Source organism: Micromys minutus (assembly GCF_963924665.1).
Source record: "Micromys minutus genome assembly, chromosome: 25".
Classification (NCBI taxonomy): Eukaryota; Metazoa; Chordata; class Mammalia; order Rodentia; family Muridae; genus Micromys; species Micromys minutus.
The window spans coordinates 40,330,939-40,475,117 of record NC_137960.1 but is presented as its reverse complement, the minus strand read 5'-3'; the positions used below and the strand labels follow the sequence as shown (position 1 = coordinate 40,475,117).

The 144,179-nt window shown below is 41.8% G+C and overlaps 1 protein-coding gene across 2 annotated transcripts; it reads left to right on the top strand.

The window, feature by feature from the left end:
• Positions 1–22,898: 22,898 nt before the first annotated feature.
• Positions 22,899–141,675, top strand: CDK19 (cyclin dependent kinase 19). 2 transcript variants are annotated; one of them, XM_080937620.1, is made up of 13 exons: positions 22,899–23,062; positions 65,497–65,572; positions 100,637–100,747; positions 102,322–102,462; positions 119,615–119,672; positions 128,658–128,789; positions 133,117–133,260; positions 133,418–133,487; positions 137,225–137,297; positions 137,813–137,910; positions 138,415–138,493; positions 139,102–139,368; positions 140,940–141,675. In XM_080937620.1, exons 1-13 carry the CDS (start codon positions 22,935–22,937, stop codon positions 141,066–141,068), a joined length of 1,506 nt encoding a protein of 501 aa, XP_080793746.1. In that variant the 5' UTR covers positions 22,899–22,934; the 3' UTR covers positions 141,069–141,675. The 2 variants fall into 2 exon arrangements, with proteins under 2 accessions (XP_080793746.1, XP_080793745.1); XM_080937619.1 differs by lacking the exons at positions 22,899–23,062; positions 65,497–65,572; positions 100,637–100,747; positions 119,615–119,672 and having other exon boundaries at positions 102,398–102,462.
• Positions 141,676–144,179: the final 2,504 nt, after the last annotated feature.

Sequence of the window (144,179 nt, the reverse complement as noted above, 5' to 3'; positions counted from 1 at the left end):
AGAGTTAATAGCAGTTACTTCTCCCAAATGAGACTGGGTATTCAATCTGGATTTAATTTTTGTATATCATAAGTCCCTCTATTCATTGAATAATTTCACAACGATTTTTTACTACCTTTTTTTTTTTTACTACTACTTTTACTAGGCAGGTGCTGTACTAATGAAGTACATCTCAGTCCCTTTAATATATTTTATTATATGATGACTGTTTACATATGGAAGCACTTACTATAAAGTCAGTTCTTTTAAGCTTTATGTTTCCCTCTGTGTTCAAACTTTTGTTTGTTTTTAGACAGGTTTCACTGTATAACAGCCCTGGCTGTCCTGGAACCTGCTACGTAGACCAGACTGGCCTTGAACTCACAGACCCAACTTTTTAATATTTTCAAAATCTATGTGGATGAGGCAGGCCTTCAAAAGGATCTTCCTTTCTCAGCCTCCCGAGGGCTGGCACTACAGGTGAGCACTTCCAGGCCTGGTTTTTGCTGTCTTATTCTTACTGCCACAGTCCTTTCTCTCAAACTTCTAGAAAGGACCTCACCTCTGACCATCCTTATTCTCACAACAGGCAAGCACTTGCATGTTCAAGGCAAACCTGGCTATCACAGTACCCTGCGGTTTAACTGGATACTGATCTAGGTGTTGCTGTGAAGAAACTTCATAGATGGAGTTCAAGTCAATCAGATGACTTTGAAACTAAATGAGCTGCTATAAATGCATAGCCCCCTGCCTCAGCCACTTTGGAGGCTAAGGAGCTAGGCTCACAAAAAGTCCATGCGTTTGAGACCACTTTTGGCAGGCTCCAAACTTTAGAGATTCCATCTCAATAAAGAAGAACTGCATAATTACTACATGTTATCTGGGTAGATTTATATGCACCTACTTTATGTCCCATACATAGACTAATCCTTTGAATAAATGCATTGTAAGCTTAACTTTATAAGTAAAGACAAAACAAACCCCAACATGTTTAATACAGTACACATAGTTACCACGTTGCATATCTCTAGTGCAGGAAAAGATAAAACGCCCAAGGACAGTTTCTCCTGAATTAGCATAGCTTTCAAACCATTGTAATAATAAAAAAAATAATAAGCTGGCCTATCAGAAGTCAGAACTAGTAGAGTCCCTGAGAATTGGGGTGTCTGGGGTGGCAAGGAAACAAAGAAAAACAGACACACAGACCAAGTGAGGTGTGCACGTGTTGATTGAGTGGTTTACTACCAATATAATCTAGAACAGCAATGTGTTTACCAGGCTCAGCACGAGGAGAGGGGCTAGTCTCAGCGGCAGGTCTCGATGGTGAGCGTGGCAGGCCGTGAGCTCTGGGAGGAGTCTGCAGTTGGTAGTTACAGTACCACTGGCCACTGGCTCACTGAGACCCTCACCTAGGCTCACCCAGGACAGCCTTGCCATCCTCATTGGTCTGGTATACTAGGGACCTTGATACACTGGTACCCATGTCAAAATACATTCATTCAGGGCTTCTTCCACTCCCTACGGGGTAGGGGGAAATAGAAAGAGTCAGAGAGAGAGAGAGAGAGAGAGAGAGAGAGAGAGAGAGAGAGAGAGAGAGAGAGAGAGAGAGAGAGATTGTGTATGTTTGTGTGTGTGTGTTGGGGATCAAAATGTCCAATGGGACAATCTTTATTTTATTTATTTTTTTCTTTTTCACAATCTCTCTTTTTTAAACAAGTATCTTCTTAATTTATCTCTCTCTGTGTGTGGGTGCTCACAGAGGTCAGCAGAGTAGCAGACGCCCTGGAGCCAGAGTTACAGTGGCTGTGAGAACCAAACTCCGGTCACCTGGGAGAATACAGAGCACTCTAACCACTGGGCTTTCTTGTTACACTCTTCAAATTCAGTTTCTAGCCATGCCTGTGAATATTTGCCTTGCAGCGCTGAAGCAGTGCTGGAGCACAGACTGTAACCGTAACAACTTTCTGTTAGGCTTTATTGCGATGTGTGTGCTTTTATCTTATCATAACTTAGTTTATTACCAGGGTACTGGCAGTTCCTGTCCAGACACTGAAGCCAGAGAGATAATGTTTGCGCCGATGCTGTGGCCTGGGTTGTTCAGATGAACGCCAGGCTGGGTTCCCACTGTCCAGCCAGTGCTGCCTCTAAATAAATCCCCCTCGTTCTGATGAGTCACTGTAGCTGGGTTCCCACCAATACAAGACCCTGGGCAGACTGAGGCCCAGGCAAGGGTGTACGGAAAGGGTTGCCAGACCAGTTTCTCACCGTGCTTGTGGTCTGAACTCCCTTACAGGTCCTCCCCCACGCCCCAGATCACTGTTTACACCCACGCCTCGTCGTCCAATCAGATCTCATTTACAAGACACAAAGGCAGGCAGGCCGGTGGTGGCAGCAGTTAGGACTGGAGCAGGAGGGTCAGGAGTGTAAGGTCTTCTAGAGCTACTTAATAGATTCTAGGTTAGCCTAAGTCTAAAATCAAACAAGCAAGCAAACAGACAAATGAAAAAAGAAAAAACAAAAACAAAACAAAGACATAAATTCAGAGGCAAACTTGTTATTATTGGAGTTTTTTGGGCAAAGTCCTGACTTCAGAAGTTCTCCACAGGCTAGAATTTGCCACTTAACCCCAACATGAGGTGTTAAGCAGTGATAAATGTGATCACACTAGGGAGATCAGGTAAGCCAGTGAGTGTCTGTCTAGTTAGGGTTTTACTGCCGTGAGTAGACACCATGACCAAGGCAACTCTTATAAGGACAACATTTAATTGGAGCTGGCTTACAGGTTCAGAGGTTCAGTCCAGTATCATCAAGGTGGGAGCGTGGCAGCATCCAGGCAGGCATGGTGCAGGAAGAGCTGAGAGTTCTACATCTTCATCTGAAGGCTGCTAGTGGAAGACTGGTTTCCAGGCAGCTAGGGTGAGGGTCTTAAAGCCCATGCCCCCAGTGACACACCAACTCCAGCACTATTACACCTTCTAAAAGTGCCCCTCCCTGGGCGGAGCATATACCAACCATCACAGTGTCTAAGTCTATCTTCGAGGCTTTGAGGAAAGAATGGAAGGAAGATGGAGAACCATGCTCTGGTCCCTCTTAGTCCTGGTTCTGCAAGAGGTTCTGGCAAAGTTGTTGCTGCTGTCACTGTCTGTGTTGGCTGGTCTTATGTCTGCTTGACACAAGCTACAGTTATCTGAGAGGAGGGAACCTTGATTTAAAAATGCCTCAGGCTCTGGGGAGATGGCTCAATGGTTAAGAGCATTGGCTGCTCTTCCAAGGATGCAAATTCAATTCCCAACATCCACATGGTGGCTCATACCTGTCTGTAGCTCCAGGATCTGAGCCCCTCACACAGACATACATGCAGAAAAAACACCAATGTACATAAAAATAAATAAATAAAATTTCAAAAATGCCTCCAGAAGATCTGGTTGTAAGGCATTTTCTTAATTAGTGATTGATGGGGAGGGCCCCGCCCAATGTGGGTGGAGTCATCCCTAGGCTGGTAATCCTGTGTTCTATAAGAAAGCAGGCTGAGCAAACTAATTGAAACAAGCCGGTAAGCAGCTCTCTTCTGTGATCTCTGCACCAGCTCCTGCCTCCAGGTTCCTGCCCTGTTTGAGTTCCTGTCTCGACTTCTTCAGTGAATGAACAATGCTGCTGAACTGTAAACTGAATAAACCCTGTCTTCCCCAACTTGCATTTTGGGCATAGTGTTTCATCATAGCAATAGAAATGCTGACTAAGATACCCCTACACTTAAAAAAAAGAAAAAGAAAAAGAAAAAGAAAAAGAAACTTTATTGGGGCTCTAGGTGTAGAGTAATGGGAACTCATATGGTTAGCTTGGTGTGAAATTTGGGGTCTAATCGTACCAAACAACAGCAAACCCAAAGAATTTTATAACTAAATGTGCTCATCATCCATGAGTGTACTTTTCTTTGGTGGAGGGTCTTTGCTTCAGTGTCAAGGGCTGCTGACTGGTAAGGGCGGTCGATGCTGGAGGTTTTGAATGGCTAAGACAATTTCTTGAGATAATAAAACCAAGCTTAGGGAAACAAGATTCTAGATTTGATCCCTAGGGATGCAAACTAAACTAACAAACGAGCCACAGTAAATTTGCCATATCTGGGGTGGAGAGATGGCTCAGTAGTTGTAAAAATGCATTGCTCTTACAGAGGACCCAAATTCCCCGTGGAATATCCGTGAGTCCTGTAACCTCTAGCTTTTCCACAAAGCTTCTTTATTCCCTGAAATAACGACTCTGAGACTTAATATTTCATGAATAAATGCCTAGGCCAAAGGCTTTGGATTGTTCTCTGACAAGCTCATATCTCAAATATTCCATTTATGCTATTCTAAGAGCCACATGGCTGGTTACCACTCTCTCTTCCCTGCGTTTGTCTCCCAGAAACCCTTCCTCCCTCCTTCCCACCCTCCTTCGTAACCACTCACCTTCCCTCCCTTCCTCCTTCTCTCCCTCCCTCTCTGTCTCTCTCTCCTGGGATTCTCACCTCCTATTCCTGCCTCAGCTCATTGGCCATAGGCTTTTTAATTGACAGGTGATGCTTCCATACACTGCACGAGAGGGCTGCTTTGCAAACTCCAATTCCAGGGGAACTGATGCCCTCTTCTGGCCTCTGGTGGTAACTGCACTCATGTGCACATATTCTATTCAGACACACAGTCTTATACAGATTCAAAAAGTAAAAAAGTTTGTGCCACATCTATTTTTTTTCGTTTTTGTTTTTGTTTTTGTTTTTTTTTGGTGAATTCTTGGGGCTGCTTCAAGAAATTTCACAGGAAATTGACAATGGGCTAGGAAAAGGAAGTAGGCTCAAGATCATGATCATCTTGGTAACTCCCTGAAAACCACAGGACTTTGTTTATTTCTTTGTTTGTTCCTTGACCTAGAGTTGACCTTAGTCTTTGCATGTCCTTAGAATGGTATAAAAGTAGACTGGGGAAAATAAACCTGCTTCAGCCTCAGCACTGGGGGGGGGGGGAAATCATGTTATTTATTTATAATATACTTAATGCTTTAAAAAAGATTTATTTATTTATTTATTTATTCATTTATTTAGTGTATGTGAACACACTGTCACTCTCTTCAGACATCCCAGAAGAGGGCATCAGATCCCTTTACAGATGACTGTGTGCCTTTAATTTCAGCACTTGGGAGACAGAGGCAGACGAGTCTGTGAGTTCAAGGCCAGCCTGGTCCACAATCAATGCTTTTCACCACTGAGCCATCTCTCCAGCCCTGGAGTCATGTTATAATGCTGTCTAGTTGTCTTTTTCTTTTTCACCCTCACTCCCTTCCTGGAGACCCTGATGATTGACTGAGCTGGCTTGGTCACTCTTTTACCTTAATGAAAGATTTTACTATGGCATGTGACACTGTTGATAACATTGTATCCATAGTAGATGATCTTTCAAAATTGGAATCAGGAGGAGTTCAGGTGACTTTATGCCTGAAGTCCTGGCGTTCCAGAGCTGGAAGTGGGAGATCGCCACAGTAAACTGGGATCCACCTTCTCAAACCATACCACTGTTTTCCCAACTAAGCTTGTGTGCATTTGAAGACCTTTGTTGCTATTTCAGCAATATTTACTGAATCTTCACTGAGAATAAACAGATTACATTTCGAGAAATGGCTTTTTTTTGCTCACTCACTGGCCCCCAATTTAAGATTCTGCCTATAACTCTCTTGCTAGTTTCACCAAACCTATGGTGAGAATTTGAATCCTTCAGGGTCATTCGTGAGGGTTAGAGTCAACTTACTCTAAACTCCAGTTAATACTGATATTTTGACCTCATCTGAGTCAGAAAAAGTCTTTACCCTCCAGACTAGCGAGTAATTTTCAGGTTTTTAAATTACTGTGCTCAGACCCTTCACAGGAATTACCACTTCGACAACTGCATTAAGACATTCCTTTTTAAGTAATAAGACTTGAAAGTTGAAATTACTCCTTAGTCCACAGATTTCAGAATGGCTATTATGTTTGTAGGCACGAAAACAGCATTAACCTAGCCTTCTCTCTCCATCAGAAGTCTTAGGCTACAAAGGCCTGTCATCCTTATGAACAGACGGTGAGATTTTGAAATGGATCTTTTTCTTTGGGCAGCAGGTTTTAGTGGGCTTAAGAAATTGAGTGAACTGTCTTTGGAGGAAAAAGTGCTCTCACCTGGGCTTAGCTATTCCATTTAGCAAGTGTAGGCAGAGACAGTTTCGTATAATTCTTAAAGGCTTTAGGATCTTTGGAATGACAGAGAAGCACTGGTTTCAACTTGAAGTGTCCTCATGACCTGGGGGTGACGCACACACGAAATCCCCACGCATGCAAGGCCAAGTACCTTTGTGTGGAGATGACTAGTCACCAGATAGGAAGCAAACTTCGGAGAGGCTAACAGGTCAAAAGTGTGGTCCACTATGGCTGTGGGTGTCTGAGACAGTTCATGTCTGGTGTCAGGAAGTAGGAATGGACAAAATTTGGTAGATAGATTAATTTTCTCCTTTTTATTCAGTCTGGGACCCTGGCCCTTGGAGTGGTTCCACTGATGTGGCTGAAGAAGCTCCCTTTTATTAAGCTAGGCATCCATCTTGGTCCCTACCAGTCGTTTGTCTCTGACACCAGTCCTTGGGGGATAAGTTCCCAGTAATCCTGACTCAGTGGTCTCTACTCAGAAATGTACAGCAGTGACCATCTACCTGTCGTGACATGACTAACTGCCCTTTGCTTCTGTCATTTGCTTACACAGATACCTGAAGACTGTCCTCAGTTGCCCTAATCACTTAACTTGGCAGAACAGAACAGTTTTTACTTGTTTGTGTAGATATTGACGGTCTTCATCTGGTTTCCCCTTTAAATGTCCTTCTCCGCACCCCTCCTTCACAACAATCTCAAATTTGGGTCCGAGGCTGTAGTGCATTGTCTTGTAGTGTTTTGTATTTGTATTTTGATGTTAATTCCATTTTCCCAGGAAGGGCTACCTAGTCAGGTGACTTTGTGAGAACCTTCTTCCCATTTTAATTTGTAAAATAAAGGCAAGAGCTGGTGATTGGGCTGGGAAAGAGAAGGTGGAGGGAGGGTCTGAGGAGGAGGAGGATGAGGAGGATCGACAGAAGGAGATCAAGATGGAGCTCGAGAAGATTGAACTGGATCCTGGTGAACTTAATTGGCGACAGGTAGCTATGAGCATTTTAAGGATTTTATAGGTCTTTTATCTCATATAGAAGGGCACTTTCTATCTTTTTCTATTGGATACAATCTTATTGTATAGAGGGTTTGTGGATAGAAAATTGAATATATAAACCTGTATGAAAAGCTATCGGGCCTTAGAGTCATGTTTGTGTTGGGCGTTGGGGTAAAGTAGCACGTCGGGGTGGTAATTCCACCTGGGACGGAGGCGGTAGGGCAGGCGGAATGAATCGCCAGAGAAGGAAGAGAGTCAGGCTTTCGGCTCGAGTGACAGAGTCCATGTGCTTGGCTCCTTACTAAAAGCAGCGCCCAAGTAGTGAGACCTCGGGGTGGGTGGGATGATTAAGAGATAAGCCAGTTTTTTATTTTAATATTTACTGCAACAGGTAGCTAATCAATAAATATTTTAATTAAAATTGGATTGGGTCTATGGTCTTTCCCCAAGGGGTCACAAACTCTGTATCACTACCCACATAAAATTAGCTTTTTACCTCAACTAATTTAATATAAACACTTTCATGGGCATACCCAGAGGGTGACCTGATTTAGATAGTCTCTTACAGAAGTGCCTGGTGGCCAATCTAGATAACTCCTGGAAGGAATTGCAGAGGTTAGGTCCTAGGTTATTTTAGAACATCTGAAGTAGACAATGGTAATTATCACACTGAGCCAGAAAGATTGCGAAGTCAAGACCAGTTTGGTCTACATAGTGAGACTCTGTCTTAAACATGATAGTAAAACGAAACACTTCCTATAAAGTCACCAGCTGTATTAGCCTCTGACAAGAAAGGCAGCGGGCATGAGACGAGGCATTGATTTTCCCTCTTTATGAACGTCTCCCATGGTATCTTCCTCCAAGATCAGCTGTTGTGTCTACACTGAAAATCTATTGTTCGCCATTCTCACCTTCATTGAAGCCGTAACTCAGGGAGTGAGTACTTGCTGCTCTTCCGTGTGATCAGAGTTTATGCTCTCATGCTGGGTGGTTTTGTGCTCAGACTGTAATTCTCTTGAGATACCCTGTGATCCCCTTGTGAAACATTACTTGAAGTCCTGATTTTGTCCCACTGTAGGATAGAACACTCTTACTTTGTCCAATTTAACAGTCTATAATGTGCTATACTTCTTAATTATCTTGCTTGGCATAAGACAGAGCTCACGCAATAAGATGCTGGCTCAGGTCAAGACTGAAAGCTAGGACAAAAATAAATAAATAAATAGATAAATAAATAAATAAAAACGAGAACCCGAGGCTCACCCACAACAGTATGACATTCAACAAGTCATGATCCTGGAACCTTTCTAACCTTAATGTTCTGAGTCCATGAGATTATTATAGGGATAAAAAGACACTGTCAGATTGTGTTCCCTAACAGTGCTTAGCCTGTAGGTGTGAAAGAACTGTTACTTTCTTCTCTTTCCCTTTCCTGTGCCCAGGGTTAGGGTACAGCTTTGTAGTAGAGCATTTGCCTAGTATGTTCAAGGTCCCATGGTTAATCCCTAACAATTTAAAAACAAATAGATAAATAAAAAGAAAACAATTTCCTTTTTTGCCCTATAGAGAATAAAAGATTTCTATTCTTATTAAATGCATTAGTGATAGTATCTTATATATCCATGAGAAATGTAAAATATTAGAACATTGACACTTGCTTATTAACCCATAAGACATAAATGATAAGGCTTCCACAAAGGATCAAAAATACAGCTTATGAGAGACACATGAAAAAATTAGAAGTTCAAAATGTGGGAACTTGAGTAGGAAGGGATGCCTCCCTTCATACAAAGGTGGAGGTAGTTCGGCACTTCATAAAGATGAGCAGTTACTAGAATAAGTCTAAAATAAAACACCGGGCTTCCTAATTCCCATGCTCAGGGTTATATAAGGAGGCTATTCTAAGGGTCTTATCCACCTCTTATATTTATAAAAAGAAAGATCACATGGGTCCTTGTCCAGGGAACACAGAGAAACTTAATGGAATGTATTGGAGTAGTATAATAGAGAGAGATTGTTAATGTGACAAGAAGTGACTTTTACAAGTTTTTTTTTTTTTTTTTTTTTTTTTTTTTTTTTTTTTTTTTTTTTTTTTTAGCAAGAAACTAAACATAGATGGGATACAGGTCAAGTTTCTTTTGTGTAACTAAAACCCAGCAGAGGGAACCCTTTAGAGATGGATTAACTCTAATCCTTAGAAATCTTGCCTTAGACAATCAGAGAGCAAGTTCTTTGTCTTATGGAGGTGGCAGAACTCTACCTGGAAGCATTCTAACTTATGAAGGAAGCAGGTAGGCACACACAGGGAAACAGTGCAGGGACGGGGGAGGACAAAACTTAGCGGCAGGGTAGCACTTACTGTGTGTGGTGCGCTGGGTGCTAATGAAAAGTCATGTATGGGCTGGAGAGATGGCTCAGTGGTTAAGAACACTGACTGCTCTTCTGAGATCCTGAGTTCAATTCCCAGCAACCACATGGTGGCTCACAACCATCTGTAATGGGATCTGATGCCCTCTTCTAGTGTGTCTGAAGACAGTGACAGTGTATTCATATATAAAATAAATAATTCTAAAAGAAAAGAAGTCTTGTATACCTACTAACATGGACCAGTTCTCCATTATCTTAAATATTAGCAACCTGTTCAACGGGAGTCATTCCCAGTGAGATTCATAAAGACACACTAAATAAAAATATATTGAAAATAAAAACACCCCCAAACTAAATCAACCGATATCTTATGCCTTATGATTTAAAGTAGAAATATTAAGTCAGGAGACTCTCCATGAGTTCAAGGCCAGCCTAGTCTACATAGTGAATTCCAGGCCGACCAAGTCTATATAGAGAGAGCCTGTCTCAAAACAAACAGACAAACACACAAACAATCAAAAAAAAAATCTCCCCCATAAAACCCCACTCAACCAACCAAGAAAAAAAAAATAAACAAAATAATAGAAACTTTAGCATAGACCTTCCTATGAATTTTCTAAGAGTTTAAAGTAGAAATAACTGGAAATGTTTGATAGCTATCAGAAATGAAAATATTCTGCCAATCATTTATAATGTAGTATTTAATGATATTATATATATATATGACTATATATCCTAAAGAATATTTTTTAGTACACTATATAAATTTAAGTCTTTCTCTATCAAAACAATATAAATCTATAATCTTCATATCAAGGTTACAGCATGGCACACTGAAGAGAATAAAATTATTTAACCAATATTCAAAGTATTTATGAGATTGTTATGAAGGAATAGTCATTTCTGTGTGTATCTGTGTGTACTTATCTGACCTTTTTTCTCTTGAGACAAGTATGTAGATCAGGTGGCCTCAAACTCACAGGGATCCATTTGCCTCTACCTCTTGAGTGGTACCATGCTCAATTTTTTGTGTTTTTTTTTTTTTTTGTTGTTGTTGTTTTTTGGTTTTTGAGAGGAGGGAAGGTAGGACAGGGTCTCACTGTAGCCCAGAGTGTCCTAGAATTCAGTATATTTAGTTATGGCTGGCTTCTGAAGCAGTCACCTGCTTCAGAATCCTAAGTATTGTGTTATAGGTATGAGTCATTATACCTAGATGGGAAGGGTCTTTTTAGAGGTAATTAAGATTGATAATATGAGATTAGGGTAACCTCTAAATCCAGTGACTGGTGCCTTTGTAAAAAGAGGAAAAGGGCCAAGGAAGAAATCCTTGAGGATATAAAGTCTGAGGCCAGAGGATCCCTGGAGGGCATCAGAAGCTGGAGAAGGTAAAGAAGGATTTGTCTGTAGAACAAAGGGAACATGATTCTAGGTACACCTTGATTTCAGATTCTCTGCTATTGTTTCAAATCATTACACTAGTAGGTAGAGACAAATATAGTGAACCCCAATGTCTATAACAGTTATCAAAGTATGATGTAAGATCTCCTGAGTATGCCTAAAGCCTTTTCTGGTATTTATAGTTTAGAATCTGTGTAGCAATTTCTTCCTGATTAAACAGGTTTATTAAGATTCAGTATCTGGGGACTGGAAAGATGGCTTAGTGGTTAAGGGCATTGGATGCTCTTCCAAGGGACCTGGGTTCAATTCCCAACACCCACATGGTAGCTCACAACTATCTATAACTCCAATTCCAGGGCATCTGACACCTTCACACACACATACATGCAGGCAAAACACCAATGTACATAGAATAAAAATAAACCATTAAAAGATAAAGAGGGTCAGATTGTGAACAACTCACAGGTCTCAGGAAATCTCTGAAACTTATCAGATTCACATGGCTCCTTCCTCTCTAAGCTTATGTAGGCATTAACAGCTGCTAGGGAGGGGGAACGCACCAATCTGTTGAGCTGCTTTCATAGTCAGAAAGCTCCAGGGCTGTAGCTTTTGTGAGTCAGCATTCAGGCTGGGCTCACCTTTTTGGTGATGCAGCTGCCTTAGAATTACCCATGGTCCTGTACGTTACCCCAATAAACTTTTTAGTGTGCCAAATTGTTTCTTTGGCCTGTCATCAGTGCCTTATTTGGGATAAGTAGAAGTTGGTTCATGTCTGCAGGAAAAGTTTTGTAGCAGAACTAGTCACAGAATATGAAAGCCTTTTAAATTCATAGATATTTACGCTAAGGGGAGACTAAGTGTTTCAACATGTATTAATACAGTTGCACCTCACCATACAAGTAATCATCTTCCTTCACCGCCACACACAAAGAAAATGCCAGTCTTTGTAGCTGGGTGTGGTGCTATAGCCTGTAATTCTAGCACTTTCTGGGTGAGTCAAGAGGCTTAGGAGTTCAAAATCACACTCAGCTACAGAAATTCAGGGTTGGCCTGCTCTAAGACAGACCCTGATTCAGAAAATAAGCAGAAAATAAATGAAAAACAAAACTCAAAAAAAAAAAAAAAAAAAAAAAAAAAACAAACTCCTGCCCTACATAAATAAGACTGTTGAAAAAGAAATCTCATTTCTCTGCTCAAATTTGACGTCCATGTAGCTTATAAATTGTGATGACTAAGCTCATAAGAATGATTAGACCACCCCAAGTTTACTTACTGCCTCTGTTCACACACGCAGTGAACCTGACGTGGAAGATTTATAGCTCATTTCCCTTCATGACCGGTCCACTGGAGGCTGGGCAGGCATGACATTTGGCTTGAACAAAATTGTCAAGATGCATTTCCATTGTGAGTTTTCTGCCTGGGCCAAGTGAGCCCAACACTTTAATTTTAGAGCAGACCTTTCACGTTCTTTACTGGAATGCGGTGATGGCTTGCTACCTGTGGGGTACTGTTTAGTGGGGGCTATGTGTGTTTGTTTAAACTACAGAGTGGGCTGCAATCTAGTGTCAGGGAACAACTCCTGCTAATTTGGAGCTAAAAAGCCCAGAACTGGGGATAAGACTTTTGGAGTGCTAGGACTAGGCAGCAGCAGACTTGGGAGCTTTTGGTCTGTTTTCCTGGAAGGATTACATCAAAGAGACAAGCAAGGCTCCTATGTAGGCATGCTACCTTTTTGAAGAGTTTAATTTCAGAGAGGGTTAGCCAACATTACCTTCAACTCTCTAAAGCAGCTGATACCTCAGTACAGGGACTGATCACCTTACTGCGTTACTGTTTGGAAGTCCATTATATTTATTGTGTATTTGAGGGGGGAAACTCTTTTGATCTGCCTACAAAAAAAAAAAAAAAAAAAAAAAAAAAAACCTAACTAAATAAGATTAAATTTTTTGTTAACTATGTGTATTTCTGTCTGTCTGTGTATGGTGTACAGGTATGCGCAGGTGGGTCCAAGTTATCTGTCGAGGCCAGATGACAGTGCCGGACCCCTGGGCCTGAAGTTATAGGTTGTTCTTTTCACACCTGATGTAGGTGCTGGGAACCAAACTTAGGTCCTCTGCAAGAACAGTATGTTTTTGTTTTTGAGACAGGATTTTTCTGTGTAGCCACGGTTGTCCTGGAACTCTCTGTAGATCAGACCTTCTGACGCTGGGATTAAAGGTGTGTGCCACCACTGTCCAGCCTTGGGGTCTTAGATTTATTTTATGTGTATGAGTGTTTTGCTTAGATGTATGTACACCATGTGTGCCTGGTGTCCCCAGAGGTCATAAGAGGGCACTGGACCCCCTGAAACTGGAGTTATGGCCGGCTGTGAGCCACATATGAGTGCTGGGAACCGAATATGGGTCTTTGAGAGCAACTAGTGTTTGTGACCTTTGAGCCGTCACTCTGTTCCTGGTCTGCACTTCCCTTTTTTCTCTTATGTCCCTGTCTGGCACTGGTGGCACGGACTTCACAGAAAGCCTGGCAGAGTTCTCTTCCACTCTATTTTATGGAACATTTCAAGGAACGTTGGCACCAATTCCCTCCTCTAAGATCTGGTAGGATTCGGCAGTGACTCCCTCTGGAACTGTAACCTTATTTGAAAAGAAGATTTCCATAAATGTTATCAAGTTAAAGCAAGGCTGTATTGGCTGACAATGGGTCCTGAATCCAAGATAGCCGATGTCCTTGTAAGAAGAAGAAGAAGGAAAGACTCTCAGACAAGTCAAGTTGCAAAGAGGACTCTGAGAGGAGACCACTGTCTAGAAGGAGCAGAGGCCAGCACAGATTGGCAGAGTCTGGGACTTACTGAAGCACCTGGTCAGGACCTCTCCAGCCCACTGAGCTGCCTGGAGGCTGTGTGGTGTGCTCCAGGTTCCCAGGTTTTGTGAGCTGTCATCTGTGCTGGGGGGGGGGGTTGGAGTGCCAGGACAACTGGGCAATAGCAGGCGTGGGAGCTTTTGGTCTGAGTTGTTTCTGCTCCATATTCCCATAGGTAACCCCAATAAAGCTCACTGGTTCACCAAATTGGACTTTGGATGGTATATTTTAGTCTATCATGAGCTCCCTATATGGGGGTGTTTAGTGTTCTGTCTTCTCAGGAAAAATCTTACTGCAAGACTTATGTGTCCAAGGCTTGAAGCTCTGGAGCTTCCCTAGAGTCCTCATGTTAATCCATCTTGAAAAGCAAAGGAAGGGCTGGAGAGACAGCTCAGCGGTTAAGAGCACTGACTGCTCTTCCAGAGGTCCAGAGTTCAAATCTCAGCAACCACATGGTGGCTCATAACCATCTGTGATGAGATCTGATGCCCTCTTTCGGTGTGTCTGAGGACAGCTACAGTGTACTTATATGTAATAAATCAATTTAAAAAATACAAAGGAAGCTGAACTCTTAGGTTTATGGGCAACAGCAGCCTTAACAGGTACAGCTGTCAGGAAAAGAGGGGCTTACACTCTCTGATTGGCTTCCTCCCCTGTTTACCCCGTTCTTTTGATACTCCCTGACTTTAGGATGCACCTATCCACATTCAGAGTCTCTTTTAGTTGCCATCACATGCTGATCACTTCTTGAAATACCATTCCACACGGTGCTCAAGTATTCTTAGGCGTCTCCCAAACTAGTCATGTTAAATAAGATTAGCTTCCTAAGTCCTCTCCTTGTCAGCCTGACCTCTGAGCCCATTTCCCCATGTCATAGTTAAGTTTCTTACAAAGATAAGCATGAGGCCTTAGGCTACCAGTGCCCTTGGTGCCATTATATGGAGTCTTTAGTGTAGCAGTCTTTGGCTATTTTGTGGGTACTTCTTTCACCCTTCTCCACCCTTTCAGTCCCCCTAACACTAGACATGAAAGAAAAAGAAAGGATGGAGAAGACAGGAAAGAGACCCCCAAAGAACGTTAGGGGTCAGAAAAGTAGATGTTATGGTTAGAATACCTCCTGAAGTTCCTTAGGGAAGGTTTGCTCCTCACTATCGGGATGTCTAATTCCTTCTTGTCTCTTCTTTTTGTGACTTCTTAACAGACTGCAACCAACAACCAACAACCAACAATAACAACCAACTACTGACCCTCTGTTTTAGAGTTACTTCCCTACAGGTGTAGAACTGTGTGTGCACAAATACATGTGCATATACAGACATTCACGTACACACATACATGTACACATACATACACGTGCACATACATACATACATGTGCATATACAGACAGACATACACACACAATACATGTGCATATGCATACATACATGTATACATAATACATACATTTACATATACATGCATGTGCATATGTGCACACACACACACACATATATATATACATATACATCCCGCATATGATTTAATAGGTTAGCTCATATGGTTAGAGGCTGAAGAGTATAACCATGACTGTCTGCATGCTGGTGAGCCAGTAGCCACTTAGTCCAAGGAGACAGAAACCTCAGAACAAGTAGAACGAGTGATGCAGTCCTACTATGAACCAGTGATGCAGTCCTACTGTGAGGCTGAGGGCCTTGGAAATTCTCAGTGGAGTTGGGATTAGAAAAGATGGCATCTAAAGTCCGCGCCAATGGCAGCAGTAGGTGTGTCTCAGGAAGAGTGGAACTTAGGCTGGCTGCTTTACCCCACCCTTTTGCTCCCTCCGGGCTCCTGGCCACCGCAATTCAGGATGGGTCCTCTTCCCTCAGCTGGGGTTTGGCCTATCACCTGTCTCTGAAGGCACCTACACAGACACAGCTGGGAATGCGCTTTATTGATTCAGCCAATTGATGATGATCAGGGTCTCTAAGTAAAGAGACCCCTCAGTGGAACCTTAGCATCCACAGACATAAACCTTGCCTTAGTTTCCTTGGTATCTGAGAGTTTATACAGTCGTTCTGGGTGTGACTTATGAGACATCTCAGCACATGGGGCCTCTCACAGAAGGAATTGGGAGAGGAATACTTTCACAACCTTCGCATGACAGTGGGAAGGAGCTTGACAGTAAGCTGACAGCAGGAATCCCGTCCCTAGGAAAGAATCAAATCCTATAAGTCATTATCGGACCTTCACACTTGTGCTATGGCATGCCTGTGCTCACCCCCACGCACACAGACACACAGCCCGTGCTCACCCCCACTCACACAGACACACAGCCCGTGCTCACCCCCACTCACACAGACACACAGCCCGTGCTCACCCCCACGCACACAGACACACAGCCCGTGCTCACCCCCACTCACACAGACACACAGCACAGAGTGTAAGAAAGGTTTTAAAAGACTGCATAGTAACACTTAGAGGAAGATGTCGGTGCACGGCACTGTTCACAGACAGGGTTAGTGAATATTTCTGCTATCTTTACACCTTTCCTTTTCACACATAGGACTAAGAAAAAGAACCTGGATTACGTCACCTTGCAGGACACCATATACTGCCAGCTGGCTTCTATGGGAGCACAGACTTGAAAGGCAGAGGAACAGATTTAATATACAGTCAGTTTGGTACGAAGAGTTTTGGGAACTGACATCTCTGGAAGGGTAAAGAGGGAGGAGAAGTTGAGAAGTCGCTCTGCAATGCTTTCTTAACTACCGGGAGCTCTGCAAGTAGAACGACTTATCAATTATCCTCAAGTGAGGGAGCGTGTGAGTGTGTGTGGATGTGTGTGTGGTATATGTGTGTGAGTGTGTAGTGTGTATATATGTGTGTATGTGTGTGTAGTGTATGTGTGTGTGGTGTGTATATGTGTGTGTGTGAGTGTGTGTGTGAGTGTGTGTGTGGTGTGTATATGTGTGTGCAGTGTGTGTCTGTATCTGTATGTGTAGTGTGTGTGTGTGTGTGGTGTGTATGTGTGTGTGATGTGTTTGTGTGTCTGTGTGATGTGTGTGGTGTGTATGTGTATGTATGCATGTATGTGTATATGTGTGATGTGCATGTGTTTTATATATATGTGTTGTATATATGTGTGTGGTGTGTATGTGTGGCAGTATGTGTGTGTGTGGTGTGTGTACATGTCCATGTGGTGTGTATGGTATGTATGTGTGTATGTATGCATGTACGTGTATATGTGTGATGTATGTGTGTGCATTGTATATATGTGTGTGGTGTGTATGTGTATGTATGCATGTTGTGTGTGTATGGTGTGTGTTTGTGTGTGTGTATGTATTCACATGTTTGTGTGGTGTGTATGTATGGTATGTATGTATGTGGTGTGTGCATGTGTGGTGTGTGTATGTGTGTTTGGTTGTGTGTGGTGTTTGTGTGTATGTGTGGTATATGTATGTATGTGTGGTGTGTGTGTATGGTGTGTGAGTGTGTGTGTGGTGTGTCTCTGTATCTGTATATGTAGTATGTGTGTGTGGTATATGTCTGTGTCTGTGTGTGTATGTAGTGTGTGTGCATGCACAAGTGTAGTTTGTGTGTATGTAGTATGTATGTGTGGTATGTGTGTGTGTGTGGTATGTCTGTGTTTGTATGTCTGGTATGTGTATGTATATGTGTGTGTGTATTGTGTGAGCACGAGATACCATGGCACACATGTGAAGGTCTGATAAGGACTTACTCCATGCTATTGCTCATTACATGGAGGTCAGGAGACAATCTTTGGGATTCAGTGTGTTCCCACATTCTACTCTGTGGGTCCTGGGGATAGAACTCAAGTCATTAGGCTTTCTAGCAGGTGCCTGTGCAGGTTGAGCCATCTCAACAGCCCAGGGCCTCCGTATTTACCAGTCGATGAACCAAGGTTGCTGTCGGGAGAAGGCATGAACACAGACTTAGGGAATTCCTGAAGGCTGAGGGCTGAAAGCTGTTGGAGGCACGAGTCTTAGTAACAACTTCAGGTGTATATCCTTTTGTCCAGAACAGCGTTTGGGAACTCTATCAGATCATGCACCATGTGGAGTAGGATTCAGAATAAATTCCTGGACTGCATTGCTGTGTGTGTGTGTGTGTATGCATGCATGTGTGTGAAGGCTGGGGATATACTTTTATTAAATAAACTATTTAATATACGTATTTTAAGAGGCTGACTTGTGGGAGTTGGTTTTGGTTCTTGACTTCCACTGTGCGGGTTCTGGGTGGGGACCGAATTCAGGTTGTGAGTGCGGTGGCAAGTATGTTTTCCATGGGGAGTCATTCTGCTGGTCCACTTCTAAAATTTATTTTCTTAAAGATAGGATCTCTCCATGTAGCTCTGGATGACCTTAGTTCACTATGAAGACGAGTATGGCCTTGGGCAGAGATCTGCATGCCTCTGCCTCACAAGTGCTATGACCAAAGGGTGTGCGCCATGCTTAGATGTGTTATAATGATGTACAGGGTGGAATCCAGGGTCCTAAGCAAGCATTCTATCCCCAGTTTTTAAAAATTCTATACATCCTTTCAGATACATCCTCACTCATACCTGGGTGTACTGTTGAATATTTTAGTTGTTCATGTGAAAAGCAGGAGTAATAGATCTTATCTTTTCAAGGGTGTTTGTAGTTAAGGATAAGGTGAGTGCACGTACCACTGTGTACAAAGAACACAGCCTTGGTTACTTTTTCCATTGCTGTGACCAGCATCCTGAAAAAAGCTAAGGTCAGGAAGGAAGGAGTTATCCTGGCTGATGGTTTGAGGACACCCAGTCCATCATGGTGGCTGGGTGTGAGGTGACTGCTCAGTGGCAGTCAGGAAGGAGAGAGATGTATGCTGCTTTTGCATTGGCTCTTTCTGCTTTTAGACTCAGTCTGGAATCCTAGTTCATGCATGGTGCCTGCTGCCCTTTCAGAGTGGGTTTCCTCCCTCAGCCCATCTTCCCTCTAAATACCTTCACCTAAATATGTACTGTATTAGGGACCTAAATATTTCACAATCCAATCAAGTTGACGGCTGAAGTTAGTCACACAACAATCAAGCAGAAATCTTCAAGCTGGGCATGGTAGCTCACGCCTTTAACCCCAGCACTCAGGAGGTAGAGGCAGGTGGATCTCTGTGAGTTGGGGCCAGCCTGGTCTACACAGTCAGGTTAAGGACAGCCATAGAGACTCAAACAAACAAAATATTCTTGGAGTTGGATATGAAGCTCAGTAGTAGAACGCTTGCCAAAAATGTGCAAGGTCCTAGGTTTGGTCCATACTACTGCAGACAGAAAAAAGAAAAAAAAAAAAAAACCCCGACATTCCAGCATGACATAGAGTATAATTCCTAAAGAAGAACTGAATGTCGGTATGGTCCTTGCCAGTACTTCAGTCAGTCTGTCCTAAGCAAATTCATACTTGTTCTCTCAAGTTTTGTTTCCAGTCCAGTATGTCCCAGGTCTCTGTCTCATTGGTGAAGTTCTAGACATTGAAGCCAAGTTGGATCACCCCTTTTCCACAGACTCCACATTTAACCACCAGCTTCTGTTGAATTTGATTCTTTGATTCCTAAACAGTTCCCAACTTTTGGCTCTCCCTGATAATGAACCGCTATTTGATGGTGTGTGTGTGTGTGTGTGTGTGTGTGTGTTTAAAACCAGTACTAATACAGTAGCTCCTTCCATAGTAAGTTCCTTATAGTGTCTCCTGAACAATTTGGTTAGGATTTTTTCTAGACTACATGGACTGATTGTATTTCTCCTTAGCTCACATGTGTTTGAGAAACAGTGTAGTGTACTTGTAACTGAAGAGTTTGTGAGGCTGAGGCAGGAGGATCCCGAGTTTGATGGGTTATATAGTGTGACCCTGAAACAGACTTATTACTTATGGAACAATAAAACACAAAGCCAATGAGCATGCAGATTTATAATCTGATAGCTCCTTATTTCCTTTTCTTATCCATTCCTTCTCCAACTTCATCTTGTAGTCTTCAAACTGACTGGTTGCTTTCTCCTGATGTATCATTTGTGACAGGGTGCAGGTTGTTCCTCCTAATATCTTTGTTTATTTATTCATTTATTTTCAAGACAGGCTTCTTTGTGTAGTCCTGGGGTAGGCTGGTATCGAATTCTGAGATCTGCCTGCCTCTGCCTCCCAATGCTAGGATTAAAACCTAGTGCTACTGGCACTGCCGTCACCCACTGCCACAGTGAGTTCCATTTTTAATGTGCTTGCATATTTGTTTATTTAGAACTACAATACTTTGTGAACTTAGGTTCTTTCTGTCCCTTCCCAACTCTCTTCTCTTTCCCTCACCTCTGTCTTTGTGGCTGAGGATGATCTTGAATTTTGGATCCTCCTGCCTCCACCTCTGGTACTGGGGTTATAGAAGGTCATGGTTTTATGTCCGAGTTTGTGTGGAGCTTAAGGTTGAAGCTACGTGTTTGTGCACGCTACACAAGTACTACTCGGAGTGGTCTATAGTACCAGCAGTAACTAAGATTCTTTTTTTTTTTTTTTTTTTTTTGAGGTATGTTCAGATTAACTTCTTTTTTTGGGGGGTGGTTGGATATTGTATTTTATTTATAAACATTTCAAACTTTATCCCCTTTCTCCACTGCAAACCCTCTATCCCATCCCCCTTACCCTGCTTCTATGAGGGTGCTCCCCCCACTCCCACCTCACCTCCCTAGCATTCCTCTACACTGGGGCATCAAGCCTTCACAGGGCCATGACCTCCCCTTCCACTGATACCAGATAAGGCCCCTTCGGCTCCCTCAGTCCTTCCCCTAACTCCTCCATTGGGGTCCCTGTGATCAGTCTGATGGTTGGCTTCGAGCACCTGCATCTGTACTGGTCAGGATCTGGTAGAGCCTCTCAGGAGACAGCTGTATCAGGTTCCTGTCAGCAAGCACTGTTTGGCATCTGTAATAGTGTCAGGTTTGGTGTCTTCAGGTGGGGCAGTCTCTGGATGGCCTTTCCTTCAGTCTTTGTCCCTCTATTTCCTGTGTTCTTCAGCTTCTTGACTGACATAAAATCTTGACTTTCAAGATTTAAGGAAGTAACCCAGAAAGGGCTAATGGTAGGAAAAGGGAACAACTTCAATCCAATTTTATGAGAGTTTCTGAAAACCCAGCAGGCAATGTATTCTATTTTTTTTCTGATATTGTTTACTTTCCTTATGGCTTCGGGAGGAATTGACCATTGCCTCTTTGTTATCCTACTCAGTGTTCCATCTGAATCCTTTCCTAGTACTAGTTATGTTTACATCTGTGTCTGAGCATATATGTATGAGACAAGCCATTGTAGGGGAGGGAAAATAACTCCCCTCTATCCTTCCAAAGTCACTTGGTTAGTCCGCAAGTTAAATTGGCACAAACCAGATTAGCAGCACTATTTAGGCTGGCTTCAAAGTCCCGGGTTCAAGAGATTCTCCTTGACTTTGCCAAGAACAGCAGGGACTACAAGTATGTGCCACCATGCGTGGTCTAAGAGACCAAGGTTAATTATAGATGTATGTACGGGAGTCCTACTCGATGAAATCGAAAGGCTAGATCTTTGAAGACATACTGAAAGGAACAAGAATTGGACGTTTTAGTAGGTATTGGAGACGAATGAAGGAGAGGGATGGAAATGAGCGAATAACAAGTCGGTTCTTTGTTTAGATGGCCTCCCCAGCAATAATCTTGTCTACGATAGCTAAGCTGCGTTTCTGACAGAGATACCTTATCAAGTTTCCCTTTTAAATGTAACCTTGTTACAAAAATGCTGCCTTTTCTTTTAGGTAGTGGAAGAGAGCTGAAATGCACGTGTCGGATGGATCTCAATTTCTTTTCTTTTAAAAGCAGTCAATATGCAGAGGGACATGTTTTTAGCAAGGCACTTTCTAGGCTCTTACAGTCCTACTTTGAGGTGATGGGTTCTGAGCCTCAGACATCACGACGAATCAACGTCATGAGTAAGATAAATACCTTAAACCCCTAGGTGAGCCTCGCCATTATGCAGACTGTAAAAAACGCCTTACGACCCAGCAAAAAAAAATGATTGTTTTTAAAACGCTGCATTTTGCAATCTTCCAGGCGCTTTAATTGTTCTCAGACAGATGGTTAAAGCTCGGCTAGCGCACCCGCATATGCTAGGATAAAATAGACTAGAGAGCCAAGAAAAAGATGATTGGCTGTGGGCCCTAGAAGTTATACGGTTTCCCCAGCAAGAGCTGGGAAACCGCTGAATGTTCAGGTTTTGAAATACGGTTTTTGCATCGCAAAGAAAGAAGATTAACCTATCAGGAAGAAGCGAGCACATCCAATTACCAATCAAGAGCGGGAAAAGAGCCAAAGCCGGAGATACCCAGGCACCAAAGAGGATGTCACTCTTCAGTCTCAGCCAATAAGCCGAGGCAAGGGGCGGGGCAACAAGATGATCAATTGCCCAAGAAAACAAACAATGTGTAGTACAACTGTCTAATCCTAAACTCCGGATGCGCCGGAATGAGCTCCTGAGCAAGGCTCTCGTGAGGTGCTTCTAGCCCAAGGACAGTCAGAGCCTGGTATCTCCTTCCTAGCTCAGCAAACGCTTCCATCCCGCCAGCTCCCACAGGCTCGCAAAAAGCCCGCTGCAACTTTGCGCTACAGTTTACAGGAACAGCGGAGTCGCTGGCTACCTGAGGGGGTGGGGCGGTGGCAGTGCGCAGGCGTGCATGCCTTGTGGAGGCGTGGCCGAAAGGGCCCAATAAACTCTGGGAATTGTATTCCTCGCGCCGGAGGAGGCAGCACAACTCACGAGGCCTCCTGAACTACATTTCCCAGAACCGCTCGCGACGCCGGGGCGGGCCGCTTGGTTCACTAATGAGTTCGAGAAAGCCGCGGCGCGGCCCACCAGGTTCCAAAACAAGGAAATGAAGGGAGGAGGCGGGACTGTGGGTGCCTGCGGGAGCCACCGCCGCCGCCGCGGAGGAGGAGGAGGCGGAGGAGGTGGCTGCTGCGGCCGCCGAGGAGTCCCTTGCTGAAGGCGGACCGCGGAGCGGGCGGGCGGCGCGCGCGCGCCCGAGCGACGGCTGTTCGAGAAGTGGAGCGGCGGCGGCGGAGGAGGGACTGAGTGGCGGCGGCCCCCGCGTCCCGGTTTCTCTATGGGGGAAGCAGACAATGGATTATGATTTCAAGGCGAAGCTGGCGGCGGAGCGGGAGCGGGTGGAGGATCTGTTTGAGTACGAAGGGTGCAAAGTGGGACGCGGCACCTACGGGCACGTCTACAAGGCGAGGCGAAAAGATGGGTAAGAGCGCGGGCGGGGAGTGGGCTCGCCCGGTCTCCTCTGCTGCGGAGACCCGGAGGGCTGGGTGGGTCGGAGCTCACCGGAGGAGGCGGCGTGGGTCGCAGAGCGACGTCCCGGGGCCAACTCGGAGGCTCTGGTGCTGCCGCCCCCCGCTGGCCGGTCGCGCCCCTTGAAGTCGCACAGCGCAGCCCCGTCGGGGGGCGTCGGTCCTGCCTGGAGTCGCTGCTGCGAGCTTAACAGCGGGCGGCGGGACCCGGTGGAGACCGCGCCTGGAGGTGGAGTTTAGGGGTCTGGTCCCTGGGGACTCTCTGGAGGGCTTGGCTGAAGAGTTACCGGTTTAACTCTGTGCTGGTGACGGTCGTGGTGGAACTTCCAATTGGCGCAGCGCCTTCCCCGGGCGGCGGTTTGAAAGCTTGTGGGGGTGCCTCCCGTCTGGTGGCCCAGCGTTTGGGGTCCTCACTGTGCCCCTCGATGTTGCCAACCCAGCTTACATCCCTGGAGACTTCCCGATCCTGCTCCCAGATTCCCACACTTTAATATTCTGAATTTAGCACTCTGAAGGTGGACCCTGGAGAGAGATTAACTGTATATTTCAAGCTTCAAGTGCTCTTTGGTTACTTACCTTTCCAGCCTCTTGGCTATCTTAGGTATCCCCTCCCCACTTTTTAAGATAGGGTCTCCCTGTGCACACTGGTTGGTCTGGAACTCAGAGATCTCCCTGCCTCTGCCTCTCAAGTACTGTGATTAGAGCCGTAAGCCACCACACACGGCCCATTTCTCTTTTCTTCAGGAAGAAATCTTGAGTATTAATATTCTCCAGTTCTCATCCTCTGTCAAATGGCTGTGACCTTTGGTTTATCAAGAACCTAGACCATCAAGAACAGAAAATGGGAGTGACAGGCTTGGTCCTGGACCACCGTTTTCTTAGCTGAGGGGATCTATAGGAATCTCTTGGGAAGTCTTTATGGATTGTTATATCAGTAAAAGACAAGTTGTATAAAACATAGAGAATGTACCCTTCGGGCCAGAGGGCAGGACGGAAGCCAACTTCTGGCCTGGGAATGGTGGATTTTTAAACCAGTTGTCACCTTGTTTCTATTCCGGAAGGATTTCCGTTCCTTTAGGTTTTGTAACTTAGACAGATTCAAACGACTGCCAGACTATACAAAAGGGAAGCTTTATGATTGTGATGGAGCATTTTTGAAAAGCAGATATCACCACACCTCAGATTTAAAGTGCTTCTTGGGACTCCTTCTTCACACTGCTGTGTTGGTGAGGAACTCCAGCATCAAAGCAAGCAGTGCATGTGCTAATTTTATAAGAGGAAAACCAGAATACACTCATATGAAGTGTTTCATACGTAGTACCTGGAAAATTACAGGTAGTGTCCAGGTTTCAAGGATGGTGATTAGTTACTAATCCAGGTAGAACTGTATAGGCCAAGCTACTTGGCTGTCTGAGCTGTTTCTTTTAATTTCCTCTAGTGTCCTCTACTGCACACCAGGGGCTCTAGTACTATAATAGACTTTTACACTGTTTCTGGAATATCCACTCTACTGGTTACATTGGTATTCCAGTGGGAATCTTCACAGGAATGTTTGGGGAAAGCAGATCTAGTGCTATGATTTGGACTTGTTACATTGTTGAGCTGGATTTTTCCTTATCCTCCAGAGACTTTGTTACACACTAAATCTAGAATAAAAAAGTCTTCATTAAAAATATCTTAAAATATTTTTATTTGCCTAAAATATTTTTATTTGCCCTGAAACTTTGAGAAAAGTTAACAATGCTTCTGAATTTCATAGAATGGCTGCGATTACAACAGAAACAGTTCTTGTTTCTACTTATTTTTCAGTATGTCATAATAAGGATATTGATTAAAATACACTTGTTCTTTGAGTGAAATTGGCAAAGTAGAATACATAAGGCCAGTTTTAATATTTTCAAAGTAGAACTTAAAAAAAAAACAAAAAACAAAACAAACAACAACAACAACAACAACAAAAAACCGAAAGAAAACACTAAGAGCTAGAGGCAGGCATGGACAGATTCCTGAGTTCGAAGCCAGCCTGGTCTACAGATGGAGTTCCAGGCCAGATAGGAGAGAAACAGAGAAACCTACACAGAGAAACCCTGTCTCAAAAACCAATAAAACAAAACAACCAACAAAACACACTTAGAATATGAAAATATATTTTCAGACCACTATATCACATGTAAAACAAACCATGATAGGCTTTATTTATTTTTGTGGATTGTCTGGTTCAGATTCTTAGCTTTACACTAAACACTCAAGTCTCTTGTGATTTGGTAGTGGGATTCGTTTTATGTTCATTACTAATCAGCAATTTGAAAGAACAAAAGGTTTTAGTGGTAGTTCTCAAATGTGATTCAGATTTGGATAGTGAAGGATTTTATCTTCTGGTCATCTAAACTATAGTTCCCTCTTTTTACATTTTATTTTGGTAGCTCGGGAAAATGAGTGGTGCTTGATGCTATTTTAGGGAGCAAGAGAGCTGAGGGCCTGCTAGAGAGAAATAATTCTAGTGTATATAACACTATTGTGTATATATGCATATATACACACACACACACACACATACATATAAATGTACCTTAATATATATAAACAAAAATTGTTGGAACTTTAGAATAACATTGGAAACCGTTGCTTATGCCTTAGTGATAGCTTACAGATTGTTCCTTCAAAATGAGATTTTTAAATGAGATTCAAAATAGGTTATACCATGCAGTGTGAATTTATAGCTGACTAGAAATGTAAGACATGTCTGGGTTTTTTTACCTTTTTATATTTAATTGGTGCATAAAGATCTTCATACTCAGTGGTACTTAGTGATGTTTTGATCTCTGTGTACACTGTATATTGTCTTAATCAGGGTAAAACTGTCTCTTCAGACACAGCATTTCACTGTGTTAACCATTGGAAATTCTTGTTTCTAGCTAACTTGACATGTTGGATATCTTAGGATTATATACAATTTCTTTGCCGCTCAGCATGGCACCATGGCTTATTTCTCTCAAAGCCTTTTCCCTTAATAAAAAATGTTACTCATGGATTTTCTGTTTGGAAGGGAAAATATTGATCCCCTGTAAAGAGCAGCCAGGTTTGCACCCTCAAGATGGCACACCTAGTGAGAGTGTGTCACCAGGCATGAGGCTTGAGTTGGATCCTAGGGATCCTAGTGGTGGGAGAGAGAGACCCATTTCCACAGAACTGCCCTCTGACTTCCACACCTGTCACATGTGGCTGCTCTCTCCCCCAGACATTCAAAGGAAATAGCCCTCCCCCCAATCAGGCTTAAAATTAGTTACCAACAATTTACTCATTAGAAATATTATGTGTGGGCCGTGGTATGCACATGGAGGTCAGGAGACAACTTTGTGGCAAGGTTCTTGTCTACCTTCATAGAATTTCTGAGGGTTGCGCTGGCCTTATCAGACAGGTGCCTTCATCTGCGGAGCCGTTCTGTTGACCCAAATTCTCTTATTGGTGCTGGGGTTGGATGCAGGACCTTGGGAATACCCAGCATGCACTCTGCCACTTCACTGTGCTTCCAGCTCCAGGTGTCTTCGGCTTTTCTAGCACGAGTAGGAATTCCTAAGGCATTCTTTAGTAGTCCAAGGCCTCACACTGTGCACCTAGCACGCAGAAGACTCTGGGCTCTATGCTGTATAAACCGGAGTTGCCATAATACCAGCGCTTGGGAAGTGGAGTGGGGAGGGTCAGATGCTCAAGGCTGTAGTTGGCTATGTTTGAGTTCCATGTAGCCTTGGGCACAGTTTCAAAAAAAGTTGGGCATAAAACGTTATAGTGACAAGTCTGAAGACAGTATCTTTCTAGTCAGGAACACTTAATTATGATTGATGAAGTAATGTTGTTAATAAATTCTTTTCATTAAAAGCGTCATAAAAACCTGATTCTATGGCATAGGATTATATGTGAAAGCATGTCTAATGTGAACTGGATTTCCAAGACCATGTGAAAACAAAAAGTTGCTTTTTATGAGTGATGTTTTTGAAGGTACTTGGTAATTGAAAGTGTGACAGTTCTTAAGAGCTTCAGTTTTGTCTTAGGTTTCAGATGAGGACTGGGATACACGTTTTAATGTTTCACAAAGTCCTTCACAAGTAGATGTAACTACATGTAGATATACACAGGCAAATAGTAGGTACAGTGGCGTGTCTGTTTTTAATGCACTTTCCACAGTTGGTTTATAGATGATCATGGTTACATTTTGATTGGCTTTGGAGGCTTAGGAGTTAGCTCTGTGATAATCAATAGTGTTCTCAAACTGTCAGCAGCTTTCGAGCATCTAGCTCACTGTCTCCTCCTACATAGGGGAGCTCAGGGGAACCCAGGGCTCCTGGAGCTTGTTAACTCCTGTTTGGTGGACTTAGCTGTGCCTCCTTCAGATACAGTGTCACTGTAAAGATGTTACAGTCTTCTACAAGTGTCCAGTACAGGGTTGGGTGTATACACAGTCAGGGATTGTGTTGAGTTGTGTAGTGTAGTATAATACTTGTAATCCCCTAGCTCTCAGGAGGCAGAGGAAGGAGAAACAGCTTCAACTCCAGCCTGGGCCACATGGCACCCTATTGGAAATAAACTCAAATTATTGAATTTTTAAAATTCTATAAAGTAGTAAACATGCTTTCATGACTTTAAGAACTAACTGAAATTACACACACACACACACACACACACACACACACACACACACACACGTGCAAATCAGGGACTCAAAGAGATTCTCGTCTCTATCTTCTGTGCGCTGGATTAAAGGTAAGTGCCACCACACTTAGAATGGAATTTTGCAGTGGCGATGTTATATGAGGTAGGTGACTTGATACATTTCTATACTAGTGATTTTAGGCTAACCTAAACTTGAACTTCTGACCTCTCCACTTTGCCCTTTTGTGCTAGCCCTATGGAGCAAGCCCCAACAGCTGGTTAATGCAGGTCAAACCCAAGGCTTTGTGCAGGTCAGGCAGGCACAGGAGCTACTTTGTTGTATTTCCAGTTCTAGCCCTACTCAGTCTAGTGCTCCCCCCCAGCCCCCATCTGTGTGTATATTAATTTTTTTCTAAGAAGTTACATGTTTAATTGCCTCCTTTTCATTTTGAGGCCAAGGCTTGCTATGTAGCCCAGGCTAGTCTCAAACTCTCCATCCTTCTTGCTGCAGACTCCAGAGTGCTGGGCACACAGGTGCACACTACCATACCTTACAGTTTTTTGTTTTTTTTTTAAATAGAGGTTGATAAAATGGTCAGTTTGGAACAGTAAGCACTTTTCCTTCTCAGACCAAACCGTTTTTTGCTGGAGTGTGAATTCTTTCTCCTGTGCTTTAATAGCTGTTTCATAGCCCTGCTTCCAAGATGGCAGACTTGTATATTTTAGGAAGTCTTTCTTAACATTGCAGATTTATGGTTAAAAAAGTAGTTTTAGCACTTAGTAATTGAAGTGAATGTTGGCTTATATTTAATTAGCTTATTTTTGCAATATAACCTGTCTAAAACTTTATTTTTGAGGCCTGAGGGCAATAAGTTCTCACTGCCTTCTGATGGAAGCAGTGGTCCTGAGCATGTCTGAACAGCAGCAGCCAGTCAGTTCAGCTGTGCTTATGACAGCCGAGTCTGAAAGAGGTGTGTAACGAGTGCCCGTGTAATAGGACAGTTCAGAGGAACCACTCCACGCTTTGAGATCAACTGAAGGTATTTAATTTTCAAAAAAGTACTTTGTGGGCTGGTAGATGGTTTAGCAGTTAAGAGCATTTTGCTGCTTTTCCAGAGGCACAGGCTTGATTTCCAACACCCACTTGGTGGTGCATAATTATCTGTGAACTCTTCATGGGCATCATGCAAAAATACATGCCTACATACATACATACATGTAGGCAAAACACCATAAGCAGAAAGTAAAACTAAATATTAAAGCATCCTGTAAGATGAAGAGGGTGTTTATTGCATTGAAAGGGCAGGGGAACAGAGGCGGTGTCACAGATCTTCCCTCTGTCACACACTTCCTCTCCAGAGGCAGCGTCTAATGGATTGTCTTCTGTGTACATAGTCAGCATGCCGTTTGATAGGATAAGTGCATAGTTCTCTTTTTAAACCTCTACAACTTGAAGACTGATCATTGCATGTCTTAATAGTTTTATTGTTTTCTATTTTATTGACACATTTAATTATCCTTCCTCATGGAACGTTAGGATTGTTCTAGGTTTTTTGCTACTAATGCTAGTGAGTATCCCAGTCAGTGTAACATGGTAATTTACCTTAGTATGTCCGTAAGGTAAATTCCTAGATGCTCTTTGCCTTTGGAAGTAGTGACTCGAAATTGTTTGCTAATACTATGATATACAAGATACACATCTAAACAATGGAGATTAAGAAGTGGTTTTTGAGATATTGATAAGGATAAGTAATGAATTATTTGTTTGCCTCAGGACATGCAAGTTGCTTTCAGATGCTATTGTGTTAGTAATAAAGAGTTTTAACTGGAATGAATTTTAAAATACAGTGTACATCAATGTTGATGAAGGAAGTGCTTTTTACTTTTTGTCACTTTTTGGGACTTGACATACTGGATAGATAAGTGGTTAGTATATGATATTAAATGGTGAACTTGTTTTTGAGAAATGCTTAGGATAGTATAGTTAGGGTTAGAAGTTGGTATAGTCTATTTTAAGTTAGTATACTACAGTTTGAAGATTTCTTGGAGGGATTATTAGAGTTAGAGTATTTAGATCTTTTTTGAATATTTGGATATTGAAAACTGAGTTTAGCTCAGTGTGGCAAACCCTTTTAGTTCCATCAGTGGAGCATAGAGGCAGGCAGGTCTCTGTGAGTCTACCTAGGTTCTAGGCCAGCCAAAGCTACATAGTGAGAACTTGTCTCAAAACCAACCAAACAAAACCCTCCTCAAACCAAAAATTACTCCGCTCAGGGTTTGTGAAGGATGAACTTGTTGTTACTGTGCTTTGTAGCTGTACAATATTAGTACTTCCTTTTGGTTCTAAAAAAAGTGACCAGAAATGTTATTTTTAGAGTACACTTTAAATTTAAGTAACTTAGCCATTTCTTAAAAATAGCATTTTTGGTCTGGAACCAGGCAGAGTTAGCCAGCGATGCTATTTTAAAGATTTTGTCCATGTATAAATAGCTGACCATCCAACACTTCCTGTAATAGCTGTTTGGAGCACGCACTGTGCAGGATAAAAGAGCATCTCAAGCGAGAGAACAGGATGTAATTCAGGATGCAAGTGTGTAGCAGTAATTTTTAAATTGAGGTTTGAGTTCTGCCGGAGTGAGTGATGGATCACAGAAATAAAAGCCTTTACAGTCATTAGATAATTGGTATCCTCATAAGATGTCTTTAATTTCAAATATAGTGAGTCCTCTCATGCTGGGGAATCAGAAAATATAGTACATCTTCCTTCCTGCTGAGACTCTCAACTGTATCTTCTACATAAAAATAGAAAAGGAAACAGTAGTTTATGATAGATTACTGTGTCAGCAATGGCTTTCTGTCTGCTCTGTACGTTTTGGATTTACCACAACCCTCGATTGCATAGGAGCCACATGATGTTTGTCACCTGTATTATTTAGGTATGATGTTTTACAGCCTCAAGATACATTTGACAGCCCACAGATGTATAAAGCTTTTCAAAAGAAAGCCATTTGTAAAAACATTGCAATTCAAGACCATCCTCAGCTACAAAGGGGTGAGGAAAAGAGGGTGTTGATGAGGAAAAGAGGAAAGAGTCTAATTCACTAAGGATTACAGATCTACATAAACAAACATGCAAGCCAATTAAAAATGAAGTAGCCAGGAAGTGATGGTACACACCTTTAATCCCAGCCCTGTGGAGGCAGGTAGATCTCTTGAGTTCAAGACCAGCCTGGTGTGCAGTGTGGGTTTTAAGACAGCCCTGGCTACACAAAGAAATCCTGTCTCAAAAGAGAGAGAGAGAGAGAGAGAGAGAGAGAGAGAGAGAGAGAGAGAGAGAGAGAGAGAGAGGGAGGGAAAGAGAAACACTTAAGAATATTGGCTTTCCTCAGTGCTTTAAGTCACTTTTAAAGACACAGTTAACAGTAACCACACTGCAGGAGGTCAGGAATGCTGTCCAAGCTCTGAGCTCTTGGCACACATGCTTGGATTTAGTTCTCAGCTCTGTAAGAAAGAAACATTTTACAGTACAAAATGAAAACAGAAAAAGTAAACTTTTGAGAAAAGCAATGCTGCTGCATACCGCTTTTGACTGTTTACTGGTGAGTTTATTTAGCTTTACTCTTCTTACCAAGATTTGCCTAATTTGTATGTGTATGTATTCTGTGGGGTAGGTAGTACCCTTGAGACTAGAGGAAGGCCAGGGGCTCTGTAGAGGTGAAATTACAGGAGATTCTGAGCTTCTCCACTTGGGTGCTAGTAACTGAACTCAGGTTTTTTGGGGAGAGAAACAGCAAGTCCCCTTTAACTGCTGAACTGTCTTTCTAGCACCCCCTGCCGCTATAAAGAATTAAAACAAAAAATTATGTATGTATGCTTGTGTACGAATGTGACTGAGCACGTGTGCCATGGTAAGATGTGGGTCAGAGGGCAGTGTGGGGTCTGTTCTTGCCTCCCACCATGTGGACACTGGGGTGAACTCAGATTGTCAAGCTAGAAGGAGAGCACCTTGAATCTGAGCTATCTCACTGTTCCTGTGGCTTGAGCTTATTTAACAGTCATTTTGAGAATAAGTGTGCTGCTGTTTTGATAATTGCCTTTATTTCAGCTTGCAGGAGCTGGAGCAGGATCCCAGTTCAAGGACAGGCTGAGTTCAGAGAGACCAGAACCTTTTCCTGATTCTCAACAGCTACCTTTCCTACCACCAAAACCAGTAAAACCTTTCCAGCAAAAAACTATAAGTAATCCACTGGGAAGGCAAAAGTTATAATAGTTTTTCAGCAACCAAGAATTCACCTTTCTATCTAGACCAGTTGTTCTCAACCTTTTTAATGTTGAGGCCCTGTAATACAGTTCCTCATGTTGTGAGAACCACATCCCTCCCCAAATTATTTTTGTTGCTACTTGGTACCTGTCCTTTTGCTACTGTTAGGAATTGTAATATGAGTATCTGGTATGCAGGATGTGTGATACTGCTTTGCATAGGTTGAGACTTGCTGGTCTAGATGTTAAATATTTTCAAACATCTCTGATAGAGTTGATCTTGAGTGCTGCTGTGATGTCCCTAGGGAATAGGAAATTGTCAGCTTCGTTGTGTTGTGGGGCCACCAATATGTGTGACTTATCAGAGTTTCATTACGTAGCAGCCCATGATAGGATCTTATGTAATGTGCAGAACCAGTGTTGCTTGTTGATCTTTTAGTAGAAATACTTTGATTTTTTATTCTACTAAAATTATTATTAAATAGTGGATATACACCATAAAACCGAATTTCAACAGTGTTGTACATAAAACAGAAAAATAAAGTCTTTCTGTTTTATTGTCTTTTTCCAATTTCTCTCCACTTCTCAGCAGTAAACACTACTGCTAGCCCCCTTCTATTTAATATATGCTCAGGATCAAACCTGTTGTGGCTTTGGGGTACTAGTGAGATGTCTAGGCAGGTGAAGGTGCTTGGTGCTAAGCCTGAGTTTAATTTCTGAGACCCTCAAGATGGGCAGAGAAACTAATTCCACTAATTTCCACACGTGTTGAGGCACATGTACAGTCATACTCAAACACACAACAAAGACAGTACATGCATAAATGTATAAGTAAGTAAATATGATGATTAAAACCCCAACAAATCATTGTGCATGTTTGACTGGCATTACATCGAGCTGCCTGTGTTCCCAGCCCGTAGCAGTGTAACTTGAATTAAAAAAAAATTTTACGGGCTGGAGAGATGGCTCAGTGGTTAGAGCACTGACTGCTCTTCCAGAGATCCTGAGTTCAAATCCCAGCAACCACATGGTGGTCACAACCATCTGTAATGAGATCTGATGCCTTCTTCTGGTGTGTTTGAGGAAAGCTACAGTGTACTCATGTAAATAAAAAAAATCTTAAAAAAATTTTTTTATTACATTTATTTGTGTTTGTGCTCCTGACTGTGTACCTTAGGTTTTTCATTCATGTAAGATATTATACAGACATTCTGAGTTCTAATATTTGTTATAATGTACTTTATTTTCATACTTGGTTGACAAATTTGGCTATATGTAGAGTTCTTAGAACTATTAGTTATTAAAATTTTGTTCTTTGAATACAAAAGTCTGCTTCATGTTTTCTAGAATATGTTGTGAATGGGAATTGTCTTTATTTGAACTTTTTCCTTGCTTTTGTTCTTTTATGTTATATATAATTTTATTTATTTTCTCATACTATGTGCTGACCACAGCCTCTCTCCCTTCACTCCTTCCTCCCAGACCCTTTTCTGCCCCCTTTGTATTCTTTAAGGACTTACAAATGTCTGGAAGATTCAGGTCTCTTCACATCTGGCTTTGTCTCTTGTGTCTTTCATGCTGTCTGCTTACTTGGGTAGATAACGGCACTCACTGAACTCGGAGGCTAAAATCTGCAATGAGTAGCTTTAGCCTTACTGTTCTCATCTTCTGCTCCTGGTTTTCCATTCCTGCCACGTGCAGCTCTCCTGTGGGCCCTTTCAGCCTTTGAGTGGTGTTTCAGCGTCTCGTGTATCCCCAGTGGACCTCCAGCCTACTGGACTGAAAGGCTGGGTGTCAGGCAAAGTCTTACACGCCATAATTGATTTGATCCCATTCTTGCTGCATCGCCCTGTGTCCTTCATCTGTTCTCTTTCTTCTTCAGGACTGCTCACTGAGCAGTCTCCCTTCACTCTTCTTCAGTGCTGCTGACATTGGTCAGTGTGCAGCCCTCACTACATCCGTGTTCTCAGAGCTTTTCCCTTTATTTTACTTTCCTAGGTACCAGTTTGCTCTTTAGTAAGGCCTGGATCTTAGTTATTATGACTTGAATCCAAGAATCTGAATTTTTTGTTTTAGGAGTTTCCGGTGTCATCACTATGAACAGTTCTTCTTCTTCTTCTTCTTCTTTTTTTTTTTTTTGTAAACAGCTTTTAGAGAGAGGGAGAGAGAGGGAGTTAGTAGTGTGGGAATTGAGCATGCTTATGATACAGCTGCCTGTGGAGTTAGCGGTTTTCTGGACTAGGTTTTCTTTCACCTTGTTGAGGACAGTCTTTCTTTTCTGCTTCTGTGGCTATCATCTGGTCTAGTTAGTGAATAAAGAAAAAGGAAAGGCATGACTGCTCTTCTGGATGGTGTGAGAGAGTTTATTATAGCCACGTGGGAGAGCACAGTGAGAGGCAGAGTGGGGGTGGGGAGTCCAGAGTGGCCCTGACCCTGAACCACATGGGAAGGGAACCTAGTGCGGCAGCCAGGTGGCCAGAGGCACCGGAGGAGGGGCAGGTAACCAAAATGTCTGGGAAGAGCCTTTGGGTGTAGGGTGGGGCAGGGTTGCAGAGTTCAAGGCAGAGGGCTAGGCGTGCCAGCCACACCTGAAACAGGTAGGGACCGAGGGATGGGGAAAGACCTGGAGGCCAGGTCCCCTTTTGTATGTTAATTAGGTACCTGGTTGCTTCACCTTTGGTTTTCTTTGTTTAGCTTTTTTGAGACAGTGTCTTATTACATAGCCCCTACTGACCTGAAATTCACTAGGTAGCCCAAAGACTGTCCAGAATGTACAGAGATCCACTTGCCTTTGCCTCTTGAGTGCTGGGATTCAAGGCATGTGCCACTATAGTAATTTTCTTTTTTACTGTGTGCTGGTTTCCTTTTTTTCTTACAGTCTCATGTTACACTAAGATAATGGAAATGTTCTTCTAGTTTAACTTTCAGAGACACATTTATTTTACTTACCAGTGTATAGGGACTTTGAAAGGCTACAGGAATGTGCTGAATTCTGCAATTTTAAATATTGTGCTGCCTGCAAATTCATTACCTTTGTATTAAAGATGTAGTTGAGAAAAATGTAAGGTCTCTGTTTCATATTTTCAATAAGTAAATTTGGTGTATTTATATCCACCTATATTGCTTTTTAAGGATTTTTTTTTTGTCTCAATGACTAACAAGAGACAGTTTAGTATGAAGAAGTTTACGTTTAATCCCGTGCAGAACCAAAAAGCAGTGAGACAATAGAGATGAGGCATGCTAAGCAGAGAGTGATACACAGGAGTTGGACCACTTAGCAAAGACAATCATGTCAGTCCTGTGGTAGCAGTTTCTGAACAATCTCCATCTGTCCACATGTCATCACCAGCCTGTCCATCCAACCATTCCGTTCCTGCCCATTACCTCACCCACTGTCTGCCTGCCTTCCTCTCACTGTTCTCCCATTTGTGCCAATTAATTTAAGTAATTCTTGACTAGCGTTTGATTTCTTCCTGAGCTAAGTGTTGTGACACAGGTAATACTGCAGAGACAGAGGAGAGGCATGATCTGTCTGCAAAACCAGGATGTAACTCAGAACACGTACTAATGACAGTTTCTGTGAGGTAGACGTCTGGGTGACAGAAACCCAAGGCCTTACATGTAAGAGGAAGACTTTTAAAAAATTATATTGGAAAGTATATTTGCTAAGTATACAGTTCCCACTTAGAATGATAAAACACTTAAAGTAATGTGTAATTAGAGGACTCTGAAGTGGTGGATTACTTGAAGGAAACTTTTCTGGACACCGGAAGGCATTTGTATTTGCATTGTTGTGGAGAGCTGTTGTGACAGCATGTGTGAGGCCTGTGCAAGTTCAAACCACCGACTCCCAGAATGGAGAGGATGAGATGGGCGTGAAGTCCCAGAGCTGAGGAGTGTGTGTGAGACAGGCAGCTTTTCTTTAATGGTGTGAGTGCCAGTCTGTTGGTTTCACTCTGGGGCAGGCACCACACTCAAGGGGAGTTATTTGGTCAGCACCTACGGTGTGTACTTGGGGGGGGGGAATGGGAACTGGGAGTCGGGTGGGAAATTAACATCATAATACATTGTATGAAGTTCTCAAAGACTTCATGAACCCTTTTTGTTCTGAAAAATGCAGCATGTGAAAATCACGGATGGAATAAGCAAAGCCCCTTGTTTTAAGCCCCTGCTCTGCAGTCCTGACTGACTCCTTTGGGCTGAGGCAACATCTCGTCTCTTAAAAAAAGTTTAAAATATCCAAATGTTTTAGTTTACATATTCTAAAAACCAATATGTAAAATGGCAGGAAAGTTAGGGATTTAGAAGAGAGAGAGGTGTAGTCGAGTGTTGATAGAGCACACCTGTAATCTCAGAGTTGAAGCTGAGGTTGGGGAAAGTTTGAGATTGGCTAGGGTCACATATCAAGACTTAGTAACAAGACGAGATCAAAACAAAAGGGAAAAATTACTTGTGAATACCCTGAGGTAAGTATTGTTAGTATTTTGATTTATTTTCTTATAGCATATTTTAAAAATAAAAGCATGTTTTTTTCTAATAAAGTAGAATTTAAATAATAAAATTTATAATTCTATGTAGCTAGGTAGGAGACTGAGGCAGGAAGTTCTCTTGAACACAGGGTTTTAAGATCTGGGCCACATATTGAAATTCTATTTCATTGGGAGTTTGTTTGTGATGGTTCATCAATTAAGAGAGCATACTGTTCCTGTGGAGAGCCTGAGTTTGGTTCCCAGCACCCCCTGAAGGGAGCGGGGGTCACAATTAAGTGCCTGTAACTAAAACTTCAGGGACCCCAAGTCTGATTTCCATGCACACCTTCACTTAGTGTACATGTCTGCTCTTAGACACATAGAAAATATAAAACTCGAAAGAAGGAGGAGTAAAAGGAAGAGAGGAGGAAGGAAGCTAGAAGAAAGAAGAAAACGGGAGGAGAAGGAAGAGAGGAGGAGAAAGAAGAAGAGGGAAGAAGGAGAAGAGGAGGAGGAGCCTGGTAGATCATACTTTTAATCCTGGCTAACACCTAGGAGGCAGAGGCAGGCAGACCTCTAAATTTACATGGCAGATTCCAGGCCATCCAAGGTTTCATATAGAGTCTCTGTCTCAATATAGAAAAGAGAAGGATACAGTTTAGCCTGTTTTAGTATATCAGTGTTTTGTAACTGTTACTACTGCCTAATTCTGGAAGTGTTTCTCTCCCAAAGGCATCCCATCCCTTTGGACTCCTTATTCATTCTTTCCTCTCTCAGTTCTGGCAAGCACTGTCTGCCTTCTGTTCAGTGGATGGTAAACAGTCTGGCCTTTTATGACTGACCTATTTAACTGCGCATGGTACTTACAAGGTATACCATGTTGCAGTATGTGCTAATACTTTTTCTTTTTGTGGATGGATAATAATACGGCCACATTTTGTTTATCCATTAATGAAAATTTGTGTTTCCTCTACTTTCTGGTGCCTAAGAATAATGTAAATATGTATACACATTTTTGTTTGAGCATATGTCTTCGTCTGTTTTGAGTGTATACCTAGGACGTAGAATTGCTCAGGCATATGGTAATTCCAATACAGAGCATTGTGAGAAACTGACAAGATGTGTGGCACGTGGGGTGCACCTTCTACATTTTTACCTAGTGTTTGTATTCGATTTCTTGGTCTTATTTTTTGAGAATTTCACATACTTATTCAAAGTGTTTTGTATTTGATGAACTCCTTTCTCCTCCAATCCCTCCCTCACCTCTCCCTAATGCTCTTCCCAGATCACCTCCTCAATTTCATGTTCTTCTTCTTCTTCTTCTTTTTGAGTTGGGGGGGGGGGTCTCTTGTTCTTGGTCCTTGTTTCTGTTCAGCTCTTTCTCAAAGACTTACTGATCCAGCATCTGCAGTGGAGCATGGTTGACTTACATCCTCCTGTGTGCTTGATACTCATTGTTCTCTCTTTAAGAACTTGGAATTTATATGTGTGTGTGTGCATGCCTATGTGTACATGAAGTGCCATGTCACTCACAGTCCTAGGTCCTAGGTCAGAATTGGTCCTCTTATTCCCTCTTAGGTGGGTCCTGGGGACGAGACTTAAATCACCAAGCTTAGTGTCTCCCCTCCAGGCCGCCTACCAACCCGCTCCTTGGCTCTTTAATGACTGTTCTAATGGAAATGCTTTCTTATTTATGTATTTATTTATTGTATATTAACTACACTGTAGCTGTCTTCAGACACACCAGAAGAGGGCATCAGATCCCATTACAGATGGTTGTGAGCCACCATGTGGTTGCTGGGAATTGAACTCAGGACCTCTGGAAGAACAGTTAGTGCTCTTAACCACTGAGCCATCTCTCCAGCCCCAGTGGAAATGATTTCTTGAGAGAGTTTTATTTTCCTGCTTCTGATATTTAACATCTTATATATATATTTATTAGCAATTTATATACCTTAGAAGAAAAGTCTATAAAAGTCTTGCTCCTATTAAATGTCCTTTTTGATTATATCATTTAAAAACATGTGTGGTTATTCTCTTTAATTGATTGTATGTAGTGTTTACATTTTTTCCTTCTTTTGAGGTATACTACCCCAATTTAAAATTTTGTGTGATTCTCCTGCTCTTCTGCTTCTGTCTCTCATATTGAACTCAGGACCTCTGGAAGAGCAGTCAGTGCTCTTAACCACTGAGTCATCTCTCCAACCCTCTCTTTTATATTTTAATTTTATTTGTTTCAGTGTTTTTCTTGCATGTATATCTGTGTACCACATGCAAGTCTAGTGCCCATAGAGTTTAAGAGGGCATTGGATCCCTTGGAACTGGAGTTACGGACAGTTGTGAGCTACCATGTGGGTTCTGGGAGTTGAACTTTGGTCCTGTGGAAGAGTACTTACTTGGTGCTCTTATCCACTGATTCAAATTATCTCTTACTTCTCTGGCTGCTGCTTCATTCTCTTTAAGTGCTGACGTCATAGGCTTGTACCACAGTCTTAGGTTTAGAATGTTACAGAATTGAGTGTCCAGGTTCTCTGAAAGCCACAGCAGACTGACAGTGTGCTGTGGACATTGAGATCTTTGACAAAGCACCAGCCCGAGCAGTTTGCGTCTTCCCTTTTAGGTTGTGCTTGCTTGGTCTTGACGATGTCACGTTGTTGGGAACCTAGACATTTAGCTTGTTGTGATAAAAAAAGTATTCTACAGAAGTGCTGTGGAGCAGGGAAGATGGGCAGTGTTGAATTGGATTTCAAGAATTCCTTTAAGTAATTTTGTCAGTAGGAGGGGAGGAAGAGGAGAGACAGCTTTGTATCTCTTCTTTCTTTCCTGTGAGTTTTTTGTTTTGGGTGATTTTTTTTTTTTTTTTTTTTTTTTTTTTTTTTTTTTTTTTTGTTATGTTTGTTTGTTTTTGGACAGGGTTTCTCTGTGTAGCCATGACTGTCCTGGAACTCACTCTGTAGACCAGGATGACCTCAAACTCAGAGATCTGCCTGTCTCTGCCGTCCAAGGGCTGGGACTAAAGGTGTGCACCAATACCGTGGACTTGTTGTGATTTCATGATTTGAAATAGGGAATGACATTTAACTTAAAATCAAAAGAAACTTTGCTAAGGTACATGTAGTTTTTGAAGTTTTTAATGATTGTATTTTTTAAATAGGACAAACTGAAGTAAAGCCAGCGATATGCTTTAAAAGCAGCTGGCTTGATAGGGCAGATAGAGGGGTTTGGGGAGGGGACGATCTTGCTATTTTCCGGTTTAATGTTACTCTAACAGTTGAAAGAAGCTTCCCTGCCTAGAGACAAGTGCTGTGGCTGCACCTGGCTCCCACTCCCACAGTACTTCCTGAGGCTGCGGATGCAGGTCCTGCTTTACCCTTCAAAGACTCAGAGCCCTGATGAGAAGGACGGGCTTGTGTTGAGCGGTAGTTAGTGATGGGGCTGTGGACTCCGCTGGGAACCGAGTGCTGCAGGGTGAGACACTGGGAACCAGCACAGTCCATACTGTGTAAGTTTAGAAACAAACGTAAACCTTACTACATCTCTGGAGTGTGTGCAGAGGGATCAAAACGAATGCAATTCTTTTAAAACACACCAGCCGTGTCATTCAGTGAGTACTCAGAATGGAGGTTGGCAGTACATTTGCCAAGAACCCCTCCCCCTGCCCAAAACCCTCAAACACAGCAACAGCAAAACCCAGACGATTACTATGTGGGCCTGGCTAAAGAATGTGGCTGGAACCTGGTAGAGAATGAATGAGAGTAATGCGTCCTGAATGGAGGACTCCAGAGGGTTCCCGGACCAGGAAGGTTTTACAAGGAATATATGTTACAAAAAAGAAACAATTGAAAATGTCCTAAGTGTTGGCCTCTATTCTCTTTTTCTAGATGGCCACTACCCAGTGCCCGCAATGGCCTCACAGAGGGCAGCCTCATGGCCACTTTTCTCACCATGTGGGGGGCAGAGAGCAGAGGGGATGTGAGCCAGAGCAGGAACCTCGAGAGAAGGAGAGGGGGAGGGAGGAGGAAGAAGTGCAGAATTTCTGGTCCTCTGGGCTATGGGAAAGGACAAGAGAATATGTGGGGCAGAATTCTGTGACCAGGGGAAAAGTGGAGACAGAGAGTGGAGGCTTAGAGACCTGAACCAGATCCCACAGGCTGGGCAAGGTTTGGGTAAGCAGGATTGAAATGTAACTTCTTTTAAAGTTTATTTTTTTGGTTGTAAGTTGCTGTATCTAGTTTTATTTGTTGTTGCTTTTTCTCTTTTTCCTAAGCAGAGTCACTGTATGTTCCTGAATGTCCCGGCACTCACTTAGTATGTGTTGATCAGGCTGGCTAACAACACAAGTCTACCTCTGCCTCCAAAGTGCTGGACTAAATGCATGGCCCTCCTCACCCTGCTCTTTTTCTGTTGATGGTAGCTGTCGTGATAGGTGTGAGGCAATATCATTGTATTGAGGATTTTGTTTGTTTTGAGATAGAGTAAGTTAAGTTTTGCTAAGTAGCTGAGGCTGGCACTCCATTTGCCTATGCCTCCAAATGTTGGAATTACAGGCTTGTGCTACCATGTCAGCTTGAGTTTTTTGTTTGTTTTTAAAAATTTTTGTGTGTACTTGTACACACGTATTTGTGTGTATGTGCCACAGGCGTGTGTGGTGGTCTGAAGACAACTTGTAGGATTTAGGGATTGAACTAAGGTTGACATGTTTGGTGGTGACAAAGCACTTTTACCTGCTTATTGTACTGGCCTTTTTTTTTTTTAGGATTAGAAAATGTTTGCAGTATGATTAAATGTCAGTAGGTTTAAGAGGCAAAAATCTCAAAATTTAAGGGTATTGTATGATATTGTGTTGAGCATGTCACTAATTTTTTGTTTGTTTATTTGTTTTGGCAAGGTCTCACTGCATCCCTCTATGGTCTGGAACTCACCTTGTAGACCAAGCTGGCCTCCAGCTTACAGGAATCGCTTGCCCCTTCTCTGCAGTGCTCGGACTAAGGTTGTGCAGTACCGTGCTTAGAGACTGTCAGTGTTTAAGACAGTGCTTTCTCCTTCTTTCCTGCTGTTTGGTGAGACTTTGAAATATTATGTAAAGGATCATATTCTTCTTTTAATAGCTAGTAAATAGATCCTAAGGTTTTCTTCCTCTCAGTTTTTGAGACACGGTCTCACTGTAGCTCAGCCTGGCCTTGAATGTAAAGCTCCCCTCCCGCCTTCACCTCAGTTCTGATTACTGTCCAGTTTATTTTGGAGGGTCTTAAAAAAATGTCTGTTATTAGAGAAGAGTGAAATATAAAATTACAGATGGAATTCTTTTACCTGATTAAATGTTTAATATCTTGTAGGGATGGTTTCTGAAAGTTGTGTTGCATGGTTACTTTTATTTGGAACAGAACTCATTTCCGTCTTCCTGCCTCGCATGCGCTGCTCATTTCAGCATTACCTCAACTCAGTTTTGCTTTTAATAGCTTTAGCTTTACAGTCTCACCCCATCCACCTTTCTCTGCATCTGTTCCCTTCTATGTGTGTTTTCGGTAGGTTTCCCCTATATATGTTCAATAATTTCTGGTTCTTAAGAGAATGTGCTCTGAACTATAGGACTCTCCATATTTTATTTTGTGAGGCTTCTTTTTCTATTCAATACCTTTTATTTTCCACATACATGTATTGGTTCTCTCACATAATTATAAAACAGTTGTTAGTTTCAGTTCATATGAATTCACACTTGTGCTGTTAGTTTTTCCAGTAGCCCAGTAGCATAAAATATTTTCGTTTTTTTTTTAAAGTGTATATAGTAATTCAAGCTCAGTCAGCATTTGTTTTTATTGCAAAATATATGATGACCTGTGCTATTAGTGATACTTTATTGATTTTCTTGTCAGATCTAAAGTCTGATTTCCTTGGCACATATGTAGACTTTTTATGTTTTGGACAGTGTAACTTTAAATATACATAAACTCTGCTTTTTGCCTCTGCTGTGTTCGGAGATTCCAGGAGGGCATTGCGTGTGAACCTCAAGAGTTGGAAGTGGCAGACTCTCAGCGGAAAGGAAAGTGAGGGAGTGTTGCCTTCTGGTGTCATTGTGTGTACTGGGGTGGGATGTATCAAGTGAGAGCTTCTGTGCTAAAACGGTACAACAAACGGATCGCTTTGATCACATTTATGATGCATTTTTATTTGTTATTGCTAAAATAGAGAGAGAGAGAGAGAGAGAGAGAGAGAGAGAGAGAGAGAGAGAGAGAAAGAGAGAGAGAGAGAAGACTTTAGAGCTGCTGAGATAGCTCAGTGGAACACAGCAGAGTTGTAGTCCCTGGGTCCCATGTAGTGGCAGGAGAGAAGCATTCTGCAGGTTGGCCTTTGACTGCGTCATGCACACTAGCGTTTGTGTGTTTGCTGCTTGCACACCCATAGACCAGTGTAATAAAGCTCGGGGAACCAGATAGAGCTAAAGAGTGACTTTCACTTTCTCTGACATTAAGCTTGGGAGTAATTAATAAAAGAGAACACTGCTGTATTGTATAGTATGACTGTGCCATTTCTCAGACTTAGCTGCATTGTGGTTTCTTCTGGGAACTTGTCCAAGTCATTATTCATGTTGAATTCTTCCCTACTGCTCCTTTCACTGAGAGACTGCCTCACAATAAACAGAGAGGCAGCCGAATCCATGACTCATGACTGGAGGGTAGACATTCCTATGTCAGGCTCCCTGGGCCAGAATGTTAGTCTTCAATATGCTAATTACCGCTCTTCCCAACTTGTTAATTTGCTCCTCTCAAGTTTCTGCTTGTTTTAGTAGAGAAACAAACACATCCCACATACTTGTAAAATACATTTTTATAGAGGCTTTTTAATGAGTTGCTTTTAAAGAAAATAAATTAAAAGAAAATAAATGAGATTAGGATCAGAAATTCTGATATACCTTTCTTGGGCAATGTTTCTTTGACCCCCCCCCCAAAAAAAAAAAAAAAACTTGCCTTCTATGTGCCAAATCTTATAAATACGACTTTTACGAGTTTATGTAACTTTTTGTGAACTTTTTTCACATTACTGGAACAATTTTTTTTTTAACAATTGTGCATAGACACATGCACGTTGGTCCTCACCTTGCACCCTGTTTGAGACAGTCTCTTTTCCATCTGTACCAGACAGTCTGCTTTTCTGGTTCATACCCCAGCACGGTGGCCTGTGAGCTTCTGCAGCCTCTCTCCCGTTGTCTCCCAGCTCTCTGTGGGCGCACAGGGATTACAGACATCATATAACACGTCAGGCTTTGGAACTCAGGTCTTTGCTCTTGCATGTTTGTGTGACTAGCACATTTACCTAGTGAGACAGCTTTCTCAGGTCTAATAGCTTTTTATTTTTGTTTGGAGGCAGGGTACTAAGGTCTCACTGTGTAAACTTGACTGGCCTAGAACTGTGTAAACTTGACTGGCCTAGAACTTTGTCTTGTAGACTGTGTGAAAGTCTAATTCTCAGAGATGCTTGTGCCTGTCCCTTCAGTGCTGAGATTAAAGTCAGCACATTTGGTTTAGATTTTTTTCATTAATTAGTAAAAGATTTGTAGCAGCTAACATAATATATATATATATATATGTTTTATATATATATATATATATATATATATATATATATATATATATATATATACACATTATATGCTATACTGCAAAGCATAAAGTTAATAACAAGGTCAATTTGTAGACAGATTCTGAATGATCTTGCTTAATTTTATTAAACTTTTAGAGTAATTGTTTTATGTCCTGTGGAAATCATGTTCTCTTAGGTATCAAATAAGTGGCTGTATATTGCACCTGACATGGAGGATGTACAGTTAATTTATTTTTATCAATTTTGAATTTTATGCAGTTATTTAACTGTGATACACATATATGTGTATACACACACACATATGGGTACATTTAAGAGTAGATTATCAAAACATAGATGTCTTGTCTACCTCCTACCCCTTTTTAGTTTCTTTGAGGAAGATGAGATTAAACATGGTTATAAAATTTTTTACAAGTATGTGAGCATGTGTGTATGGAGGTGAGAGGCATTGGATTCCCTTTGGAACTGAACTTTGGTCCTCTGCAAGAACAAGACTCTTCGCTGCTGAATCATTTCTCCAGGGTGTTGCCTCCCCCACCTTTTTTTTTTCTTTTTCTTTTTTTGAGAGTTTCATGTAGCTTTGGCTGGGCTTTTGTTAATTAGCCAAGGTTGGCAGTGAACTTCTAGTTTACTTGCTTCCACCTCCCACGTCCAAAGTTACAGGCCTGTGCTATCCTACCTGGTTTTATCTGGTGCTGGGAATTGAACCTAGGGCTTCGTGCATGCTAGACAAGTACTATACCAGCTGAGCTACACCCCCGGTCTGTAGCATACATTTTACATATGGAACCATTGTTTTCAAACAGAGGTTTCTGTGTTTTGACTTTACTTTTACAGTCCTGTGTCCCTTCTAAGCTATGGGCATTTAACATCTCCCTTTAGACATTACCAAAGTCCTCAACTTTTCAGTTCCCAGTGACTGCAGCAGTGTTACCCATTGCCCAGCCTGCTATCAGGAGTCATTCTGGACTGTCTGTTGTTTTCTGCTTTCCTGGTGTCCACTGGCATTGTGTCCTCGTGGTCTTTCAGAGCCATTTGCTCTTATTCCCTAGTTTATGCTGTTGGTCCCACACACCTACCCTTCAGGGTCTCTTAACTACTTTCTCTGTTCATATGAACACAGACTGCATAGGTTCTTAACCTTGTGTCTTAGGATGAAGTCCAGGTTCCTTAATGTGCCTTACCTGTCTGTTCTGCTTGTTTCTTTTTTCAGCTTTTTTCCCTTTTTTCCCCTTGTTCCATTAGCCTTCAGATGTATTTTACTCCTTTGCATGTGAGCCTTGGTACATGCTATTCTTTTCTCAGAAGAAGAAAAGACATGAAAAACATTTATGTGGCAATTAAAGCGAAATCACCTATGTTACAGTTTTGGACCCTCTGCTTGACTTGTAATCTAGAAGTGTTATTTACCAGTGCTTTTTTTTGGTGGCATTGGTGCATGTGATAGGAATGGAGGGCCAGTGTGTGAGGCTTGCAGATCTCTGCACTGTAGAAAGTACCATGAAAGGATAGCTGTTTGCAGCTCATAATAAATGTATTGTGTCCTGGTGGATAGTACTGTTTGCTTTGATTTAAAGAGCTGACTTAATGGTAAAGTAAAAAGATAGCTGTCCATTATAAATTAAGAGGAGAATGGCTCATTATTACTGACTGCCATTTACATTGATTTTAGTTAGGTAACAATTTTATATAACTTGGTTTTTAACTTATTAGTGACTTTAACTCTTAGATTGACATTTGTATGAAATATATCATTTGATAAAGCTAGATTTGCCTTAGTGTTTTTGTTTTTGGAGCTTAGGTCTCTTGTAGCCCAGGCTAGCCTTGAACTCCCTGTGTAAGTATAGCTGACCCTGGACTCTAATTCCTCTGCTCCATATCCCTAAAGGTGGTGGCATCACGACCACTAAGTAAACAAATTCAGGCCAACCTCTGTGGGGACTTTTGAAAGACAATTGTTAATAGTTTTTGTAAGATGTGTTTCTCAGTACACACAGTATATGATGTAGAAATAAGGTGGGGCATGGTGACACATTTGTTTCTAGCATTGGGGAGGCAGAAGTAGACTGAGCTTTATGAGTCGAGGCTAACTTGAACTATGTAGACACCATCTCAAACAGCAGCAACAAAACCAACAAACAATAACAACAACATCATTCTCAGAAGAAGACAGCTAACATTTTGGTTTTGACATCATGATTTACATGCAACATTGATTCAAGTTTCCAATAAAATCTTCTAAGCCAGTTAACTTTTCCCTTGTAAGTATATTTCAGAGATTGTGGGTATAAAGGCAAGAGTATCTGACTAACATCAAGTAGGAAAGCTATACAGCACTCCCACTTAATTACAAGAATGTGGGGTACAGTATGGCTCAGTGGGTAAGGCACTGGCTGCACTTCTGTAGGACCTACATTCTATTTTCAGCACCCACACAGTAGCTCACAACCATCTCTAACAGCAGTTCACATGCATTTCCTTTCAGTGTTGAATTCTTGCAGTGCAGGGCTGTATGACAAGATTTTTTTCCTGGGCAGATACAGCAGTGTCTGGTGCCCTTCATCCACCTCCCCACAGGCACCAAGCATGCAAATTGTGCATATATGCTCAGGCAGAATACCCATCCACATAAATAAGTACGTAAATAAATAAATAATTTTTCATTTGTTTGTTTGTTTTAAAGGAAGATGCCTCGGGGCCCAGGTTTGTAGCGCTTTCTGTGATAGAAAACTAAGACATTTAAAATGTTAAAAAATGTTGATTTTAGTATTTTGGATCTTAGTAATCTTTTTGGGTATTATATTTTGAATAAATGCTTAGGATTTAAGGTAGTTTCGTAAAAAGTATCTCAGAATGAACCCGGAGGTTGGGCTGGGTATAGTTCAGAGATAGAAAGCAGGCTTGGCAAGTGCCAAGCCCTGGGTTCAGTCCTTAGCACAAAGTAAACTTAGGAAGCAGTACTGCTTGCTCTAATGATCTAATTCTATCTGACTCGACAGAGCTTACATATTCGAATGACAAAATATTTACATATTTTTTTCCATTCCCTCCAGACGGAAGTAGTTGTATTCTGGTAAATTTTAAGACATACTGCTTACTGTTCCAGTGAAAATATTGATGTAAAGTCATCACTTTCGTTTTTATTTTATCTTTCACATTTTTTTTTATTGTTGAATTTTTGCAGTGCAGGGGTGTGTGACAAGATTCTTTCTAGGGAGAAACAACATACACACACACACACACACACACACACACACACACACACCTCTCAGCCCATGACACAGCAAAGTAGGGATACCACCAGAGTCTAACTTTATATCCAGTGGGTTTTTTGGGGTTTACAGGAATATGGGTGAAGGGGTTACTTATAGGAGCAGAAATGACCCAAAGGCAGCTACATCACCAAAGCCCACCCTGGCACAGGTGATGGCTTACATCAGCTGGGAACCTGGAGCACGCTGTATAGCCTGCGGGCAGTTCAAGCTGTTGGGGAGTGTCCTTTCCAAGTGACTCAGTTGGTCTAACCTCGTTTAGGCAAGTGAGATGGTCTCTGCTTCTTCAAGGCAGCTGGGTTTGTCTCAGTCTTTGCTGCTTGGCTTGTCTAAAGAGTGAGTCTCTCTTGTCTTCAGTGTTAGGAGAGAGGAACCTAGTGATTCTAGTCAGTTTCAGGGACTTTCTGGAGCTATCTTGAGATGTTTACTTTCTGTCTTAAGATGCAGGATGGAATGTTTCCAAAGGAGAAAACTGCTATACAACAAAGGAATCTGACCTGGGACCTTGAGTATCTGGGGATGATGGTTAATCTTTGACAAGCTCATGAGACCTATAATCACCTGGGAGATGGATGGCCTTTGCATATGCCAGTGGGAGATGATCTTGTTGCATTAATCGAATTGGCACCATTTTTCCTAGGATCCTGGACCATATATAGCAGAGAAAGCCAACTGACCATTAGCATGCGTTCATTGCCTTTTTCTTATTGTGGATGATATGCCGCCTTGACTCTCCTGTGCCTTGACTGTAAACTAAAGTGAAGGCTTTCCGTCTTTGGTTGCTTTTGTCAGGGTCTTTTCCGAAGAAACTGGGGAAGACACTGAAACAGTCAGCAAGTAAGTATGTTCCTAGCTGCTTCCTTCCCTTTCCCCTGGTATGTTGCTCCTCTGGGCCTTAAACTTGTAGATAACAGTAACCCTCCTTTCTCAACCTTTGTAAACTGGGACTACAGTGGTGTACTATCAATATGTATCTTTAAAAGGAATTTTTCTAGATTTTCTTATTACCGTGGAAATCTTTAGAAATTTGATCAAGACAGCAGATGCTTAATTCCTATGGTTTGTAAGTTTGTTGGCTGCTTTCTCACTTGGGGATGGAGGGAGGCGTGGGATGGAGGAAGGTGTGGGATGGAGGGAGGTGTGGGATGGAGGGAGGTGTGGGATGGAGGTGTGGGAGGGAGGGAAGCATGTGATGGAGGGAGGTGTGGGATGGAGGGAGGTGTGGGATGGAGGAAGGTGTGGGATGGAGGGAGGTGTAAGATGGAGGGAGGTGTGGGATGGAGGGAGGTGTGGGATGGAGGGAGGTGTGGGATGGAGGTGTGGGATGGAGGTGTGGGAGGGAGGGAGGTGTGGGATGGAGGGAAGCATGTGATGGAGGGAGGTGTGGGATGGAGGAAGGTGTGGGATGGAGGGAGGTGTGGGATGGAGGGAGGTGTGGGATGGAGGGAGGTGTGGGATAGAGGGAGGTGTGGGATGGAGGGAGGTGTGGGATACAGGGAGGTGTGGGATGGAGGGAGATGTGGTATGGGCCATATCCCCCCTACTCTCTTCATTCTACTGAAACCTGGGACGCCATCTTTTAACATCACTTGTTTTGTGTCTCCTTTTATTTAATGGGCCAAATCAGTTTCCTTGTAGACTATCCTCAATGTAGGGAGGGCTTTGAATAATTCCTCCTGTTGTAGCCTGTTGAAGTGTATTGCTTATTAGAGAGAGGGTTTCTCTGCACCTCTAGAGCATGGAGCTGGGACTGGGTGGTGAATCCCATTATTAGTCTGTGGGTCTCACCACTTGTTCATGAATGCTAATGTTTGCTTACCCTGATACTCGTGGCATATTATTAATATTATATTACTTGCCTAAAAGATAATATTACGTGGATGCTGTTATGTCAAAGAGGTTTATGAGACCACTGGCCACCATCATAAAAGGCCACCACTACCACCTTTTCTTTTATATTCTTTTTGTTACCATTTTTATTTTTGTGGTTTTAACAGTCAATTAAATAATATTGGTTGCATGGTGTACAACAAAGAAACAGCTCTTTCTCCCAGGCAGAGAGCATGGACAAAGGCAGGATTCCCTCCAAGACCAGTTTGTGAACCAGTGAGTTACTTCAGGTTGTTAGAGGAATGTGGGTGACTCACACAGGCAGCTACACCACTGAAAAGTGCCACCCCAGTCATATATCTAGCTGATAGTGGAAATTGGAAGCTCCAGGGGCCTGTGAAGGTCTGAGTGAACTCCCAGCCCTTCTCCCACGGTTACAGGGAATGTTAATAAGCTTGATTTTGTGAGGGAACTGTGTTTGTTACCACAGCTCTGCTTATGGGGATGGTCATGTCCAACCCAGAGGAAACCCACACTGCATTGCTACATCTTTCTCTAACTCAGTTTGTTCCTTTTTGTTCTTGTGCTTCTGGCCACCCAGTATGTTTATTTGCCCCTGTTTGTTACTTTGCAAGGTGCTTTCAGTTCCCTGAGGCATCACTCTGGCAATTCCGTTATCTTCAGCCAACTCCTGGATGTCTGCTGTAGAAACAAACATGTGCATGTATGCACATGGTGAATGCATATTTATGCAGTATTTTTGAACATTAACTTGTTCCATGTGTTTAAATATATCTAGCTATAATAGTGTGTCTGTAGTGTGATGGGTTGTTCCGTAATTTGAGACAGAATCTCACTAAGTAGACCAACCTGGCTTCACATTCACCGAGATCTGCCTGTCTCTGCCTCACAAGTATTGGGATTAAACACATGAACCACTACACCCAGCTGGAATGTATGTGGAATACATTTTTATTACATTTCCTTTAATTTTTGGCTAATTTTAATCTCCTCAAATTTCTGTAGTAGTCTTATACTAGCTTATTATTGTTATTATCGAATCTACTCATTTGTCCTGTGCACTATGTTTGTACTGTTAGGAAATCTCGAATGGCTTCCATCATATGGGTAAAATGACAGCTTTTTAGCATACTATGCAAAAATAATGCTCATTTGTCTTTTTTCCATTTTATTCTTGTATTCTAGTCCTTTGTTTGTTTGTTTTGAGGTGTCTCTGTGTGGCTCTGGCAGTCCTGGAGCTCACTTTGTAGACCAGGCTGGCCTCAAACTCCCAGAGATTCACCTGCCTGTCTCCCTAATGCTGGGATTACAAGCGTTTACCACCATACTCAGCTTCTAGCCGTATTCTTGTTCTGTTTGTTTAGTTTCTGTCTGTCTGGCCCACTCCTGTGCATGGTGTATTCATGAGAATATGTGGGTTTGTGTGCCCAAGATTGTGCATGCAGAGTCCAGGGGAAAATGTCCAGTTTCTGCTGTTGCTCTCTGTATTACTACCTTGAGACAGGGTCTCTGAACCAGAAGCTCAAAATTTGGTCGGTCTCCACATCCAGTGTTGGCATTATAGGCATGAATAGCCATGACTAACAATTTTTATGTGGGTGCTGTGGATTTGAACTTAGGCCCTTATGCTTGCACAGCAAGTGCTCTTACTCACTGAGCCGTCTCTCTAATATGTGTTTCTTGAATGTAGTATGAATTTTAATTTTTAGGTTTCTGCCAAACATTTCTGGCCTTGACCCTCTTACTGTTAAACCTCTAAAGAACCATTCAAATGTTATTTTGGTAAATATTTACCTGGTAGTTTTCCATTTCTAGCCTTTTCTTTTGGAATAAGCCCTTCTCGGGTTTATTTTACGTTTCCTCTTCCCTTGCTCATGTTCCCCTCTTTCCCTCCTTCTCCCATGTGAGAGCACATATCAAACCATATCCCTTTCAAGTGTGCCTCTGTGTAAAGACTGAATAGAGAAGTGGCTTTACCTGGTCCCAGATCCCAGGACAGAGTTTTTACACAGTGCTGAGTGAAATCTTTTTGAAGGGAATGGGGAGGACTTAGTGGTCAAGAGCACTTCTACTCAGCAAGTGTAAGAACCCAAGCTTCGATCTATCTCTACATCCAGTGTTAGCATTATAGGCCCAAACAGCCATGCCAAACAATTTTTTTTTTTTTTTGTGGATCCTGGGGGTTTGAACTTGGGTCCTTATGCTCTGGTTCTCACATAAAAAGCTGGGTATGGTTGAGTGTACCTGTAATCCTAGCTTTGGGTGGCAGACTAGGTAAATATGGAGAGTTGTGGGAGCTTGCTGGCCAGTCAGCCTAGCTGAAATGGAGTTTCCAGTCAGTGAGAGAACCTATCTCAGGATAATAAGGCAGATAGAGGAAGACACTAGGCATCCTCTTCTGGCCTTTGTATGTATGTGCATAGGCATTGGCACACTTCTGAAATAAATGACATCTCTGGTGTTCCCTGTGTTACTTATTGAAATTTATGAATTTCTAAAGAAGGACAATGTTTTACATAAAAGGTTTGGCTGCTGGTTATGTTATGTAGACTAAATCTCATTTCTTTTTAAGCTCAACTCTTTTGATAGCCAGAATTGTAGGCATTACTGCAGATATATTTGTTTTAAAGTCACTTTGACTATTAAGAAGGACATAAATAACTCCCTTAAAGAAATACAGAACACAGGTAAACAGGTAGAAACCCTTAAAGAGAAAACACATAAATCCCTTAAAAATACAGGAAAACACAACCAAACAGGTGAAGGAATTGAACAAAACCATCCAGGATCTAAAAATGGAAATAGAAACAATAAATCACAAAGGGAGACAACCCTGGAGACAGAAAACCTAGGAAAGAGATCAGGAGTCACAGATGTAAGCATCACTACCAGAATACAAAAGAGAGAAGAGAGAATTTCAGGCATAGAAGATACCATAGAAGACATTAACACATAGTCAGAGAAAATACAAAAAGAAAAAACTAACTCAAAACATTCAAGAAAGCCAGGACACAATGAAAAGACCGAAGAATAATAGATATAGAAGAGAGTAAAGATTCCTAACTCAAAGTGCCAGCAAACATCTTCAACAAAATTAAAGAAGAAAACTTCCCTAACCTAAAGAAATACATGCTCATAATGGATAAGAAGCCTATAGCACACCAAACAGATGGGACCAGAAAAAAATTCCTCTTGTCACATAATAATTAAAATACCATATTCATAGAACAAAGAAAGGAGAGACTGGACTCATCAGAATTACACCAGACTTCTCAACAGAGACTCTAAAAGCCAGAAGATCTTGGGCAGATTGTTATACAGACCCCAAGAGAACAAAAATGCCAGCTTAGGCTACAATACCGAGCAAAACTTTCAGTTACCATAGAGGGAGAAATCAAGATATTCCATGACAAAACCAAATTTAAATATCTTTCTACCAATCCAGTCTTACAGAGAATAATAGAAGGAAAATTCCAAGATGAGGAGGGAAACTACACCCAAGAAAAAGCAAGAAACTAATCTCACAACAAACCCAAAATAATAGAACCATACAAGCATAATTCTACCTCTAATAACAAAATAGCAGGAAGCAACAGTTATTGGTCCTCAACATCAATGAACTCAATTCCCAAATAAATTCCCAATTAAAAGACTAACAGGCTGGATACGTAGACAGGACCCAACATTTGCTACATACAGGAAACAGACCTCAGTGACAAAGACAGACACTACCTCAAAGTAAAAAGTTGGAAAAAATGTTTCCAGGCAAATGGTCCCAATAAACAAGCTGGAGCAGCTATTGTAGTATCTAATAAAATAGACTTTCAACCAAAAGTTATCAAAAAAGATAGGGAAGGACACTTCATATTCATCAAAGAAAAAATCTACCAAGAGGAACTCTCAATTCTGAACATCTATGCTCCAAATGCAAGGGCACCCACAAATGTAAAAGAAATATTAGTGAAGCTCAAAGCACACACTGAACCTAACACAATAATAGTAGGAGACTTTAACACCCCACTTTGATCAATGGACAGATCATGGAAACAGAAACTAAACAGAGACACAGTGAAAGTAACAGAAGTTAGGAACCAAATGGACTTAAACAGACATCTACAGAACATTTTACCCTAAAACAAAGGAATATATCCTTTTCTCAGCACCTTAAAGTACCTTCTCCAAAATTGACCATATCATCAGACACAAAACAAACCTTAACCAATACAAGAAGACCATGGACTAAGGCTGGTCTTCAAAAACAACAGAAAGCACACACACACACACACACACACAGACACACACACACACGGAAGCTCAAAAACTATTCAATAATAACTTTGTCAGGGAAGAAATAAATTAAAGACTTTTTAGAATTTAACAAAAATGAAGGCACAACATACCCAATCTTACAGGACACAGGGCTAAGCATATACTAGCAGCTTAACAGCACAGCTGAAAATTCTAGATCAGAAAGAAGCAAATACACCCTAGAGGAGTAGATGGCAGGAAATAATCAAACCCAGTGCTTAAATCAACCAAGTAGAAACAGAACTATATAAAAAAATCAACAAAACTAGGAGCTGGTTCTTTGAGAAAATCATCAAGATAGATTAACCCTTAGCCAGACTAACCAGAGGGCACAGAAACAGTATCTGATTTAATAAAATCAGAAATGAAAAAGCCATAACTACAGAAATTGAAGAAATTAAAAATTTATCAGATTCTACTACAAAAGCCTATACTCAACAAAACTGGGAAATATAGCTGAAGTAGATGATGTTCTAGACAGATATCAGGTACCAAAGTTAAATCAGGATCAGAAAAAACTCAGGTGACAGCAGACGCTGGTGAAGATTTGGAGAAAGAGGAACACTTCTCCATTGTTGGTGGAATTGCAAACTGGTACAATCACTCTGGAAACCAGTCTGGCAGTTCCTCAGAAAATGGGACATAGTCCTACTTGAGGACCCAGCTATACCACTCCTGGGTATACCCCAAAGATGCTCCAACATGTAATAAGGACACATGCTCTACCATGTTTATAGCCATCATACTTATAATAGCCAGAAGCTGGAAACAACCCAGGTGTCCCTCAACAGAGGAACGGATACAGTAAGTGTGGTACATTTACACAATGGAGTACTGCTCAGCTATTAAAAACAACTTTATGCAATTCACAGTCTGGAACTTAAAAATATCATCCTGAATGAGGTAACTCAGTCACAAAAAAACCATACACTGATAAATGGATATTAGCCAAAAAGAAGCTCAGAATTCCCATAATACAAGTCACAATCCATATTGTGGGTTGATGTTAAGGTGATACATAATTTGACAGTGGAGAGATAGGTGAGAAAAGGCTAGGAAAACGGAAGAAGAGGAGAGGAAGAAGAGATTCGGGAGGAACGGAGATGGAGGCAGATGTGTATGTTTCTTGGCGCATCTCTAGCTTGATGAGGTTGTTATTTTTAAGGGTTTCTATGGGTCTAATTTATCTCATATAGAAGGATAGCTTGTATCTTTGTTCATTGGATATAAGCTTATTATGTAGAGGGTTTGTGGATTGAGAATTTGACATATAAATCTGTTTATAAGTTACTGGGCTTCGGAGTCCTGTTTGTACGGGGTGGTGGAGGAAAGAAACACACTGGGGTGGTCATATCCACCCAGGACAGAAGCTACAGAGCGAGTGGAGTGAATGACTTGGGAAGGTAACTGCACAGAGGATGGCTTTCGGAATGTGTGACCAGCTCCACACTAGAGTGGCGTCTGTTCCATTTAGTATATACTGCAAGGTCACATGAAACCCAAGAAGGAAGAAAACCACACCAGTGAGTGGATGCTACAGTCTTATTCAGAAGGGAAAAGAAATTAATCTCTGGAAGTAGAGGGAGAACAGAAGGGGAAAGAAAACGGGGCAGGGGGGATGACAGTTCAGATACAGGAGAAGTTCAGAGGAGCAGGAATTTGAAAGGAGGTGTGTAGCAGTGGAGGAGGGGGAACTGGAGATAGCCACTAGAAAGTTCCAGATGCCAGGAACTCAAGAAGTTCCCAGGACCCAGCAGGGAGGATTTTAACTGAAATACCCAGCAAAAGGGAGACAGAACCTGTAGAGACCATATCCAGTGGCTAGCCATGGCCCCCAGTTGAGGGAGAGGGCCACCCACCTTCTTCAAAAGTATTAATCCAGTATTCCTCCTGTCAAAAGGAAGTGCAAGGACAAAAAGTGGAGCAGAGACTGAAGGAAAGATCCAGAGACTGCCCCACTTGGGATCCATCGCACATGGCAGCCACCAAACCCAGACACTATTACAGATGCCAACAAGTGCTTGCTGACAGGAGCCTGATATAGCTGTCTCCTGAGAGGCTCTATCAGAGCCTGACAAGTACAGATGCAGATGCTCACAGCCAAATATTGGAATGACTCCAATGGAAGAGTTAGGGGAAGGACTGAAGGAGCTGAAGGGGTTTGCAACTTTATAGAAAGAACAACAATATCAACCAACCAGACCTACCCCCCAACGCTCCAAGGGACTAAACCACCAACCAGAGTACACATGGGGAGACCCATGGCTCCAGCTACTTAGCAGAGAATGGCCTGTGTGGCATCCCTGGGAGAGGAGTCCCTTGATCCTGTGGAGGATTGATGACCCAGGATAGGGTGCTGAGGCAGGAGTGGGTGGGTGGGGAAACTCCTTCATAGTGGCAGGAGGAGGTAGGAAGGGCTAAGGGGCATTGTAGAGGGGAAGCTGGGAAGGGGGATAACATTTGAAATGTCAATAAAATAACAACCAAACTCAAGGTCTTGGCACTGAGGAAAAGGAATGGTTGTCATTAGCTGATTGCTGGAAGTCTGTTCTGGTTGTGTTGGTTTGTTTTTAAACCAACTTAATTTGAATTTGTAAAATATCTATATTTGAATTCCAAATGAAAGAACTACTGAAGATTGAAGATGTTTTATAGAAAAATAATTACTAGTGAATTAGCTTATAAGGAAAGAGGCCCAATGAAGTCAACCAGTCTTTGTAAAAGATACAATGAATTGGTTGTTAGACTTAAAGCAGCGGGGGAGTGCTGACTTGGAAATTTCCTATATTTAGAGATGAATTAGATTCATAATACTTGGCAGGTGGGAGCATTATTTATGGCATTCATTGAGGGGGGTGATCTGAACTAATACAAAGACCTTGTTACTCAGAATTATTTAAATGGCCATTGTGCAGACAACAGAAATTTCAGTTGTGCTATTTATGAACAAGTTTGTTTAAACCACTAACAGTAGGGGTGGGGAAATAAGTCACCTGTATGGATACATATAGAATCACTGTTAACTTTTTATTTTTGAGATTATAATATAATTAGGTCATTTCTCCCTTTCTTTTTTCTCTCAAGCCTTCCATGGATACTCCTGTCAAATTTATGGCCTCCTTTATTTCATTAATTGGTGTTACACGTGTGTGTGTGTGTGTGTGTGTGTGTGTGTGTATTCCTAAATACATAAATACAAACTGTTTAGTCTGTTTGTTTTGTGTGTGTGTGTTTTCAGGGCTGAACATTTAGTATTGGAAAACCAATTGCTGTCCTATTCTCTGGTGTAGCCTATTTCTTCCAATATCCCTTAATTGCTTGTAGTTCTTTGTGAAGGCTCAAGGGCTCACCCACCCATCCCACCCCGACCACTTTACACATCTGTTGTTGTCCTCATTCAGCCCTCATTTAGTCAGACAGGTTGGTGAGACTTAGCTTCTGACTTAGTAGGAGACAGTCTCATGGCAAACCCTTTGGCTCTCACAATCTGTCTGTCTCCTCTTCTGCAAAGTTCCCTGACCCTTTTGTATGAGAGTTGTTTTACAGATGTCATGGCTGAGACTAGGTTTCACAACTCTGTATTTTGGTTGGTTGTGGGTTCTTGTAATGGTCTCTATTTGTTGCAAAGAAAACTTTCCATGATGAAGAGTGAGGACTACATTTACAGGTTGGTAAAAGGAAAAATATTTAGCATTTGTTAGGAATTGTGGTGGATATAGATTCTGTCTTCCTCATTCTGTCAGCCCACACTCCGGCTTCAGCATCACTCACGCCACGTTCTTTTGCCCAGTTTCGTCGAGCTGTTTTTTTGTGTCTTCTTTAAGCTTATGAATTGTTTGCTGAGATCTTTGAAACTCTAAGTCCTGGTGTTCATCTAGCTGAAACTCATTGGCAAACATTTCTATAGGACTGATAGTTTTTTGAGAGAAGATGCTGGTTTCACCTTTCATTTTGTTAGTATTTCAGGGTTGAGATCTGAGCATGCTGATGAGCATAATATGTTCTACGTTAGGATGTGTGGCTAGGTTGGCCTAGAGGCTGGAAATGACTTGGGAGGATTGAAGTCAGGTGAACAGAGGGGACTGGTATACAGGCTGAGCCTCCTGGTCCACTACTGGAGTGTAAGGGTAGTTTTTGCTGGGTGGAAAGGTTGAAGATGTGCATGGGAGGGGCCTGTGGCTTGTGGAGGTAGGAAGGTGTCTTAGGGTTTCTATTTCTGCACAAGCATCATGATCAAGAAGCAAGTTGGAGAGGAAAGGGTTTATTCAGCTTACACTTCCACATTGCTGTTCATCACCAGAGGAAGTCAGGACTGGAACTCAAGCAGGTCAGGAAGCAGGAGCTGATGCAGAGGCCATGGAAGGATGTTACTCACTGGCTTGCTTTCCCTGGCTTGCTCAGCTTGCTTTCTTATAGCACCCAGGTCTACCAGCCCAGGGATGGCTCCACCCACAATGGGCTGGGCCCTTCCCCTTGATCACTAGTTGAGAAAATGCCTTACAGCTGGATCTCATGGACGCATTTCCTCAAGGGAGGCTCCTTTCTCTGTGATAACTCCAGCGTGTGTCAAATTGACACAAAACCAGCCAGTACAGAAGATTAGGTCCTGGCGGAAGCCTAGATATTAGATGTGGCACAGGCAGGGATGGCCAGAGTAGCCTAAGCACTGGACATGGGACCTAGGTTAGTTCTGGCAGGATGGGGAGGGTCAGGCTCAGTTATGGGGCTAGATTGGGGAGAAGTATTGGTTTTTAACTTTACTTTTGAAAACTGTAATACATAAAATGTTACACTGATATGGTGATGTCCCAAAGCCTGTAACATAAGTTTTGAGGACGTAGAGGCCCAAGAATTCAAATTCAAGGTCTGCCTAAGCTATCTAACTACAAGACTTTTTCTTCAGATGTGTAGGAGTTAGGGATATAGATCAACAGGACTGTGTTTTCCTGGCAAGGTTCTAGTTTAGGTTAGCATTAGGGAAAAAAAGATCATGATATTACAAAATAGCAGTAGTTCCAAATAAATTATTAATACTGTGCTGGGTAAATATTCATTGAGTAATTCACAATAATAACAGCAGAAAACTTAACTTTGGCTTCCTTTTATTCCAAACACTTACCCTGTGCGGCTTTTTTCTTGAGTGTGATGTTAAAGCATTCTAGCCCGCAGACTCAGATTGTTACATACTAAAGGAAAGGACATACTTTGGTATATTCTAGCATCTTCTTGTAGAAAAAATATTTCCAAGATTCAGGTGTCATAGAATTTGAAGAATGAATATCTTAGTGGTCACACGTACTCTTAAAAGTTAACAATGTCTTGGATTCTATATTCTTGATAGCTGTATCGTTTGAATTCTCTTAGGATTCAGGAAAGCTAACTTAGGACATAAGTCCTGATAGACTTGTTTGTTCTCTATGGGCTATGAGATGTGGTGTGCCTTCAGAAATGGCTTTGCTTTGCCTCTTTGCTCTCCTGGCTTTACCTTTTTCTTCTGGTTTCTCCAGTAAAGTAGTGCCACATTCAGGCCCAAACGTCCCAAACCTCAGCTACAATCTGATGTCACTTGGTCTTTAGTCCTGTCCTGCTTCACTCACGCCTTAGTCATAGCCATGTGCGGTGGGTGGTGCTGCTCATGTTTATGTTTATTTTATTCTTTTTATTATTTAGAGACAGGGTTTTGCTTATAGCCCTGGTTGGTGAAGAGCTCAGTGAAGACCAGGCTGGCCTTGAACTCATGGGGATCTAGCTGCCTTTGCCTCTGAATGCTGGAATTGAAGCTGTGAGCCACCATGCTCTGCCCATCATTTCTTCCCATGTACTTCATCTTTTCTTATCTTGCTGATTGGTGCAGGCTACCAAACACGCCCCCCCCCCTTTTTTTTTTCTCCTAGCCATCACAATTTATTTTCCAAGAAGGAATCTGTGAAGGTAACTACTCTGTCCCTGGGGGTGGTGGCACACATCTTTAAACCCAGTGCACTCATGAGGCTGAGGCAGGGGTTCAGAGTATGAAGCCAGCTTGTATTACAGAGGTAGCTCCAGGACAGCCAGGGCTACACAGAGAAACCCTGTCTTGAAAAAAACAGAACACAGCAGCAGCAACAAACAGAAAAACTCCAAATCAATCAGTCAGCCAACCAAAAACATCTGGACTGTCCTGTCCCCATTTGCATAGCTTATTTCCCAGCCTTGTTCTTTGCTGTCACTCATGCGTGAATACTGGCTGCTTACTGAGTATGTGTTGTTCCTTACTGAGTGCCTGCCTGGCTTCCCTGACATTCTCATGTCTCCTCTGCTTTGGGAGATCTCTTAGAGAGATAACTCATGGGGTTGCCTTCCTTCCTCCCCATGTCCACTGCGCCCTGCCTGGGCCTTCCTTGTGGATATCTTGAGGGCAAGGCCTATAGAGTTTCCTTTTAAAGATTTATTTATTTATTTGTTTCATGTACACTGTAGCTGTCTTCAGACACACCAGAAGAGGGCGTCAGATCCCATTACAGATGGTTGTTGGCCACCATGTGGTTGCTGGGAATTGAACTCAGGACCTCTGGAAGAGCAGCCAGTGCTCTTAACAGCTGAACTGTCTCTCCATCCCCCAGAATTTCTTTTATAAGTGGCTTGTGATATCCAGTGTAATTTCTTAATTTGTTTATTTTTAGGGTTTGTCATAATTTTGAAAGTAAAAATATGAATGCAGTAGTTTGTTGGAATAAAATAATAGGTCTTTTCTATTTTTATCAAATAAAATTCAATTTTAGTGTTTTTATTAAAAGACTTAAATTTATTAAAGGATGTGTTTTATGAATATGTGTGTGTTTAAATGCACATGTGTGTATGAGTATATATGTTTGTGCATATGGAGGCCAGAAGACTCATGGTGTCTCTGCCCCTTTCTCTGAAGCAGGTTCTCTTCCTGCACCTGCACACATTCACACATTAAAAGGGGCCTACTTTTGACTTACTGTGGGCATTTGTGCATGTAGACCAGAAGACAACCTTAGGTGTTCTTCAGGCATCTTCCACCTTCTTGTTCTCTTGAGACAGTCTCAGTTCAATGGCTTGGGAGTAGCCAGTGCCCCAAGAAGCTGCCTGTCCTAGCCTCCCCAGGGTGGGAATGACAGAGTGTGCTGCCCCGTGCCAGACTGTTTCTCCCATTCCCTTACGACAAGGCATTACTTTACTTTTGGAGCTGTCTTTCTAGTCCCACAAGAGGGGCCTTTACGTTCTTTAGTTTTACTTGTACTTGAAACAAGTACATGCTCTGGTACTGCTGCTACCATCTGACGGGATTCTAGGATTGGGACACTCAACATAGATGAGAGCAACAAGCTTCCCTGGCTCATGTGCCTGAATTGAACATCTGGACATATGCTAATATCACATTATATGTGTATGTGTGAGCATTAGATAGTTTGTGCATTCTCCTTCCATTATGTGGGTCGGGGGATTTTGAGCTTAGGTTGTCACTACTAGCTGTTCTACTGTGTAGCACAGGCTGGACTCAAGAGGTTCACCTGCCTCTTCCTTTCAAGTGCTGAGATTAAAAGTATCTATCAGGTCTTGTGCCTGTGGTCTTTCTACTGAGGTTTTGAGTTTGTCAAAGAGTCTAATGCCCCTGAAACCTTGCCATTTCTTATGCTGAATCTCAGACGTGCCTCGTCACCACTTACCACATGGCAAACATGAAAAGATAACTATAATGATATATGTACTTCATTTCCTCTCAATTTTAAAACTTCAAATCTTAAAATGGAAGGTTTTTCAAGGTTTTATTAATTTAGCATATGAAGGTTAAATTTAAGCTTTATAAGTGAAATAATTACTAGGTTTGCTCCTTGTTTCTATCCATGTAATAATCGAGGGTAAGAGGCCTATGCTTCAGTTTGTTCTCAAGCTTTCAAATCCGGCAGCCTGGATAGGAAATTTAAAAGCTATTAATGTGATGTGTTAATTTTGCACTTTTTGACTTACTGCAAAAAAAATCTTATAGTTTCCATAGCAACAATAACCTATCCAGATTGTGTAATATTCTTTACAGTATTAAAAATAAAACTGCAATTCCATGAGTTTCTGGAGCACCTTATGTAGAACTGGGACTTGAAAGATTTCAGTGAAAAATAAGCTATAATTGAATGTGGATAATGTGTCAAGAAGCTTTTTATAATTTTAAGAATTAGTAGCTTTAACTATTAAGCAGTAGGTAGCTGGTAGTTAATTTGATTATTAGGCATGAAGCATAAGAATACATTTGTGAGGATCATAAGCACACTGGTTAGTGCACTCACAGTTCCTGCACTTGGGTAAGAGGAGGCACTGGCTTTATGCTCTGTCATCTGTGCCTTTCAGTGTTTCCTGAATGGTAGGAAACAGTGGGAGAAAGGGGAAAGGAGATTTAAGTTTTTCTCATTGGTTTTTTATTGTTTGTCTTTGTTCCTCAAAATATGCCTGTGAGCCTGGTGTGATGGCACACGCCTTTCATCCCATCCCAGCACCCTGGAGGCAGAGGCAAGCAGAGCTCAGAGTTCAAGGCCAGCCTGGTCTATCTACATATTGAGTTTCAGAGCAGTCAGGGCTTCATAGTGAGACTCTGTCTTAACCTGCCTCTCCCAGTTTGCCTAAATTAATCACTTTAAAAATACTAAAGATTATTTAAAGTTGGCAGTTGTTTCTAGAGTATTACATTATTTTTGAATCCCCTCTATTCTACTTAAAAGTATCATATTGCTAGTGTCATTAAGTAACACAACTTCCTGCTTCTTAACATGTGTTTTTAATTTTTTTGGATTACTTTCAATATATAGTTAGATGTATATATTTATTTGTAGAATAGGCTATAGATTTTCTTGGTAACATGTAGTATCCTAGTTGCTTTCTATGGCTGTGGTAAAATACTGACAAAACAACCTGCAGGGAGGAAAGACTTTACTTACTTCATTGTCCAGGTCCATCACTGTCGGAATGTCTGGAGAGGAACCCGGAGGCAGGAACGAAAGCAGAAACCACAGACCAATGCTGCTCATGGCTTGCTCAGCTTGCTTTCTTACACAGCCCTGAACCACCTGCCAGGTGTGTGTGTGTGTGTGTGTGTGTGTGTGTTTGTTGACCCTGCATGAGTGGGCTGGACCCTCCTACATCAGTCATTAATCAAGAAAATAAATCCCACAGACATACCCACAGGCCAGTTCCTCAGTGTGGCTTCCTTTCTCAAGTCATGCTAGAGCAGTGGTTCTCAACCTGGGTCCCCCCCATTGGGGGGCGGGGGTTGAACAGTCCTTTCAAAGGGGTAGTAGCGAAATTACAGTTGTGAAGTAACAACAAAAATCATTTTATGGTTGGGGTGGACATAACGTGAGGAAAGGGTTGAGAGTCACCACTACAGTATCAGGCTGAGAAGAAGTAAGCCGGACAGTGAATTTCCCATGTTTCTAATGACCTTTACAGCTGTAATTTAATATGTTCAACACAGACTAGTCTTGACATGTGGTATATTTTCTGTTTACTCAAATGCTCTGTAAAGGCTTTGGAATTTGTCAGGCCCTGGGGCCAATCTTTAGCAGCGCTATATTTTAAAAAAAGTAAATAAAAGATGCTTATTTACCCTGATTGGCATAAAATGGAAAAAAATGGAATTTTTAGATTGATGTTGGAGTTAAGCATCTGTAACTCACTTATTTACCCAAAGTAGGTGGTTTGGATGGTAATGGGTGAGACCCAGGCTGGGAGGTGGTGGCACATGCCTTCAACCTCAGCTCTCAGAGGCAGGTGTCCTGTTGTCGCTCTGTGTCATGGAGGTATTGCATCTTTGGGTCTGCAGGATGGGCTCCTCCATGTGCTCCAGCAGTTAGTTCAGACAGGGTAGATGGTGGGTGGGCTAACTCAACCCTGGACCTTGGTCAGCTAAGAGCTCTCCTGCACCCCCACCATTAGGGCCACTCCTCTAGCATGGCCCCTGCACTGCCCAGTACTGCACTGCCCAGGCACGGCCAGTGAGTTCATCCAGTGCCACAGCCAGCAGGAGGTAGCCGGCTCTTCCTCAAGCCCTTGGGGCTCACCTGCAGGTGCGGTGACTTGCTGCAGTCATTCTCCTGTTCACGTTCCGTTAATGATTAAAGCTACACGTTCTTTAATCTTTTTCTGGTGCCCAATCCTGTTTGCACACCATAATTTTAGGATAGTAAGTCAAATGTTCCTCCCCAATTATTTCCACATCGGAAGTCTTTCATCTATATATTCCTGTGTCAACTAAAATATTTGGCCCAGCTGTGCATAGCATAATTTAAAAAGGAACAATTCTACTCTTTGTCTAATAATACTGTCTGCAGTGTCCCCAAGCTAACAGTCCTTAGTCTGATTCTTAACACCGTATAGCTCTAGCCTTCTACCCATCAAGAAGCATATGAGGAAACTGGATTTACCATTAATTTATCACCCGGCCACACATTCAAGCCTACAGACTTCCTGTCAGAGGTTTTGGGGAGTTGTTTATTTGTTTTGCACCCTACTTTTTCTTAATTAAAGAGTTACAGTGAGTAAGGCAGAAACATGGAACTATGGGTATGTAATACAGGAGTTCCACTTAAAATAAGAGATCCTGGCCAGCATGGTGCTGCATACTTATTCTCAGCACTTAGGGGAAAGAGGCAGAGCTTTGTGGATTCCAGGCAAGCTTAGTCTACACAGCAAGTTCCAAGTTAGCTACGGATACAGAGGAATACCTGGGAGAGAGGAGGGAAGGAATGGGAGAGGGAGAGAAAAAAGAGAGGGAGGGAAAGAAAGGAGAGGGAGAAAGAAGGAAAAAGAGGGGACAGAGAGAGAGAGGGAAGCAGAGAGGGGAGGGAAGGGGGAGAGGAGGGGGAGAGAGATCGATCTTACCTTTCGAATTTCTCCTGCTCTTAGTTGTTTTTCTCATTTTCCCTTAATAAATCCAATCTACATACCTGTTGCATATGAAAAATGTAAACAATCATTTAAGAATTATTAAGCAAACTTTACTTAAATTCTTGAGAATTTAGAGGTGTAGCTACTAATAAATGATAAAGCTCAATTAAAACCCTTCACTGAAGAATTAAAATGAACTGTAATTTTGCTACTGTTGTGAATTGTAAATACCTGTGTTTTCAAATAGTCTTAGGCAACACCTGTGAGAGAGGGTCATTTGATCCCAAAGGGGTTGTGAACTCCCAGAGGAGACTGAGAACCATCGCTCTAATACAACCAGAAGATAAAAACCGGAGGACATAGATTATGTCCTTGTTATTAGAACAATTCATGGCAGGATTTGTGTTTGCCAGATATTCAGTTCACATGATGACAGTCAGCTGGGGCCTGCTGTGGCGGGTTAGGGTCTTTACTCAAAGGATATTATCTGAGAAAATAGCCACTCATCTGCCCTCCCTCCTCCCATTACTGAAACATTGTAACAAAGTTAAAATCCTTGGCAACTATTAGACTTCCCTATACTCCCAATCTTGTCTTTGTTGCTTGTTTAAAAAAAAAAAAAAACTGTTAACTACTGGATTTCTCCAGTAGTGCCTTGAAAAAGCAATCTTGGTGCCTTGTAACCGGGAGCTAATGAATCACACAAACGGATAGTTTGTATCTGTCCTTACTTCTGTAGTGATGGTTTATAACAGGATACTTCCGTAGACTTCAGGGATGGGAGTGCTCTTTCCATATGATTGAGTTTATATTTATGCTTGTTTACTCTTTGGAACTAGTGCTGTCTTTAGCATCCTATTCTCTTCATTTTGAATCTCATGTTTTAGCTCTGTCTGGTGTTTTTATTACAACATGAATTTCTCTCTTGGTATTTTCTATTTCTGTACTAGAAATATTATCAAAAATAATCAGCAACACATGACAATGTTTACATATTATTGAGATACTAAATATGTTTCCATTGTTTTGGTACTTGTAATTTTAAATGTAAAAATAATATATGGAAAAATAAAAACTTTATTTTTTTCTGTTCACATGCAGAAAAGATGAAAAGGAATATGCACTTAAGCAAATCGAAGGCACAGGAATATCTATGTCGGCTTGTAGAGAGATTGCAGTAAGTAGATATAGTTTATTTTGTTATCAATATTGAATATCTACACTATACATTATATCTAAAATAGACATTAATGTATTCAATGGATGATAACTTCACAGACTTAAAATTTAAGGATAGTTTATATAAAATGGGAAAATCTGAAAACAAAATTACCAAAATAATGTTTGAGCATTTTCTTTTTATAAAATTTTTATTAAATTTCTTTATTCACTTTACATCCCAATATGAGCCTCCCCTCACGCTCCCTGTACCTCCTCACAGATCCGCCTCCCATTCCCCTTCAATGTTTTGTTTTTTGTTTGTTTTTCTGCTGATTTATTTATTTATTTATTTATTTATTTACTTACTTTTGAAGGTATAGGAACAGGAAAATGAGTGGGATTGGGTTGCATGAAATTCACAAAGAATCAATAAGAAGTAAAAAAAAAAAAAAAAAAAAAAAGAAAGAAAGAAACAAAAAACACCAAACCCTAAAGAAAAAGGATAGTAAAAAAAATCTGCTATATCAACACTTAGAAATTATTTTCTTTGCAAAAATTCTCCCTACCCTACACATAAAAATAAAACCCATTACAGTTTTGTGCAGTATGCATCTATCTAAAGTAATAAAAAGTGACCTATTTATTAATTATAGTTGGTGTCTTAGTCAGGGTTTCTATTCCTGCACAAAATATCATGACCAAGAAGCAAGTTGGGGAGGAAAGGATTTATTCAGCTTACACTTCCACATTGCTGTTTATCACCAGAGGAAGTCAGGACTGGAACTCAAGCAGGTCAGGAAGCAGGAGCTCATGCAGAGGCCATGGAGGGATGTTACTTACTGGCTTGCTTCCTTCCCCTGGCTTGCTCAGCCTGCTTTCTTATAGAACCCAGGTCTACCAGCCCAGGGATGGCTCCACCCACAATGGGCTGGGCCAAGGATGGCACCACCCACAATGGGCTGCCCCCCCCCCCCCCTTGATCACTAGTTGAGAAAATGCCTTGCAGCTGGATCTCATGGAGGCATTTCCTCAAGGGAGGCTCCTTTCTCTGTGATAACTCCATTGTGTGTCAAGTTGACACAAAACTAGCCAGTATAATTTACCCCTGTCAACTTGACACACAAACACATCACTATTAAGCCTCAACTCTTACTTTCTTATTCATCCCTAAGATCTAAATAACGTTAAGAGTCCCATAGTGTTTACAAAATCTTACATATTAAAATTTCAGTCCTTTAAAAATATCCAGTCTCTTTTAAAATTCAAAGTCTCTTTTCAATTCAAAGTCTCTTAACTGTGGGCTCCACGACTTCCTTCAAGAGGGAAAAATATCAAGGCACAGTCACAGTCAAAATCAAAATCAAACTCTAACCATTCAATGTCTAGGAATTCACTTACGAACTTTAGGGCTCCTCCAAGGGCTTGGGTTACTTCTCCAGCTCTGCCCTTTTTAGCACACACCTTGTCTTCTAGGCTCCAGCTGCCTGTTCTACACTGATGATACTGTTCTTGGTGGTGATCTCATGTTATTGGCATCTCCAAAACACTACTGACAGTCCTGGGGCACTAATTGCAACTGAGGCTGCACCTTCACCAATGACCTTCCATGGTCTCTCACAGTGCCAAGCCTCAGCTGCTCTCCATGACCCCTTCATTCCTTCAAAACCAGCACTACTTGGGTGACTCTTACACAAGGTACAACCTTGGCTATCTCTAGAATACAACCTCTTTGTGTTCTCAGAAAATACTTCCCAGATTTCACCTCAGCAATGCTGGTCTCTTCTTAATCACCACTAATTTCTTAGCTCTAGCTGACCAGCATCCATACTCCCAGTAATGCAAAGGTTTTGCCTTATTAGTTCTGGTATCTTGTTAATCACAGCTTATTCTTTAGCCCCAGCTAACCAGAACCATAGAATCTTCATAATCAAAACAGCAACAACCCTGATAAGGATTTAATCTTTAATCTTCCCTTTGAAATTTCACAAGCCAGGCCTCCATCTTCTGCACTGTTTTCAACATTATCTGCCAAGCTCCTACTGAACATCCCACAGAGCTCTTAATATGCCAATGGCTCTTCTAGCTCAAAGTTCCAAAGTCCTTCCACAGTCCTCCCCAAAACATTGTCTGGGTTGTCACAGGAACACCCAACTCCAATTTGTTGTAGTCAGGGTTTCTATTCCTGCATAAAACATCATGACCAAGAAGCAAGTTGGAGAGGAAAGGGTTTATTCAGCTCACACTTCCACATTGCTGTTCATCACCAAAGGAAGTCAGGACTGGAACTCAAGCAGGTCAGGAAGCAGGAGCTGATGCAGAGGCCATGGAGGGATGTCACTTACTGGCTTGCTCCCCTGGCTTGCTCAGCCTGCTTTCTTATAGAACCCATTGTGGCACCACCCACAATGGGCTGGGCCCTTCCCCTTGATCACTAGTTGAGAAAATGCCTTACAGCTGGATCTCATGGAGGCATTTCCTCAACTGAGGCTCTTTCTCTGTGATGACTCCATCGTGTGTCCCGTTGACACAGAACCAGCCAGCACACTCGGTCATATGGGGCATATAACAAACTGTGAGATGGAACTCCTCACCACTAAAAAACTTGAGATATCTGCATGGCAAAGAGTGGCTAAGAGGGCAATTAGTCAGGGCAGCAGGGCTTGGAGTATAGGTTAAAGAGCTGCCTTAGTCTTTCTGGACTGTTAGGACAAGCCAGCATAGACAAAATGTCATGAGAACATCTATTTTTGACACTTCTGGAGACTAGAGTCTCCTGTATCAGGGCACTGACGGAGTATTTCTGGTATTGGCCCAGTGCCCTGGTTTTTGGATAGGTGACCATCCTTTTCTTGTGTCTTTTATGATTGAAAGGTACAAGGAATCTCTCTGTGGTCTTTTAGAAGGTCACTTTCACAAGGGCTTTGTCCTCATGACTTAAAATCACTTTGTACCTTAAAGAGGGCCCATGAAATTGGAATTGGGGTTGAGGCACTGAAACATTCAGTTTAGGACTAGAACAGTGGCTCGGCAAGTCTGAAGACTGGACTTTCATCTCTAACAGCCAGTAAATTCAGGCGGGGCCTGCCTGTATTTCTAGCAAGATGGCTAGCTAGACTCACTGAGTCAGTGTGCCCTGGGTTCAAGGGAGAGACCTTACCTCAGTAAATAAAATGGTGACATCAAAGAAGACACGGATGTCAATCTCTGGCCTCTACATGCTTGTGCATCCAGTGTATCTGTACCTGTTCAAATGTATGTGCCCACACAGGTGACCATACATGAACAGACACTACACACATAGGGCGTGTGCGAGGGCTCGCGCACGTGCACGAGCGCGCACAGACACACACACACACACACACACACACACACAGGCATGCACATAGTCATGGAGAAATCATGGAAATGGAAACCTCCTTTTTGTTACTGCCAGAGGGAAGAGAAGCCAAGAAGCCCTCTCTACCCTGGTGCTGAGAATTGAACGTAGCACCTCATACATGATGCAACTGGTTAACCACCGAGCTCTGTCTCCAGCCCCTAGCCTGACCTGTTGCCTGGCAGCAGGCAGGTGAAAGGTGGAGCTGCCACCATGGCTCCTTCATGGTCCAGTGCTGGGCAGCCTGCTGCTGGAAGGTTCAGTGGACTCCTCGTAGCTTTTGGTATAGACAAATACACTCTTTTAAAGTTTGAAATAGAATTGACAGCATGTATAATTAGCTTGTAATTTAAAAGAAAAGCTTTGAAATATCCACAAATCAAGCTGTTTAAGTTATTTAAATTTGTTTCTACAAACTTTAAAATTATTGCACTAAGTTTCGTATATTAGCAGTGGAAAAGTTCATGGCATTAGACAATAGTTTTAAGAGGCTTTTATAAATAAAGTTTGCATTTACTATAAAAAAGTAGAGAATTATCTAGCCTTGTGAGGATTGTTTTATTGTTTTATGTTTCAATGAGTTTGGATTTCTTCAGCTATGTGCCCAATTGGTTAAATTTGCATATGTGGAACTAGGTATACAATGCAGGATTTACCATTCCTACAAAAGGATTAGATTTCTCTGATGAAACCAAAGCAGACAGCTTTTTTTTAGAAGATTATTTTTAACAGGATGCTATATGATAATTTTTTAAATACAAGGTTTGACATAGTTTTTAAGAGTAGAACTAAAGAAATTTTCTGAGATTTACTTTGGACAAAATATCTTCTTTGGTTGCTTTCTTCTTAAAAACAAAACAAATTTTACTTTTAGGAGTGAAAGCTCATGACAGATAATTCCTTATTAGAATATGGACTTCTTGTTCTATATGGTGATGGTTAACTTTTTTCCTGGTATATAATATATTTGGCTTTAGCAAAATAAGTACTATTTCTAATTTCTTTCTTTCCTTTTTTTAATTACTAATTTTTAAATTTTGAGACAGTGTTTCACTGTGCAGCCTTGGCTGTCCTGAACTCAGAGATCTGCCTGCCTCTGCCTTCCAAGTACTGGTACCATGGGTGTGCCCCACAACCACCTGGGATCTGTATGCGTTTGGGGCCAGTTTGCTCTGCATTGGGAGTTCAGGGCAGCCACAGCTATGTGCACAGTGAGACTTTATCTCAAACAACGAACCAAGAAAAATATTCCTAGAAGATACTAAGGTATAACATGCATTATGGTCTTATGCATATTTGTGTACACATGTTTGTGCTTATGTGCTCAAGTGCCTGTGTGCACGTGTGCACGTGAGCACGTGGCAGCCAGTCATGCCATCAAGCTCTTTCCTAATTGTTTCACACCTGCTTTTTTTTTCTCCAAGAGTAACAGTTTAATAATTTTTCTGGAATTTATAGTGTCTTTTGAGCAAATACATACAGCCTCAATTTCTCCTGCATCTGTCCTCTCCATTTCCATGTTCCGCCATGTTGTCTTTTGAGGCATCCTTCCTTATTTAATCTGGAGTTTGCCAATCTGCCTAGACTGTCGAGCCAGCAAGTCCCAGCGATCCTCTCAGCTCTACAGCTCTAGCTCAGGGAGGAGGTGTAGGCTGCGCACACCTCGATTTGGTGCACACCTCACTTTTACACACTCAGATGTTTACACTTCACTCCTGCTGCTGCACAGCAAGCACTTTATTTAAACTTTTATCTAAAATTAATAATCCTGGATTCAAACTAAGATGGACATTGTGTATTAGTGCTGGTTTGGAGAGTGTGTCTCTGCAGGCACACACACGCACACACATGCACACACATGGTCGGAGGAGAACTACTCTTAGCAGCCAGCTCTTCAGTTCTCCTTGTTGGACTGCACACTGCAGACTAGCTGGCCTATGAGCTTTGGACTCGGCTGTCTCCACCAATGATCTGAGCACAGAAGTGACACACAGGATCACACATGCTTGTCTGTTTGTGAGCACACACTTATAGGCATGGCATGTATGTGGAGGTTAGAGGTTAGACACATTAGGTGTGCATTTTTTTCTTCCCACTCTGTGGGTCTCAGGAATTGAACTTAGGTTGCCATCTTTAATTCATGAATGACCTTAAAATGGGGTGGGGCAAACAGTACTAAGGCATCTTTTCATTTTAAGGTTTTGGGTTGTATTGGCTCCATTATGCTTCCTGCATGTGAACAACCTGGTAGCAGTGCTGGGCCCTATTTTACGTATTGTTAGGTAGCTATAGAGATGAGGAGAGACGAGGGCTTGTTGTTTGTATGTCTTTCTGTTTCCTTTGGTTTTTTGAGACAGGGTCTCTCTGTATAGATTCGGCTGGCCTGGAATTCATAGAGACCAAGGCTGGCCGTGAGCTCCTGGGGACCCATGAGCCTCTGCTTCCCTAGAGCTGGGATGAAAGCTGTGCACTACTATACTCTGCCCTTTTTTTTTCTTTCTTTCTTTTTTGGGTGAGCTTTAGTTTTATATAATAAAGAGTTAATTTTGAAGTCATAATTCAGGGTATAGCCCATCATGGTAGGGAAAGGAACGGGCTGGGGCTTACAGCAGTATGCTGTTTCTCTGAAGTTGAATTGCTAATCTTGTGGAAGATAAATCGTGTCTTTAATAGAGATCTGGTAAATACTTCTTATTGTATTTGTTGGTTTGTTTTGAAATAGGCAGGTTCTAGCGATGTAGCTTGCGTGGACTTTGCCTCTCAGTTGGCCTGTAACCTGATGCAGTCTGCCTGCTCCTGCCTGTCAAGTGCAGGGACACAGGTGCGCACCACATGCCTCCCACATACATGCTCTTGAATGGTAAATTATTCTGAGGTTTTTCTACAACAGAAAATATACTTGTCTCTTCCATCTGTATGTACCAGTTGGTAGCTAGTAGGAACTACTTTTTGTGACAGTTTGCACAGCAAAATCCTTATGCATATAAAAGTCTGAGTTTTGAAATGTGAAATACCCTTTTTTTCAGAAAACGTTGAAATAAAAGATAAAGATACTTGGGTCACCAGCCTATTCCACCAAAACCTAGCAGAAAACTTAGCATGATAGAGGAAGGAATTTCTTCCAGCGCCAGTGGGCTGTCATAAAGACAGTCTCGCTTACTGCTTCTGTTTGTGTTCTGGTGATAAAAGGTGCGCACATAAACCGCAGTTAGAACAATGCACAGTCAGGATGAGGCGGGGTTTTAGCAGATACCAACAGGCATTAGACTGCATTTGGAAAGCATGAGGCATATATTTCAGTTTTATAAGCCTCTTGGCAGACTGAGCATGTCTGGTCATCTAGAAGTTTGACTGTTGTTTTTCTTAGAAGAATGTTTTAATCAATTAGAAATTCTACACCTTGTAGATTATAGTGATATATAATTTTTTGAGGGGGTGGGTGATCTACTTTCTGGTAAGTTTGCCAAGCCATTTATATGTCTTATATTAAAAAACAAGCCAGAGACATAAGCCTATATTCCCTTGTGGTTTCAGTCTTGAGATGTTTCCAGCATGGGTTCATTTGAGTGTTTTCTTGTTGAGCTTTTAAAAATTATCCCCCATTCCCACCCCATACTGTACTGTGTTGTTTGTGTTGGACATTGAACTTGGGCTGCCTGCAATGCATGATAGGTATGTGGCCAACCACTGAGTTATACACCCAGCCCCAGGATTCCTAAAAGTTGAGGTTTTTCATTGTAAGATCCTATTATGTTATCAGATTAAATATATCTTAATACTTTATGGCATTTTTGTTTGTCCTAATCAATTTTGTCTTTTATGTCTTTGTTATGTTGAGTGCTGCTATTTTATTTTATTGTGTTTCTGGGATCTTTTGTTTTCAGTACATTGAGAAGGATGTATTAACAGGGCTGGTCAAATTCATTTGGAATGCTGGACTGTTTTCTAGCATTATTTACTTTGATGACTTCTTTGAATTTTGTTGTCTAAAATAATAAGCACTGTTAATTTGAGCTAACTCTAAAAGTGTTGCTGTGTCCGTTTCTTTTGACGTATATACTCCTAACGTGCTGTAGTCTCAGTGTGAACACAAGAGAGCATATTAAAAGTAGGCCTTCAGCGTTTGGACAGGTTAAGTTGCTGATAGCTAAAATAAACATTAAAAACATGTAGTAAAAATTTCCTTCCTTTTCCATGCCACTAGATGAACTCTAAATTGATATCTTAAGTCTCTATTATCATTTTTAAATGTCTGTATTCCCGATGACTGGCCTTTACAAAGTTTTGCATAGAACATACTCTGCAGATGATTAAGAAGAGGATAATACGACTTTTTCAAAGTGAAGTCCTCTGATGTGGAAGGTTTTATAACACGTGAACGTGCAGTAAGAGGCGCCTTAACTGGATGATGGAACTAAGCGCTCTTTACCCCAGGCCTGTAGTTCCAGTAGAAGGCCAGGACACCAAACATGCCCAGTGCAGCCCTGATCTGACTGAGGGGTGAGCATGGTGCTGGGAAGCAGCTGCTACTTGGGTTTATTATTTCTTCTGTAGCAGCCGCAGTGCATGTTCTCAAAGGTAAGCAGGGCCACAATAGAAACAACAGCCCAAGGTTCTTGTAGGAAACGGCTGATGTTTGAATCTGCCACGCGGTGACATCTACAGTGGCTTTCCCCTCATTTACAAAAACCTCATAGAAATAAATGCGGCAGGTAATGATTTCACTTACAGCTGTGGTAACATGTAAATTGTAGTTGTGTCAGTGGATACAATTTAAAGGTGCTCTGTGTTTCCACCGCCTCTGTGTACATGAGCTGTGGTAAAAGCTACTGTTGTCATTTTTCTTGTCTTTGTAAAGAGTTTCTGAAGGAATTTCTCAAGAATTGTAAGTAAATATATTTTATATTTAAAAGACGAATTTTTTTTGGAGGGTGTTGGTGTTTGTTTATTTTTGAGACCGGTTCTTGCTTTGCAGTGTAGCCTGGCCTCCCAACTGATATACTATCTGGCTAAGGGTAGGTTTTCTCTTTGAATTCAAAAATGCTACTGTATATACACACATGTGAGCACGTCACAGTGCACATGTGAGGGTCAGGACAACTTTGGGAGTTGGTTTGTATTTTTGACATTTGAGTCCTAGGAATCAAATGAAGGCCTTCAGGCTAGCAGCAGTTGCGTCACTTGCTAAGTCATCCCCCTGCTGTGCAAAGTCAGATTCCTTTCACCAGCAGCTCACTGACCATGGAGCAGTGGGGCTGTGGCCTACATGGAGCCACAGAGCTTGGAACAAAGTGAGTTAATTGTCCCTGGGGAAGTAGAAGGAGCGTGTCAAGGCCCTGCGTGGTCAGTTCTGGTTGCAGTGAAAAAGTCACTCTTCTCACCAACCTCAGCCAGGAAGGGTTTGAACGTGGTATTAAAAGAATACACACATGTTGCTTGGTTTTATGCCAGTTACATGTGTGTTGGTTTTATGCCAGTTACATGTGTGTTGGTTTTATGTCAGTTACATGTGTGTTGGTTAGTTTTATGTCAGTTGACACAAGTGAGAATCGTTTGGGAAAAGGGAACCTCGATTGAAAAATTATCTTTGTGAGTCTGTCATGCATTTTCTTTGGTAGTGATTGGTGTGGATGGCACCGCTGGATCAGTGGGTAGTGTAAGAAAGCAGGCCCAGCAATCCAGGAAGCTTTTTTTTTTTCTTTCTTTCTTTGTTTTTTTTTTTTTTTTTTTTTTTTTGTTTTTTTTTTGTTTTTAATGGCATCTGCTTCAGTTCCTTCCTGGAGTTCTGGCCTCATCCACCCTCAGTGAGGGAGTGTGACTTGAGAGCTGTAAGGGGGAAATAGATCCTTTCTCCCCCAAGTTGCTTTCGCCCATGGGCTTTATCAGAGCACCAGAAACTAGGACAATGTGCTACAAAAAGAATACATAATACAGAAAGAATACACAATGTGCAGGGCATAGGTCTGTAACTTCATCTATTTGGGAGGCCAGGGCTGGAAGATAGGAAGTTTGGAGCCTCCCTGGATTACAGAGTAGTTTAGGGTCTGCCTGGGCTACTTAGACCCTGTCTCAAAAAGTAAAGAGAGGGTTGGCATCAAAGTTAGGTGACAGAGTATGTGTCTGGTATGTCTTTAAAACTTTGGGCTGTATGTATGCAGAAAGCAAAGAAACATACGCAACATATATAAACCCCTTTGTGCATAAAATTTGACTTAGGATGTCCTGGTGGTTCAGAGTGTGGCAGCTCTTACAGAGAGCCTGGGTTCAGTTCCCAGCACCCACATGGTAGCTTACAATTCTCTGTAACTCCTGCCACAGGAATTCTGATATCCTTTCCTGACCTGTGGGCAATTTACTTACATATGCGCAGCTAAAACACTCATATGCATAAAATAAAAATCTTAAGAAAATTTAATAATTGATTTAAAAATCTGTTTGTGCATATGTGTGCATGTATGTTGGAACCCACAGCATGCCACTGAATATGTTCTGCATTTGCTTTACATCTTGGTTCTTGAGATAGGTTCTTTTGTGCATGTCTTTGACTAGACTAGATATCTAACAAGCCCCAGGGAACATCATGTCTGCATCCTAGCACTGGGTTATGGGCATGTATGGTGTCCTGGCTTTTTATGTGGGTGTTGAACATGAACCTCAGAGTCCTTTACAAGTCAAGCAGTGAGCCGGCTGAGCCTCCAGCCCCCATGAAGATAGACTTTTATAGTGTTCTCATAGTTCTCAATAAAAATGATGAGTAAGTTTTCCATGTTTCTATATTTCTCCATCCATCCATCCATCCATCCATCCATCCATCCATCCATCCATCTGTTATTTTTGGATCACCTCTTTCTTCCTCATTCCTTTATAAGGTCTCAACTATGCTGTTGAGGCTAGCCTTGGATTTGTAATCTTGCTTCTATCTCCCTAATGTTAATGATAGGCTTACACACCTGTACTTGGTTTGTACCTTTTCTACTTAATAAGATGTTCATATTATTGTTATTTTGTGTGTGTGTGTGTGTGTTGTGCTCGTGCCACAGCATGTATAGAATTCGAGGGCAACTTGCATTAGTTGATTTTGTCCCTTCATCATGTGGGTCTTGGGGAACAAATTCAGGTTCTCAGGCTTGACAATAAGCTTATAAAACACTGTCTCTTAGCTTGAGTTCAAAATATTTAAACTCAGGAATATATTGTTGACCTGCAACATTAATACTGATCTCAAAAACTGATATAAAATATGTCACCGAATAATTATCGTACTTTCCAGCATGATACTTTAGGGAAGATAGTCTTACTGATTTAATTTGCTGAAAGTACTGTGGACTTTATGGGGTTTGATGTTTATTTATTTGAGATATGTATTGTAGGCTGACAAGTTGGCCTACATGCTTGCCACCAATCCTGACAACCTGAGTTGGATCTCCAGAAGTCATGAGGTGGAAGAAGAAAATGGACTCTGTCAGGCTGTCACATTGTGTTGTCCGTGTACCCTCCTCCAAATAAATAATAAATAGGGAGAGTGCTTCTGAAATAACATGTAACTCTTAAAAACCTTGTAGTAAATATTCTTTGACCAATAGCAAAATTACTACAGTGAGTGCTTTTTCCCCCTAGTGGAGACAAAGCTCATTTTGGAGGTCTCTAGGAGTCTTTCTCAAGGGATTATAGGTTTGCTTGCTATAAACATGCATGTGTTCCTCCTAACATAAACAAAATAGAAGCTTTCCTCCCCTCCATCCTCCTCCCCTCCCCCTCCCCTCCCCTCCCCTCCCCTCCCCTCCGTGTGTCTCTCTCTTTCTTTTCTTTCTTTCTTGGTTTTTGAGACAGGGTTTCTCAGTGTAGCCTTGGCTGTCCTGGACTTGTCCTGTAGACCAGGCTGGCCTCGAACTCAGGGAGATCTTCCTGCCTCTGCCTCCTGAATGCTGGGATTAAAGGTGTGCACCATCAACATTTTTTTGAACTTCCCATTATGTTGCCTGTCTTAAGGTTTCTGTTGCTGTGATAAAACACAAGAAACAACTTGGGAAGAAAAGGGTTTATTTTGCTTATAAGGCCACACCATTGCCCACAGTGAAGGAGAAGGGCAACCTGGAGGCAGGTGCTGATGTAGAAGCCATGGACTTGCTGCTTACTGGCTTACTTAGCCAGTTTTCTTATAGCATCCAGTGTCAGCCTAGGGATGACACTGGCTACAGTGAGCTGGCCCTCCCACATCAGTACTTGGTCAAGAAAATGTACCACCTGCTTGTCAGCCAGTCTGGTGGAGACATTTTCCCAGTTGAGGTTCCCTTTTCCCAAATGACTGTCTTTAGTCAAGTTGACATAAAACTTACCTCCATTCTGACTTGAAGATACCCCTCCCATCCCTTAAGGCATTTAAATTAGGTCCTGCATTTTCTGACCTCAGCTGTTATTAGTTCCTATCTCACCAGCCCCTTCCTCCTTTGCTTTGGGTTTGTGTTGAGCTTCTGCTGAGATTGAGGCTCCCTAAACTGTCAGGCATGGGCTTTAGTCCTTTCCTTTGTCTCTGGGCAGAAGGATTTGATAATATCTGTTTATTACTCAAGACAATTGACACTAATTTATCCTAGCTTATACACTCCTATTATCTTATAAAGCATCTCTTAATACTGTGTTTCCTAAGTAAAGAAAGAATAGTTGAAGCAACATTGCTGCATGATTCTAACATGATTATCTTGGCTGCATTGAAAAGCCCTAGGATTATCTTTTTACCAGTCAGATGGAGTCTCTTACTGTTCTTTGAAGCTACTGGTATTTAAAAACGATACTGAAGTTGGTTCCCATAGCAATACCCTACCCATTTCTTTTGGCAAACACTGCATCTTCTTAAAAGCTAGATGGAGAAAGAAGTGTTCTGAGTTTATTTATAAAACTAAGCCAACAGGATGAAGTTGCTTAGGATTTTAGTCTTTACCTCTCAAGAGATAAAGTATCATTAGATTAAACTAAAGTTAATGAAAGATTTTTTACATTTGAATATAAAGTTAGACTCTAGTGTTTTTTCTTCCTCCCTCCTCCCCTTTCTTCTTCTTTTTCATTTTTTGAGACATGCAAATAAGTTTCTCGGTGTAGCTCTGGCTGTCCTAGAACTCACTCTGTAAACCAAGCTGGCCTCAAACTCAGAGATCCACCTGCCTCTGCCTCTGCCTCCCAAGTGCTGGGATTAAAGTGTGTGCTACCACTGCCCTGCTGTGTCTTTTATTATGTAAAAGTTAATTTTTAAGAATAAAAAGTAGATTGATTCTGTTTTATGTATATGAGTGTTTTGCCTGTAGGTATTTATGTGTGCTGCCTGTGTGCTGGATGCCCACAGATACCAGAAGAGGGCATTGAAGCTCCTGGAACTGGAGTTATAGACAGTTATGAGCTACAGTTGAGTGCTGGCATATGCACTCTGGTCCTCTTGATGAACAGCCAGTGCATAACTGCTGAGCCATCTCTTTAGCTGCACAAGTTGTTTTTTGAGTGAGTGGAGGAACAGTGAGCCTAGCAGTTGATACTTGCTAGCTGGTCTGCTGAGCACTGGATCGTAATAAATCAACACTGCCTGTCTCACAACTAGACGTGCAAAGTTTAAATAAATGAAAAACTAGAGATTAAACCTAAAGCAAGGTCTGCCCTGAAAGCATGCATGTACCATTATTTGGACAGAGCAGACTGTATTTAGGAATGTGTATGTATATAGGAATACAAAGTTAGTGAAAGAAGAGGCTGTGAGTTTGAAGGGGAGCAGCAGTGGTGTGTGGAAGGGCTTGGGGGAAGGAAAGGGAAAGGGAAACATTGTGATTACATTACAAGCTCAACAACAGTAACAACAGAAATCTCTAAAGTCAAGTGTCCTGACTCCTGTTCATTCTCAGGACTCCAAAGGTGGAGGCAGGAGGCTCATCACAATACGGAAAAATAATCCACCAGCCAACTAAGCTTCCACTCAAAGTCCTAACGTGTGCTGAATTTAAATCCTGTGAAGTTTCATTTAAGGCATGTATTACCTGAGACCAGACATGATTATAGACTGTTAGAGCAATGCCCGCATGGCACCTTGGCACTGATTTTCCAGCCTTTTAAGGCTGCGTGGGATTTTGTGCAGTATTCTTAGGGTGACTGAGGAAGGAAGGCCTGCTAATGTGTACAGTGTGCCTTACAAGAAGTTGTGTCTCACTGTCTCTAGCAATACTCACATTCATCTCAGTATTTGATTTATTTTTGAGAAGTATCAATAACATTATTAACCCGATTCTTCTGTTCAGTTTTATTCTCTTAAGTTTGACCTAACATATTGTTAACTCAGATTTTTGAGGTTTCCATTTGGTTCTTTTCCCCTGTTGTGTAAATTTTCAAAGCAGCAGATTCAAGTAAATGCTTTGAAACTAGCATAAATTATATTTTTAGGAAGTTAGTATATAATGTCCTTTAGCAGTTGGTTCATTTAGCAAATTACACATACTGAAAGTATAACAGAGAAAGGCCCAGACAATAACAACTCTGTCCTGGTAGGCCTTACCTGGTGGGGTTGGTTAAAGGGCCTTTCTCCTTGGCGTTCCTCATCTGTAAAGCAGTGTCATGATAAAGCTTGCTCTGTCTGGCTCCCTCCCTGAAACTGAGTAACTTAGAATTCTGACTGATGTTAATAGTGGTTTGTTTTCTGTGGATGTGTTAGCTTTAAACATTTGCTTAGGCACGGAAACAACAATTTTACCTCCTACTTTTGAAGTCAGTGAAGAGTTCCTCTTTCATGGTCAAGGTTTATTCTACTTAGATTCCATGTCTTAATTTTTATTTCAAAATGCTTTTCAACTTCAGCTTAATTTTTAATGAAATGCTTTTGATGGAAGATCTCAGTATGTTGCCTAGGCTTGCTTCTGGCTCTCACTGTGTAGCCCAGGGTGTCCTATGGATATCCCTGTCTCCGTCTCAGAGGGCTGGGATTATAGGTATGCACCCTCAAGCCTGGCAGCTTTGGTTTTTTTGCTTTACTGCCTTTGTCTAAATCCTTAGTATTTTTTTTTGCCTAACCTTTAGCAACAATGTTCCTTTCTTCTTGCCTCTCTGCCAACTTGTCCTAAATATAGCCACTGGATTAATCTCAGACTGCAGACACAATTAGGTTACTCTTTAGCTGCAGAATCTCATCCATGTATATTCAGAACTCTGCAGTAGACACACACTGGTTTCCCTTAGCACCCTTGAATTGAGCCCACATGGTCTTTTGTGTCCTTTTCTCCCCTTTCACAATAGACACTTGTTTTATTGATATGAAATTTTTCTTTTTCCCTTTTTATTTCTAAATACTCGAGTGTGTAAAGGGGAAGCTTAAAGGTTGTTAACAGTGGTGTGTTTGTGTGTCAAGTTGTGAAGGGATGAACTCGTGATTGCTGATATTGGGAGGAAGGAGCCTCAACTGAAGAATTGTCTCCATGAGATTGACCTATAAGGATGTCTTTGGGGTGTTTTCTTTATTGCTAATTTATCTAGGAGAGCCTGGTCCGCTGTGGGAGGTGCCACTCACAGGTGGGTGGGCATGCATCATGTCAAAAAGTTAGATGAATGTAAGCTGGTTGGTACGCTGGTGAGCCACACTTCTTCATGATCTTTCTTGTACTTCCTGTTTGAGCTCCTTCCCTGGCTTCCCCAAGACTGTGATCTAGAAATGTTAGCCAAAGAAACCATTTTTCCACAAGCTGCTTTTGGTCAGAGTGTGAATCACAATAAGAAAAAGTAAACTGAAATTGTTAGGAGTGTTGCTGAAGAGGCTGTGTTGTGCTGGATCTGTGATGGAGTTCCGTGAGGTTTTATGTACTCAGTTGGATTTATTGTGGTTCTGACTTGGTGGTTCTTACTTGAGCCAGCTTTTAAAGAGTACTGGTATACATAGCTTCCTAGTTTACAGAACAAATGTGTTTCTGGACCTGGCTAATCACTTATCAGACAGTGGAAAGGGAATCTTCTAGTACTTGACAGAGAACAAAGCACCACAGTTCACACAAGCAAGCTAACTAGCTTTCACGTGAGCTGTCATGTGCTTGTTGATAGTTGAAACACTGAAGGGCCTCCCATGTCACTTTGTGAAAATCACAAGTAGTTGCTAGGCAGGAAAGTTCCTGTTTAGTCCCATTTTTGTCAGATTTGATTCTTAGTCTGACATTGACTATATTAAACCCAGACTCTTTTAGAGATGGTGTTAATCCATGCACTCAGGTAGCTTTATTCCAGTTAGTGTTGCTACTTTGCAATCATCTGAAAATCCTAAAAGAACATGGTGGGCATAGCCTCTATCAAATTTGTGATGCCTGAGGTCTCTGTTGGGAAGACTGACAGTGTGAGGTCATTCCCATGTCAAAGGGGTTGGAACACTGAAGCCTCTTTAATAATGTGCCTACTGCCTGGCCAGAACTAGAAACTTGGGCAAAAAAATTAGAGGTAAGTGGGTGCCAAAGGAGGTTAAAACAGGGTCACATTTAGTCCAGGCTGGCCTCAAGCTCACCATGTAGCCAAGGATGCCCTTGATTTCTGAACCTCCTGCCTTCATATCTGGAGTTGGCTGAGGTTACTAGCACATGCCATTTTGTCCAGTTTAGAATTTCTCTCCTCCCTTTCCCTTTACTTCTCTCTCCTCTTCCTTCCTTTGACAGTCTCACTCTGTACCCTGCCTGGCTGGGAACTCATGTGTAAACCAGGCTGGCCTCAAGTTCACAGACGTCTGCCTGTCTCTACCTGTGTCATCAGGTCAAATACTCTCTGCTGGTTCAGCAGTTAAGAGCATTGACTACTCCTGAACAGGACCTGGGTTCAATTTCTAGCCCCGTATGGTGGCTCACAGTTGTCTGTAGGTCCAGGGCAGAGCACTTCTTGCCTCCAGTGCACCCAGGCACGCATGTGGTGCACTAAGACAGGCATGCGGACGGAATAGCCAGAAAACACTTTCCCACTTAGTTACTTCCATACTGTTTTTCTTCCTGCTCTAAGTCACTTGTCCATTGCTGTTGCATGGGAAGGTTTAGAATCAGTGAAAGTAGCCAGGCGTAGTGGTCCAGGACAGCCAGGACTACATATACTATCTTTAAAAAAATTAGCCAAAGTTTGAATTGTGTGTGTGTGTGTGTGTGTGTGTGTGTGTGTGTGTCTTTTAGCTTAAGTTTGAAAACATCATCCCTCTGCACATATTTCAATAAACAAGAAAAGGATAGAAAAATAGTAAAAAAGTACTGTAATGTATTATATGTGTTCATCTTAATCGAAGATTGAATCTTTAGGGGCACAAAAATCATATATTTTTTTCTTGGCAAGATTTAAAAAAAAAAAAAAAAAGAAAACAGGAAGCCAACATACCTGAAGAAACCTATGTATGACCCAAACACAAAATGTATTATCCAGCGTGTTAATGTTTGTTAAGAAGGATGAATATGGAAGGACAATGCCTCTCCCGTAAATTTGCATTTGGCTCAGCATAAAAGATGTTGTAAGCAGTGGCCATGGCATGTATGGGAAGTGCTGGACTGTGGAAGACACCGTGGGCAGCTTCTTTCGGGTGACATCTTATCCCCTGCAGGTTTCTTGCATCCTGGTTTTAAAGGAACAGTCAGCCCCGAGACTGCTCTTCCTTCTGGCATATAACCAGGGGATTCTGGAATGTTTTATGAATCCAGCTCCAGTTTGCTGACAGTACCAGAGAATCTTGTTTCTGAACCCACATTGGAAACTGGAAGCACCTCCGAGCCATAAGGCATGGAAAATGGCTTTCACAGAGCTGGTCAGGAACAAGCGCAGCTCATGTGGTTCTGCTGCTTTGAGGAAGAAGAGGTTCTGCGCATTTCTTGGACCACTGCTTCATGTTGGCATAGGAGGCTCTGCCAGGCACTGTGAAAGAAGTCTTGTTCAAGATTCGTGACTCCCCTGCCTGTCAAGATGTGGTGTAGCAGGAGTGCGATGTTTTCTGCTGTGTCCATTGATCCTCAACTAATACATTGAGAGCACAAGCCGTGGGGATTTCGTCTGCTGTCAGTAACTGAGTCAGGACCATTGCCACAGGCAGAGGCGTGCTGCTTACTCTCTGGCGCTGTTCAGGACAAACTGCAGCAAGCGCTCCAGTTGAAGTGTTTGCTTGAGCTTTGTTTGCTTTGTCTTTATCATTCGTTTGGTATTTATTCCCTTCCTGATGTGACATCGTCTCCATGTTGGACACATTCGGTCTGTTTACTCTGTCCTTAATTATGTGCTCCTGTAGCTGCGTCTTCCATTTCCTACCCTTTCTGATCTATGTAGAATTAATCAAATCTTCCTTACTACTTCTTCCTCCTCAATTACTGGTTCCGAAATAATGTTTTCTAATTTTGTTTGATTTTTAGAGAGAGGATTTCTCAGTATAGCCCTGGCTGTACTGGAACTTGCTCTGTAGACCAGGCTGGCCTCACACTCATGAAGATCCACCTGCCTCTCTGCCTCTCAAACACTGGGATTAAAGGTGTGCCACCACCACCCAGCCTAGCTTATTCTTGCATTTTTATGTGGTCCCCTCTTTTAAGTTCATCCAGTGATCTTTGCCTAGTGTTCTGTTTTTATTGTTTAAAGTCTGTACTGACTTTACTGAGCCTCTCTGTATCGTTTTTTCATTACAGTTAAGGCTTAGTTAGGTTTTTTTAAACTTAACATAATTTTTCTTCTTTGTATACCCTTTGCTCCTTGTTTACTTATATTTTAGAGTCAATAAAAACCTCTGGATGGTAGTATTTTTAGTTTTTTTAATGAAAATGTTTTTATTTTGTACCCACTTAAAAGACAGTCGATGCTGGACCTGATGGTTTACACTGTAGCTTCAACTGTGTTGTGAGGGTTGTAATTTAAGGACTACCCGGGAAGTTCTCAAAGAGAAAACCAGACAGATATAAAAGGGCCGGGGACTGTCGGAGTGGTGCAGCACTGTGAAATACGGAGTGTTACGGGTATAGCAGACTGCTTGTATGGAGACTCAGAAGCAGGTCAGCTGTCTCAGACTCTGGCCCTGGTCGGCACATATCTGCTCATTTCATCCTTTTTGACTTGTTTGATTTTTTTCTTTTAGTCATGAAATTTGGCATCTTATTCCATTTGTGATGCTATACTAAAATTGTCTTAGATTAAATAATGTGTAACCACAGGAATTTATTTTCCATAGTTCTGGAATCCGGAGTGTTAAACGCACGCACACGTACACGAGCACACATAGCCTTCTCATCATGGTTGTGTATGGCAGAAGGGGCAGACATGCCTCCTTGGGTCACTGTTTCCATTCCTGAGGGTCTACCCTCTTCAGGGTCCTACTTCTAATAGGGCTGCATTGCAATAAAATTTTAGCATGAACCTGAGGTGGCAAACATGCAGACCATGCGTGGTACTTGTGGATGGACCTTACTCTTTGTCTTTTCATATCTCTTGAAGTATATTTAATGAAAAGAGTGAAGGAAATGAAGTAGTCTTTCAACTAAAATTCTGCCTTATATTGCTGTTTTTGTAAAATGTCAACCCTGCTTTAAGGAAGTGAGAAAATAGTTTTGTCTGCACCATATACAAGTGATCATGGCCTAAGGAAAAAAACAGCTTTCCCAAATACATGTTCTACCCCAGAAAAGCTTGTCATGAGTTTGACATTGACATTTGAAAAAGTATTTGAACTTATAGGTGTTAGTTCATTTTTCATTACACTAACAAACTACCTGAGATTGGCCAGCTTTATAAAGAGATTTATTTTGTGATGGTTCAGAACATCTAAATCAAGTTGTTGATAAATTAGGTCACTTGTCCTCTGGTGAAGGGTTAATTGTAGATAGTATCAAGGTAAAAAGATTCATGTTGGGGCAAGATATTACACTACCAATTGGAAACCAGAAAGTGACAAAGGGACTGGGTTTCTTACATGTGCTAACTCGGGATGTCACAAGAACTACCATAATATTTTCACTGGCATGCATGCTCCCTTGACCTAACAAGTTCATGTTCACACCATTATTGCCTCAGTGACGGCCATAGCATCAGCACATGGGCTGTTGCATGCAAACCACATCTACCCATACCGTCCACTGTGCTTAGTGTCTGTAAGAAGGACGGACTTTTAGAGTATGACAGTGTTTGTTGTGAACCCTTGCCTCAGTCTGTCTTATGCTGGGATTGGGGTCGTGTGCCACTTGCTTTGGATATAAAGTTTGTTTGAGGATGATGGTAATGGTCTGTAACGATACGTGGTGAATGGTGGTTATATTCCTGATGGTGTTCTAGAACTTATTGAATTTGTTTCTGTGAAATTTTTCATCTGGTGATTTTTATTTTAATTAAAAAAAAAAAAGTCAGGCTCCACCATGTTTATAGCAGCCTTATATGTAATAGCCAGAAGCTGGGAAGAACCCAGATGTCCTTCAACAGAGGAATGGATACAGAAACTGTGGTACATTTACACAATGGAGCACTACTCAGCTATTAGAAACAATGACTTCATGAAATTCTCAGACAAGTGGATGGAACTAGAAAATATTATCCTAAGTGAGGTAACCAAGACACAAGAGAACACATACTGTATGTACTTATTGATAAGTGTATATTTAGCCCAAAAGCTCAGAATACCCAAGATTCAATTCACAGACCACATGAAGCTCAAGAAGGAAGACCAAAATGTGGATGCTTCAGTTCTTCTTAGAGGGAGAAACAAAATACTCGCAGGAGGAAATACAGGAGCAAAGAGTGGAGCAGAGACTGAAGGAAAGGCCATCCAGAGACTGCCTCATCTGGGGATCCATCCCGTATGCAGCCACCAAACCCAGTCACTATTGCTGATGCCAAGAAGTGCTTGCTGACAGGAGCCTGATATGAATGCCTCCTCAGAGGCTCTGCCAGAGTCTTATTGATACAGATTAAGATGCTTGCAGCTAGCCATCAGACTGAGCACAGGGACTCCAATGGAGGAGTTAGAGAAAGGACTGAAGGAGCTTGAAGGGGTGGGGGGAAGAGTCAGAAGTTGCTTAGTGTTTGTAATCTTGTTTTATCCAGTAACTTTTTTTTTTAATTGAACAACTATTAAAAAAAAACAAAGATAAATGTACAAATTTTAAGCATTTTTGCATAAAAGTATATGAATACATTTTTGTCAGTACTTGATTTTTTTTTAAAGGTTTGATAGTGTGCATTAAAATCTTACTAGTTACAATGAGCATAAAGTACATGTAAAACAAGATGTAACCTGGAAATAGTCAAAGTTTTCTTGGTGTGTAAAAATTAAGCATAATGGTTTTTCATTTTCTTTTCTTTTTTTTTTGCCTTTATTTTTTTCTTGAACTTCATATAGTCTATGAGTTGTTTCTGGGGTATTCTGAGCTTTCTGGGGTTAGTATCCAGTTATCAGTGACTGCATATTATGTCTGTTCTTTTGTGACTGGGTTACCTTACTCAGGATGATATTCTCTAGATGCATCCATTTTCTTAAGAATTTCATAAAGTCATTGTTTCTGATAGCTGAGTAGTACTCCATTGTGTAAATATAACACAGTTTACATATCCATTCACCTACTGAAGGACATCTGGGTTCATTCCAGCTTCTGGCTATTATAAATAGAGCTGCTATGAACATTGTGGTTTATCTAGTAACTCTTGAGAGTGGTGCTTCTTTTGCAAAATAGGTTTCATGGACTATTAGAACTTAGAGATGTTTATAGACTGTTTGCAAGTTTTCCGTTGGAAGAAAGGATTTTATCATTAAAAAAAGTGTATTTAGGTAAGATTTCTTACTAACTGGTGGAGTTCATGATGCACTTAACCCATTGGAAGCCCTGAGATGAGTACAGTTAAATTCAGCACTTCCTAAACTTAAGCCGATAACGGTTTACTGTCATTGTAAGTACTGTACACTGAATAATTCAGTGTTGTACTTTTACGTGAGTCCAGTACTCTAGGTTCATTTACACTAGCATCACTACAAACAGGTCGGTAGTGACCTGTGCTGTATGTCGTCTTGGCTGTGGTGTCATTGGGTGTTGAGTAGACTCCAACCCTGCCACAGTCACTCTTGTCATTATTATGCTATTATATAGCCTGTAATTAGCTTGGATGTTGACAGTATAATTAATAAATAAGCTTTACTTCTTCTTTAAAGAAAATAGGTGATACTCAGTGTTTGTCCATTATTAGCATATCAGCATTTAGATATTAATATTGTTATTTACACATATTCCCCAAATGGCTGTAGTATAGGTATCATTTCTCATTAGGTTTATTTACGTGTAGGATTTTGGCCTCTCATATACTTGAATTTTTTTTAAATTTTATATCATATGTGCAAGGCAAGTAATCATTCTCCCTTCGTATGGATTGCTAACATTTGTCAGCGATGAGATCAGTTGTGCACCTCCCCATTGTGTATGCAGTGGTTGAAAATAAGGAGCAGACGGGGCCTATAGAGGTGTGGACTAGAACCTTCTGATTATTTTAGTGGTCCTATGATTTGACTATTTGTGTCTCCATGAGTGTTTTCACATTGAAATTTTAACACTAAAGTAAGTGTGCAATTGGTTCCTTCATGAGAATGACCAGAGAGATTCCTTACATCTCACAAGGCTACAGTGAGAGGGGAAGTCGCTTGTCACAGTCACTGGATCTGCTCGCAACTAGATCTTGGAATTCCTAGCTTCCAGAACTGTGAAATAAGTGTTTGCAGGTCTCCTGTGTGTGGTAGTTTGTTATAGATTGTAGCTCACATAGACTTAGACAGGAGTTATTTTATTTCTACCCAGACTTGCTGTCTTTTGGCTGATGCCCTAGGGGCGTTGCTGAGAGTTGTTTCAGTGTGGTTGGCTCCTGACCTGGATAGTGAGTCAGGTCTGACTGTGACAGGCACAGTGGTTTCAGCGCTTTCCCATGTGCATTGCTGACAAGCCAGAGCAGATCTCCTGTAGCCTCTTCTTGGCCGTTAGACAAAGCATGTTGGCAAGATTCACACAATAAACTTATTGAGACGGCCTCAAGACTTGGTTGTTTAAAAGTTACTGTTTTTGTATTATTTATGCTTCCTCTGGGGGTTCTCAAGTGGTGATTCGAGTGCTGAGATTAGAATTAAAGTGAAGCATATAGTCATTTACGGAGAACTGTGTTTTCTAACGGTATCTTGGCTTGTATCTTCCAGCACTTGGATGACGAGCTCATATGATGTTTTCTTTTGGACACGGTTTGTAGTAACATACATGATGTATCTGTATCTGTACCTGACATACATAGGAATTTCAAGAACATGATAGCTCCTCAAAGTATGTTTTCTGCCATGACTGTGAACTGGATTCAGAATTGTGATTGAACCAGCCTGTTCTACATAGTTCTAGGACAGTCAGGGCTCTGTAGAGAAACCCTGACTCAAAACAACAACATCACACAACAAAACAAACTGTTGTTATAAGATATTTAATAACTAACTCTATTAGTTCTTAATATGACCTCGCTAGTGCCCCCAGTAATCAAGACTTAGTCCTACGGATTTATTTAATCAGCTTTAGCACAATTACAGGGCATTCACCCTCAAATTTTTTTTTTCAACACTGGACTGGCTATTTTTCAGCTGTGTTCCCCAAGTTACTTGCTGTTTGAATCTCACCAGAGTTGTTTCTGGTCCATCAGTCTGTCTTTAGGATGCACTTCTCTCCCTGGTCCATCCTGTCTAGTGGAGACCTCCTGCTCTTTCTTCTCCTTCCCTCTCTCTGTGGTCTCTATGTGGAACCTGAAGCTGCACCTACCTCTATTCTCCCCAGTAATTGGCTGTCAGCCACCTTCATTGAACCAGTCAGAGAAGATAGATGAGCAAGGTTTAACACCAGATATTTGATGGATGTATTTGTACTTGTCAGGACTGCAACTAGATTTTGGGAGCCAGTATTTAGCATTTGAATGCATAGCAGCACCAGACCAACCCCAACAAACCAACCAACCATCAGACAACAACAACGGGGGGGGGGGGGGGGGGGACACAAAACCAAACAATCCCTCAAAGCCCACATTGTGGATTGGATAGAATCCCTGCATCTTAGCCTATATATCTCCATTCTATAATTGCATCAAGGTTGATACTTATTTTCTTCCATAGATAATTGGAAAAACCACTTTGTTTTGCCCCTAAGAAATTGGATTGCTAAAACTGAGGGTCCTGGGTAATGTCTAGTTTTCTTTTACCTAATGAATCTGTGAATTTTGTTTCTCACTTTCTATGCATTGTCTTGGACAAGGCAAAGCTTTTCTCCTTACCTCTTTCTTAAGCAGATTTTTAAATAGAAGAGTGGAGAGCCGGTTGAACTATCAAGTTGTTACCTGAGTATTAAGTTTCGGTCAAATTTAACAAGTTTAACCTAAGAAACTTATGACTAGTGTGTGTATGGTATATGTTTGTGTGATGCACATCTGTTGGTCAGAGCATAGTTTTGTGGGGTCAGTTCTCTCCTTCTACCTTAAAGTGGGTTCTGGGTGATTAGCTCAGGTCAGCAGACTTGTGGCTCAGCTTCTTGTGTCTAAGGTGGTGACTCATCCTGTACCATCTTAGTTGTTTTCTTGTTAAAACAGCTTGAATGGAAGAATGAGACGATTTTATATTACCCTTTCAGAATGAAAGGTCACATTGATAGTGTTATCGTGTTGCCAGAAGCACATTAAAATGAAACTTCTTAGAAGATTGGTTAGAAACGGTGCTCTTAAAGAACTCTTACAAACACCCGAAGGAAACCTGTCACCCAGGTGCTCTAGCATGCCCAGGACAACAGGTGAGAAGGACACAGCATCTGTCCCAATACCCGGAGTAACTGGGTTCCCCAGGATCCAGAGAAACAGGAATACCACCATTACCACCACCACCACCACCACTACCACCCCTGCCCAGCCAGTGGCCCGGATCCCTCTGGTCTGAACCTGAGCCCTGAGCAGACCTTGGACACTGGTTCCACATCCAGTCCCACAGGACCCAGAGGAAGTCTGTTACCCAGGTGCTGTGGCACTTCCAGGACCACAGAATCATAGGATATGCTAACACAGATATGCTAACAGCCTCAGGATCACTGGGGAAGCTAGACTCTCAGGAAACCAGACACACCCAAGAGCACTGGAACTCAGACACACTCAAGGACATCAGGAACTTGGTCACACTCCAGTATCTCAGTGGCAGCTTGACTCCCAAAATCTCTGACACACTCAGGATCATAGGATTCCACCCACAATCACAGGATCACAGAGACACCTGGACTTTGAGGAGTTCTGACACAATCAGAATCTCTAGGACAGACTCTAGTCAGAGACAGCCAGGGCAGGTAGCACCAGAGACAGGCAGATGATGAGAGGCAAGCACAAGAACATAAGCAACAGAAACCAAGGCTACTTAACATCATCAGAACCCAGTTCTCCTACTACAGGTAGTCCTGGACATCTCATCACATCTGAAACACAAGATTTGGATTTAAAATCATACAGGAGAACACTACCAAATGGGAGGAGGAATTGGACAAAACCATTCAGGATCTAAAAATGGAAATAGAAACAATAAATCACAAAGGGAGACAACCCTAGTGTAGGAGGCGATGTGGGCCTCCATTTGTGGTGCCTGTACCACTAACAGCTACTCCGAACCAGGTGAAGGCCTAAGGGTTTAAAAGAAAGACACAAGTCCATTATTCATATTACCAGAAAGTTTACTCCATCTTGAACTGCCTTCTCTCAGGACAGCCTGCAGTCACCCTCACATAGACAGGGGTCCCAGTATTATACCCTCAGGTAATTACAGGGGAGGTATGCAGATTTCCTAGCTGCTGGATGGAAGTTACCCCCTAGGATGAAGTTTGTAAGCTGAGGCAGCTGGAGACAGGAAGGCCAGGCTTGTGACTGGGCCAATTACCATAGTAAAAGGGGGGCGTGAATCTCTCCCAGGGTCAAGGCATGCAAGCAGGCAGAGTAGCTAACCCCAAGTGGATGCATGAGTTGGGATGATTATTCCAACACCCTAGAGGTAGAAAATCAAGAAAAGAGAAATCATAGATGCATGCATCACCAACAGAATACAAGAGGTAAAAGAGAGACTCTCAGAGGTAGAAGATATCATAGAAACCATTGATGCAACAGTCAAAGAAAATGCAAAATGCAAACAGCTTTTAACCCAAAACAGGCAGGAAATCCAGGACACAATGAGATCAAACCTAAGGTTAATAGTCATAGAAGAGAGGGAAGATTCCCAACACAAAGGGCCAGTAAATATGCTCAATAAAATTATAGAAGAAAACTTTCCTAACCTAAAGAAAGAAATGAACATGAACATATAAGAAGCCTACATAACTCTAAATAGACTGGTCCATAATATAAATTCTTCCCATCACATAATAGTCAAAACACCATATGCACAACACAAAGAAAGAATATTAAAATCAGTAGAGAAAAAAGGTCAAGTAACATATAAAGACAGACCTATTAGAATTACACCAGACTTTTCAACAGAGACAATGAAAACTAGAAGATCCTGGGCAGACCTTATACAGACTTGAAGAGAACACAAATGCCAGCCCAGGCTACTATACCCAACAAAACTCTCAATTACCATAGATGGAGAAACCAAGATATTCCATGACAAAAATAAGTTGGCACAATATCGTTCCACAAATCCAGCCCTATAAAGGATAATAGATGGAAAACTCCAACACAAGGGAGAAACTACACCCTAGGAAATGCAAGAAAACAGTCTTGCAACAAACCCAAAAGAAGATATCCACACAAACATAATTCTACTTCTAACAACAAAAATAACAGGAAACAACAATCACTATATCTTAATATCTCTTAATATCAATGGACTCAATTCCCCAATAAAAAGACATAGACTAACAGACTGGATATGTAAACAGGACCCAACATTTTGCTGCATACTAGAAACACACCTCAGTGACAAAGACAGACACTACCTCAGAGTAAAAGTTTGAAAAACAATTTTACAAGCAAATGGCCCCAAGAAACAAGCTGGAGTAACCATTCTAATATTGAATAAAATTGACTTTCAACCAAATGTTATCAAAAAAGATAAGGAAGGATACTTCATAATCATCAAAGGAAAAATTTACCAAGATGAACTCTCAATTTTGAATATCTGTGCTCCAAATGCAAGGGCACCCACAGCCAATGCCCCAGTGTAGAGGAATTCTAGGACAGGGAGATAGGAGGGAGTGGGTGGGTGGGTGAGCACTCTCATATAGGCAGGAGGATGGGGGATGGAATAGGAGGATTCTAGAGGGGAAACTGGGAAAGGGAATAACATTTGAAATGTTAAGTAAAGAAAATATCCAATTAAAAAAAAAGAACTCTTACAAATAGATGAGGTAGGATGATAGGGTTGGAGACAACAGGAGCAGTGATGTCAGCTAGTAATGTCCCTGTCGGCCTGGGAGAGGCAGCTCTCAGAATAAGATCCTGTATGCTGCAGATAGAGTCCAGGAGAAGCAATAACAGGTGGATCAACAGCCTTTGCCTTCTCTAAGAACACAACAGTGACTAGCTAGCACAGTCTAAACCAGTGGATCTCAACCTGTGGGTCACAAGCCTTTTACAGGGCTGCCTAAGACCATCAGAAAACAGATGTTTTTACCTTATGATTTATAATAGTAGCAAATTATAGTTATTACATGTGTGTAATACAGTTATTAAATAGCAAGAAAAATAATTTTATTGGTTGGGGCTCACCATAACATGAAGAACTGTATGAAAGGGTAACAGCATTAGGAAAATTGAAAAGCACTGGTCTAAACCAAGCTGCCAGTAGGAACTCACTGTGGTGAGGGAAATGTATGCTACTGTCCAGTAATGAAGCCTTGAGCTTACGTTTAGCCCTCAGTAGCTAGAAACTAAATAATTGCCTACAACTTGAAAACGGCCTTTTTTTTCTGTTTTTATATTAAAGAGTTAAGCAAATATATAAAGGTATGCATTATAATTCCTATGATATTGAATGTATATATCATAGGAACATACTATTTTTCATATTATTAGTTTGAATATACTATTTAAAACTATCTTTTATGCCCAGACAGTGTAATAGTAATACTGCTTATTAAAGTGGATGGTTATTGAGCAAAAGTTTGTTATATTGTGTTGTGTTATATAAAACAGACTGGCCATAAGTTTGGGGTGGTGAAAAATGTTTTGTGTATATGTATATTGATGGGTAGGATTTGGAACTATGGGATCAAAGATTTCCTTTAGATGGGGATGTAGCTCAGTGGTGAACTGTCGTCCAGCATGCAGAAGGTGTCATTGCAAGGTGTGGAGAGGGGAATGGAGAAAAAGGAAATTATTTTACCGCTTTTGTTGCTAGCTGTGTGACTTTGGATGAGGTACGTCACCTTTTAGCCTCCTCAGTCTTTCTACTGTAAAAGAGATATTTAAAAACAGTAGTACCTTTTACCCATGGAACAGCATGGGAGATTAACCTTGGCTTCCACATGACACCCCCCTCCCTCTCATGCTTCATTTTTGGCTGGAATTGCCATGGTTGGTTGGTTGGTTGTTTGTTTCTCTGTAATTAACCAAAGTGGTCAAGAGAATGAGGAAGAGGAGAAGATCCTGCAGTGTTCGTTACTTCTCCTGGAAACCACAGAACTGTTGTTGACAACTCTAAACACGTGAGAGATTGGCCTGGTTTGGCCTCTAGAGTGTTGGAATTAAAAGTGTATACCACCACAGGACCAGTCCCTTCATATGTTCCAGCAGCTCATAGATGGGGTAAATACTGGGATGGGCCAACTCAAAGTCCTAGATCTGGGTGGGAGCTCAGTTGGTATGTAGTTCGGAGGACAACTTGCATTAGTTGATTTTCTTCCTTCATCTGGGTCTCGGGGAACAAATTCAGGTTCTCAGGCTTGACAACAAAGTTATAAAACACTGAGCTGTCTCTTAGCTCGAGTTCAAAATATTTAAACTCAGGACTATATTGTTGAACTGCAATATTGATACTGATCTCAAAAATGATATAAAATATACCACTGAATAATAATTGTCCTTGCCCAGGCAAGGGTGGGGCCAACTCACCATAGTCCCACAGCTGACAAGCAGGCAGCTAGCTCAACTCAGCCACTGGATATCATTGTGTCCCTGGTGGCAGCCTAGCTCTCAGACATCTGCATGGCCTTTGTTGGTAATGCCTGGCAGCAGGCAGACCTCTAAAAATTCTTAATTATATTGACATATAAGAAAGACATCTTGCATGTTCTATACAAGGGCAGAGTTATTTTGAATGCCCCCCCTTATTGCTGAGACAATCACGTACAGCTTTGGCCATTCCCCAAACTTGTGTGTAGCTGATGTTGGCTTTGCACTTTGAATACTCAGTCGCACTGTAATTGCTTATTTCTGTGATTCAATAGCTCTAGTAGGCACCTGAATTACTGGAAAAGCTGTTAAAGTTGTAAGCAGGGGCATGGTGAAACCACTGAACTGGACCATTCTGTCGGTAGGAAGATGGTTTATTTAGGGATATCTAACAGGTGGGGAAGCCTTGTCCGTTTTATGGTAACAGGTAGTGGCAGGAGGAGGTGTGGGTGGTATCAGCCTGGAATTAGCAGGTGCTGTTTGAATTAATTAGGAACTAGTTGCCCTTTGTCTAAAGTAGTTCCCATTGTGGGTGGGTAATGGAAGTAAGGGCTTTTCTGACAGAGACCACTGGATGAGATTTCTGAGGATGCCACGTTGAAATGCTTACTGACAAGTAGTCCTCCAGTGAGCCTAGACTGTCGTTGAGAGCACTGCCAGCAGCATTCCACCTTCAGGGCCCACTTCGGACCAGCAGAAGCCTCCCTGGGGGGTTGCTTTGGGTGTGTGGTTATAGTTTTGTATTTCTAAAATTTGGCAGTCGTCTTTTGGATTTCACTTAGTTTGCTTTTAGCCCCTGGTACTTTGTCAAATTTGGTTCCAGACTCTAGAGGATATTAGACAAATTTTTATAAGGATTCCAGCTCTTTAAGAGGCATACAGATGCCTGGTGGCGGTGGCCGTGGTAGTGGTCTTAATCCCAGCACTCAGGAGGCAGAGTTGGGTGGATCTCTGATTTCAAGGCCAGCCTAGTCTACAGAGTGAGTTCCAGGGCAGCCAGAGCTGCCCAGAGAAACCCTGTCTCACACTCCACCCCAGTTCAACCCCTTCTCCTCCCCAGAAGAATGCTGGGATCAGGTCTGGGAGCTGCAGTGTCAGTGATGTGCAGGTTGGGAGGAAGTGCTGACCCAGCTCTTCAGTCTGCTTGATAATGGCTCTACACTGGTTACTAGGTGCGGTATCATAGGTGGCAGGCACTCTGAACTGTGGTCACTGCTGCAGTGCCATGCTCATTTGCTAGAAGGACATTTTGTCATAGTTACATGCTACTAAATATTTTAGAATTCAATTTTGTTAAAAACTAGAGTCTTTACATGTTAATTTGAGCTATAATTAGGAAACAGTCTGAAATATGTGAAATCTGAGTAAACGCTCATTTTCCTGTATATTTTTCTGTTTTCTGTATTTTTAAAATGTTGTTTCTCTTGTTATAACAAAGCCTAACAATGCAGAGCTTCTCTGGGCCCTTAGTGGCCCTCCAGTCACAGCCTGCTAGCTTCTGCTGATTGCCTGTTGAAGGCCACTTTGCTTGGGTTGCATCCTGGCTCTCTTTGCCCTTCAGTTTAGTTGTAGAGTATCTACACCCCACATGGATGTATCTACACCCCATGTGGCTGGCTTTGAGGAGGGCTGGGCAGAACTGACACTTGGTTAGGTTTTCTCAACTTAAGTACAGTTACAGCTCCTGTTTATCAGACATTTATCTTACGCTAGGTACTCTACATAGATAATTGTGTGCTTGTTTTTTCTTAATATTCTTGCAAGTAATGGTAGTTATGAGTTGTAACAATAATTTGTCAAGAGTTTGGCACTGTGTCTGTATGCCTAATCACTGCATAGAACTTACTTGTTACAGAAACTTGTATAGGTAGATTACTGCACGAGCTTCAGAATGTGTCCCTGCTGGCAGGTGATGCTGTGGCTGATACACTTTGGAAAGGCCTGTCAGAGGTGAGAGGGGCTAGTCCCACTGCTCTCACTAACTCATCTTAGGATCACTCCCCAGTGAAATTACGCGGTTCTCCTGATTTACTATAAGCTTCACTACTTCAGTATTATGTTGTTTTAAATTTTGATATAGTCAGTACTTTCTAAAATAATGTTTTTACCCAAGAGAAAGTTTGATGCTCCTGTGAGCCATACTGCTATTAAAAAAAAAAAAAAAAAAAAAAAAAAAAACAAGAATAGAAAGTTAAATTTATTTTGGGAATAATAAGTTGAGTCTAAGAAGTCCTTTTTAAAAAAAGAGTCTGGAACCCAAGGGAACATTATAGACAACACGAAAGGCACTGTGGGTAAAAATAGAAATTGGGAGTGTTGTAGACAGCACAAGCAGTGTGGTGAAAATAGAAATGCACACTGGAGTCTAGCTTGGTAAAGAATCCTGGGCTCCAGAAAAGACCTTAGATAGTGTCATAGAGACAGATGCTTAGAGCTCTAACTTAGATTTTGTGTTTAGGATGATGAAAAGTGGGTACTTTTTATAATGACATGTCTAGAAGATGTGTCCATTGAACATCTTGACAAGGTTGCATTGTAATTGGGTTACCACACTGAGTATGTCGCACAGCAGTTAGCATTCAGTGTGTGTCATGGGAAAATCGTAGCTACTTAACTGCTGTTTAAATGGATCTAAAGCTATTGGTGGCACCATATGTTGCCTAGGTATTGTGTGGAGCAAATATTTGTGGAACAAAAGACTAAAGTCCATTGACAGAATAGGATTTTACCAAGAAACAGGCCATGCCCCTCTCCTTTCATTGTATCCTTTCTAGATAACCACACATACTGTGTTTTAGAGAGGATGGGCTGTCCTTAGGATGGGTGATGTTTCTTAACATACCAATAATGTTTATTACAAAAGCCTTTTCAAAAAGTGATTGTCATCTACATTCTATGTCTCATTAAAAGTGTGTAGTTGGACTGGAGCTATTGCTCTGTGGCTAGGAGCATACACTGCTATTCCGGAGGACCTCCACTGGGTTCCAAGCCAGCATTCACAACTGTCTGTAACTCCAGTCATAAACATACTACACACACACACACACACACACACACACACACACACACACACACACACACACTTAAAAAAAAACCTTTAGTGTATATACCTGAAGCTGTAACACGTGGATATATCATAATTATCCATTTTGCTGTTATTGAACACTGAGTTGTTCATGGCTGTTCTGTTTGTTCTGTGAATAATTATAGAAGGCCTACTTGTTCTGTTGCAATCAAGTGAGGGTAGTGAACATACTTTTGTGTAATGTTTTTTCTGGTTTTGCATTTGTAAACTTGTCTTAAAAATACGTCTGAGAGCTGGTTAGATGACTCAGTTGATAAAGTTTATCTCTCAAGCATGAAGACCTGAGTTCGAATCCCTGGAAAGCCCAGCTGTAGGTGCATGTCTCTGTAATCTCAGTATTGGAGAAGTTGAGACATGAGCTTTTCCAGAGCTTGCTAGCTGGCCAGCCTAGCCAAGTTGGTGAGCTATCAGTAAGAGACCTGTTCCCAGAAATGAAAGTGGAGACAGTTGAGGAAGACACCGTATATACCACATGTATGCCTACTTTTTAGTGGAATATATCTTAATTAAAAGAAATCATTCAAAATACTTTTCTAATAGAGGATAGTTTGTAAAAAAAAAATCAAAAATTTACAAGGCTATTTATTGTTTTCATGCATAAAAATCGTGCTGGCTCAATGGGGTTAAGTCACTCAGCAAGTGCTATTGAGTGCTTCATTATATTATAGACGGCATTCTGAGCACCAGGGCTATATAAAACTAACAAAAAGCTTTGCTATTAATAGAAAATGACAATAAACTTAAAAAACGATGTCAATTTAAGTAAGTATCTGTACAATAATGGTTAAAAGATAATTTTTTGGAAAAGATGAAAAATGAAGAAACCAAGCTGAGGCTATAAATTATTCAAAGGGAAAGGACAGGCGTGCTTACAAGTTAGGAATATTGAAGTGAATATGCAAATTGAGGCATAACCAACTTCTTCCAAGGGAACTCAGAGATGCTGGACAGCACAGACCTGGCCTCACAGTACACAGAACTTTTCTGCACTGGGGTCAGACCTGCAGTGTGGATTTACGGACCAGCTCCTGCTGTCTACCCTTAACTCTGAAGACAAAAACAATTTTTAGTTTATTTGTGAAAATCATAGTACTGGCTGGAAAGCAAAGCAGAGAAGAGCTGATTACAATTTCAATAGGGGGCCAGGGAGAACTTCGTCAGGAAGTGATACTTGAGAACAGAGTAGATCAAGTTCCTCCCTTGCTTCCCTGATTACTTTTGCCATTTTTCTTGAAGAGCAAATGGATTTGAAGACAGGGAAAGCTAAAAGTACCACCTCAGCCATTAGACACGGGAGTAGAGATGCTGCATTTAGGGGAGAGATGTGGGCAGGAGGTAGACACATGTATAGATTGTTTGCATACGTATTATTTAAATTCCATAAAGTAGATGAGATCACCAAGACAGAAAATCCTCAAGCTTCTTCAGTGTGCTAGGGATTGTGCCATTCCCAGGGACACAGGGAAATTACAATTAGCCTTTGTCCGAGAAGTCCGTGGTTGACAGGGAGGCAGATGTAAACAGTTGCTAGGATGAGTTATGCTAACACAGACACGCACCTCCTGGTTCAGCCACGCTGAGTCTGATGTCATTCTGCTCCATCTCGCTCATGTCCAACTCTGATAACTTTAATTGTGACTGATGCTCCATTTAATTCCTAGAATTGTGTGTTGGCTGGGGTGGGGGGGGGGCTTCATTTGATCCTGTTATTGGCTAGGAACATGTGACTAATGTAGCATTTAAAGCAAAGAGCTGCCCTACTTCAGCCAATAGCATTGGGGGTGGACACTGTCAGCTAAGTATCTACTCCTTTTTCCTTCCCACCTAAGGGGGAAGGACTTCAGTTGTTATTAGAATTAAATGGGAGTAAACATTCTTATATAATCATTGTGCACATTTTAAGTATTTGATAAACAGGTATTAAAAAGGAAAAAAATCCAGCAAAAGTATTACAAGACACAAAAACTGCTTACCAAGATAGATGTTGTCTTTCACATTTGGTTTTTTATTTTGTTTTCTAAATTTTATTTTTTAGCTTTTTTTAAAATGTATATGGGTGTTCTGCCTGCATATATGTCAGAGTACCAGCTGCATGCAGTGCCTGTGAGGGCCAGAGAAGGGTGTCAGAGCCCTTTGGAGCTGGACTTTCAGAGCTGCCATGCGGCCCTCTGGAAGAGCAGTCGGTGCTCTTAACTGCTGAGCCGTCTCTCCAGTCCCTGTGGTACATACTTTTGACCCCAGCACTTGAAAGTTTGTGGCAGGAGGATCACAAATTCAAAGCCAGACTGGACTAACATAATTAGGTCTTGTGTGTGTGTGTGTGTGTGTGTGTGTGTAGGCTTTGAACTTAAAATGTTTCTGCCTCAACTTCCTGAGTAGGCCTATGATTATAGATCTGTGTAAACATGGATGCTGTGTTCCTGTGTTTAGAACAAACAGACAAGAGGTTTCTCTGCCCGTTAACTCTGAATCCGGTTGAGTGGTCTGAGACAGGCCATTGTGTCTGTGTATTTTCTCAGTGCTACCTGTCATGTGCAGGCGATGAGTTTTCGTTTGGCCTGTCCGCTTCTTTGTCAGGGTGGAACTTGAAGCTTGTACCCTGTGAGGTATTTTTTTCTATGTACAGGACATCTATGTGAGTCGGGTTTTGTGTATGTGACACATACTTGAGATACTCCGATTACTACATGCCAAGGTTTATTGTGTCAGAAATTTCAGGCCATTCTTTTTGGTCCTTTTGCCTAGAGCATGTCATGGCATAGTACCTCATAACCCGAGCACGTAGCATCAGAGGCCTGTTAATACTCGTGCCTTTGGGGTGTAAGCTGAGGAGAAGGAAGAGGAGGGTCCAGAGGCCCAGTATCTCCTTCAAGGGCAGAACTCCAACAACCCTCCTTCATTCCACGTGTCTGTGTGTTCTAAAGATTCCACGACTTCCTGATTCCAACATGGAGTGGAGACTAAAGCTGTAGCATATAGGACTTTGGGAATTGTTCACAACCAGCACTTGTCAACTCCAGTCCTTAAAAGTGCACATAAGCACATAGCCCGTGCACACTAGAGTGGAAAATGCAAGCACTTTACTGGTTGAAATGTCTCCCCAGTAGTGTAAGTATTAATTTTACTTATCATTTTACATTTCATCATCTAAAATGGCCCTATTTTCTCTCTCTCCGCCCCCTCTGTCTGTCTACACACACACACACACACACACACACACACACACACACACACACACACATACACACACACACACACACACACGGACCGGAAAGGTATTATCATCACAGTACTTTGAAAGCTGTTTCCCTATTCATGCTGCTTACCTCAAAGCCAGGCCCAGTGGTGCATACCTGTCATCATTTAGGAACTAAGTCAGGACTGTAGTAAGACCTGTCTCAAAAGAGTTCTGTTGAGGGCTGAGCAATACACTCCTTCTCAGCCGCAGCCCCTCCTTGCTAATCAAGTAATATTCTCTTCCCCCTCTTCAGCTTTTGAGAGAACTGAAGCACCCTAACGTGATCGCACTGCAGAAGGTGTTTCTATCTCACAGCGACAGGAAGGTGTGGCTGCTGTTTGACTATGCAGAGCATGACCTTTGGGTGAGTTTGAACTCCTCTGTCCAGACGGGTATTTTATGTAGACAGGGGCACGTGTGCAAGCAGAGTGTACCGCTCACGCACTGAAAAGGAAGCCTGCTGCAGTTCACAGTTCGGAGCAGCTAGCAAATGTTGCTTTTAAAGATGAGTCCTAAGCGGAGGTTTATTGAAATGATGATATCTGTAATGCGTAGAAATAAGAATTTGCTCTCGTGCACTTGGCTAAGGACAGTGTGGAGAAGCCTGTGGTGATAACTGGTTCCTTTTGTGAAGGGCACACACATTTAATCAAGTACATACTTGTGAGTACTTGTTAAGTTCAGGTTGATCTCTTACCATATTTTGGTATTTAAAACTGGGTCAACCAAATAGAAGTATGTACCTAGTTTTTAGAATGCCTTATCAATACATAAAAGGGGGAAAAGCCAATTCCTAACTAAAGCATTTTAAACATTTTTGTCTCTGAGCCTACCAAAAAAACCCCAAATGTGACAGTTAAATTATGGATAAATTTCGTTTCGTATGTTATAGTTTGCCTTCCATATAAATGAAAAGATTTGAATAAGAATAACTTTGACAGTCTTATAAAGTCTTGAATGAACTTAGAAAGTTCATGAGTGAACCAATTACTGTGAGTTGTCTCTGATCTCCATGTGTGCCTGGTAGTCCATGCATGTGTGCACACAAATGAAAATATACACATGCACACATACACAGAAAACACATAAATAGAGTATAATAATTAAAAATTTTTTGTTCATGATGGTAATGCATACTTGTAATCTAAGTACTTGAGATTCGGATATAAGAGAATCAAGAATTGAAGGTCATCTTGAATATATATAATGAGTTTGAAATTACCCTGGGCTAACCCGAGCCCCTATCCCAAAACAAAGTGTTTTTTTTTTTCATTTTTAAAAAATTCTCCTTTACTTCTACAAAGCTTCCTGATAATATGTATAGCTAGCTCACTTTTAACAGGAGTATAGGGGCTGATGCTGGGCTCAGAGTGCTTCAGAGTGTTGGCTGTTCTTCATAGGACCGGGTGGGATTTGAGTGCAGGTATAGGCTGGGACTTAGACTTGGCGTGGCATTTCCTTCTTTTCATTACAATATTTTATAACTCACATTCCACATTGGTGGAAAATGAAGATGTGGTGTGGGTACTGCTTTCCTTTGTACTGTTCTTCATAGAATGCTAACCTCGAGGGGCAATGCATACATACCCTTGTTAGTGATGTTACCTAACATACTGACTTTTTATGTACCAGTTTGCCATTCTTTCTCCCTCCCCCACGCATAACATCACTAGCACTGTTCTTAGACAGGCATTTGAATATCTACCCTTTTCCCCATTTTGAGGGATTTAGTGAAAATTCCTAATGTTTTCAGTAACTCTGACTGTAGACCCAAAATACATTTTTTGGACAACCTTATTTTTCAGAAAATTTTGTGTCATTAACTTTAAAAGGTAATTGTAAAACAGAGTGTTTATTTCAGTTTTGATTCTGTTGGGGTTTTGGTGGAGATATGAGCAGACTATAGTATTACAGTATGTTTCATTTTCTAATTTTTAGCATATTATTAAGTTTCACCGTGCATCAAAAGCGAATAAAAAGCCCATGCAGTTACCAAGATCCATGGTTAAGTCGCTGCTGTACCAGATTCTTGATGGTATCCATTACCTCCACGCCAACTGGGTGCTGCACAGGGACCTGGTAAGCATTGGGTGTAATAAATCAACACTTCTCTCTCAGATTTAACAAAATCATTCATTTTGGTACAGTGATAAATAGAACATTATGTATAGATTGTGTACACATACACAATTATAATAGAACATTAGCTAAGAAAAATTGTAAATACAGGCAAAAGGAGGGATTAAAAAGTTACCTATAACCTACAAGCAAAAGACTGGGAGATACGCAGTGGTGGCTCCTGTCTATAATAATCTCAGCACATGAAAAACTGAGGTAGGAGGACTGTTCTTGTTCCAGGACAGCTAGGCAAACAGTGAAGATGTCTTCCCCCGTCTCTCCTCTTCCTCCCTCCCGTTTAACCTTTACAGAGTGCAGGAGTGCACGCTGTAACCCAGAGCTCAGACAGTAGGATGGTTTACAGCCAGCCTGAGCTACATAGCAAGGCCCTGGCTCAAACCATCCAAACCAAGCAAACTAGATTATCTTTGAACATTTAGTCTCTTTTACTTCATTAAGTCAGCACGTGGCTGTAAACAGTTTGATTTTTAACATTATTAGTGTATAATTTTAGTGCTCGGTCAATATGGAAAGCTGGTAGACTTCACTTCAACTGTTCCTTATGTAAAAGCACTAGTAATGAAAGTTGTGTTCTATGTTTTTGTCCTCTTAGGCTTAAATAATATTACCTCTGATGAAAAGAATGTTGTTATCAATATTACTTAATAGTAAATAAAGGCATTTAATAGCTAGAACATACTTAACTAGGGAAATTCACCACAATGCAAATGTTTGGTCTTATATTTTAATTTGGTATATGTATAATAAACATTCACTAATAATCAACTTATATGTAAAGAATTCACCTTGATTTCCAGGTTAGACTGTTATTTTTATTTATTACAAACACAAGGGCACAGGGCAGTGGTAATCGTCTTGCCTTTACAGTTGCAGGCATTACCTTTCCTTTCATAATACTTTGGGTTCTTAGTTTTTTTGTGAATTTTAGATCCAGAAATGGTAGGGGTTGGTGTAGGTGGATTCCGGCTTTGTTAACTGAGGAGAGTTATTCGTTGAGAAGAGTGAGTGCATGAATACGGTGTTGTCAGCATCCCTACCCCTGGTACCTGGACAGTTGGACTCCAGTCTGGCCCAATCACCTCTTGCTGTGGCGTCGGAGGTGAATTGTGGCCCAATAGTAGTGACTACAGGTCAGTCATTCATTTAGCATTTTAAAGAATTAGAAGGATCTTTAAGTCTCCCAGCGTTCCAGTTCTGTATTTATCACCAGTAAATTACTATGTTTTAGAACAGTGCAGAGGCACTTGAGATTGTTCTGGAATCACCACATGGATAGCACTTAAATCTTGTATTTTCAAGGTTCCAGTCACATTTGAGTCATTAGTGAGAATCTTTTATTCAGGGTTGGTTTGAGCATTTTCCTCTGGTTTTACAGAGTTACTGTTCTAAGTGGAGTAGTTTTCTGATGGTCTGTGGACACTAACCGTATGACTAAGACTCTGTTTTTCTTGTTTATTTGGTGTCTTCTTCAGTGCCCTCTCTCTTGGTTATGGCGCCAGCCTCCTCTTAGCATCCAGACTTACATCTAGAACATGGCATTGTCGTGTTTATATTCTCTCTTCCTTACCTGCTTTTTTCCCCGTGCTCCTTCCTTGTTCAGGCCTTTATTACATCTGTCTTTCATCATGGCGCTGGCTTCTACCTGTGTGCACTCCACTAACTTCTGACAGTCCTTGTCTTTCCAGTCCATATAGACCAAATGACTGTTTATTAGCTTAGGAAGTTTGGAGTAAGTTCAGGGTCTTACTGAATGTAGCTCTGATGACTTCAGACACTCCCCTGACCCCTGTAACCATCTGCTATTGGTTATTCCTATATTGTCCTGAGATTGCTTGCCTTAATGGCTTGCATTTCCTTGTCTTATTATTCTTGGCCCTGTCTCTACATACTCAGAAGTACTTGTCTTTCAAGGCTCAGCAGAAATATTTAAAGCCTGGAGCTGGAGATGGCTCCACAGTTAAGCATTAGCTGCTCTTGCCAAGGACCTGGGTTTGATTCCAAGCACCTACATGACAGCTCACAACTGTCTATAACTCCAGTTCCAGGGGATTGGATGCTGTTTTCTGGCCTCCACAGGCACCAAGCATGCACAGGGTGCACAGACATACACGCAGAAAAAAGTGTGAATACATATAATAAAACAAAATAATTTTTTAAAAAATTAAGCTTATTTTTATAATCCATCTCAATTTTGAGATAACCTTTGTTATTACTTCTTGTTATATTTTGTTTGTTCTTGTATGATATTTGTTTATGTCATATAAATAGCTTAGATCAGTGGTTCTAAACCCTTTAGAGGTTGAACACCCTTTCACAGGAGTCCTGTAAGACCATCAGAAAACATTTAATTCATAACAATAGCAAAATTACAGTTATGAAATAGCTACAAAAACAATTTTATGGTTGGGGTCACCACAACATGAGGAACTATATTAAAGAGTTGTAGCACAGAAAGGTTGAGGACCGCTGTCTCAGATCATCTCCACACTGTAACTCTTCGTTGTATACAGTAAATACTGTAGAAATAGCAGAATTTGAAACACTGGCCTCCATGAACTTTTATTATTTGTGTAAAACAAAGAAAAATGGGAATGATACAGATGGGCCTGTATCAGGGCCCTCCCAAGGTGGTGGTACCTTTGAGTAGCATGATTTGCCTGTGCAGCAATAGTTTTAACACAGGGATACAGATGGGGGGGGGGGGGTCTGTGGGTCCTGGTGCCAGAAATCTCACACAGCTCTGGCTATAGATAAGGTGGCCTCTGCCACCTCCACCACTGGGTCTGGCTGGCATGCACCAGCTCAGGTAAGCAGGGAGAAAACCCAGCTCAGCTGCTGCTTCGCTGCTGGGTCCTGGAGACCGGCTTCGCTGTTTCCCTCTTTCTGCTGCTTCCATCGCAGACACGGGGTGCCAGGCCAGGCTGAACTGAGCCAATGAGAGGCTTCGGTGTGGGATGCAAGAAGCTTCAGGAGAGAAAATTTCTTCCCAATCAGTGGTGTTATCAGCTCTTTAGAACAAAGGATCTCAGGTGGAGGAATGATTCTTACACGTCTTTTTACTTTCAACCCAAGCTTCCATGTATAAATACAGTTTTGAAATGATTCAGTCTGACAACCAGTACTTCTTATTGGCTTGGCCTGAGGGCTTAGGAAGAACTTGTCTTCATATTTGGGGTCGGTCCTGCTTCTGCCCGGAGCTTCTGCCTAGCTTACGTGACCTGTGTGGCCGGTGCCCAAAGGGACAGTGTGGTGCTTATGGCAAGGGTGCCTGATTCTCGGGAGTCCAGGAAGCTACCTGCTGTCTCACTCACCGTTCCCAGGACTTCTACAGTCTCAACTGAGAATCAGGGTTCTCAACACGGCCTATCTGCCTCACAGTAGGTCCTCAGTTTCAGACTCAGTGCTGCTTATTCAAGCCAAGAAAATCTACTGTGTGCGTGCGTGCGTGTGTGCATGTGTGCACATGTGTGTGGCGGGAAGGAGGTGATGTTTCAGGGAGGAGGTAGAATTTGAGTTGGACTTTGACACAGAATTTAAAAACTTAGTGAGGGAAGGAATGTTGGTTATAAAATTTCAAATAAATTCTAAGGTGAGAAGGCACTTGTATTATCTCAGAAAGAACATGGATTCTGCCTGGCTCAAACAGGAATAAATGGTGTAGTGTAAAGAAAAACAAAAATATTTGGGATGCATGGTTTTGGGGTTTGGAGTGCTGGTTTGTTTTAAGGACCTGAAACTTCGTGGTCAAAAGAATGAATTCTTCACTGCCTACAGAATGCTTTTTTGTCCATAGGGGGAGCACAGGTTCTGATCTACCACGGTCCACACCGTTACTGTTACTTTCCACCATTTGTAAGTAATTCTAGTGGAACTGGAGCATCTCCCCAATCCTTCCCACTGGCTCTGGTCCTGTTATCTGGACCGAACTGTTCTGCTTCCGCCCAAGTATTTGCAGAAATGGCGTGTTTAACCCATACATTTACATTGTCATCAGTGCAAAATGTAAAGAATATAACATAAGAGTGTATTATTAAAAGGAAATGGAGTTATTTGAAATCTACTGTAGTGGGCTGAAGACCAGAACTGTTGTATGAGACCCTGGAAGGCCTTTAACTGCTTTGTTTCCCATTGCTTTAGACCATCTGAGAGTCACAACTGTGTCTTTGTACTCATCGTCTTTAGCTGATTATTTTATAGGAGGAACCTGGAAAATCATGCAAGTGTAGTACTAGAAAAAATATAAACCTGCAGCTTGATACATAACGAGAGCGAATTGAGTGTAGCTAAAAGCTAAGATTCTAGAGTTCATATACAGAACACTGATCCTCAAAATGATTTTTAACTTTTTTTATGTCTGGAATGATATCTCAGTTACATGATTTAGACCCTAGAATGTAATACAAAAGCAGAGAATTCTAAAACCACTAAAAAGATTATTTGAATTGAGGAATTGGCTTTAAAAGGGAAGGAGAAAGAGCTAAATGTATTTCTCTTGGCTGAGAGACAGTGAAGGAAAGACATAAGACTATAAATATTTGAAGCCTGTAAACAGTTAGAGAGAAAGCTGTATTTTAATTTTACAGCAGGATGCAGCGCAGAGTAAGATGATGAAATGCAGGATGACTCGTGTTCATGGGATTGCTGCTCTGGCCTTGGAGGAACGCCAGCACGTAGTTGGGAGGCTTTTTACAATGGTGTGCTTCTTAGAGCAGAGTTCATACCTCACTGATTGGGTTTTGGTGCTCTCTTACTGTGTGTGCTCGTAAGGTACGTGAAAAGAATGTCTGCAGAGCATTATGACACTTGACAGTATTCTTCAGCAAAGACGGAGGCATGCTGGCTGAGTGTGGTACTGAGTAGGGTCACTGACCCTCAGTTTCAGAGCATTGCTGCTGAGTGAGCAGCATGTGTGATCTCCAGTAGACTGCCTTTCTGCTCTCCTGTCCCAGAACTCAACCCCCCTCAGCTCTAGGTTTTACCGAGTGAAGATGGGAGTGAATGCTCGAGCCTGTCCTGGCTCTCCTCCTTACAGACTGTAGTTCTGCCCTACAAGTTCAACTTTCATTCTGAGTAGTTACACACACACACACACACACACACACACACACACACACACACACACACACACAAGTGAGCTGAATTTGTATTTGTTTAATTCGAGTTCCAGGAGATCTACACCTTATCTGGTGCTTCGGGTTCCACACACACATGTAGTACACATATATACATGTAGACAAAACGTGCATACAGGTAAAAATAAATTAATCTTTTAAAATAAAGTTTCAGAGAGCAGTTTCTAAGTTGCCCCGTAGGCCTCCGTTCCCTTGCCTGTGCACAGAGGTCATGGAGTTTATGTTATACAGCTGGCTCCCTACCTTAGTGCCGAGCTTCGGAGTTCCTCCTCCCTGCCCTTCTGTAGGCATCTCGGACAGTCCTTATTAATTCACCAACACTCCAGACATGCCCTCCTCCCCAGCCTCCTTCAGCCTGACCCTTTCTAGCCTTTCTGCTTAAGCAGAGAGCAGGTGTAAGTATGTGAAGCATCCTTCCTGGTTTCTAAAGGTTTAAAAATTAGTTCATTTTTCCTGTAGATTACATTTGAATACTACAAATATTTTGCCAAGTCTTAATATTTAAAATATGGAAATTTAAAAAGTTAACTAACATCAAAATTAGTAAGTGCTTTGACCAGCTTAGTTTTAGTTCCTCCCTCTTAAGTGAGATATTTTTGAGAGGCTCTGGAGGCAAGAATGCTGTGCTAGTCAGATGACTTTTTATTTTCATTTGATTATTAAGCTAACATTGTACTTAAAGAGAGTTACTACAGAAGATAGTACTTATCTGAATAGGATGTAATTGTTCAGCAGTGTTAGTTTTAAATGTCATCTTGCCACATCGTAAGTGGGGCAGGGTTCTGAACTTAGAGTAGTGAAGAAAGCCAATGCAGCAGCAAGCAGTTGTCGTCCTGTCTCTGGGCTTGGCTTGCATGCGATGTTGTAAGCTACCTGAGTTCCTGCGTGGACTTCCCTAAGATGATGGGTCGACTGTGACCTGGACCAGAAAACCAGGCAAACCTTTCTCTCCCTGTTGCTTTAGTCAGGTTTGTCACAACTGAGACAAAACGAGAACACATTCTGATAAATAAAAAACAGAAATGGCAGAGGAAGTTTCCAGAATTCAAAATCCCATGAAGAATTATGTGTAATAGTGAGCACCTTAGGGCCGTGGTTGGGCTTGAAGTGGAGGGGAGCGTTAGACAACAGTGCAGGGTTGGGGGATCTAAGCATGGGAAGGAACAGCTTCCTGGACACAACCTTCCTTAGGGGTAAGACTGAGAAAATGTGTGTGTGTGTGTGTGTGTGTGCGCGCGCACACGCTCGAGTGCATGCGTGACATTGGGTTTGGGGTGGGGGGGCAGCATTACCTAGCCAGCCAGACATGAGTGGGGTGAGATACGTGTGTGCTGGTGAGTTTTTTGTTAACTTGGCACAAGGTAGAATCATCTGAGAAGTGGGAGCCTCGATAGAGAAAATGCCTCCAAAAGGTAGAGTTGTAGGCAAGCCTGTTGGACATTTTCTTATTTTCGATTGTTGTGGAAGGGAAGGACCCAGCCCACTGGTTCGGTGCCATACCTGAGCAAGTGATCTGTGTGCTATGAGAGCGCAAGCTGAGTAGGCTGAAGGGAACAAGCCAGTAAGTAACGTTCTTCCATGGCCTTTGATCTAGTTTCTACCTCTAGCTTCCTGCTCTGAGCTCTGCTCACACTGCCCTCAGTGAGGAAGAATGACACAAGAGTTACAAGATGAAATTAAACCCTTCCCACCCTAAGTTGTTTGTAGCCATAGTACTAGAAACTCTAAGGAAGATGGGAGGAGTTCATGCAGGTGGTATACGTGTGCACATTTACACACACACAGACACGTAAGAACAAAAATAAAAATAACTACAAAAAGCAGACAAAGCCAAAGGCCACAGACCTTAAGGCAAGAACCTTAAGGCTTCGAAGACTAAGACTGAACTAGGCACTCATTCTTGATGGCAGTTCTATAAAATGCCATTTCTGCTTTAATTACCAGCTTATACGTTGTAAAAAAAATAGTTACCCAGATGGTCACCACCACTGGCAGTGTTTTTTTTTTTTTTTTTCTTAAAGGTTTTATTTTTATTTATGATTTTTATTTATGTGAGTACACTGTATCTGTCTACAGACACACCAGAAGAGGGCATCGGATCCCGTTACAGATGATTGTGAGCTACCATGTGGTTGCTGGGATTTGAACTCAGGACCTCTGGAAGAGCAGTCAGTGCTCTTAATTGCTGAGCCATCTCTCCAGCCAATTGACAGTGTTTAGCTCTCTTACTGAGCATGCAGAGATCTCTCATGTAAGACTGACACTGTTTTCTCCAGGTCTCCTGTGATGGTCCTTTTGGGAGAACAAACTGTCGTTTGAGCCTTCTGAGTAGAAGACTTGCAGAGGCAAGGGACTAAGTTAGTATACCTAGAGACTTTCAGTGCTCTGGCCCTCCCAGGACTGGCCTGGGGAATGTCTTTGGGAGGTTTGCATTCTCTGGTAGGCCTGAGTGTTGAGTTAGATAAGAGAGCTCTGTTTGCCCATTGTTCTCTGATACTCTTCCTTTCTTTGTATAAGAATGAACAAAACACACACTTAAAAATTAAATTAAATAAAAAAGTAAAAGAGGAAGAAGCAATACCATAGGTGGGGCTTTGACTGTAAGGGCTTCGGCAAACCCTGGAACAGGGTCTTTTTTTTTTTTTTTTCCAAGTTAATTTTATTTGAATGAGTGTCACAGATGTAAATAAATAGAAACCTTTTTGTTGTTTCTGTGTGGTGTACTTGTTAATGCTGACTGAATGCAGTGTGCGGGTATACAGTGGTTATATTTTCTCCTCGGACTTTGGAGTGCATTAGGTAAACAGCCTTCCAGAGCCATGTGTTTCTTTTGCAGTGAGCTTTTTTAATAGTGTTGCTTTTTATTGGTTCTTGTTAAAAGAAAACTGTATCTTTGCTGTTCAGGCCTACAGCTACTTCTAAAAGGCAGACAAAGAAATGCATTGTTAAATGTTGGCAGGGCTAAGTTGGCAGGCATTGTTTAATGTGAGTAGCAAAATTGGATTAACATAATTGATATATTACAGATAATAGTAGCCTGGTTTTAAAGTAAAATGAAACTAGTCATATACTCATAATTACAGGTTGTTTCTAAATTATACATAGCTTACATCAGCTATAGACATGAAACTTAAATGGGAAGGCTTTCTTGCTTACAGATACATTATAAATACATTTTAAATAATTGCGAGGTGCTCTGGATAAACAAGTCTTTTACCCTATATTGTACCCAATATGTACTAGACAGTTTTCTGAGCACTTGGGAATGTAAAAATGAATAAAAGATAACTTCTTTCCTCATTAGGTCCATTGTTGGGAAAGTTATACACAGGCCAGGGTTGTAGTTCACAGAGAACGCTTACCTAGCTATGAGCAACAAGGATCTCACTCCTGCCGCTCACACTCCTTCTCCCTCTCCCTTCCCACCCCATGCACACACATTACTTAAGGATCTCAGCATACAGTACTGAGAACACAGAAGTAGAACCCAAGCAGCTGGGATGAGGGCTTTGGAACACACAAATAAGTTCCTATGGCGAAAGCAGTGGATCTGGGAGCATTTCAGGGAAAAGAAATGGCACCAATAAAAATGTAGACTAAGAAACTGCCAGCAGGTTGATATCACTGGAAAAGAAAAAAGGCAAAAAAGCAAAGAAGACCAGTTATGGTGTCTCCTACTTGTTCTGTATAAAATGTGGGTTTTCCTGGCTGGTCAAGTTTTTAGTAGAGTTATGGAGCTGGTTTAAGGAACCATGGGCGCAGCTCTATCAAGCTGCAGTTGTGTGTGGTGAGAAAGCAAGACACTCAGAGGTAAGCTGATGAGAACGAAGAGGAGGAAAGGCCGTAGCAAATAGTTTTTAAGAAGCTGAGGAGCATTTCAAGGCCTAAGGACAAGACCAAGGTCACACTTCTGCTTTTGTTGACCAAGAAATACCAGGAAAAGAATTTTGTTAGGGAGAAGGGAAAATTAATCTTGGATGAATGGAGTTTGTGGTACTTGTGGAGATGATCTGTTTTTAAGATACATGGGAAATTAGAGACCTAGCAGACTTGATTAGTGTACAATTGATTTTTGGAACCCTGGAATAGAATCCAAAAATTTAAAACATATTCAGAAATAATCTCGGTATATTTTAGGTGTTCACTCATTTCCTGATACTTCTATTAAAATTGGGATATCACCCATCAGACAACACTTTTTGCCTAACCCCATAACCAGGTGGATCGTGAGTGCTCATCACTGGGAACTTAGCTGTTCGTATTTTGTCCCTTAGACAACTAGTGTATGGCAGGGTTCCGTTCTAATGTCTGCAAACCTGAAATCACACTGGACCTCTGTCTTTCCATCCCTCTTCCTCACTCCTTTCTCTTTGGTTTTTATTTGTTTGTTTTGCTTTGCTTTTAGGTAGCCTCAGCTATCCTGGAATTCCTAGAGTTATATTTGCCTCTACTTCCCAAGAGTGCTCCACCATGTCCAGCAATCTCCATTTATTTTTTTGAGATTGGCTCTTCTTTCCAAGGCTAGCCTCGAATTTGCTAAGTAACCAAGGAAGACTTTGAACCCTGATGCTCTAGCTTCCATTTCCCAGATGCTGGGATTACTGGTTTAGTCACTGCGGTGCCGTGCTGTATTTTTAAATGCTCAACTAGCCAATTAGTGAGCTTGTTTTAGTATATAGATAATTATGGTAGGGTAATGTCTGCAAATGACTACTGTGTTTGCTCACAAAAAGAAAGCACAGCACTTCCTCTTGGGGAGTTACTTGTTCAGGGGAACAATGAAGAACAGTGTGCAGAAATGAATGTCCTGGGGTTTGTATCAGATGTGAGGGGATTGTATCACACCGCATTTAAATGAAAGCATAGCTGTAGACATTACTATCAGGCCAGCATTGTCCATTGTTAGACAAACTGACCCAACTCAACTCTGATGCCTTGTCCCTATCATTCAGGACTGGGTCACTGTGTTTCTGTCTTTTGGTCTTTGGTGCTGTTAAGAAACTGAGATTCCCAAATATGCTGAAGTAGGGAATGCGGAGCAAATGGAGTGCAGTGGCTGTGGACCGCTGTGGCTGCTCTATTTATGATATACGAAGTAGCTGAACTAAATTTAACTCTGTGAAATAATTGATCCTATAAAAGAAAAAGCTGATCAGGAATACATGTAAGGTATCCTGTGTAGGTTTAAGAATTACTAAATTCTGCAGAATATTAGTGGAATAACTGTATTATCATGTTACTCTTGCACATTTTCATGACTTGCCTTTATTATAGAATTTAACTAAAACCCTGTAGCTCTGTTTTTTGTCTGCTTGATTTTATTGCTGATAACTTGAGGCATCCAGCTTCTGCCATTTCTGCCGTTTCTATGGCAACTAAAGTGTGCAAGCCCAGCAGTCTCACTTTCTTTCACAGCTGGCATTTTGTGTTCACAGGAAGAGGAAGAGTTTTGGTGAAGCGTGGTCTGTGCTAATTGGGATGTAACTGGGTCAGAACAATTTTGGTTTGCTTTTTTTGTCTGTTTAGGTTTGTGGTGGTTGTGTTAGGTTTGGGTGTTGAACACCTCAATTTTTATTATTAATAATAATAACAAATAAAATATATTAATTATTAAAGTCAGTATTTTGAAAATTAAATACTTGTAGACACAATCCAGTATGAAATGTTGAGAATTGGATAGAGTTGTTGTCAGCCCTGTCTCATAGCCTTCTATACCCTGATTATTTTTATCTTAATAAGTGTGAGAAAATACTCTGAAGAGTTGAACATACTTTACTGGTATACGTATTTACTTGTTTTGAGGGGACAGCAGGTAATCTCACTTTAAGGATGAAAGATGACTGTGTAATTCTAGTTCCTGTGAATGCTGCTCAAACTCTGGGTTCCTTTCTTAGGTTGAACAAGAGTTGGTAGGCCACTCCTGCTCTAAGCCAGCTGCTGCCCCTGCCTTCTGCTCAGTACATGGAGCCCTTAGAAACTCTCATGGCTTTCAGTACGTCATCACAAAGACACTCTGGAGCCTCCTGCTCCCTGTGGGTTTATTTCATTGTGTCAGCTTTGTTTTTCAACATACCCTGATCACAAGAGCTCCTGATAGAGCTAAGTAGTACCAGCCTACTTCCTGTTCTTGCATTTTATTTATTTTATGAAGCTATTTGTTGTTTGCAGGTCACAGGCTTTGTTGTACTTATCATTTCTTAGAGTTTTAAAGTGCTTTAAATCTCAAACTTTAGGAACTACAAATATTATAGGAACTAGTGTGCAAATGGCTTGTGCAATAGGATGACCTGGCAGAGAGAATCATTTTTACTTACGGTCTTCAGTCCGCCTCGAGTGTGCCTTGTTACACTAACTTAATTTAGTACATCTGCCTTCTGTAGCTGAACAAAAACTATTCTTATTGGACCACCAGTGCCTGAGATCTCGTTTACATCTGACAGCCACGCAGAGGGCTCTGTGCTCTCTAAATGCACACCTTTCCTCTCGTCTTTCCCAGCTTCCCTCCCCTCTCTCAAACTCCTTGCCCACCTGCACCTCTTGTGGCAGCCCTCAACTACTCTGAGAATACAGACTCAAAAGTGTATCCAAACTTTGTTACTCGAAGAGCTTGTGCTAAAACGTGGAACCTTTTGAAACAGGAAACAAGCCCTTCCTTGGCTTCCTTTTTATAATTACCGTCCTTGTATTCTGCCTTATAACTAGCATGGTCCTTCAAATCACCAGGGGTGTGTTTGCCTTAGATACTCAAAGTTGCTCTTTCTCTGCCTAGATGGCTTTCTCCTGAGCTATCTAGGTGATCCGCTCCCTCCCACACTGCCTTCAGACCCCATTCCCAATGTTACCTCCTCAAAGGGGCTTTCTCTGCAGAGTACAGAATAATGCTTAAAATCCTTGAAGACAGTGCCTTTCAACCCTAACCCTGTTTCCACCATCATAATATGCACATGCAAAAAATATTTGCAAAACTCGTGTATTCTAGAAGCATAAAATGCCACGACCTGTTCCGAGCCTGCCGCTCATCAAGTGGACCATGCTTGTTTTGTTCTCTCCTATTCCAGGATCTTCCTCCCCCTAAGACTTAGCAGATGGCCTAGATTTTGAAACACTTATTCTCTTCAGTCTAAAAATAGGTTTATCTCACTGTGCGTAAGCTTAAATACTACATTTATCTCTGCTTGAGTTTAAGCTATGAAATGGTGTCCTGTTATAGATACCATTTAAGACTTTCTTTTCTCATGCACTGTAATACTTCCAAAATGAACCGTGCATTTATTTGTGTTTCAGTAATTTTTTTTAAAATGAAGAACTGTGTTACAAACATTCCCTGGTATTATGTAAAAGGGAAATTACTGATTCAAAGTGATTCACTTACTCACTTTTGCAAGATTATACCAAATTGTTTTCTAAGCACATGTGCAGTGTGTTTCCACTAGAACTGGACGGAGTCAGCACGGCGTGCTTCTGTGTTTTGAACAGATCCACTAGGATAAAACACCACTGCAGTGCTCCTACTGACATAGGTCAAACATCTTTCCATATGGATTTTTATTAAAATATATTTTTTGCTATGGTTAAATTCTTTTTTGTTTTTCTCTGCAGTTGACTTTTCCTTTTGATTTGTAGAAGGTCTTTCATCTTATAAATACCTTGTTTGTGTTGTGGATTTAATTTTCTTTGGTTTTGATTATTGAAAACTTTTTTGATGTCGCAGATTTATCAGTCTTTTATGGTAAAAAATGTTAATGTCTTTATAAAGAATTTTGCCCAGGGATGGAGAAATGGCTCAGTGGTTAGCCATTATTTCTCTTGCAAAGGACCTGAGTTTGGTTCCTAGTACCCACATTGGGTGGCTTATAGTCTTCTCAGATTCCAGCTCAAGCAGGTCTGATACCTCCTTCCTTCTGTGGACACTGTATTCATGTGCACAGACACACCTACATGTACACAGTTAAAAAATAAAGTAAAAAGAAGCCTGCACCAAACGTCATGGTATACCCTCTTATTCCTGTACTCAGGAGGCTGAGGCGGGTGAGCCCTGAATTGGAAACCAATTTGAGATATATGAGCTAAGGCTAGCTGGTGTCTGTAGTAAGTTCCTGTCTTAAAAGGGGGGGAGGGAGGGAGAGAGGGGAGAGAGAGAGAGAGAGAGAGAGAGAGAGAGAGAGAGAGAGAGAGAGGGTTATTTTTGTATTTTTATTCATACTTTTGGCTTTTATTTATATTTTATTCCTTTTGAAATTGAAACGTATGTATGTATGTATATACGTACGTACATTAGCCATGAGGTAAGGACTCATTTTTATTTTTTTTCCATCTGTGGGTGACCTGTTCCTTCATCATTTTTTTAATTGTTTCTCCACTGACTTCAAGTTCTCAGTGCTGTGGCTCCCAAGGCTCTTATTCTAGTTCATTGGTCATCTTACCTGAGCCACTGTTTTGCTTTGAACCCAACTCCTGTTGTGGTTTTGTTGCTATAGCCCCTTCCCCCGTGGTCTCACTCTGAGGCGGTTAGCTACCAAGCCTGGTACCCACACATCTTGTTCCATGGGCCCCACACTCCCTTGCCTCGTGCAGGCAGTAGAACTGGAACTGCTGGTTCCAGCTGCCTCTCAGCCATTGCTTTCACACACTGTCCTCCACAGCCTGGTAAAATCATGACTCAACAATCAATAACTTATCAAGCAGGTTTATATGTTAAATTCTCCATCCACAATCCCTCTACACAATAAGCTTATAACCAGTTGACAAAGATATAAACAGCCCATCTAGAGAAGATAAATTGACCTATAGAAATCCATCCCTAGAAAGTATACATATCTACCCATGGCTACTCAGAACCATGCAGAGGAGATTGGTCACTCTCTTCTTCCATCTTGACTCTCCCGCTTTTCCTTCTCTTCCACCTTACCTAAACTTTGTTCCCACCCAGTCTCTTCTGTCCAGTCATTTATCACCTTGACATCAACCTACAGTTCCTATACTCACCCTCTGCCCTTCAGCATAGCCTCTCACAAATTTCTTGTCTATTCTTAGATCTTTATTCTTTTGTATGTATTTAATGTTGAAGTGCTGGAGATCAAGCCCAGGTCATTAGCCTGCTATTCAAGTGCTCTGCCACTGAGCTGCCCCCTCAGTCCTTGTTGCTGTTATTAGTGTACTTTAATTTTGGTTTTAAGAGTCTTGCTGTGTCACCTGGAGGGCATGGAATTGATTGACATGCAGCTTGTTTGAGTCTTTTACCAACCAGCCTCTGCACCCCCAGCCCTCTAGATGTCTCAAAGATTTTATACTTTCCTTCTGGTTGAAATTGCTGCCTGAATTTTTTTTAAAATAATACAACATAGTGTTTTGTTTTTCTTCTGTTTGTTTATTCTTTTCAACTGCTGCTGTTCTTAAACATGTCAGGCACATACTTCTTTACTAGGCTTTAGGCTTTCTTGCTGAAAATACTCAAAGCCATAAACTTTCCTTGTAAGTTCTTTATTAGCTTCATTCCACACATACATCTATAAGTTATAAGTCATAGTTTGGTCCTGGGAATTTTTCATTTTTGTATAGTTTCACCTTTTGCGTGGAATGCTTTAGAAATATTTTTTAAGTTTCCAAATGTGATATTTTGGCTTATGTTTTCATAATTGACCTTAAAAGTGTGTGTGCATACAAGTGTGTGCTTTGACACATGCACTCTCATGATAAACTGGTACATGTACCCTTGGAGACCAGAAGTGGACGTTAGACTCTCTGGAACTGATCGCAAGTTGGCTGACATGGGTTCTGGGAATCGAACACTCCCAGAAGAATGACAAGTACTTTGAACTGCTGGGCCATCTTTCCAGCCCCAAGTCTATGTTATGTTATGAGCGTGTCTTTGTAGGGTTCCATGAACCTGAAAAGCAATTACTCTTGTTTATTAATATTCTAGCCATCTTTCCTAAAGTTACCCTCCTTAATATTGTCCTGATGGTTTGAAGAGAGTTATTACTTCCTCTACAGTTTAATATACTGATAACGCGCTATTATAAACCTCTCTCCATCTTCTTCTACTAGAATTTGGACTTGAGGTCGTCATGTATCTCCTTTTGATCCCTGAAAGTCTTTATTTTGTAATAGACCCAATTATCAATCAGTTGATAGTAACCTTGAAATCTGAAGGTTTATTTTTCTCCTGATGTTGTTTTCCCCATTCTGCCCTGGTGACTTTTCCTTGGTTATCACACTCCCCTGGCAATGACTCCAAACCATCCTGTCCCCAGTCTGTTGGCTAGTGTGACCTGAGCACCTCATGTTATCATCTCCTGCTCTGTTGCCCCTTCCCAAGTTAATACTTTTATAGTTTTCAGGTTCCATAAAAGACATAGTTCTTCCTGCCACATGAAGCCAGGGTCTCAGTGTGATCTTTGTCATGGTTTTGTCATTTTTTTCTCCCAGTCACAAAGTCCTGTAAACTTACTTCACTAAACTGTTTCTCAGCCCCACCAGTCCCTCTGTGCTTCTTAATCTCTTCCAGCAGTTCTGGTCTCTGCTTCCTGTCCTCACTGTCTGCAGTGCAAGGGTCAGACTGCCTCACTTGGCATTTAAGAGTACCCGGCATGAGTCTTCTCCTCAAGTCAGACATCTCGTGTCCCCTGGGCACACCTCTTGACAGCCTTGCCCCTTTCCCCAGCTCTTTGTCTGTTAGCATTCAGGCTGGATAATGGACTCTCTGTGCCCTTGCCCCAGCAGGCACTGCCTTCATAATGTACCACTTGCCTTCCGTGCACTGTCTGTGTATGTGCCCACTGTTTGTTTCCTTCCTTCCTTCCTTCCTTCCTTCCTTCCTTCCTTCCTTCCTTCCTTCCTTCCTTCCTAAGATTTATTATGTATACAGTGTTCTGTATACATATTATGTATATAGAAGAGAGAGTATCAGATCTCATTACAGATGGTTGTGAGCCACCATGTGGTTGCTGGGAATTGAACTCGGGACCTCTGGAAGAGCGGTCAGTGCTCTAACCACTGAGCCATCTTTCCAGCCACTATGTCCACTGATTTCTAGGAAGTATTTCCTTAAAACAAAAATCAGAAGCGTGGGCAGGATGGTTTGGGTGTGAGAAGACAGCAAGAGAGATGGTGTCAAAAGATCCCTCAAAAAGGAACTCACTGCATGTCTGTCCCTCTGTCTTCTCATTGAGTAAATGAGTAGAATTTAAGTGCATACATTTCCCCCAGGTTCTCAGAGGAGATGGGATCCCCTCCCTCCATTCGTTGGCACCGTACCTGAGGCTGGGATTCCATAGCTTACTCTTACTGGACTTTTATTGTCATTTTGAATTTGTATTTGGAGTTTCTTTTCTTTCTTTTTAAAATTCTTTTTTGGGGTGTGTCTTCTTTTGTCTTTTGAGACAGGTTTTTTTTTTTTTTTTTTTTGTAGACCAGGCTGGCCTTGAATCGGATCCTTCTGCCTCTGCCTCCTGAGTACTGGGAGTGTGCCACCACTGCTGGGCTATGTTTGGAGTTGCTACTTTCACTTTTATTGTAATTGATGTGAATTCTAATGGAGTCTATCCATATCAGTTATGTTGTAATGCAGTCCAAAAATACATAGCAAGGAATACTCATTTGGTTAACTTAAGTGAGAGTAGTTAGATTGTGGTTTGAAATTTCACATTAAAAATAAGTATATTTGAGTTGGGCAGGTTTTTAAGTTATGGGACAAATATAAGTGGTAGCTTTAATTACTTTGTAATTATTTGTATGATATAACTTTGAAAATAGGTATGTTTCCCTGGCAAAATGTTTATATGAATTTAGTGCTAACTTCGAGAATACAAAATGCTTTAACTGTAAAAAGTGCTTAATCTTTAATTAGTTTAGACTGGATGAAATACAGAAAAATTATATTTTCATATGAAAAAATTTCCATTTTGGAGCATGTCAAAAGGATAAATGTAGTAATTTGAATGCTCTATTTTTATTTCTAGAAACCAGCAAATATCCTAGTAATGGGAGAAGGTCCTGAAAGGGGGAGAGTCAAAATAGGTAGGTAATTATTCCTCAGCTAACTGATGAAGAAACTGAGTGACTTCTAATGTTTTCCCTTTACCTCCCTCATTATGTTGTCTATTTTCTTTGAAATTACTTTGTCCGTGTTTATTGAGAAGATGTTGGAAAATGTAGGTAGCCTGTGAAGCCACCCATTCTCCCCAGCTCTTTCCTCAGAATAAGACCCTGCCATTGTAAGCAGAGGCATCAGTTAACAGACCTCAGAAACATTTGCTCACGTCTAGTATGCCACGTGTGTTTTATGTCACAGCCACTCTCCTGCTCCCCAGTTCATCGCCCTGACCCTGACTTAGTGATAGCACCCTACCCTCTGCAGTGTGCTTGCCCAGACACCAGCATACCTGTTGACGTGAATGCTTGTGCACCTCACACTCACCTGGGTTCCATCACCTTAGGCAGGAAGAGACTCAGAAACTTGAGTGCTGCTGGCACAGGGCAGCTGCGGTGATGTAAATGGTGCTGTCACAGGGAGAGCCCACCCCTTGCTGTGACAGCCTGTCCATCCATCTTGCTGCTTGCTTCCCACTTCTCCATCCTCTGCCCAGCCCAGCTCCAGAAGAAGCTGCTCTAAACTAGTAACCCAGCTCTGAACGTTTGCCTGGAGTTGACAGTTCACCTTCATTAAACAGTCTTGTCACTAAATACCTAACAGTTAAGTCACTTTCCCTCCTGGTTCTTTTCCACTCACGTGTTTTCTTAAAGGCATGTACTGAAGACACACATCCGCTTGGCAAAGCTGAAAGGGCTAGTGTCTCCCCAGAGACAGCCATGCAGACGTTTGCCTATGCCGTGGGGCAGACTCTTTCTTATGTTACCTCAGCTACAGAGCTGCCTTCTGAGGGCAGAGACCACAGTGAAGAAAAACTTAGAGAGCTGTCTCTGTCTTGCTCACTCTTTGAAGCCATGACTAAGTCTCCTATCCTGAGACTTTTCCCTCCAGATAGCCTGTGATAGTCACTGATTTCCTCTGAGAAAGGCTGCCTGACAGGTACCTGCTATTCCCTCTTAGCACTGAAAAAGAACGGCTCTTCCTAAATGCCTGCGTTACCTGTTGTTAGCCCTTCTCAGCTCCCTCTTCTCGGGACACTACAGCCTCCCTTCCGTTTTCTTACCTCAGCTAGTGCAAACATAGCTCTTGCCCCCAAGTGAAGACAGGTTATTATAAGCCAAACAAGAGTGACTGTGACCTCCCAGTGTGGAGTCAGGTTGCCTAATAGTGAGATCTCTTGTAGAAGCAGTTACAACAAGCTTTTTTAGTCACAGGACAAAAAGAAGCCTCTATCAAGGCATTTCCCAACAAGTGGGCAGAAGCATCAGGCAGACAGATGCCTAAAGCAGAGCTGAGTGGTGTGGTGAGGAGGGCAGGTGGGCAGCCCTGCTGTAGGACAGCTCTGCTGTGGGCTAAGTACACTGGCCAATGACGTTCTGAGCTTTCTGCTGATAAAGGCTAGGGGTCAGTCAAGTTAGTCCATTCGAGAGGTTTCACCCAGTGGTTAAAAGGATAGAAGATCAGACACAGAAATGAGGAATAATATCCTGAGCTCACTGTACCCTGGACCTGCAAAATTCAGATTTCCCACAAAGTTGTGATGAGTCTTGTTGACCCTTAGCACCAGTGTGCTGTTTCCCCGAGACATGAGTTCTCAGCTCCCGTTCTTGGTACACTGATACATCCAGAAATGGTGAGGCTGGATGCTGCTTTCTGTCCCTGCTGCTCAGAAGGCCCATTCCTTGCAGCTAGTGAAGGTGAAGCTGAACAGGCAGGAAAACAGTTTCCAGGAGAGGGGAATTGTTAAAATCCACTAGGAGGAAGCCCCATATCACATAACATTGTTGGCTGTCAGAATTGAGGTCAGATTCCTCTGTATCTCACATGTATAGTTACGTGTGATGGATAATGTAAACCTTACATGTGAAGTTAAAACATGTTTAACCAAATCCCCAGCTCAGAAAAGTTCATATGCTTTCCCCAGTGCCTATCTATAATCATTTAAATATTATGAAATATTTCATTTGATATTTGGGATAATGAAATAATGTATTACATTTGTTTTGGGGGGTTGTTTAGTTGGTTTTTGTTTTGTTTTGTTTTTTCATGACAGGTTTCTATATGTAGCTTTGGCTGTCTTGGAGCTCACTCTATAGACCTATCTGTATTGACAGTTTTATGTATTTATAAAATGTATTTTGATCATCTCTACCACAGTCCCCATTCTACCCAGACATTCCTTTATTCCCTCGCCTTCCCACCTTCATGTCCCTTTTAAAAACATGAACATGAGTTCATTGAGAAGAATTCAATGAACTATCTGTAGAAGCAGGTGTAGGCTGTCTACCTGACTCTGGACAACCTGCCAGTGGCCATGCCCTCAGAGATACAACTATTGCCCACTCCCACTGGCAGCCATTGGCTTCCAGTAGTTTCTGAGCTAGAGGTGGGGCCTTGTGAGCAGGTTTAACATAGGTACCCATTGCTTCGAGTTCTTGAGCCCTATGTCCATGTTGTGTGCAAGAGGCAGCCTTTTACAACAGTCTCCCTGTCCTCCAGCTGTAGCTTTTCCCCACCCTCTTTCTGCAATGTGTCCTGAATGTCAAGAAGCAATGTTTTCAAATCTCGGCTTGTAGTGTGGAGCACTCTGGAGATTCATTTAGTCAGGAAACATGGGATTTAGAGTATGGTCTCTTTGATGTAAGTTTCTTCTTTGGGGGAGAATAATTTTATGTGTTTAAATATGAATCCTTTTTAAAATGTGTGTTTTAAAAATCAGTCTTAGTAGATTTGTTCCAAACCTAGTTTAGAACCGATACTTGCATTGCGGTCTCCTTTGACGTTAGCCTTTGTGGTTTTGATACCAGCACCATGACTGGTGTTGTCTTTAGAAGGCTGCTAGTTTTGTGTACTCTGAGTCAACTCAAAGCCATTGGGTGTCAGTGCACTTGGCTGTTGTACAGTGAGTAGAAGTCTGAGCAAGTAACAACACAGTAATACAAATGGCCGGGCCCTGTTAATATTCCCTTTACTTATTAGGAAGTTATCTGGTTTTAGGTGCTGGTTTAGATTTAAAATTGAGGCATCCTTAAAATGCAGTTCCATTTGGAAAATTTAAAGTAGGTCTCTGTCGATGTGAAGATTAGATTTTAAAAAGTTATACTGAAAAATGAAGAGTGTTTTCTGTGAAAACATCTGAGTCATCTAAAGCATCAAGACAGTCAGGTAGACGCTGGGGAAGCAGATGCTTCATGCATGATTAATGGATGATGTAATGCTGTTGCCTCCTTTGCAGTTGTACTAAAATAAGGACTAGCGACTTAGCACTTAAGAAGATGTCTGAATTCCGATAAAAGGGTGAGAGTTAGGGATGTTACCAGCCTGCCTCCAGTTCCCTTGTCAGTGTAGGGCAGGTGAGTCTGTGCTTGTGTCCTTGGAAGTTGGTCCAAATTTGAGGTAAAAAATACAGATTGAAACATTATCCTCTAACTTTCTCTTCAAACAAGACAAGAGATACTTTCAGATACCTGATGGGGTCCTTCCTATCCAGGCTGAAGGGAGTGTAAAACATTGTAATCAGTTGACAGTCACCTATTTCAGGTCTTCACTGTGGGAAAACATTGTCCACAGTTATTTTATGTGGAGATTAATAAGTTTTCTGAAACGGTTAAATCTTAGAATTTAAAAGAATTAATGAGAGTGTGTTTAGCTAAGAAAGCTAAAAAGGCTTTGGTTAATGAATTTTAACAGTTAATGTTTTAGTTGAATTTTTAAAAATTTAATCAGCAATCCAAAGGATTAAGGGCACTGGAAAATTTTTACAAATAGATATAAATATTTGTTCATTAAAAGGAGTTTCACAGACATTTGTCTAATTTAGCAGAAACGCCCTAGTTCTTTGTAGCGAATAAATATCAATAACCATTAAAAATGTTTATTTCTTACTGGTATGGGCATGTTGTCTGCATGAATGTATGTACATCACGTACAGGCCAGAAAAAGGTGTCATGGATGATTGTGAGCCACCACTGGGATGCCCGGAGTGGAACCCACGTCCTCTGTAAGACCAGTTGCAACTTTTTCTACCACTTGAGTTTATACCTTCATCTTGTTTTCAATAGCATTTGTGTCCCCGTGCCTCATGTTGCTGCCCTCTAACCCCCATTGTTTCTTTACTTCTAAGATGCCCTTAATGCTCACCCTTCGGTTTCACTCACAGTAATTTGTTAACGCTCACGTTCTGCTGTCAGAACTGTCCGAACAGACCTGTGTTATGACCTCTGCCCTGGCAGATGCAGCGGTTTGTGTCAGTCACTGTTCTCGACACTGAGCCGTGACTCCTGAGTCCTTGGTCTGTGTGGCTCCTTCTGCACTGTGCTGCCACTCTTGCTCTGCGTGGGGTGCTGTTTCAGGGCACCTTTAGCACTGGTTTTGGGCACAGCTTCCCTCTATCATTTCTTCAACGGTTTGACAATGTATGTTCTTAAATTTTAGATGTAATAAAACTGAGTCTGCAGTTCAGATGTCTGTTCGCTCTGTTATTCGGTCCTCCTGGCAACCTGAACTCCATTGTCCCCAAGCAGACTCATCATCTTCATCTTAGACTCTACTGGTTTTTTTGTCAATCACTATGTTAACCTTAATCACCAAAGTGTAGTCAGCATGAAATTCTGTTCTCTACTCAGGACAGTTTCCTTATTGTTAGGCATTTTAAGATTATAGTTTTGTTAACGGTTGGTGACAAATAAGAGATAAAGTTGAGCAATAGCAATAGAGTGACAGTCATGGATTCGGTGGCTTATAAACTTGGTTTTAATGCCGTGTTTGTGTGTCTGTGGTACTGGGGTTGAATACAGAGCCCCGTGCACACCAGATGAGTACACCACCATGCTGTTTCCCCAGCTCCAGAATTACTGTTTAAAGACAGGAAAGTGGGGGCTGAGGCACAGTTAATGGCAGGATGCTTGAGCATGCATGAGATCCTGGGTTCAATTCCCAGTGTTAAAAAACCAAACCAGCAGATCCCTGTCTAAGGCTTTAGTGTAGTTTTTCTTGGGCTCAGAACGGTACAGTTGAGGAAGTCACCCTCCAGATGGCATATGCCCACAGTCCTAGTACCTCAGAGGTTGAGAAGAGAGGATTATCTGGGGCTACACCAGGCCAGCCTGGGCTAAGAGTAAGAACCTGTCTTAAGAAACCCAAAGTATTTAGCGGTGCTTATCTAACATCTCTCCTCCTCCCTATCTCAAAAGACTTAAACTTCAAAATCCAGTTCCAGTTCCATTTTTCTGTCTGCTTCCACTGTGGTTAAAGCAGCCTTCTAGGGGGTACCTTAAAGGAGATGGAGACCCTCCTGCCTTAGGACTTAGTGCTTCTTAGGAACCAGCAGAGCCAACTCCTGAGACACATTTCTGTCCTGCAGACTGCTGGGTGTTAGGCTTTGGTGCTGCTCCTCGCCTGATGTCTGGTGTTGCCTCGTCAGCACCCACACGTCCATTTCATTGGACACTTTCACATGCATTGTATTTTAGAAAACAGTCAGAGCCATGTTTAGGATGCTTACTTGGTTTCCATTAGTACTGATTTGGAAAAGCACCTATAAAGTTCATTCAGTAGGATGGAACTGTACTCATTTTCTTCTGGCCTTAGCTTCATTTGACAGTGAATTAATTAAGAGATGGAGTCAGATATGGCAACACACACTTTAGTCACAGCACTTAGGAGGCAGAGACAGCCAGAGTTACACGGTGAGGCCCTGTCTCCATGAGCAAATAAATACATAGATAAAAATTTAAAATTTATGTAGGAGGAGAATAAGAAGAGAAACATTAGCTTTTGCCTTTAGTATAACATGCTTTTCAGTGGGCAAAGCAGCATCCCATCATGAATTTCTGTCGTCATACTTTACCAACAGAGACAGTTAGCTTCTGTCCTTATATCAAATAGTGCTCTCAGTACTGTATAATAATAAAAATAGATGTAAAATTGGTAAGAATATTGACTGTTTTTGTTATCACGAGAGAAGTTAGTTTTTAAGAGGTAGACATTAGCACCGATTTCCTTGGTTAGCTTTTCTTTTTTTAAGAGCTCAATACTTCAAAGCATCTCCATGAAGCATTATAAATTATTCAAACTCTAAAGAAACAATATAGTCAATTATAATTTAATGCATATTATAGCATATTTAGCCTCAGATTAAATGATCAATTACAGTTATCTACATTTGTACTTTTATAGTACATTTGGGTCCCTTACACATTCAAAATGTACTATGTATACTGTATATTTTAAATTATAAGGATTTATCATTCTTGTGACTCTGCCTTTGTAGTCTGTAGTTACCATGTGTATTCCTTATTGGATATTGATCAGTGTTTAAGAATCTAGCTACTAGAGAGCTGGCTAGTGGTGCCTTAGTTAAAGTGCCTAACACACAGGCATGAAAGACCTGAATTCAGACCTCCAGCACCCACATTAAAAATTAATCTCTTACCCTAGAGTTAGGGGCGTGGGGTTGGAAACAGGAGGTTTCTGGAACTTGTTGGCCAGCCAAGCCAGTTTAGAAGTGTTGAGTTCAGGGAGAGACGCTATCTCAAAAAATAAGGTGATAAATGTTGTGTCACTAACTTTTTCCTGGGGAAACGCCACACACTCACCCTACTCACCACAGATAGGGAGCTCATGACAAAGTACCGATGCCACCAGAGACCAACTTCATCTCTCATTGGTTACTTAGCAGAGTAGGTGAGGGGTTGCTTATAGGAGCAGAAATGATCAAAGACAGATACATCACCAAAGCCCATCTCAGCACAGGTGACAGCTCTCAAAAGGTGGAACCTGGAGCACACCCTGTAGCCTACAGGCAGCTCAATAGGCTGAGTGTCCTTTCCAAGTGACACAGTGGTCTAAATCTCTTCCAGGCAAGTGGGCTTGTCTCTCCTTCCTCCAGGCAGCTGGTCTGGTTTCAGTCTCTTCTGTGCCCCTTTGCCTGTCTGAGAGTGACCTCAAGGAGCCTAGTAAATCTGACCAATTTCGGGGACTTCTCAAGCTATTTTGAGTTATTTCTCTTCAGGTTTAAAGAACTTCCCTGCTGGGGTATATTGTTTCTATCTCTGAGGAAATGGCTAGACAACATTGTGTAATATAGGAAGGCACCTAATGTCAACACCCCCCCACACACACATGCACACTTTTAATCCTAGTACACAGGAGGTAGAGACAGGTGGACCTCTGAGTTCCAGGCCAGTCTAGTCTACAGAATGAGTTCTAGGCCTATTACACAGAGAAACCAGGTCTCAAAACAAAAACTAAACAAATAACCCCAAAGCACAAAAAGACTATGGCTGTTAAAATCAAAACACATTCCTTTAAGTACGATGTCTTACTGTTCTTGTGAGCATAGACAAGTAATTAATTCAGTTGTGCTCTGGTTTTAAGTTCTTCACTTGAGAAGTGAGAAGCAAAGCACTAATCTGTTATGAAAATCAAATGATTTTGTATGATGTGTATAAAAGCCATGTGTAAATTGTGTAGGGTCTTACAAATATAAAGTACTTCTTTATGAAACCATAAAAAAGATCTCTAAACCCTTATAATGACAGTGCCCCTGATGCTTAAGTTAGCTTTTACTTACGTTTTTGTTAAATGAGTTACTCTAGCAATTATGTATTATATGTTTTGTAGCAATTATTTATTATCTGTTGTGCATCTTTTCAGGATTGTGTACAATGTGCTGTTATAATCAGCTTTCTAGGACATTTGCTGTTTTGCCCCCCCCACCTCCCACCCCCTTAGCTGATTTCATGCCTCCAGTAGCTGTCCCTGAACACGGCTGGGAAGAGACACCTGTAACTCAGTCACTCTGAGTTTGTAGCAACTAATTCCAGCACATACTGAACTAAGTGATGTGTAGTCAGTCTCAGGTGGGTAGGTGCAGTCTCAGGTGGGTAGGTGCACAGTCTCAGGTGGGTAGGTATAGTCTCAGGTAGGTAGGTGCACAGTCTCAGGTGGGTTGTGCACAGTCTCAGGTGGGTAGGTACAGTCTCAGGTGGGTAGGTACAGTATCAGGTGGGTAGGTGCACAGTCTCAGGTGGGTAGGTGCACAGTCTCAGGTGGGTAGGTACAGTCTCAGGTGGGTAGGTACAGTCTCAGGTGGGTAGGTGCACAGTCTCAGGTGGGTAGGTACAGTCTCGGGTGGGTAGGTACAGTCTCGGGTGGGTAGGTACAGTCTCGGGTGGGTAGGTGCAGTCTCGGGTGGGTAGGTGCAGTCTCGGGTGGGTAGGTGCAGTCTCGGGTGGGTAGGTACAGTCTTAGGTGGGTAGGTACAGTCTCAGGTGGGTAGGTACAGTCTCAGGTGGGTAGGTACAGTCTCAGGTGGGTAGGTGCAGTCTCAGGTGGGTAGGTACAGTCTCAGGTGGGTAGGTACAGTCTCGGGTGGGTAGATGCCCAGTCTCAGGTGGGTAGGTACAGTATCAGGTGGGTTGTGCACAGTCTCAGGTGGGTAGGTACAGTATCAGGTGGGTTGTGCACAGTCTCAGGTGGGTAGGTACAGTCTCAGGTGGGTAGGTACAGTCTCAGGTGGGTAGGTACAGTCTCAGGTGGGTAGGTGCAGTCTCAGGTGGGTAGGTGCAGTCTCAGGTGGGTAGGTTCACAGTCTAGGTGGGTAGGCACATCATCTAAACAAGGAGACTCAGCCCTACCTGCTCCCAGGAGCCTGGAATTTGAGGCTCGGGTCCTACTTCTGACTCTGAACTTAAATCTTTCCTCAGGAAGTCAATACTTTTAAACTTTAGTGTCTTGATTGATCAGTAAATAAAGTTGACAGGGTAGAAGACTCTATCTTAGTACAGATAAAACAGTTACTAACCAGCATGAGGAAAAGTTTGTCTTAGAAAAATCAAAGGCCGTTACCAGCTCCTGCACGGCTCTGATAGTATGCCAGACTGAGTTTAGATTTTTCTTTTATTTTTCAGCTGACATGGGTTTCGCCAGATTATTCAATTCTCCTCTAAAGCCTCTCGCAGATTTGGATCCAGTGGTCGTGACATTTTGGTATCGGGCTCCAGAACTTCTGCTCGGTGCCAGGCATTACACAAAGGCCATTGGTAAGTGCCAGGATGACTGACAAGTCGCATGCTCACAAGTGTGAGATTGTTCATAAGAAAGTCAGTGCTGTGGAAAGAACAAGCACATCTTCTTTCCTGGATGCTCACATAGCATATTGATCTGAAGAATGGGAAAGCCAATTAGAACTGTCTTCACAAAAAGGAAATCAGGGCAGGAGTGTGGTGCCAGAGAAAAGTGTTTCCAAGTGTTGTAACCAAGACATGGTACACCCCGCCGCCATCTCTCTTGCTGCTGTGGTCTGCTGGTCCAGTACAGCAGGAAATACAGTAGGTAGGATGGCTCTGCTCAGCAACTTGCCAGACCACCAAGAATGAGGAGGAACTAGGGAAAGAAATGCCATGATAAGTATGTTTGTTAGGATTTAATGGTCTTCCTTACAACAGGCACTATGGAGATTTTACTGTCTGAGGGCTGAGAAGCCTCAGCTCTAGGTAGAAATCTAGCAGGCAAGAATCTTCCTCAAGCTCTGGAAATTTCTGTACCTTGAAGAAAAAAAGAGGGCAAAAGAGGGAATGAACAGTGGCCCTGAGGACTGGACTTCCAGTGCCTTACTTGTGGGGACTTCCTTGCACATTCCTTCCCCCAAACTGCTTCCTGCTGCTGGGCAGATCACTGATCACCTTCGCTATGGCACTAAGAGTGGGTTGTCACTCAAAATCTGCCAGAAATAAAATCCTGTGTCTGTTCAGCAAGCATCTGAAAATGCTGTAACCCCTCAAAGCACTGTGAGTGCTGTTCCTGTGTTTAGGAAGATTCCTTAGCCTCCTAATTAATTCATGGGTAAAGAGTATGTACATATTACAGGGCCTTGTTTACCAGAGATCTGATTTCTTCAAAATCCAGATACCCAGAGTACTTAGATTCTAGCCTAGGGCTGAAGTAGTATAAACCATTTGTGAATATTACTAAACATCTGCAAAGCCCGAGTGGACTCAGAATTGTGGGTAGTGCAAAGCCTGGAGTGCTTCCAGAACTGAGCTAAAACCTGTATTCCACCCTAGTGGGATTGCTTTTCTTATTATCTAGGTACTTTCCTTCACTGTTGAGACTAGTTCCTTAGATAACCTCAGAAAGCAGCAGAAGATAGGGGAGAAGTCTGAGAGGATGTACCGAGTGCATGCGTGTGTGCATGCGTGTGTGCATGCGTGTGTTGGAAATTAATAGAACTTTAAAACAGGCAAGATGGTATAAAATTCAGGGCCTAGGGAAGAAGGCATTGCAGCATGTACCATGACCTTGTCATTCATAAATGCATTGGGTCACATTAGTAATTACCCTGGTACTCATGCAACTCAAAGGCAACACTAAGTACCTAGTGGAAGATGTGGAGTCAGCATCAATCCGTGTGCCCCTGGGCCTCACCCACAGTTTGTATATGTGAAAGGGATAGTTCCCATTAAGAAAAAGGGTATGTAGCCAAATTGTTTTCTTAAGATGGTTTTCCATTGTATCTTAGTTACTTTTCAATTGCTGTGATATAAACATCATGGCCGAGGCAACTTACCAAAGAAAGAATTTTATTTGGGCTCACAGTTCCAGAGAGAGTCCATGACTGTCATGGTGTGGGATCATTCTAGCGGGCAGGAAGACTCAGTGCTGGAGCATTAGCTGAGAGTTTATATCTTGACCCACAAGGTGGAGGCAGAGAGAACTAACCAGGAATGGGTGTGCATGTGAAACTTCAAAAAGCCCACTCCACTGACACACTTTCTCCTACAAGGCCACACCTCCTAGTCCTTCCCAAACAGTTCTACCAACTGGGGACCAAATATTCATGTATGAGCCTATGGGGGTTATTTTCATTCAAAGTCTCACATCCACCAGAATCAGTGCTATATATACAGTAAGTTTGTGGTAAGCTCAGCTTTTCAGGGCACTTTTTGAGAAGCACAAATGTAGGAAAATAGATGTGTTTGTTATTATTTATTTGGGTGTACGTTAGAAATCAACTATTTTTCCTCGAGTAAGGAAAACTGAAATTGAGCTTTGCCCCCTTGCCAACTTATTTGCTTGCCCAGTTAGTGAGATTTAGCTCATGACATAAAAGCATAATTATTTGCCAGGTGCCAAGTAATGCTGGTACTCCGGAGGACAGTGATGTAAGCAGGTGGTGCGTGAGCTCAAGGCCAGCCTGTGCTACGCAGTGAACTCGTAAGCTCATTTCCAAAGTCACAACAACCAAGTCCTCATTATTCATTCACAGTAGAACTTAGGGAAATTAAGATAATGTCTTTGGGTTTCCATTATTAAGATAGGGATATCTTTGGACTTAAAGTATATTCATAACAATGTATATAAATATATACATACTAACTCATTCTCATCTTTCTCCATACCTGGTCATGTCAGAAACACGTGTAAGTGATGTAAGAACTAGATGGGAACACAAATTGTAAAATAATGCTGTCAGGAAACCGTTTCACACTGCTTGCTTTTCTGAGGTTCTTTATGCTAACAGCTTGCGAGGAAGTCTACGTTTTGCTTTTTGTTTTTTGAGTTAAGAACCAATCAGGAATAAACATGACTAGCAATGTATAGTAGAGTCCTCACTAACGATATTAAAAGCATCAAGGAGGAAGAAAGCTGATGGAGCCATTAGGGACAAGAGGGACAGACAGCATGGTATGGAAAATGGGAGGGTTAAGGGTCAATGCAGATGTTACTGTTTGGTGCTGATGGACATTCATGGTGATGGTGCCTCGGCTGGATCATTGAGGAGGATTAGATTTTGTTGTACAGCCTGTTCTGATGTCAGGTAATGGTTTGGTAGACAGTGGTTATTGAAGGCAATTTCCCACTACCCAGAAGGCTCATGTCTGTGTATGGAAGCATCTGAATGGCCAGAGAAGAGAGACATTCCAACATGGCTTTCTCTTGGCAGTTTGGTTTACAACAGAGCATACTGACATTTGTGGTAGTTAATGAATATAATGAAACCATGTGCTTATTTAGTTTATCTTCAGGATGTGTTTGGCATTGTGGTACACTTTTTTTTCTACATTTTGCCATATTCCTAGCAATATTGCCTATTTTTATATATACTAAATAGCATTTCTCAAAATGGACAAATATTAATATGTACTCAAAAGTAAGCTCACTTATGCATATAACAAGACATTGTAGGTATAATCTTAAAGTGCTGTATGCTATGTCTTCAATATATAAAGTACAAATACAATGATATATAGTTAGTAAAACTTAATGTATTTATTTATTGCTGGTGGGGTCTTGTGCATAGAGATAGTATCACATGTAACCAGTGAGTCACAATTATAGCCCCTTACAAACTTTGTCCCGAAGCTTTCAGTCATGGTGAGGCAACAGCTAAGGGGTGTTAAGACGGTGCATGCAGTGCTTGGATCCACTTACTTTGCTTCTTAGCTTCTAGACTGGAGTTGTTGGGAAGTGGACTTTCATAGTTTTGCAGGCAGAAGTTGAATTTTTCACAGTCTTTTGCTTTCTGTACAGACTGAAGACTAAAGAACTTATGTTAGCTGATGGTAGACTGTGAGTAGTTAGATGAGCAGTGATACGTTAGTGGTAAGAGTCTGGAATTCATTGTGTCAGGAATGGCAGCACAAGCCTGGGGTCCTAGCCCTTGGAGCAATGAGGCAGAAGGATTAGAGTTAGAGGCCAGCCTTGGCTATAAAGTGAGATGTTCTCTCGGACTTCCTCTTAGAAAGAACCCATTGTTTCCAATGAGTTTTTTCCAAAGCCTGTCTCTACCAGGAAATTTATAAGTAAACATCTTTTTTATTTGGCCTCCAGTCTTTTATATGATGATATAACCATCTCATGTTACATACATGTTGCACATGTGTGCACACACATACATCCATACACACTTGGATGTCACAGTACATATGTGAAGGGCAGAGGAGTTAATTCTCTTCTTATACCTTTATGTGAGTTCCTGGGGTTAAACTTGGATTATTACACTTGCATGGCAAATGCCTTTAGCCATCTTGCTGGCTCTATGTAAGTCTTGATTTTGTTTATTTAAAGAGGGATCTCTTATATTTCAGTCTGGCTTTGAACTTTTGATGTAACTGAGGATGATCTATAATTCCGTTTTCTAAGTACAAGATTGCAGGTGTGTGATGTCATGGCCTGTGGTTTTGTGGTGCTCAATTGGTGCCTAAGACCTTATATGCTCAAGTAAGCTCTTACCAAGTGAAGTACATCCCAGCTTCTGTTGGCTTCCTTAATATGCATGTAATTTTGTGTGTGTGTTGGAAGTATATCCAGGAATTGTAACTAAGGAAATAAATCCATTTGTTTAAAAGGCTGTTTTTTCTTTCATAGACATCTGGGCAATAGGCTGCATATTTGCTGAACTCTTGACCTCAGAACCCATTTTCCACTGTCGTCAGGAGGATATAAAAACAAGCAATCCTTTTCATCATGACCAACTAGATCGAATATTTAGTGTCATGGGGTTTCCTGCAGGTAATTTGTTGCCCTTTTCAAAATACTATTTTGAGTTACATTTCAAAAGTCTTTCTTTGTAAACACATGCATAAAGTTTGTTTGTTTATTTTTAAACTAAAAAATTAGACTTTGAATAAGATATTTTCTATTACCCCCCCCTCCTTTTTTTTAAAAGATAAAGACTGGGAAGATATTAGAAAAATGCCAGAGTACCCAACACTTCAAAAAGACTTTCGAAGAACAACGTAAGTAATTCCAGATTATCTTAGCCCATGAATGTTGGGAAACACAGGAACAAAACTCTGAGACTAAGTAGTTGAAGAACAACAGAAATTAATTTTCTTACACTTCCAGAGCCTGGGAAGTCCAGGGTGCGTGTGCGAGCAGGTGTCTGCCCTTGCTGCTCTGGTGTCCCATGGTAGAAGGCAAAGAGGGCGAACTCTGTGTGGAGCCTCATCAATTAAGACATGAGTATCATTCACGGACACAGACACCTCCATTACAAACACATTTGAAGGCCTCCCCGTTGATATGTGCCAGAAATTGGGTCTCAGCATGAATCCTGTGAGTGATACAAATACTCATATGTGTTAATACAGACAGCAGCTTCCCTCGGAAAGGAGAAAGAGTCTTTAAAGAAAAGTGTATAGATTTACACCAGAGACTCCAGTGTTAGTTAACCTGTCATGCCTGTGATTTAAAGAACATTTTCCAAATGATTTTAAATATATATGCTGAATTTAGAGCTGTAAGATTTAAAAACAGAAGCCAGGCCTGGTGGCACACACCTTTAATACCACCACTCAGGAAACAAAGACAGGCAGATCTACCAGCCTGGTCTACAGAGCAAGTTCCAGGACAGCTAGGGATACACAGAGAAACCGTGTCTCAAACAGCCAAAATACAATAAAAAGCTAGTTTTAATATGATAGAGGCCTTAGTTTCATCCTGTCTGGGTGACGGTCAGTGACTGAGATGCTGTAGTGAAAAGGCAGGAAGGCTTTGAGGAGGAGCACAGGGCAGAGTGAACAGACTGTTGCAGACATGTGTGTTAGTCAGGATTCTCTAAAGGAACAAGAGCTGACAGTGTGTGCACACGTGCATGTATGGGTGCATGCATGCGTATTGGCTTATAGGATGGAGTCTAGTTAGCTAGGAAGCTGGATGTGACTTGTTCTCCATCTCCACATGCACCCTGTGATACATGCAAACAGAAATGTGTGTGCACACACAAAAATACTTAGCTTTTTCAAAGTGGGGCACAGAATGAGCTGTCCCTCTTCCTTCATTTCACCTTACCTCACTGGACCCAAATAGCAGATCTACTCAATTCTTGTAGAAACACTTTGAGCCTGTTTCTGCTCATTACCCTAGCCAAGTACAGTTAGAACACCAGCAGGCTGCCCTTACAGCCCTGAGGTGGCATTTTTTCCCCTGTGTTCTTGTTCCCGTTCTTCATCTCAGCTCTTCCCATGTTGTAGTATTGAAAAAGACAAACTTGAAGAAATTAGGCATGGTGGCATACAAGGTAAACCTAATCCTTGGGAGGCTGACACAGATCAGTAGTCATGAGTTTGAGGCAGCCTGGGCTATGATGTAGTAAGTACCAGGCTAGCCATGGCTATATAAGCAAAACCCCTGTCTCAATAAATAGGTAAGTATAGCAAAAGTTCTCATTGCTCTCTGTTCTGTAACTGTTGCCAAACCTTGGCTTCTGTATCACCAGATTTATCTCTTGACCTCTCCGTGTTTCATGTTCTGTAGCCCAGACATCATAGATACCTTCAGCTTTCTGTGACTCTGGACGTTCACATACATGGTTTCCTAGTTTTCTCTTACCCCTTTCAACATACTGATTGTTGCTCACTCTTTGTACTTAGTCCTTACATTGCTGCCTTTATACCCCACATCCTGTACTACTGCTTTATGAATCATCCAAACACCATTATGTGCATCTCTGTGGTTTAGCACATACTGTATGTTCATTAATTTAAAATTAACTGCTCCCAATGCACTGCATAGGGCTAGGTTATAGCTTAATGGAGTGCTGACCTAGCATAGACAAGGCTCTGGTTTCAGTCCCTTGCAAAACCAAGAAGAAAAGAGCTTGGATCAGTGCCCACCCTTTCCCCTACGACAAATGACGGAAGACGGGGTCCAGCAGGTACAGAGATTGTCTATTGACTTCGGCCATGGGTCTGATATAGCACATAAAGGTCACTGAAGTGAACCAAGCGTAGTAACAGCTCATGAGGAAATCTGAGCATGGGAGGATGAGGGATTGAGCCCCAACCGAGCCTTCTGCAGAGTGAGGCCCTGCACACAGGTAAGTACAGTCTGGGCAACAGTAGCATACACCTTGAAGAAGACTAGGCTACCCTGGTCCACAGAGTGGAGCTTCAGGCCAGCCAGGGCTGCATAATGAGGTCCTGGTCAAAACAAAAACAAAAGAAACAACAAAGAAATCACTAAAGCAAATATATTGAAACCAGCTCTACAAATTAGTACTTCAGGTAAACAATAAAAGAATAGTAACTTGCTTTATCATATCCGAGAAAAAGGACTCCCAAAGTACTTTGCACATGCATTGCTAGGAAGACAAGTAGGTGTTTTTGTAATTGCTCTAAGTTGTCAGTTCCAGGTAGCTCACTAAAAAGCGAGGTGAGGCTGAGGGAGCCATGCAGCTCACTGGGAAGTGTTTGGATTTAATCCTCAACAAACCAAAAAAGAGAAAGAATGCATTTGAAAGAGATCATTACATTTACTTTCAAAACCTAATTGCTTAAATAAACACAATTGATAAATACTTAACAGTTTATGTTACTTTGGAAACTCTTTAGATTCTAGAACAGGATAATTCAAAAGATAAATAGTTCATCTTAGTGTTCACACTAAGAAAAAAGTACAGTACAGCTGTAGTTACACAATTGAGTTCAGCTGTAAGACAAGGTCAGGCTTTTTATGTGATAGTGACAACCTAGCATCCAGCGTCCACTGAGGAACAGCTGACTGGACACAGAAGACCTAAGGCTGAGAGAGAAACTTGATTTCTCTGTAAACTGTCAGACTTCCTCCCATTACTGAACCCAGTATGTACCTTGTGCGTGCGTTCTCTGATCCACACCTGAGTACTTCCTGGGTACAGGAGACCAGACATCTGTGCTCTTATTCCTCCGTGAGAGTGAGTGTTCTCGGGAACTTGTCACAAGTGTAACTGAACTACCTCTGGGCTGTGACCTATACCCTGTTGTCCCAGACACCTAAGATGCTGAAGTGGGTTTGAGGCTAGCCTGGGAAATACAGCAAAGTCTTATCTCAAAAACTGAACACAGGGCTAGAGAGAGATGGTTCAGCAGTTATAAGCACTTGCTGCTCTTGCAGAGGACCCCAGTTAGGTTTCCAGCACCCACAGGGTGGCTCACAACCGTCTATAACTCCACTTCCTAGAACTCAGAGATCCACCTGCCTCTGTCTCCTGAGTGCTGGGATTAAAGGTGTGCACTACCCCTTGTCTCCCACCCTATTGAAACACTCTTAAGAGGCACCAATTCTGCTTTAAATATAAATTATAAAAGGCAGAAAAGGGAAATTATCACACACTAACAATGGGTTATACTTTTATATTTTGAAGTCATTTAAATTTTAAATAGTATTAATAATTGATGTACCTAGAACTTCTGTTTCTTCAATGGTTGGATATTTGGTTGTTGGGTTTGGGAGGTTGGTGGAGTGTTTGTTTTCCTATTACAAAAATGCTAGTAAGAAAATTCTCATGTGTCTCTTAGGCTAGGCCTGGCCCTAGCTGCTTAGGAGGCTGAGATGGGAGGATGGTAGAGACTCCAGTGCTAAAACTCTGCAGCCTAGTTTATAGCGGCCCTGCTTGTCCATAGGTGTCTGCACACGTATCTTAGAGACTGGCCTGAACTGCTCCCCGTTTGGATGGGAATCACATGTGTCTCTTGCCTTGTGCTGTGTCCTGCAGGTATGCCAACAGCAGCCTCATAAAGTACATGGAGAAACACAAGGTCAAGCCTGACAGCAAAGTGTTCCTCCTGGTAGGTGCTTCTCCCCAGATCAAGTCCTGATAAGCACACGCATCTGGTCCTGCTCTCTGTGAGAGGGTTCCACCTGGTCTTCCTTTTCAAAGGAAAAAGGAAATTGATTGATTGATTGATTGATTGCTGGATACTTGAGAAATTAAATTTTAATCTGTTGAGGAATCTTCTATGACTACTAGTCTTAATTTATTAAATGATTTTTATTTTAAGGGCCCTTCTTGGTAATTCTTTGAATATGTGTATAGTGCTAGTTGTTCAAGGGGATGTGAGGGCTAGCAAGGTGGCTCAGTGGTCAGGGCACATGCTGACCAGCCTTGACAGCCTGGGTTTGATCCATAATCCCTGGAACCCACATAGAAGAGCAGACTGTATATACATATACACATGTGTATGCACATATGTGTAAGACATGTATTTGCTGTTAATCACATTAGACGTTTACATAAACTTCAGGTAGTTGACATGTCAGGAATCTTTTCCGAATGTTGTCATTTTCTTATTTGTTGTGATAGCTTCAGAAACTCCTCACCATGGATCCAACCAAGAGAATCACCTCAGAGCAGGCTCTGCAGGACCCTTATTTCCAGGAAGACCCTCTGCCAACATTAGAGTATGTATTCATTTCCTTCTCCATGGTCTTTGCTCCAAGTCAGAGGTGCTGGATGCTGCTGAAAGCCAGGGGAGCATCGACCTAAGGGATGGAGCTCGTGACGCCTGTGGCTCTCTTTCCTCACCTCGCCGGGCGTGCGCTCCAGCACTATATATTAGAAATGCATTTGCTTTTCTGGAGAGGAAATTAATTTTTATGTTGAAGCAGATACAAAGTCAGTTAGCTCGGTGCTGCTGAGGTAGTGTGGACAGGGTTCTGTGTCTTACACGTGAGCTTGCTAGCTGCAGTCCTGTCTTGACATTGAGAGCGATAGTCAGCAGAAAGGACCAACTCTGACTTGCTTCTTCCTTATTGCTTAAATTAAGTTGGTTGGAAGGTGTCCAGCAAACACCAGCCACAGTAAGGAATAGGATATAAGTTAAGAAAGAAAAAGTACACTTTAAAAGTAAAGTGATCAAATTACAGACTTCAGGTCCTGACATGAATTTCTTTAAATGGTTTTAGTGTGTTCGCTGGCTGCCAGATTCCGTACCCCAAAAGAGAATTCCTTAACGAAGATGAACCAGAAGAGAAAGGTGACAAGGTACAAGCTTTGTGCGAGACTGGCTTTCGGGAAGCAAGAGTGGCAGAAAGATAACTGGGTGTACACTTGAGTCGTGTACTGAGGTTTAAACGAACTTCCTGGTTTGTTTTACTAGCCCCTCATTCTAGTCCGAGCTGTTCCTCATTTTGTTCACCGAGTGCCAGCCCCACCCCTGAGCTTCTGCAGGGCCTCCAGGCCTTTACCTGACTGTTAGCCACTCCCCAGCATTCTTTGCCAGAGTCCTGACCAAAAAAAGGGCTTTTGGTTGCTTTAGGAGCGTGAGGTATTACCCTGCGCGCCTTACAGCACTACTCCCCCCCCCCCCCCCCCCCCGACACACACACACCTTCTTTAATAACCATTTCATTTGGAGATGCTGCACAGTCTCAGGGAACTTCCGGTAGCATCAGCATCCTGGGCTTGCTGTGTTAGCTTTTCAGAATGATGTATTTTGGAGTTTACCTATCTCAGTCATTCCAGTGACACCTGTCAACCCCTGTGTGCCCCCAGGTGTGCGACTAGTCATATGTGCATATCAAGCATTGAAATGAACTTTTTCCTTTATCTGGCTTCTCAGTAAAATTTCTGATCTATCTTCCCCTTAAAAGAACCAGCCACAGCAGCAGAACCCACATCAGCAGCCTGCAGCCCCCCCACAGCAGGCAGCAGCCCCCCCACAGGCTCCTCCACCACAGCAGAGCAGTGCCCAAACCAATGGAACTGCTGGGGGAGCCACTGCCGGTGGCGGGGGCGCTGGCGCGGCTTTGCAGCACAGCCAGGACTCGGGACTGAGCCAGGTGCCTCCAAACAAGAAGCCCCGGATCGGGCCTTCGGGTGCAAACTCAGGCGGGCCTGTTATGCCATCCGATTATCAGGTTTACCTCTAAATTTTCTTCTTTTTGATGGGAATATATTTTATAAAATGGGAAATTGACTTTTAACCAATCCTTTTAGAGTTAAATAGTTTTTAGCTCCAGAGTCTTATATAAAAGTTAGATGTTAGATTTCTAGCAGTATATGAAAGGATGATTTCTAGTCATACTCCATGTACTTGTGAGATATTTTGTATCACAGTTTGCTTATCATAACACCCCACGGAGAGAAAGGAGGGAGCCCTGAGGCTCTGGGAAATGTTATCCATATTGGCCACATTGGGTCAGAAAGACATGGCATAAGCCAAGTGTCTTACTTGGACAGAATCAAGAACACTTAGCATAGAGACAGATCCTGAGGAGGTTTGCTCTCACTGGGAGGATAGTCAGTAGCCACATAGACATGGGAAGCAGTAAGGGCCGGGCTGCCTCGGACAGTTGAAAGTCATAGGAAGGTTGTGATAACACTAGATAGACTTGGGTGTTAAGACAAGGAAATTGCTCATCTGTTCCACTAGTTAAGGAAACTAAGATCTTTAGCCTTTTGCTCGAACCTTCTGGTCCTAGAATTTACCAGGAATGAAATGCCTTTCAGGTCCTTTTTACACTGTCACAACAGTGTGACATCTGTTCCTGTACTCAAGGCTGGGTCACCTTCAGTACCATGTTGACCTGTCTGTGAGGACACACTGCCTTGTGTAGTAGTTTCCATGCGTGAGGTTGGCCTGTTTCAGGATAAGCTTGTATGCTTCATACTTCAAAACGAGGAGTATGCTGGCTCCGACCTGAACCTCAGAAAGGGGAGGCTGAGACAGACGGGCTGTTGAGAGCCCCACAGCCAGTGTGGCCCACATAATGAGTTCTAGGCCAGCTTGGGGTACAGTGTGAGACCCTGCCTTCAAAACACACACACACACACACACACACACACACACACCACAGGGATGTAGATTATTCTACCTATTGAAAAAGAAAGTGTCATTTTAAAAGTTGTTTTACCACAGGGTCTTAGCTAAAAACTATTCACACCTGATCTCTTAGGGCCAGTAGAGTAGGAAAATTATTTTATTTAATTTCTACATGGGAAATAAGATTTTTTTTAGTGAGAATATTTTGTTTTAAATATTACCTGAAGTTTGTGATGCCCCTTACTGCTAGCATTTCCTGTCAGCCTAGCTTCTGTCTCTGAAAACTCTGCTTGAAAGACTGGTTTTCTAGTCACAGTTTACTATTGAAACTTAGAATCCACAAGATGTGGTCATTATCTTATTGATTCTATTGTTTTCATTTACCAAATTGTTTTGTCAGATGTCATGAAAAAGGTTAAATGACATCTCAGAGACTTTCTTCCTGCCTTTCTTCACCAGCGTAGCTCCCTCCCCACTACCTCGCCAAAGTCAGTGCCAACCAGGGTGGTGCGGTCTGAGCTAGCCACAGTTTCAGAGAAGCAGACCATAGCAGCCGCTGTGGGTCTGAGCAGGAGGAGCCTCAGCATTTGAAGCTAATATGTCTGTTCTCCTGTGACCCCTCTTTACAGTCACTAACTCCCTGCACCCCTTTTCTGTTTTTTCCAGCACTCCAGTTCTCGCCTGAATTACCAAAGCAACGTTCAGGGGTCCTCTCAGTCCCAGGGGACACTAGGCTACTCGTCATCTCAGCAGAGTACCCAGTACCACCCACCTCACCAGGCCCACCGGTACTGACCCACTGCCCGCTTGGCCTCAGAGAGCTTGGAGCACAGGCTCGGGCAGGGTGGTATCTGCGTTACAAAGAACCCCACAGTTAAGACTGACTTCATGCAAAGCGCAGATGCTGGAGAGGAAACCTTTGCATGCTGAGTGTTTTGAAGGACTAATATCTCTTCGTTGACTTAAAGAAGATTCTCATGAAGTGTCCCCAGCCCTCTTCCCCGCATGAATTCCTCTGTGACTTTCCTGATGAAGCTTCTGATCTACCCAGCACTTCTGCATCCTTCAGCGTTGCTGAAGGACTTTCTGGTGCACCTTTCTCACGCTGCAGCAATCATAATTTATCTTCTCTTGGGATTTCAATGTTGTAGGAACAGGGTTCCAGTGCTGTATAGTTTTATACTTCTTGAACTGAGTTAACAGCAGCAGTCAAATGCACCTTTTAAAGCACTACACAGTCTTCACAGACTAACTGCTTTGCTCTTGGAAGTCTTAAAAAGAAACTGTTACTGTCCCAAAGTACTTTACTATTATGTTTTTATTTATCTCTTTCAGGGAAGGTCTAGTGAAAGACAAATGTGGGACAGCTGTGCCCACAACCAAAAACAGCTTAGGCCTTTGCAGCTACTGCTCATGCTATGAAGAAATGAAGTACTTGGTGGATTTTATAGAATCATTCATGGGGAACTCAGTTCCCAGAATCATCATATTCTGAATAATATTCAGTAATTAAAATTATAATTTTAACTTCATGCAGCTAAGTCTACTTTAAAAGAGGTTTCAAGAGCTTTGATGGAATCCAGTCCTTTGGGACTCACCTGGGAAGTCTGAAGAGACTTCTTCCTGCCCTAGGACCTCACAAGGAGTCATGCTGATCAAAGCGCCTCTTCCACGTGAAGGAAAGTCTTTTCAGTGTGCCGTCAGAGGCTTCTCTCAAGGAGCTGCTTCAGTCTTCATATCGGGTCAGCATGAGGAGCGTTCTTTCATAATCAAGGACACTCAAATAACAGCCTGTAGCTCATCTGCAGTCTTTCCCATTTGTATGTACATTACGCATAAAGTGACTATTTTTAAAGCATGTTAAAATTTTAGGTTTCATTCATGTTCGAAGTATGTATTATGTATGCATAATTTTGCTGTTACTGAGACTTAACGCTGTCAAGAATCTTTTTTATTGCACTGACTGCTTTCTTTTGCCCCTAGGGAAAAACTTCATAATTGTGCCTAAGAGCTATGGGCAGATAGTGTAAAGCAGATGAGGTGGATATTAGCATTTCCGTGGTCTACGAATTAGAGGGAGTTCTTTCTTAGCTACTTTTAAGGAGCTCCCCACCTCCAGAATCAAGAGGAAATGTAAAGGCTTAGAGCTCCCATTGCACTGTAGGGGCAAGAACATCCACGGTCTGGTGTTCCTAGCAGCACCAGCCTTTTTTTTCAATGTTTCTCGAGCTAGAATGAATAGCCAATTGTTGTATATGCAAACTATATGCATTTTTAAAAACTATTCTTGTGAACCTATCTACCTGGTTATGATACTCTGGGGTCCATATCCAAGTAAAATAAGATTTTTGGAAGCCAGTATACATTTTGCACTATTGATGTGATACTGTAGCCAGCCAGGACCATACTGACTTCAGCATAATGATGATTCTAAATAGTAATAAAGGCTGTATAGTGACATGCATACCAGGACCGAAAATGAAGTCATTGACATGTGACATGCTTCATTGGGAGGAATTTCTGTCTCCTTACATTTTTTTTTTTATCCCTTATATTTTTTTTAAAATAAGAAGCAGCCTCCTGCATAATGTAGCTGTCTATATGAGGTTCCGTCCTGTGCCCTGGTGTCTCTTTGTCTTGGGCCACTGCTTCCTTATCACAGGCCCAGTGCTCTGCTGGGGAGAAAAACAGAACAGGAGACGTTTCCTTGTTACAGCCAGTCCAGCGAAGGACAAGCTCAGTGGGGCTCCGTGCCATGTGGTTGACTTATAAATGTCACGTGATATGAAGGTCCTTTTGTTTACTTGTGAACCCACTTGGTAACTGTGCTTCTGGACTTTATGGTAAATAGTTATGGGGAAGCACGCCTGTGTCTGACCGCAGTGATTAGCTGTCACAAAAGGCATCTATGCATATTTGAGATGTTCACAGCAGCCTTCAGCAGCGGGTGGGTGGCCCTTGTGGACAGAGCATATTGTGCTAAGTGGTTGTAGAAAATTACAATGAAAACAGAATCTCTGTTTCTGCCCTCGAGGGAGCTCAGTCTAATGAAAGACATTAGCCCCTAGTCTGTGTATATACTTGTGTATATATATTCAAACAGTTCTTTGTACACAAACTGGATACACAGTTCTGGCAGTGTGCACTTACACATTTGTAGGACTGTGACTCAAACAGGGCACTTTGTCATTTGCTTCCAGTATAGTGTTTTCCAGGACATAGCCAGAAAACTCCACTATGTATACAACTGGGTCCCACATCACTGCACTGATTCTGGCCCTTTGATTTTTCTCTTCTTGCCTCAGGGTTGGTGATGCGTACCTGTGCCCAGTACTCTTAGAAATAGTTTCTGTTCACTATTTGCTTTCTTTGTGAAGGAAGCAAAGCCTTTTGTATACATTAAGGCCATAGTCCATGGGGTGGGACCTCTGATGGGACCATGGGACCTGCAAAGCTTCTTAATGGTGGAATTTACCTTTGTGAGCCTCAAGTGATGGTATTTCTCTTTGAACATTTATTAGATACTGTTTTGTTCTCTAGGGACACAGGGAGGCATCCTCTGACTTAGGGGAGCTTCAGAGTCCTTAGGGAGGGATTGAAGGATTGAGTTGAAAGGTTTCTTCTGTTCTTTAGATAAAACGTCACTTTTAGAGGTAGCTTTTTGGCAAGGTGTTTGGGGAAAAGGATTCAGGCATTCGGGGACAGAGCAGCTAAAAGTAAGGTAGTGTGAGTTGTTAATTTGAGGCTGAAGCAATCATTTTGATGAAGTAAACCATGAAGTGAGATGCAGAAATCAAGGGACAAGTCTATTTTTATATCTGTGCATTTGAAACCGTAGGACCTAGAGCTCTGACATTCTGCACTCTGACACTCCTTCATGGCGGGAAGGGATGGCCTCACGTTCAC

Bases quoted from the DNA above. Each gene is read 5' to 3' on its own strand.
- CDK19 (XM_080937620.1), top strand. From the start codon at position 22,935: ATGGATTATGATTTCAAGGCGAAGCTGGCGGCGGAGCGGGAGCGGGTG. The intron at 137,298-137,812 runs GTAGGTGCTTCT...TTGTTGTGATAG, and splicing joins ACAGCAAAGTGTTCCTCCTG to CTTCAGAAACTCCTCACCAT. The intron at 139,369-140,939 runs GTTTACCTCTAA...TGTTTTTTCCAG, and splicing joins TTATGCCATCCGATTATCAG to CACTCCAGTTCTCGCCTGAA.